The sequence below is a fragment of the Danio rerio genome, chromosome 8 (assembly GCF_049306965.1).
Source record: "Danio rerio strain Tuebingen ecotype United States chromosome 8, GRCz12tu, whole genome shotgun sequence".
Taxonomy (NCBI): domain Eukaryota; kingdom Metazoa; phylum Chordata; class Actinopteri; order Cypriniformes; family Danionidae; genus Danio; species Danio rerio.
Genome location: NC_133183.1, coordinates 49976803 through 50120981, shown reverse-complemented (window position 1 = coordinate 50120981; position 144179 = coordinate 49976803). Strand labels below are relative to the sequence as shown.

The following is a 144179-nucleotide window of genomic DNA, read 5'->3' as shown; positions in this document are numbered from 1 at the left end:
CGGGCTTACGGCCCCACCGGAGGTGACATCACCCATCAGACTGCTCTCTCACACCCTCAAATTCCTGGGTGAATTCACAGACGGTGTCGCCGAACAGGCTAGCTTGGGATATGGGGGAGCCAAGAAAGCGGACTTTGTTGACTTCGTGCATATCAGCCATGTTTTAGCCAGGGGTGGATCTGCCAGGTGGTTTTAGATCTGCGTATTATGCTGTCTAAACCATAAGGAAAATGTGTGCAAGCTACTAAATCATAGAGAGAAGGACTTAGTTTGCAGAAAAAAGTATAACTTTTTGACAAATTAAATTCAATAGACTTTATATGATTTGTTATAACTTTTGGTAGTCCTTAGTACTCTAAATGTTAGTTATTTCTAGACCAACAAAAGTGCCCTTCAAGACCGCCTGAGCCTACTGTTCACCTCCGGGAAGAAGGGGACGAGAGGCTTTGAAGGCTTTGCCCTCTGGTCCTCTACGTAGCACCTATCTAGTCGGTCCGGCCGCGGAGCTGGGTGATAAACCATCTCCAATCCACGGCCGAAGCAGCCTGGGAAAGCACAGCTAACATGTCCGTTTTAGGATTCGTTTTGACAGCGCTTACCTGCCCGGAGGGGGCGAGCGGGTCTGGATCATCATCGGACAATGAAAGCCCACCCTCAGATGCCGCGGTGGACGTCTGGTCTCCGGTGTCATCGAGCATAAGGGCTACCATCTGTTAGACGGATTGCTTCCCCCGCCCGAAGCTTGGATGGAGCTCTTGGAGGAGCGGGAGGTCCGCGGGCCCGTGGGCGACGGATTATCTCTCGCTAAAACCCTCAGATCTGCCTGAGTGCCCGCTGCAGAGCAGGGGACAACTAGGGGTGGTTTGCCCTTTTGCAAAGGCTAGCCGCGATCTTTACTGCACAACAGTCATGGCATCGCAATGACGACATGAACTGCCCGCGAGCAGCACATTAACATGCTGGACCCCCCAGGCATGTAACACAGTGCCCGTGCCCATCATCCGAGGACAGAAAAGTACCGCATCCAGAAACGCACAGTCGGAGTGCCATCCTGAAAAGGACGTGCTGCACGACTGTGTTGCTCTCTTTGTGAAGTTGCCACTTTATACGCACCGCCAGGCAAGGGAGAAACCCAACTTGACCGTCTGCCGCTGCATGTACACACTCTGGACCGGGAGAATGCTCTCGTTCACTCGGAATCTCTGGATCACAGCAGGAGGAACTAGGCTTGGGCGGTATTACGGTATTATGGTATACCGCGGGATCTAAAAATAGAAACGGTGTGAGTTTCAATACCGTTATACCGTCATAAAATATTAAATATCCTTTATTTAATGCCTACATTAGTGCAGGCACAGACAGTGTGGAGGAGAGAGAGAGAAAGAGGGAGGGGGAGAGGGTGAGAGGGAGGGGGGGAGAGGGTGAGAGGGAGGGGGAGAGAGGGAGAGGGAGAAGGGACGTGACGAGTGGCGCTCCAAAGTGTCCTGCAGTTTGGCAGTTTCGACTGAATAGAAGGGAGACGTGGTTAATATGAACGAGAGGTCTGCATTAGAGCTGAAGATCTTTGCCTGAACCCGGCGAGACCCGAAAAAATCCAAATCCCTGCATTAAAATCCATCCCTGCAAAGGTGAAGCAAATGATGACGAAGTAGTAAAAAAAGATAATTTTGACGGCGGTCAAGCCAGTCACTAGCTCAGAAGGAGCGGTTATTCCAGCCGCAGGTATTTCGCGGTCGCTCATACACTGCGTATTACGGTAGAGCCCTAAACCGCAAGCTGACAGGTAAAATAACGAGGCCACTCGCTACCCTGAAACTGCTGTCATGGCAAATTAAATGCATGTTCCTGACTGGTAGAAGATGAACAAACAATCCTACCTAAAACTTGCAAAATCAGCCGGATCAGAACTCTGCATCTCGACCTGTAGCAGCAGGAAAGGGTGTTCAGCTGCTGGACCCCGTGAGCGCAAGACTGCGCTAAAGCCAGTGGATTTAATAATGTTCCTCCACAAACACACGTAGCCTAATCTTGGTGAGTACAGGGTTTAAAATTATAAATAAATATTAATTAAACCATATAATCATAATTTAGACAGAGTATACAGGCTAATGGTGGCATTATTCTTTTAATATTCAGCTTCACGGCCGCCCTAATGCCAGATTGTGAAGAGAAATGGAGAAACAATTCTTGCACAGCCTTTAACTAAATTTCATTATTGCCAAAATACCGTCATCATTTAGAGTTTATTTTAATTTGATTTGTTAAGCAAGATTTCTTTTTTTAATTGTGTTAGCCAATTTAAAGGCAAAGTGTTAGAGTGCTGAGATGTTACGATGTTTCAGAGGACTTATTTTATTTGTTCCAACTTTCAAGTGGCCTATAGTCTACGTTTGTTACGAATAAATGATGTTAAAACATATAAATGACTCATTCTTGAAAAAAATGCATTAGAGCTGTGTGCATGAGCACACTTGAATAATGTCGGGCTGTAAACGGGTTCGACTTAATAAAGCTGTCAATCAAAATGTACCTGTCGGACTCGGGACCTATCGGGTATAATTTTTATGGCCCGATTACAGCTCTCTGCATTCCCGCTGCTGTTCCGCGGGAGCCGGCCAGATTTCTTGCGGTGTGGGAGTAAACTTCTGAATAAATCGCGGGAGAGATGTGTGTGTGTGTAAGAGAGAGAGAGAGAGATAGAGAGAGAGAGAGAGAGGGGTGTTGTGCGTTGCTTGGCGCTCTCTCTCTCTCTCTCTCTCTCTCTCTCTCTCTCTCTGACCGCGAGCCTAAGATTGCATAGAAGGTATTCAGTTTCTGAATGGTTTAGGCTCAAGCCAACAGTTTGGTGACGCTGTCTGAGCCTTACGTCATAATTTTTTTTTATTACGCCGGTAATACCGGATACCGTGGTAAAATATGGAGGCGGTTTGACAGTCTCAAAATTTGGATACCGCCCAAGCCTAGGAGGAACCCTTATCGACTCGATCAGAAAGTCTCTGAAGCGAAAAGGAAGGATGGTGTCTGCTTGCTCCACGTGTGCTTATATGCTGGGTTAATTGGCAATGAAGCACACCTGCGCAAGCTTACGCTGTCAATTTATTGGCATTCATTGGCTCGTTCAATACTCTTTAAGACAAGCGGCTTCTGAACCGAGTCCTCCCATTCGTGGATTTCTAAATTCAAATCCACTAATAGCATTGGAGTTCCCCACCCGAAGGGGAACTCCATTTCTCTCACTGTTGCCCTTTGACTCGTTAACGTGACGTTTCCTCTCCTTACGGCTGTTATAGCTTTACTTGTGGATCCATAGCATAGCGAGTTTTTCTCCTCCGTGTCTATCATGGATCAGTTGTGATCGCCGCTAAGGTTTATCAGTGTCACTCATTGGCGAACAGCGCCAGCCCGTTAGAACCAATCGCAGCCCTTTCCTTCGAGCGACAACCAATCATAGGGGTGTAAGGGCTGGTTTGTACTTCCTACGCGTTGACGCATTATGGAAGGCCGTTGGGGCCAAAACGTCTGCAACAAATGTGTTTACTACGCTGTGGCCGTCGGCGTCGCAGAAAATCGAACACAGAGGAACATTAATACCTCACTGCCAACTAGCGTTACGGAAGTGTAATTGCAGAGCAACAGAATTCTCTCGACAGAGCTCATAAAGCGAGTAGGAAATTAACTTTCGTTTATTTGCTATAAATGCTCATGTTGTTCAATGTAAATGCTCGAGTTTTTTATAGAACAGTCCTGACAATTTGTATTAAATGACAACTTAAATCACGAATAATACATATAAATATAAGTATTATTTTCTTTTGCTATGCAGTAAAATATAATTGTGTAAGGAAAGCATGGTCAATGCATCCTGGCACACCGTAATATCAAATTAAGTGTTTGCAGGGTGAATGCTTTTGTTGAAATGTGACGCTGAATTGATGAGCTGTTTGATCGCCTTAGTGAGGCTAGTTTTATTTAACCCTGGATTTAAAAAAAGGTTATTGGTAGATCACCTTCTTTATCCAAAAAAAAAAAAAAAAAAAAAAAACACCATGCTGTTCGAACTGCGCCAATTCTTTACACTTCTGTTTGGGTTGTTTGGGGCTCCGGCTATGTTTAAACATGTTATGGACAAAATGTCCACATGCTGCAAATGCCGCTGCTTATCTTAAAAGATTTATGTTTGTTTTGGTCTAAGAGACACTGAGAAAAATAAGCTAGAGAAATTTACTTTTGAGTTTTGTGAGAATAAAAGCCACAACTTTCTCTCCTGGTTTCTTCTTTACCTGAAAGAACCTCTTTATCATGTCACAATCTTCTTTTTGGGTTCAACAGATAAAAGAAACTCAAAGTTTTAGAATAACAAGGTGAGTAAATAGTGAATACATTTTGATTATCTATTTAATCTTTGGTTTTAAAACTTTTTAGTCTTGTTTACAGTTTTTTATATATTGCGTTTTGATCAGATTTACGTTAAGGACTGTAAGGGGAGTATATGTCAAATCCCATGGTGATTTCCTGACACTAATTTTACATTTCCTGCCTATTAATTACACTTCCTGAAGGCAGTAATTACAATTAAAAACATTAATCTAAATTTGATTTATATGTTGTTTATCTAATACATATTCTGCCCAAAGATCAAATCTCTAAGTGTTCCAAAGTGCATTAAAAAAAGTGTCTGCAAAAGGCATCAGGATGTAATTGCATCACACTGTAGTGTGAGTCATGTGATTGAAATCCCTTTCATGGCATTCCACACTAGAAAGGGAGTGTCCCTTTTACACAAGTGATCAAAGTTGTATCAACAGGAAGTCTTGTAGCGTGCAGGTGTTTTAGAAGTGAAGCCTTTAAACAGTTATAAACACAAAGTATTTCATTATGTGGTATGAAAAAGTCCTCAATTTACATGCATCAGAGTATGCATTTGGACACATTCCTTGAATCCTGGACACAATTCCTTGAATCCTCAGTAGGCCTTTCAAAAATGTTCAAATTTAAAAATAGTCACTTTAAAAGTTCTTTATGCAATAAATAATATCTCTTAATATGTTTGCTACTATTGATTTGAGGTCAAAACACTTTTTAATTTTTGAACATTAATTGCAGCAAGGTGACGCAGTGGTGCATTAGGAAGTACTTTCTCCTCACAGCAAAAACGTCGCTGGGTCACTGGTTCGAGCCTCGGCTGGTTCAGTTGGTGTTCCTGTGTGGAGTTTGCATGTTCTCCCTGCGTTCGCGTGGGTTTCCTCGCGTGAGTGCTCTGGTTTCCTCTCGTGAGTGCTCTGGTTACCCCCACAGTCCAAAGACATGCGGTACAGGTCAATTGGGTAGGTTAAATTGTCCGTAATGTATGAGTGTGTGTGAATGTGTGTGTGTGTAGATGTTTCCCAGAGATTGGTTGTGGCTGGAAGGGCATCGGCTGCGTAAAAACGTCCTGGATAAGTTGGTGGTTCATTCCGCTGTGGTGACCCTGGATTAATAAAGGTACTAAGCCGAAAAGAAAATGAATAATTGCAGCAACACATTTTTTCTCACAGTGTCTAAAATAAATCATTTAATGTCAGCATGAAATCAGAATCAGCTCTTCTTACTTTATAGATATGCTGCCCTCATAATATTTAATCAAATACCTTAGCCTACCCTGACCCTCAAAATGACTTTTCTAAACTCCCAGAAAGGCTGCGCGTCATGACTTTGCCAAGTACAATGCGATCCTGGATTAACATCTTGGAACATGATTTTTGTTCAAAAATGTAATCCATACCAATTCCCTCAGCCCAACCGTAACTATAAATTATTCTAAACAACAGAGGGGAATAAAAGGTGGATAACAATCATGTAGAAGTGCATGAACTGCAAATTGTAAGCCTAAACTTAAAATAGACCCAAACATATCCCTTAATTCTGATTGGTTTATGGGAATCAAGAATAGATGTTAATCCAGGAACATGTCCTACTTGGTGAAATCAGGTTGGCATTGAAAGGCTATAGGAGTTTCTGTCCTTCCTTTGCGGACGTAGTGTTTTGAATGAATATGATATGATTCCATCTGTAAAGTTTTGTTTCTCGTTCTCATCATTATCAGGCATCACAAAACATTCTGCACCAGAGGTTGCAGACGCTGATTCAGTTGGACAGTAGTCCTCCACAAAAGAGTGCAAACTGCCATATAAATCTTCTTCTATTTTGTTAGCAACACCTATCTTCCAATGACCCAGTCAGTTCTCAAAAGATGAAATCATGCACCCTATTTTTTTTTTTTTTTTTTGGCATTTCAGAAACCGGGAAAAGGACAAACTTAACTTTCAGTCTTTCATTCCAACTTAAAGAATCTCTCAAAAGATCTCGTTGGTTCAGAGCCTACTCTTCTCTGACACTAATTGGTCTTTTGTGATTTGTTTATTTGCATTTGAGCTCAAGGGTCCATTTTTTTTTTTTACCTCACTTAAAAATCTATGATAATTTGGCAGATCTATTGTTCATGATTCCAATTTCTCACTAGTTTGGTACTTTAACAATTTAAATAAGTTAAAAAAATCTGATGAATTGATCGGAGGTTACTGCATGTTCTCATACCTGTAAAGGAAAGATCTATTCATCCTTCTGGCACTGAAGCATAATGACATAATCAGATTAAAATTCAATTATTAGCCATAAAAGCAAAATGACAATTGTCAGGGATGTCTGTATAAAGGACCCAAATGCAGTGGAGTTTAATTCAAAAAGTTTTTCATTAAATAACCAAAAAGAAAAAGACTCAACAACTTGCTGAGATCCAGAGCAGATCTTGGATTTTAGTAAAAAAAAAAATAAACTTAAGGACAATAGGCAACATGTCACAACATAGGATAAATTCCAACGAAAACCAGTAGCACCACATGATAAAGAAAATCAGGAGTGGGATAAATTCCAGTCAAAAAACAATGCAAGTCTTTGGTCTAGGCCTGGTAATACAGGAAAAGGTCTATGGCAAGGCAGATGATCGATTCTCCAGCAGGGCAGGCCAAATCCAGGATGGCTCCAGAGAACTGGACAGAGAATACAGAGATAAAACAAACAACAGACCAACAAGAAAGCAGTAAGGAACTAAACACTCTGGCATGAGGAGAAGTGAAACACCCTCAGATATAGCAATCAGCAGAAATTAAAGGCAGGTGGCAGTAAACAAGTGAAGCTGCGGTCACACTGCACTTTTCTCCCCATAGACTTCCATTCATACACACACAAATGCGTCAGACCGGAAATGCAGGGTCATGCGACAAGTTTCGCTGTTTGCTGTATTGCAAAGTTCAAGCTTGGTGAACTCTGACCTGCAAAATTGCATTACTTGAATGCGTGAGACCCCCGCCCCGCTCACTTTAATTCGCGACACCCCTCCACTATCCACTGCACCAAGCACCCCCCGCTCTTAACTTAAGTGCCCGACAACTTTGGATCCGTTACCCCGATCTGCTCAGGGACCTCAAACTTCACAAATTAAGCACTGTACATTACAAATTGTTTATTCATATGTGTAGTCATTATGGAGATACTTGGATGTCAACAACAGCATGGATTGCATGATAATCTATCACATTGTTATGTTTCCTTGAGAAAGACTGTTATTCGACTTAAACTCATTCTGGCTTCTGATCTATATCAATCTCCTCCTAGGGCTCTAATGCTACAATTGCCAAAATCAGCTTTTAGCCGGAAAACAGGCTGTAGATTTAAAATATATCTTTTGCAACTGGACCAACTATTGGTTTTCTGAAAACTCACTCAGAAAATTCTGAAAAATACCATTGAATTACATTTGACCAAATTTTGACGCATCATAACTCATCATAACACATCAAAGAAAAAAATCTTAGAAATGAAAACTAGAGTACCCGTAGATTTTCTCAAGTCAACATTAATGTTTCTCCATGAATTTTAGCTTTTAGATCTGCTTATAATGCTGTCTAAACCATAAGGAAAATGTGTGCAAGCTACTAAATCATAGAGAGAAGGACTTAGTTTGCAGAAAAAAGTATCACTTTTTGACAAATTGAATTCAATAGGCTTTATATGATTTGTTATAACTTTTGGTAGTCCTTAGTACTCTAAATGTTAGTTATTTCTAGACCAACAGAGTAATACAGGCCAAAACATGACACTAATCAATTATTTTTAGCAAAATATGCATGTTTCTTCTGTTAAGTGTTTACATTCTATTCTCCAACATGACCTATTAATGATGCAACTTGAAAACACTATAGACCATTTTAAGAGATGAAAACTAAAACTATGGTCCCAACGTATTTCCTGTTTTACTTTTTTTTTTCTATAGCTTCCGAGAATCCAGAAAGAGCCACATGTTGATAAATAATGTTATGCTAGCTGTTTTAACATTAAGTTATGATTGAATTGCTTCTGTTACAATTATGAAATAGTTTGATAGAAAATGTTCATAAGTCAATGATATGACTAAATTGAAATGGTCTTTGCACGATAGCCTGTTTTCTATAACAGTTTTATGCAAAAAATAATTTCAAAAATGTTTAAAAAAGTGTTGATTTAAATTAACAGCTAAATAATGCCACTTCTATTTACCAGTGTTAAATCATGACAATGGATGTTGGACTAGGTTTGCTAATTGTATATCGCAGTATCGCTATTGAATAAGAAGACGTAAACATGTAAAAAAAGATCTATAATGTTAAGAGATTCAATGTGTTTTATTTCAGGGGATTTCAAGGCTGTGACTGAAGTCATTTGCAGTTTTGTGTTTTTCTTCAGTGATTATTCTTTTTAACAGAAGGTGTTTTAATTGTTAGTTCAAATGAACACTTTCATACAATTTAGTACAATTTGCTCATCCCAAAATGACAGCTGGGTTTAGCGGTGGGGTTTGGTGCCATGCCTCCTTTTGAAAATCTGTACATTTTTGCATACTTACATAATGCAGGTAAATTAGCCGCTTAACTGACAAAATGTAAAATAGTTATGTTTCCTCCTGTTTTCCCCCTGTCTGGTTTATCATAATGCTTAATAAGATGCTAGGTACCTACAGTACATGTGGACTCTACATATGTGCTCCTTTGTTACTTTCACTCGGCACTATGCCTACAGCTCTAAAACTTTGACTTTATAGTAAATCTCAATGCTGGACTAAGTACACAAATCAATACTTGAGTGAAAACAAACAGATGCTCTAACACATAATTAGTAAAAGTCTTAAGTACATGTTTTTAATTGTACTTGCATTGAAAGTAAGTTATTTGATTTTTTATGTATGTATTAAAAGTATCTAACTGTTACCAAAACTAGTCAAAATGGATAACTATTGCTGATAATTAACGATTCAAGTGTGCAAAAAGTAAAAATAACAGAATATATTATATAGCCCAATATATAAAACTGATAAAGAAAACTAAATCAATGTTATGTGTAATGAAAAATGTAAATGAATATTTGTATGTAAACATATAAAATCAGATATCAAAGAACAAAATGAATACAAGTTTATATGTTCAATTCAATTCACCTTTATTTGTACAGCGCGTTTACATTGTAGATTGTGTCAAAGCAGCTTCACATAGAAGATCATAGTAAATTGAAACAGTGTCAGTCCAGTTTTCAGTGTTTAAGTTCAGTTCAGTTTAGCTCAGTTCAGTATGGTTTAATAATCACTTCTGAAAGTCCAAACACTGAAGAGCAAATCCATCGATGCGCAGATCTACAGATCCCGAACCATGTAAGCCAGTGGCGATAGCGGCAGGGAAAAAACTTCCCCAATTGGCGAAAGTGAAGAATTAAAAAACCTTGAGAGAAGCTAGACTCAGTTGGGCTTGACCATTGACCTATGGCCAATCGTCTTGTGCAGAGCTGTAGTCAGGCTGGAGAATGCTGGACCTCAGTGGAGACTTGTCTGTCCCTGGAGCGTCACAGGAATCAATCTCACGCTCTCCACTCCTCCATGACCACCACAGCAGCTGCTCAGGATCATGAACCAATGATGGGAAACACTCGGTCATTCATTGAATTTATTATAAATAGAATCAATTGTTCATTAATCGAACACCATATTTGTGTCTCCTAGTGAGTGACTATTTTTCCGGATCAAAATAACTTGGTTCTCCACAAGATTTTTGAAATATATTGGAGTAAAAATATGACATTAGGTAGTGAAGTAAAAGTTTCCTTAATTAAAAGGACATATACTTGAAAAATGTCACTCGGTGATAAAGAAAAAAACTGTAATTAACTCTTATAATAGGCATCGAAACCGCCTAGTTGACCTATTCTGTGTAACGTTATAAAAAAAAAGTCTACATTTGCTCAGAGTGATATCAGGAATACAATTTAACCAAATAATTCTGTCATAAGGAAATCTGATCTTAGGGTGTAAGTTAAAAGGTTGATATCCACCACTTGGAAAAGAAAGGCAAATAAAGTCCATTGTGAATTGTGTAACGATAAAGCGATGAAGGGGAAAGTTACTTTAGGAAGTAATGAATTACAATGTTGAGTTACTCCACCAAAAAGTAGTTAATTGTGTTTAGTTACTTTTTATAATAAGTAATGCATTACAAGACTTTTTCTGATCTGGCTGAGGCTTGATCTCCTTCAGAACTTTCAGGGTTTTTTCTTCTCCTTCTTGTTCTTCTTCTTCTTCTTGTTCTTCTTTTTCTTCTTCTTCTTTTACAACACACTGTATAACATTGATTTACCTTATAAACACACCCACAAACACACATATAATATCTTATGTTATCATTTAACATCTTCGGAGAACTTCTTGACCCCAGAGCTATACGTGGCATATGGTTATTGACTGTATATTGACTGTATACACAACTTTCAGGATATAAACAGATAAATGAAAGTTTAAAGCAATGTGTTTGCTACTTTTGTGGAATTCAACGTGACTACGTTCATTTTAATTCAGCAATTTCTTTTTAAAAAGCTAATTAATTAAACTAAAAAGTAACTAGCTTTACATTTTCAAGAGTTTACACTTAGCTGAAGATTGATTATAAACCTTGTTTGGCATGCTGCCCTGAGGGATCAAATTAATCAAATGATGTGCTATAACATGTCGAACGGGATCATGAAAGGAACATCCAAAAGGCAACTTAAGTAAACACCTTAATTAAATTATTGTCTTATTCAGATTAAGGCAAAAAATTTGATTACTAATGTCCATGTAATGTCTCGCTCCTGCGTCTGTGTTCGTGTTGCCGCTGTGAAAATCAGCACGTGCACGTATCGAAACTCCCCTTTTCATGCAAACCCTTCCCTCTTTTGCCACTCGACATTCCCACCTAAACACCCACCCAAAAACTCACCCACTGTCATATTTCTGCTTTCAAACTAGAGCTGTGAAAACACCCTGCTGAGGGAGGTATTCATGACGCTTTAATATGGCAATATTTTAATGAATGTGCTTTAATAAAACACATTTATAATAAACATTGGAAGACCGCTGTGCCATTCAGACTACATTACTTTATTGGGTGCCTTTTAAAGATGAATTAAACATCATGATATAAAACTAGTAGATCTAGTCAGGACTGACAGTCAATAAAATAAAATATTTTATTAATTCATAAAATTGCACTGCAATTATCATTTGTGGAAAAAAAGGGAAGAAATGTTAAAGGGATCTTGTTGCCCCTTATTGTTAATTTAAACTAAAAACTGCAGTCAAACATATGATTAATTTAATGTCATATTAATTGAAAGGTGGGGTGAGTCATACAAAAAGGAGGCTAGGGGGGTGGGGGGGTTGTGTTGTGCAAAGATGATGGGATTACCAGATGCCTCCATTTCCGCTACATTATGTCATTCCCGGGCATCAGGGAGCCACTATGAATATGCGGGAATACGTGGGAGACTTTGGGTGTCTGCCATAAACGTTGATCTCTAAAACTTTCCAAAGGTTACATCCATGAACAGCAATATAGATGTATTTCATGTCTACGGGAATGAGACATAAAACAATAATTTAGATTTGAAATGATACATTTTGAACATCTACCCATCCCTTTTCTCAAGTTTGCTAAATAGTATTGAAGTGGAGGGAATTTAAATATAGAAATATGCAAAACGAGGCCCGGGTGAAGTCTTGGGGGGGGGGGGGGATGTTGATGGACTGTCATATTATAGCATACTCCACACAGTAACTGTTGTAAAAAGTAGTGTTGAAAGAAAATGCATAATGGCTGTGATTAAGTTATCAAAAGGTAATGGTCATGCAGGTTATGCTGTTTTCCTTTTCCTTAGAATAATATATATTTAATTATTCAGCTAATCCACTGAACTGATATTTTTCACATCATTTAAACATACATTTAAAATACAGATATTAGATAGTATGCAGCGGGCCTTAGAGAATTATATATTTATACTTTATTTGTAAATTTGAATCTTTTAATTAGCGCTGTATTGCACGTTATGGTTTAACCCCAGATTTAACACAACAGAGCGTTGACCCTTATGCTAAACATTTAATTTGTAGATGAAAGTATTGTGAAAATGTATATTACTATGCATTTTATTTAAGTACTCTACACTACTACTACTAATAATAATAACAATAATAATAATAATTATAATTATTATAATAATAATATCATTGCATTATGCAGGACTGCACTCTCATCAGTGTCAGTGTGAATTCAATAAACTTTGTCTATCCAGCCTGATCTCACTAGGAAACGTAAGTATTATTACGTTTTATTAGTTAAGTGGCTAATTTGTACAAATTCGTACGAATTCAGTTGTACAAAAATGTATGATTTTAAAAAGCAGGCGTGGCACCCAACCCCACCCCTAACCCCAACTGTCATAGGGTGATGAGCAAATCGTACTAAATAGTACAAATTAAATTATACGAATTTATAAGAATTAGCCACTAAATCAAAAAGCTACGAATTGCATTGGTCTATTCCACAGGGGTTAGAAAAGTGTCACTAGACATAAGCTCACACACACAACAACAACAACAAACTAAACACTAACACAATTTTTTACAAAATGCTATTTTAAAAAATCATATTTAAAAAACCAATGGCAGTGGGAATAAATGTCTTCTTGTTAGCCTTTTTTGCCAAAGGGGCTTTATACCGTCTGCCAGATGGAAGTAACCATGTAAAGGATGGGGTAAGTCTTCCACAATAGTGGAGTTTTTTCTTTTTGTCCCTGCTATAAATAAATCAGTGAGAGGTGTGTGTCTCTGACCAATTATTTTACTCGCTAGGTTTACAACCTTAAAAGTTTATTTTTGCTTTTAACAGAGAGGGAGTTAAACCAGGCTACAATATTAAAAGTAAGGACAGGCTCTCTATATATTTTTTTTTATAAAACAATCAAAATGTCCTTCTTAATATTTAAACTTCTTGGTTTACTCAATAAACTCAACCACTGCTGAACCTTTTTAAAAACATTCTCTGAGTGTTTATCAAAATAGAATTGAAAGTCAATCGCCACATCTAAATATTTAAAAGAACTCAGCTGTTCAATTTCCTTCCATTTAATTAGCAAAGTTTACATCATTTTCAATAGTTACTCGCCTCTTGTCTTACCTTGTGATCTCTAGTGTTTGCATCTTTCTCCTAGTGTGGTCTATACTGGTTCCCTATCTAGTTGTCTTTAGGTTTCCGTGTCCGGATGTCTGTGTTGCTTCAACATCTTGCCATACCAACATTCATTCCATGTGTTTGTTTAACCCTCCTGTCGTGATCACATTCTGCCCCTTACTTCAGTGTTCCCGTTTTAGCTGCTCTTATATTAGCACAAAAATCTTTTTTCTCCACCAAATTTTTATTCAACATTCTTTAGCTGTGAACAAAGTCTCAAAGTAGTGTTTAACATGAATTTACAGAAGTAGACATAAAATAACTGCAATGAAAATAAAAATAGGCGCTAAAAATGTATTACAAAATGAACGGTAGATCAATCAAAATACTTAGTTTCATTACTAATAGACAACTAACTACAACAACTATCACAGGGTCTGACCAAAGAAATTTTATTTTTAATCCATCTGAATGATTTATCAACCAGCAAAGAACAAACAAAATGATATCCTTCCCTGTGTTCTGAGTGATTGAATTTTCAGTCCTTCAATTGCACTATATTAGTGTACTAATATAGGGAATAGGTGACTCGGTAGTGGTCGCTGGTTTGAGCCTCAGGTTGGTCAGTTGGCATTTCTGTGTGGAGTTTGCATGTTCTCCCTGTGTTCGCGTGGGTTTCCTCCGGGTGCTTCGGTTTCCCCCACAAGTCCATGCGGTACAGGTAAATTGAGTAGGCTAAATTGTCTGTAGTGTATGTGTGTGAATGAGTGTGTGGTTGTTTCCCAGAGATGGGTTGCTGCTGGAAGGGCATCCTCTGCATAAAAAATATGCTGGATAAGTTGGCGGTTCATTCCACTGTGGCAACCCCAGATTAATAAAGGGACTAAGCCGAAAAGAAAATGAATGAATATAGGGAATAGTGACTGAGGATATATACGGTGAGCATGGACACAGAACTAGCACTAGTTATACTTTGGTCATTTTTTAAGCAAGATTACAACGGTCTAATTGTTGCTAAACTAAGCTAAACGTGCTCCTGTTAGATTCAGAGATTGGCTGAATAAGGATTGGCAGAAAGAAAGAAAGAAAGAAAGAAAGAAAGAAAGAAAGAAAGAAAGAAAGAAAGGAGCAATATATCTTCTATGTGCTTCTTTCCAGAAAGAGAGAAATAAATAAACAAAAAGGATAAAATAAGAAAAAAAAGAAGAAGGGGTAGGGTTGGGTGGCACGCCTCCTTTTAAAAATCATACAATTTTGTACAACTGAACTCATATGAATTAGCCTTGACTGACAAAACAGAAAATAGTTATGTTTCCTTGTGAGATCAGGCTGGAGGATCAGCACATAAGTGCATAAAAGAGATGTTTACCTGGAAAAGCCATTGTTCAGTCTGAAATGAGTGAGTGAGTGAGTGAGTGAGTGAGTGAGTGAGTGAGTGAGTGAGTGAGTGAGGGGATGTTTTCTGTTTGATAAATAAATATATAGCCTGGATACCTATTTATTTCCTAAGGCAGTCCCTTTCCTATGGCGGTGACCGGGAACACCACAGGTGTAACAAGGTTGATTTAAAACACTCAAAATTCAATGTAAAATCTGATCATCTCTTTTATTTGTTCAAATGCCAGTGTGGAGGATTACATAAGGCCTTGAGGCAATCAGATGTAAAACGCAATATTTATGAGTGATTAAAGTAGTAAATTGGTCAGATTTGACCTGAACACGACAGAAAGGTTAACTGTCATGCTGCAAATAAACTGTTAATATACTAACCATCGTTGTTCGAGTTCTTCTGACACATATTAATCAATGAATAAATATGAGACAAAGCATAGAAATTGCTCTTTAATTAGTATAAAGGACCATGGTTAAATAAATAAATGGCTGAGAAGCAAAATTACACAAAGTCTTGACATATTATATTGAATAGATCTATCCCCAATTGTGATATATTTTTAAAAGGTATTTGTAAATTTAAAATCCTAGCATAAAATGTTTTTTTTTTCTTTCTAATGCAACTGTATCTTTAGATAAACTGATAGTTCACCCCAAACTGAAAATTCTGTCATCATTTACTCACCCTTGACTTCTTTCAAACCATTGACCATTGTTACGCAATCGGGTAACCATGACTACCATATATTTGTTTTTCCTACTATCGTTGCCAGTCAGTTTCCAGCATTCTTCAAAATTTCTTATTTTGTGTTCAACAGGGGCGAAAAAACAAGGTTTAAAACAAGTCAAAGGTAAAAATAAAAATCATTTTTGATTGAACCATACCTTTAAAACCACCTGCATGTCCTCAAATAATTACTATGCAGGGTAACTATTGTGGGTTTAGTCTCTTATCTGACAGTGAATTCAGTCACAGCATTAACAGTAAGAATTTATTACTGCTGAACTAATGATACGGTGTTGTAAATCAAAGATAAAATATGTGACTCTATATAAACTATATAATAGGTCATAGAAAGAAAAAAAAAAGTAATCTGATGATATATTAAAAGAGAAAGCCCTAAACACTAATTGATTATAATTGTAAAGCTTCAATCCTCAATCCATAGGTTTACATGTTGAGTTTATTTGTAAGTGAAATTAATTTAGAGAAAATAATATTTTTTGTTTTAATAATATACGCATGCTGCTTTATTTTTACAGTGACAAGAAAAAGGTATGTGAACCCATTGGAATGAATTGGTTTTCTGCAGTAATTTACCATGAAATCTGTCACAAAAGTCACTGCATAGACAAACTCAATGTGCTTAAGCTGATAACAAACAGTTCTGGTTTGTGTTGTCAATGAACACACCCATAAAACAAACAGTGCTGAATGAAAGTCATCTCTTGGAGTCAATAAATCCTTGAAACTCCATTGGTAGCAATTACTTCGCTAAACTAAACGCTACTGGTTGCTCAGACAGAAGTTTTGATCATTCTTCTTTAGAAAATGTCTCCAGCTCAGACACATTTGTAGCATGTCTGGTGTGAACAGCTATTTTAGAGTCATTCCGCAGCATCTCTATGGTGCTAAGATGTAATTTATAGGCCACTCAAATGCTGTGTTTACATCGGATACAGCACACGCATGTTTGTAAACATTTTTATTGTACTTGCTTCATTCGCTCATCAAATTCACTTTACAATAGATGTAGATTCATGTCATGGGCAGGGCTTTCGTCTGCCTGGTGAATAGCTTCATTTCTAAATGGCTAAAATGCATTTTATTTAGAGATTAGCAGTGCTTTATGTGCTTTAGGAAGGCTGAAAAACAGCATATAATCTTTCAGCGCCGTATCTGAGTCCACTGGATCCTTTCAGAGGTGCACCCAGCTCTGTGAGTTCATCCACTCCTCTAAAAACTGTACCTGGATGATGAAGGCTTTCAGCGGTGCTCCAGACTGAGCGGTGTCCTGTTTGATGAACTGTTGCCCGGTGTTGGCAAAAGGATAATTTCTCTTGGGAAACCAACAACAGGCGCTACGTCATAATCTCGCCCCTACAAGAGAAAGCTCCTGATTGGTTAATGAGATGCGAATGTCCGCTGAAATTCAGATTTTCCAACTCGAGTGATAAATGCAATATGCGCATATTGTGCGTCAAAAGTTAGAGCACATGTTTCAATTAACATCATCGTGTCACCCCCACCAATTAAGTGAAGTTTATTTATAAACTAATTTCGAGAGGAGCACGCGCTTATAATTGATAGCACCTGGTCCACATTAGCTCAGGTCCACATTAGATTCACCAATCAGTCGACTCCTTAACCACTATAAATAACCAGAGTATCTAATCTCAACCATCTTCGTCTTGAAGAAGCAGCTCAATTGTAGCTAGCTCTGTTGAAGAACCGACATGGACAACCAAAGCAGCAGCAAAAGCAGCAGCAATAATAATAACATCAACTCCGAGAGCCCCGCTCTCCTGGAAAACCAAGCCGTGGGCCAGCTCAATCCAGCCCCGCCAGGCTCCCTCGCCAAATCCGAGGCCCGATTACTGAGCCAATAGGGATCCCCTTATCCATCTGCATCCAGACAACACATCACTTCACCCGCTTCATCATACGCCTCCGCAATATCATCACTGGACATCAACAGAACTTTTGGCATTACCAGAACTTCGGAAGCTCCTAGCCGACACCGGAATCAACACCCCCCGCACACTACATAAACAACAACTTCGAGACTTGTACCACATAGTCGCCACAGGAAACCCCCCTTCTACGTTAACACCAAGAGGAAATTCCCGGAGTAGCAGCACAAGTCACGCCCCCTACCCGCAGCCTTCACTCGCTCACCCTGGAAAAAACTCTAAAAAAAGAAAGCATCCAAAAGAAGCCACGCCCCCAGCCGCACATCACCAGGAGTGAACCAGCAAGAAACTCAGACATTCATTCACCCTTCCAGCTCTCAACTACAAGACTTCCAACCAGACAATAGATCTACCAACTGGTCACCAGCACCCCCTTCTAACCTTTCTTAAAGCCCACCCCTTCCTGCTACTCTAACTCTCCCACAAACTCAAATGTCTCTTTTCCTTCCATACCCCCTTGCCCAAACCCAGTCTTTTCCTCCTAATCCACCCCTCGTCTCTTCTTCCATCTCTACCAGTCCTCATCCTCCAGCTAGTACTCCCTCTTCTTTTCCTCCCCCTCCACCTCTCACCGCACTCTCTAGCACAGATCCTTCCCAGTGTCCTGCACCCGTTCCAGTCGCACGCCCCTTATACACGCTTTACACAGCTTCACCCCTCTCAACCCCGCCCAACGCACTGGCTTTGGAACCTCCATCAGTCTCCAGTTCAGCAAGAGCTCACATCCTTTTAGGTGCTGACGTGGACCTTTTCACCATCCTTTCACTCATAACACCTCCCTCGGCAGAACGACAGGTCGATTGTGGCAAATTCTCCATCACACTAAAACCACCCACTAGCACACAATCACGAACCTTATCTCTAGCAGAATTCATCATAGCCTTTTCTCGTTTCACCGAAACCATCTGTTCAGTATTCCCCCATAGGAGGCCACTAGGCTCTCCCCACTAGGCTACCGCAGTAGCCCCCGCCCACCCCCCATCCCACCACCCCCCACCCCCCCTTTTCATCTTCTCTATGTTATATCCAGCAGCCGGATATGGCAGCGATCTCTTGCCTTGTGGGGGGTTCTTCTTTTAGGGGAGTACTCGAGACCTACCTGAACTCGGACTTCCCTCTCGCCCTGCAACAGGGGGAGCCCTGGGCTCGAGGATCTCACGAGTTCAGGGCTCTCTCCCGGGACAGCATGCCAAACAAGCTTTATAATCAATCATCAGCTAAGGGCGAACTCTTGAAGTGAAGTTTATTTATAAACTAATTTCGAGAGGAGCACACGCTTATGATTGATAGCACCTGGTCAACATTAGCTAATGCTGATTCACCAATCAGACGACTCCTTAACCACTATAAATAACCAGAGTATCTTACCTCAACCATCTTCGTCTTGAAGAATCCCCCCTTCCACCCCTACTCCTCCCATTTCCTAGTCAGGGCAGCACGGGGGCCTAGTGGTTAGCACCACGGTCGCACAGCAAGAATGCCACCGGCCCGGACTCTACCCAGCCAGGTCGGCGTTTCTGTGTGGAGTTCACATGTTCTCCTCGTGTTTGCGGGGGTTTTCACCGGGCTCTCCGGTTTCCTCCCACAGACCAAAAACATGTAACATATCTAAATTGACAGCATAGACATTCCATAGCATTTTATTCTACTTCCAACATTATCAAGCAGGGGAGTACTCGAGACCTACCTGAACTCGGAATTCCCTTTCTCACGAGTTCAGGGCTCTCTCCCGGCACAGCATGACAAACAAGCTTTATAATCAATCATCAGCTAAGGGCGAACTCTTGAAATTCTCTAACAATACACTCATTGTTACAGGTTGGGATTGGTTACAATGTTATTTTTCTCAAACATTTCAAGTTTTGTTTCCTTAGTCTATAACATGGTTTCCAAGTAGCACTGGGGTTTGCATATGTGTTTTGACAAACTTCAGATGTGCAGCAATGCTTTTCGGGAAAGCAGCTGCTTACTTTATATTGTGCAGCCAAATACTTGCTTATAATAGACTCATAAACAGATGTTTGTATCTTCCAATGATGTCTTCAATCCTTTAGCTCTTACTCATGGTTTATTCTTGACCACTGAGGATTCTTCATTGCGCTTTGGGAGTCATCTTGGCTGGGTGTCCACTTCTTAAAAGTAACTATGGTATTTCTTTTTTCTTTTATCTGACTATGGAGTTATGAATGTCTTAAGTTATTCAAGCTGTAACACAAGCATTTAAGCAAGTAATTAATATATGGGTTCTCTTACATTTTTCTCCAACAATGTGAATGTTTAATGAGTTTGTTCAAAAATACAAGATACAAGAAATGTTTGTATTTCATCAGCTTCTGTCTTTATATACTGTTGTGTTGTGATGAGGATCCCATCACAACACATTTTATAACATATTACTGGAGAAAAATAGTTTATTTTAAGGGGTTAAACAATGTTTTCCACCATAAATGTGTTACTTTCACAGTCATGCCAAGTTCTCCCTTCAACAATCACCCCATTTAGCACGATCTTCTTCTTGTTTGTTGTTTAATAGCGGTCAGCAACCAGCATTAATGCCGAGTTCAGACTGCATGATTTTAGTTATTTAGTTATTTAGTTTAGTTATTTTGACTCACCGATAGGTTTTGTGAAATCGCAGACTTGTTATTGAAATCACAAGCAAATTAGTGCTCGTTCACGTGAGTGACAATCATACAGTATGAACTATCAAGGACGCCATATGAGAGATATTTGACAAGCTTGAACTTTGCAGTGCAGCGAAACTTGCTTTCCGGTCTGACGCATTCACGTGCGTATGAATGGAAGTCTATGGGGAGAAAAGTCCAGTGTGACCGCAGCTTTATTGTGGTGAGTACTCCTCTACGATGTCGCCAGAAAGCCATACCACCAAGACTCACCCCATCAACACTAATCACAAACACCTGCAACCAATGAGAGGGAGAGAATATAAGCAGACTGCACCAGAGCTGACTTACCAGACACTAATGTTTCTCTCCTATTTACATCTACTTAATCTCTGTGTCCCGGTTCTACTGTTACTGGATGACAGTGATTTTTTTTACAATGAAAGATGTTTTGCCAAAAAGAATAGAATAATGTATTTTTTAATAATGCATTATTTGTAGTGTAAGGGCGCACTCACACTATGCTATCAGAACCGTGCCCAGGTTTGTGTGCTCTGAATTGGGCTCAGGCGCGGGTTAGTTGGCCAGTCCTGGCCCAGTTAGAAGAGGTGTGCCAGAGCACTTTTAGGGGACTATTTCATAATGATTTATTGATCATTCTTCATTTTCAATGAATGCAAACCCCTCACTGCACGTCAGCTACACCCTCAGCAAACCTCCTAATACTGTACCTATCATAAAAGTCCTTGACTTTTATAATAATTTATGATGTAAAAGTCGCTGATCTGTTCGGAAAAGTGTTTGACTGTGTGTCACTACATCCCAAACGACTAAAAATAATTAAAAACGATATAACTAAAGCAATCTCCACCATGCTGAGTGAAAGCGCTTCTTTTCCTGTTAAACTAAACAGTCGCATCATCGATGATGTAAGCATGCTTAGGTCCGGTAGGTAAAAATGCAATGTCAGTGCAGGCTGAGGGGATGGAGGACAATCGGGCTTTGGCACAGTTCAAGGCAACTGTACCTAATGTCAGTACTCAATAATTCTACAGTAGTTGAAGTAGATCAAAACGTATTTACGTATTTGCAGACTAAATGAGAACACAACTGGATGCAAAAAATAATTGTTTTGATGCTTGTCTCTTATTTGCCAGTCTAAATTTCTTTATCATAATGGTGTTTAGTGTGGAGAATACCCATAATGGCCTCTCTTAAACTTTACTTGTGTTTAAAGATGTCATTTTAAAATCCAGACAATTTAGCAATTTGAAACATTGCACACTCTATCACCTGCCTGTGTTTTTTGAAGGCAATTTGAAACATTATTTCACCCACATTCTACATTTGCAAATGTTATTTGAAACATTTTAAGAGTTCACACTTAGATAATGTTTGACAAATGTTAGCAGGCTTGGCATGCTGTCCCGGGAGAGAACCCTGAGCTCAGAGATAATTGAGCCCAGGGCTCCCGCCTGGTCGATAGAGCATGTAAGGGGAGTAGAAGATCAGGGGCCTCATGTATCAACGCTGCGTACGCACAAAAACTTTGCGTACGCCAGGTTTCACGCTCACGTTTGGATTTACTAACAATGAACTGAACGTGGGAATGTGCGCAGCTTCACGGCAGCTTTCTGGCTGCCGTACGCACATTTTTTGTGCGTGTCTGTTTTATTTCCATTGGCGACTCCTAGAGGCAGTTGTGTTAAATTCCTCTCTACAAAGTGTCTGAGCCTTGCAATGGCAGCTGTATGAGACGGGTTCATCTAGTAGGTATGTAAGGTTTCCATACCATACAGTTATCTGAGTAATCTCAGTAATCTGAGCAATCTACCGCACGCACATTGCTATAAAGACACTTTCTGAAGATGAATTTGCATGAGTGAATCAGAAACATTTCCATTCAATAAATGTGCAAATAAAATATGATGCACAAACTTATTGATGATTCCTACGTGTCTTTCTCGTGATAAATAGTGGGCAAAATCGAATATGTAGCGGGGGAAAAAAGAAGAAAGAGTTCATCAGACGCTGGATTCGAGCCGAGTCTATGCTCAATCGTGTCATTACATGATCACATGCGTCTTACGAGGTGCGCCACTGAGACTGCTAAGGGTACCGCAACATTTTACAGATATAAACCACACTATTTTTTTAATGCACTCAGTGCGATGTTCAGACCCAACTGTGTTAACCGCATCAGCTAAACTCTCCCACTCTATTTTTTTTCTTTTGTTGTTAATTCCGGAGAACAAACTTGCAAATAACACCGCTTTTCTCCGGTCTACCTCCGAAAGCAGCACCTCCAATTCACATTCTGTTCAAAGTTTCTCTTTTTGCTTGATTTTGCCATTGCTTTTTCGTTGGGTTTTGCCATTAGCATAGTCATTAGCATATTCATACGGGGGAGGAGGCAGGGAGGGGTTTTGTGCTCGTGCATGTTGCGCTCAGTTTCACGTTCATTCGGATGTACAAAAGAATATGCGTGAGATTCGGCGTACGCAGTGTTTCATACATCTGAATTTTTTTCTGCGTACGCACATTTACAGCTTTGTGCGTATGCAATGTTTTAGTAAGATTTCCACGCAAGTCTTCGTACATGAGGCCCCTGGTGGTTCTCGAGAGCTCCCCGTGGTAAAGGAAGAAAGAGGGAGAATGGGTAGATGGGGGATTTCTTCGGAAAACGAAGATAAAGGAGTAATTTTTTTGCTAGGCTACTTATAGTGAGTTTGGATTAATCTGATTGGCTAACCAATGAATGTAGATGAGAGACCAGCTGCGGTCAATAATATCATGTGCTCCTCTCGAAATTAGTTTGTGAAACTTCACTTTAGCTATGCCCTTTACTTGTATTTAGAACTCATGTTATAACTTTCTCACAGTCACCAAAATGAGATTTCTCTTTTATGATCTTATATAGAGGGGTGGCATAGAGGCTCAAAGGTTAGCACTATCACCTCACAGCAAGAAGGCCAGTTGGCATTTTTGCGTGGAGTTTGCATGTTCTTATTGTGTGAGTTTTATCTGGGTGCTCCGGTTTCCCCCACAGTCCAAAGACATGTGCTTTAAGTGAATTGGACAAACTAAACTGGCCTTAATGCATGAATGCATTTGTAATTGCTAGAGTGTATGGGTGTTTCCCAGTACTAGGTTGTGGTTGGAAGGGCATAAAACATATGCCGGAATAGTTAGTGGTTCATTCTGCTGAGGCGACCTCAGATAAATAAGGGACTAAGCTGAAGAAAAACTAATGTATGATCCTAAATACTTCTAGGCCTTGAGTGTCCACATACGTGCACATTTGAGCTCTTAAGTGGAATGTTTTAAGTTTGAATGTTTCATTTTTTGTTACAGATATACATTGTCATCCTGTGACTGTTTTGCAGCATATGAAATGTCCCAAACCCTATTTTCCAAAATGGGGAAAAAATGTTTTTACTCTCTGATAGTCAAAGCAAGATTAAAAAAAATGTCTATGATATAAATGCATTAAAAACATTCAGGAAAAAAGTGTTTTATGTGAATTCGGACCACGAGTCCACATATATGGACATTGTTTTTCTCTAAAAGTACATCATATCAAAAGATGATACTTCTATTCTTATTCTAATTAGGTTCTGATGAGCCCAAATAGCAAAGAGAAACAAAAAATGCATGTAAAAAACAACTTGGGCCTTGGGATACTGTAACTTGGGATACAGACACTTTCCAGTACTGCATAAATCAATTGTCGTAAGAAATGTGTGTGTGTGTGTGTGTGTGTGTGTGTGTGTGTGTGTGTGTGTGTGTGTGTGTGTGTGATTAATAAATAAAAATTACTAGGCAACAGCTTTTATGTAGAAGTATTTATTGATGACTTTTGTCCAAATAAATAAGCAACTTTGAATATGTACATTAGATGATCCTTCATGTGAGTCCCTACAAAACGATACTTGTTGATTTCTGTAAATTGCCAACCCAAAAGTAATTTATAGTCATCTAATTCCTATGACAGCACCCAAGAAGCACCATAAAAACACAACAGAGCAGGGAGTCACTAAATAAGTAAATACAGGGATAGTGTAGAGATATGGGTCATTCTCATCAATCCATGTTCTTTTCTTGAACCTTTGAATAAGTACCTCAAACCCTAAGCTTTTAGAAAATGTTTACATTTGTTTATGCACTTCAACAGACATCATTCACTATAAATACAATAAAATTACAATTCCTCCACAATTGCCTTGCTTTCAAACTTAGTTTTTAAAAATGCAAGTCAATGCCTGATTCGATCTGTAAAGCAACAATCCTGTCATTAAAAAAAAAAACAACAACAACAACAGGTACTATGGTTTTAGTAAAAGTTAATTAAAGTAGCTTGTCAAAACACAACAGTGCCGGTATATTTCAAATTACCCCAGTTTTACCATGACACCATGACCTGTATATTTTTTCTTCCATACAACATATCCGAGATCCAAATGACTGAATCACAAACTAATCTCAGACATATGAATATAGTACATCATTACTTCAATTTTCACCATGATGAAAAATGTGGATAAACCACAAAGAAAGTTGTTTGGTGAAAACGGTCAATGAGGGGTAGATTGTTGGACTCTACGCTGAGTTTATCCCCAGCTTCAAGAGAAAAAATACCTTCAGAGAAAATACTCTTTTTCCAGTATGGGGATGTAAAGTTCAATGTTTCCATTGAAGTAAGCAGAAAAATGGGTGCTTCATAGCCGTGAGAATAGGTTTTAATATCCTGCTGCAGAGTGGTTTCTTTGATGTAGTTATCAAGTCCTCTGTACGTAATCTGTAGAGAAACTTTGTATGTTCCCGAACGTTTGACTTCCAGAGATGTACCATCTTCAGACAAAGCGAAGTATCCACTATAATCTGGAAGATCTTGTGTTGAATACTTGGTCCATGGCACATCTCTAGTCTTAACGGCAAGTATGTTGTGTTTGACTAGAAAGAAGAGAAATGTGTCAATATACAGTTGAAGTCAGAATTGTTAGCCCAAACAACTGAAATAGTTTTCCTTTTTTAAATATTCCCAAAATTATGTTTAACCGAGCAAGGAAATTTTCACAGTGTGTCTCACAGTTCTTTGTAGTAGCTCAGGTGCTAAGTGGTTCTTTGGCTCAAAATCATAGGGGAACCACTGTAAGTGCTACAGTATATGTGACCATGGATCACAAAACCAGTCATAAATGTCATTGAGATTTATTCATTATCTGAATACTAAATAAATAAGCTTTACAATTATGTATAGTTTGTTCGTATAGAACTATATTTGTTCTGAGATGCACCTATCTGGAGTCTGAGGGTTCAAACTAATAAAAATACAGTGAAAATTGCCTTTAAATTAGTCCATAGTACAGTAAGTTCTCAGCAATGCACATTGCTAATCAAAAATGTGGTAATTTGAAATTTTGTTATAGTTACAACATGAACTTAATATTAATTTACTTAATATTGAAATGATTTTTGGCATAAAATTTTATACCATTCAATGTATTTTTGTCTATTGCCAACAACACAACCTTTCAACATAAACTAGTTTTGTGGTCCAGGGTCACATATAGCATCAGTAATGGTTCTTTAGTGGTTCTTTTTGTAGATGCAGGTGCTAATGTAGCACTTAAAGTTGTTCCCCTATGAATAAGAGCACAATTTTATACAATAAAGTTATGGTTAGTCTTAACTGATTAAATGGATTTATAACATTTAATTATGGTGCTATTAAATATTAAGCAGCTGCTCTGCTAATACTCTGCTGACGGATGGTTAAGATGCAATTCAGTGAAATTAACAAGACCAAAAATCAGAGAAACCACTTCAATAGTGTCATGAAATCTTTGAAAATGAAAATTGCATGCTATTGTCAAAGATCTGGTTCACAATGTTTTTTTTCACCTGTGATATATATCTTATGAAACACTCAATTATCCCTTTAAAAAAGCTAAATAGTTAATTTTCAAAATGTAATCAAGGGCTATTTAAAGCAACTCTTCCTTGCTTTTCCGTTAGTTTTTTTTTTTATAGGGATTATGCTTTCTGCTTCTCTTGTAAATTGCTTCTTAGTGCACATCTTACCTTTGAGATGAATGAAAGTTGTGTCTCTTCGATTAGATTCAATACGCTGCATCTCTATATCAATAAAAATAATTCAGATTTTTATTAGTAAGATACCAAGAATTTGTTCTAAAGAAGTCATATTTAAAATGCACTGTATAACACCACGAAAGATTCTAGATTCAGATCAGTTTAGCTTCAATGGCAATCAGTGAACTTACCAGTTCTAGGTGGCTCTTCAGCGATATTGTCCTGTTAAAAAGTGAGAAACCTTAAATCAGCAAAATTCACACACAATGGATTCCAAATGATTTCATTTAAAGACTAATTTCAGGCATAGTTGTGCACTACACGTTTTACAAGTTATCAAAACGTGTAATATGTAGTATACATTAATACATCTTCATAGGATACTATGGTATTTATTTCTTTGCTTTTAGTAATTATCATATTCTGTTGTTACTTGTAACACATTTCTTACCATGTTTTGCTACATTTGTTTCTAGCACCTGTCCTAATTTTACTAGTTCATGTCTATATGACATCATGTCATTGTACTGTTAAAGCTACTTCTTTCTTACTAATAGTGACACTACACCAGTAATCATTAGCATTAATTAATAATTATTATTTAAATCAACTTTACATTAAAGATATTTATGCAGCATGTTTTTGCCTTTTTCATAATTAATTAAATTTGCTTTAATATATACACAGCAGGCTTTTTTAATATCTTCATTGAACATGATCTTTACTTATCTATTGATTTTTGGAAATGTATTTTACTATGTGTTTTGCCTACTGCCTAACATATTTCTGTGCAACATAAGACTGCTTTTGTGGTCTATGGTCACATTTAATAAGTAGAGTCAACAGGTATATGTACATATAAACACATCTGTCATGCTGAATGATGATGAAACATTATTAAATTAACATGTTAACACATTTATGCAAATAAAATCACTTTTGATTTTGAAGATACAATAGTCAAATATGTATTATATTTATTACTAGTAAAAAATAATATGCATTATGCACTTAATCAAGTGTGAGCGATGCAAGATTTCACTAAATGATGAGTTAATAAAGTTAATAAAGAATGAGTTATTGAGCTCAGAAAGACCAGTGGAAAATAAGTCAAGTTGATTTTGTGAAGTGTATAAATAAGGTTGTGCTACATGCAGATTATATACAGTATATATACATAGTAGTCTATATACATTAGATAGATAGATAGATAGATAGATAGATAGATAGATAGATAGATAGATAGATAGATAGATAGATAGATAGATAGATAGATAGATAGATAGATAGATAGTATATTAGATGACAAATACTATTACATAAATTATTCGCCTGTCAGCAAGAATGTTTGAGGTTGAACGTAAGCCTTACCTTGCAGCTGGACGCGTTTGCGTGATACATAAGCGTGAAGGTGCAGCAAGTGACGCAGAATAGCACGCTGAAGGTCTGGATGAACAACACTTGTCGCCGCAGTGAGCGGTACTGTAACCGCAGGCGGTTCTCCGGCTCAGACTCTATAAAAAGCATGTCTGCTTGTTCGTTTGCCTTCTCCATAACTGGTGGTTTAATAATCGCCACTTCATTACATCCACTCTTTATATACACGATTCTCCCACGTGTTCAACGCCCAAAAACAAACAGCCCACTCGTTCAGTTTCGGCGCAGTGAAAATATGATCGAGCCCTCAGTCAAGTCAATCCAGTGCTGCTTCCTGCTAAGATCACGCAAGACCTTCGCTTATTGGCTCTCAGTCAAATTCCTATTGCCTGAGCAAATAAACAATCATTAAATTTCGTCACAGGGCGTTCAAAGCAGTGCTGCCGTGCCACACTGAATGCTGGTCTAAGCATTAGAAACTACCGCGATTATGTCATGCTTAATGACACGATGCTTAGTGTTGTTGCTTGACACAAATATGAATATCAATGAGGAGAGGATGAATCATAGCGTGAGTACAGTCAACATTTGAAGTGGATCAAAACACTATTGTCATCGTATTAATAATAAGCAAATAATATAATGAATGGAATAATATCTACAGCCTACATCCTTTTGTAGAAATATTAAAGTACATTTTACACGTTTATAAACATTTTGCTTTTAGAACATTTAAACAAATATACTTATAATAATAATTTATAATTAAATTATAATAATTATAAGGATAAATAATAATAATGCAAGGTTTTATGAGCCAATGTTGACTAGCCTACTGTACTTACCCTATCTAGCCTACTCAGTATGTTCGGTATGCATAATTCATGGACATATTGTAATCTTGGCAGCAAATCTTGTAGTATGTTGATCAGGAGAAAACTTAAGACTCCTTGAAATTAAAATGAAAGCTTAATTTATTTATTTATTTTTTGCCTGTTATATTTTAGTTTTATGATTATAAGCTAGTGAACTCTAAAACAAAGATTCACATTTAGAATATAAGTGTTAAAAACCTCCAGTTTTTCAATTACAACATTATTATTATTATTATTATTATTATTATTATTATTATTATTATTATTATTATTTTACATCACTGTGCACCTCAGCTTTTCATCAAATCTTTCAGCCGATCAAATGCTGTCTATATCTGAAGCATCTGGTCAGGGGACAATGTTTGAAATCAATCATTATTTCATTATTCACATTTTACTACATAAAAATGCTTGCTTTTACAGTATAAGGAAATAATTAACAGTAACTGATACTGTTTATCTGAACTCCTTAACAATGCAGGGAGAACCCCCAATAATCCGAGATGCTGAAAAGTGCTGTGTGCAAGTCCGGAGGGGGGAATGCATTACACACTGGGAGCTATAGGACAGCTAAGAGGACATTCATATAATGATATTTGTTACACGCAATTAAGAATGCTGCACACACCTCTGAATACAAAATAGTTAGTTAATAAAACAGTATACAATACCACATTGTATGCGATTGTAATTTTCAGCCAAAGAGCAATGAGAGAAGCAGTTTAAATGATGAGGTAATCTCTCTTTTTTTTCTGCAGGAGTATAAACATCCCATTACATCCCATTTACATTTCATATAAAGTGAAATCTGTGCTGAGATTCTAAACATGCTGACACTTGTCAACATCCTTAAAACTGATGAATGACCAGGGGGGCATGGATTATGCATTGTCTAGCAAGGGGGTCAACTTCTTTCAGTAATGTTAGGTTTTTGTTGTATGCAAGCTGAGATTAAACATCTCATGCATCTACATCTACAAACATCTACATCTCATGTATTAATTTATCTCGACCCTCTTTGAAACGCCTCTTGGACAATATAGAAAGCAGGGATGGGATATTATTTTGCTTTTTGCCACAATAAATTTTCACTTGGTTTTTATAATATTATTATATTTTAAAATATATATATTATAATTTTATTTTTAAGCAATGTATTGATTTCTTTTCATTTTCATATTGGAAACAAGCAAATAAATATTACATACATCATACATATAGACACATATGCTCTGCTTTTGCATTGATGTAACTCTAACATGTTTTATTTAGGAAATGTTTAAACTACAGCAAAATATGTTTTATGAACATCATTGTCAAAACAATCTCCGTTCACATGGACTTTGTTGAAAATGAATTACAGCATGTCAAACCAGAACTTTGTGATTAAAAAAAATGTCTAAAAAAGATATACTTCTGATGTTCACCATTCACTTTTTTTAATAATCTCCAGTCACATTTTTGTATTCTTACTAGTTTTGAATTTTACAATTTTCAAAAAAGTTGCATTTTCAATCTGCGGAAATGCGATTGTTGTGTAAATGAGTAACCAAAATACATAAAAAATGCTTTGCCATTTGTGGGCAATTTGCTCAGGCATTCTGTTTAAATTCAAATGATCTAAAACTGTTTGCCAAGCTTACAAATAAATTTCATATTAGGAATCAGTAATAAAATTAAACAAAAGCTGTCTCTTAAATTACAATTTTAAATCATCAATTTCGAATCACACAAAATCTGCATTTCAGGCGCACAATCTATTGCGCATGTGTAATTGAAGGGAACGAGAATAAGGGGTTGATTACACCGAATGCCCTTTTACGTTTCAAAAAAGCGAGGCGCAAATTACTGCCTTATTGGTTGACAAGAACAAAAGAAGTGTGGTGCGCGTTTTATGTTAATAAATATTAAAATAATTAAAATTTGATATTATTATAATTTTTAAAATTTAATAATATTGTGAGATTCAAGATTTGTGATTCATATAGCCTCGGATAACTCAAAACAGCAACCAAAAGTCTCTCCTCCATCTTCAAAGTTTCCGTAGTTGTCTTGACACAAATACTGCAGGCACCTCAATTAAAAACCCGCCTCTGCTTTCATTTAATTAGAGAATGAAAAAGACTCACGGCTTACATAATGCACTTTATCTGCTCAGAGTTTAGTTTTTTTAACTGTGAGCGCATGGCACACAAGCGAGGCGCAGCAGGCGGTAAAAATGCGAGGTGCACAGGGCTCATACGCAGTGCACACAACGATTGTGGCCATTAGTAAATCATTAAAAAAAGCTGCCTCTCATTGCAAAAAACGCTTTCAATGTGATCACTTGATTTAATTGCATGGTCCAAACCCAAATTCGATTGTCCCCCTTGCCACCTTTTCAGCTGGTTTGTGTTCACATCTTTTTTTTCTTATAAATCCCGGTACGCTTGTATCATTGAGCTGCTGTTGTGTGTACAGCTGTGACGACCACGAAAGAAAAAGCGCCAAAACAGAAAGACGTACTCATATTACAATCATTCTACTTTGACTGATTCTTTTGGTTTTGCTATCATACAGAGAGCGACTTGTGTCTATCTGCTGCAAAAATATAAAAAATGTTCGGAACTTAATGTGAGGTCTGTAGAATTAGTTTTTGGAGGAGACAAGCAGACATTATCACTGTGTCTGGTCTGGGTCAGTCCTGCTTGTCACTAAGGTAACATTAGGTGATACACAGACATACACACACACACGAACGGACGTTATGAAAACTAAAATTTGTTGTTGTACAGTTCACTTCCATTATTTTATACGATTGCATTCATATCAGAAGTGAACCGGATCAGAGTTCCCGCGAACCGTACCCCAGTCCCCAGCCAAAACTTCACACAGAAACGCCAACTGACACAGCCAGGGCTCGAACCAACAACCTTCTTGCTGTGAGGTGACAGTGCTAACCATTGATCCACCATGTCACCTCAACATTATCATCCTCTGAATCATGTAGACTCCGATATCGCTGGTCTTCTAAAGTAATTCTCGACTTGGTCTTGATGGAAGATCTCTTTCCAAAATGACAGCAATCATTTTCGTTTACAAGTTTGTGGGCGTTCCAGTAGTTGCTATTATATGACATGCTTTTGATGGGACTGACTGTACCTTGCGTTTGTTTCATACAAATTACAAAACTAGAGAACATTTGTTTTCAAGTGTAATTGGTTAGTTTAAAAATAGATATTTCAAGCTTTATGTGTATCTCTTGTCTTGTGAGGAAAGTAAGATTCCAATTTTGCTGACACCAGAGGGTTCATGAATAGTGCAGAAACTGTCATAAATCACACTTCCGCTTTGAGCCCCTCCCCAGTAGAATTATCATTCTATATCGATCGATGGTTGGCTCCTGTACCACAAGTTAGGGCTTCATTTGCCATATTGACAGTTGCACTTTTCTTTATTAAAAACTATACAAGTAACATTTATTAATTAATTAATTTTCTTTTCAGCTCTGTCCCTTTATTAATCCGGAGTCGCCACAGCGGAAAGAAATGCCAACTTATCCAGCAAGTGTTTTATGCAGCGGATGCCCTTCCAGCCGCAATCTCTGGGAAACATCCATACAAACTCATTCACTACCGACATTTTAGCCTACCCAATTCACCTGTACTGCATGTCTTTGGACTTGTGGGGGGAAACCAGAGCTCCTGGAGGAAACCCACGCGAATGCAGGGAGAACATGCAAACTCCACACAGAAACGCCAACTGACCCAGTCGAGGCTTGAACCAGTGACCTTCTTGCTGTGAGGCTACAGCACTACCTACTGTGCCACTGCATTGCATTGTGTATTCTATAGTCTTTGGATACATGCAGATAGCCTCATGCATACTGACACACTTTCTCTGCATAAGTTCTCTGCATAAGCTGTCACGGTTCAGCCGTTACATTAATTAATCAAGCTCAGTCTGGAGGTTTTCAATACATGGGTGATTGTCACAAAAACATAGTTAAAAAGCATAGTTTTTTAAAAAGCAAACTTTTGTTTTTTACAGATAATTGAAACGAAGTCTGGAGCATGTGTCAACATTAATTCAAATATTTAGACATCTGATTTAGTACTTTTATAAGCATAATTTCCAAAATAAGTAATAAAAAAATCTGATTATCGCAACAGTCTGCAAAATTGACTCTGTTAAAAAAGCAAATTTACCTTTTTTTTTTTTTTTAAAGGATTATTAACAGTCAGGTACAGTTACTTGAGATTCTGAAATAGCATTTATTTTTATATTAAATATTTTTTTATTATAACTGTTTATTATCAACACCGACACACCTTACACATCTGACAACACTTTTATTTATTTATTTTGATAAAACCTGATGTTTTTTTTTATTTTTTTTTTTAATGATGTGGCTAACCTGAAAGGACATCATTTGTACATTATGCAAATGCGTTAAAAAGCAAACAATAAAAATAAAATTACACTTAGTAAACATTGGTTGCGGTAATGATAGTTTGCAGAATTTAGGTTAATTACTTCAGCATTGATTTTAAGTACGTATGTATGTTTTCAGAATGAGCCTATGTTGCCTAATCATGGGGAAAATCACAGACAGGTGTGGGCAATCAAAGAAATGACAGAAAGACAGAACAAAAGAGAAAAAAAAAGAAGCACAAAGTCCAGGGTCGATCTCGACAAAACATGAAGTATACAAAACTACTACTTAATATACATGCTAGATCCCTAAAAACTTGATTTTCTGGCTTTTTTAGCAACAATTCATTCTAAGTTTAATACTACAGTATATGGAAAAGGAGTGCGGAAAACTGAAAACTGACCAGAAACCACAGTAAAGCACACTGACAGACGTGTGGGTTTTAGGTATGTAGAGCATGTTAAAACCGGTGTTGTTGTTATTAAGAGGTGTTCTGCAGAAGTGTGTTGATTACATTACCGTAACCAGATTGTTTGCGTAGGCTTCAGAACCCAAAGGTGTCATATTGTCTTTGTATCGTTTGTCTGGTACATCCAAAGAATTTATATGAGAGAAAGGTATTTATTTAGCCTTTTTTAATGGAATGTGTTAGAGAAAGCATACTTCATTTTCATTTGTAATGTAATGTTTCATCACGGATAAAAAAAAAATGTCTATACAAATTTCACATGTAGTGAATTTAACATTTTGTATAGAAAGCAGGAATTGGATATTATTTTGTTTTTGCCACAATTTATTTTTACTTGTTTTCTGTAATACTAATGTTTTTTTTTTTTGTTTTGTTTTTCAACAAAATCTCATGGCAATGATTTAGTGGCTATTTAGTATGAATTTGTACAATCTAGTACGATTTGCTTATCACCCAATGACGGTTGGGTTTAGGGGTGGGGTTAGGTGCCATGCCTCCTTTTTAAAATGGTACATTTTCGTACGACTGAACTAACGAATTAGCCACTAAACTGACAAAACGTAAAAGACTTACGTTTCCTTGAGACCAGGCTGTTTTTTTATATATATATTTTAATTTAATTAAGCAATGTATTCAAAATGTTTATTTCTTGTTGGGAATATAACATACATGCATACTGTAATGCATACATACATAATACATACATAATACATACATGCATACATACAGTACATACATAAGCTCTGCTTTTGCATTATTATACCTTTAACATATTTTATTTAAGCAATGTTTAAACTATATCAAAATTATTAGTGCTTTTTTTTTTTTTACATTTTTATAAACAGCACTTTCAAAACAATCTCCATTCACATTTATTTGGACCTATGTGTGTGACAAATTATAGTCCTAATCAGGGATGGGCAAAAATACACAGATTTTTTTTATTAAATAAAATACCAAATACCTCCATTTTAGGTGTATCAAAATAAACAACAAAATACAGCAGCCACAACAAGTATCAAAATAAAATACTCTATTTTTGTATTTTAAAAATACAAAATACTTTTACAAGTTAGCCTGAACCTTCTTTGCAAACCTTCCATGAATAGACCTATTCGATCAATCCCTTTACTGTTAGAGGTGAAGTAATCTATATTTGATAGCAACAGCTTTACTCTGAGCAAGTTTTACCAGATTCCAAGCCATCTTGTTCACCTCTACTCCTGCTGTACTTGAGTAGCTAGATATCTGTACATTTTTGTACTGGTTTTTATACATTTAGTATATTGTTTATACAAATTTATACAGGAATTTTTTTTAATTTTTAAGAATTGATCTCCTCAACAGGTCTACTCGATGTAATCCCTGATTTCTGAAAACTAAAAACTCTAGTTTTAGTAAGTTCCATATGTAATTTACATATAGTTTCTTCAATGCACAACATAAAAACATGATATCTCAAAATTACTACAAATGAAGTTAGCATTTTTTGCAAATAAACTCTTTATATATATCCTTCTGATGCCGTATAACCTGAGTCGAGTGTTTTTGACTAGTCTGTATAGACTGAATTACTGTATTAATAAATATTTGTGTTTCATATATTGTCCCAGTCTGACATCTTTAGGCAGACATACAGTTAGGTACATAAATAGTGGGGCATCCAAATCAAGTGAACGGTGTAGGAATTACAACAGTTTGCTTTTGTGCCTCCCACTTGTTAAGGATCCAAAAGTAATTGGACAGAATAATAATCATAAATCAAATCCATTGGGTTGATGTGTATATAGTCAAAAATGTTCGAATTGGGTCGATGCCCCAATATTTATGGACTTAATTGTATTTCCTCTTCATTAACTATACTACTATCAATTTCAACAGCCAGTTAATTATTGTAGGTGTTGCCATGCTGTGATGCATAATTTCCATATGCCAAGCATTGTCCACCTTCTTCAGTAAAAATACATTTTCTGTTCTGATCTTAAGCCTCAAGGCAAATAACTGAGAAAGCACCAATCAGAGGCCGCATTTTTACGATGTCATGATGTAGACTTCTTACAAAGTTTTTAAAAAAATACAAAAATACAAGAAAATAAAAAATTTTGAAACAATATATTAAGCCATTTTCATAAACCATATCAAATACAAATGACAAAATACTAATTTGTATTTAAAATACAAATTTTTAAATTCTTGTATCAGAAATACTGTTAATCCTTTGTTCTAATGTTCACCGTTCACATTTTCAATAATCTTCAGTCAAATTTTTATATTTTTACAATTTTTCGATTTTACAATTTTCAAAAATGCTGCATTTTCAGTCTCCGAAAATGTATTGTTGTGTAAATCAGCAACCAAAATACTTTTAATAATTTGCTTTTCCGTTTTTGGTTGAAAACCATGTCACGTTAAGAGCCATTTAAACACTATCATCAGAAAGTTTGTTGCTGGTGTTTGTTCAAAAGCAACCATAACATATTCTTGGCCCAGAGCAATATGTGTAAACGGATGCTCAGTTCAATCTTCAAAATATCAAAAGAATGTTTCATTCAGCTCTGTTTCCTTCCTGATCATCACCGAAAGAGTTTCTTACCATTTTTGGCTCAAAAGGAATTTCAAACATGTGTGCATAAAATACCCTTCATAGCATTTTTTTGCTGTTATGACACTCAAATATGATTTATTTGTTTCTGTAAGGTACTGATAATAATCGACTAAATTTACATCTCATCGGTTAAGAAGTATTTTAGGCATTCATTCCAGCTCTGATGGTGGTGATACAGTTAACTCTCAAGTTATCAACTACAGACAATCACCCTTATTGGATTTAGGACCAGACACACACAATAAACATTATTGCATGACGTTGTGTGGCATGATTTAATACCGTAACACAGCATGACTTCATTTATGCAGCATTTGTGCATGCGACAAAGTGATGTAAAGGTCATTGGAGAGGCATTTGAATATGACTGACGCAATCGAATGTTATTGCCAGTTGAAAATGGTCAGTCAGTGTTTCATAAATGCATGTGAATAGCAGTTGAAAACAGGGTTCATATGTTTGCGTAAAGCAAGAATGATTGAAGAAATTTCCAGAGATCATGAATATTTGGCCATTTGAGCTGTAAGATGCATCTAGATACAAATGGACGATACAAACAAATAGATCTTTGCCTTTACACCTTATGGAAAAGCTCTTTCTTGCACACTGAATTCTGCTCACCCACTCTCCCCTTTCACCCAGCTCACAGAGAAAAGTAATCTCAAGTGGCAAATAGATTAAATTAAATTATATGTATACGTTTTCTACCTGTGGAGGCCAGACTCCGGTGCAATCTGACAAACAGTGCGATAGGTGTGTGGTGCGTCTTCTTGACTCAGTGCCATGTCTTCGACAGTGGTGATATTTTCAACAGTATAGTGCGTGGACAACCACTCTCTACCACACGACATACTGATCCAGTGCAATCAATTTTCTCCAATAAGTAATCCAGTCCACCTTTTGGACAGTTTTTAGTCATAAGTTCACAAAGAAAAAATGAAGCATTGTAGCCTTTCAGTTCTCGCAAACCTTTGGTTAAACTCTTATCTTCATTAGAAAACACCATTTGTATTATTACGCAGCAAAAATAATATGCCATCATTACATCACTGCCAAGAAAAGTAAATAAAAGATGTTTTCTTATGCACAGATTGCGCTGTTATTCCTGTATGAAATTTAGTCAGTCTTATTTCTATATTATTCTCGTCGCCTTGGATTTATAAGGTTCTATCTGCGGTTCTACCCTAAATGACTTTCAGATATTTAGCGCCAAAGTTATGCATTCCATATAACAAACAATATTTGTTTAACAAGTCTCTTTCATACATTAAAATTACAGTGACCCTTCACGCTAAATGTAAATTATTAAAATTCTCTTTCATTTGCAAACTGGGGTAAAACAAACAGGGCAAATGCAGATAGAAGCTTCTGGTTCTAAAAGTAATTTTCTCTTTGGAATTATAGGGTTCTATCTGGCAGATCATTCATTGAAGCATTACTTTTCAACAAATACAATCACAAAAATATAAACTGATGCTGTAACAAAATGCTTGAGAAAGTAGATTTATTGGCTTTCTTTTTATTAATGTTTAAGAATGGATATTTGTTCTTGTTCAAATTAAGGACACAAGGCTGTGCTAAATATTTTATCCTGTGCAGATAATTTAATAACAGCAATAAACTGTGCATTTTATGCAATTAATATGTAGTATTTAAAAATTGTATGCTTTATATTAACTATTGATTAATTTTTATTGAATTGTATGCTTTTTATAAACTTTTGAATTATGTTTATTGAATGATATGCCCCATTAATTAAATTAAGTTTTTGCCCTTCAAGGCTTAATATCGAATTTAAAGACTATAAAAGAAAGCAGTCAATAAGCAAATAAGTTTAATTATCACTGACAAATGTTTCACTGACTATATATACATAAATAAAAATATATATTACATTTAATATATCAAATTTTTTAATAACTGTTTCTTTTTCAACAATGTAAAATGTAACATTTCATCTTGATGTCAGAAAATGTTATTAATGCACATTTACACACATCTTTCCAGGTTTCGCCTGAATTTGGAGTAGCGCAGCATTATTTAGACAACTCTGATTTTGTGTTTCCCTTTCGGATGGGGAACTTCAATGCTATAAGTGGATTTTAATCCACGTATGGGGATTTCGTTTTAGAAAGCCAATCGTCTGAAAGAGTATATAACGGGCCAACGAAATGCCAAATGAGTTGGCAGCGTAAGCTTGCGCACGTGTGGCTTATTGCAATCAACTCCGCATATAAGCACAGGGAAAGCAAGGAAATGCTATCCTTTTCGCTTCAGAGACTGTTACAGCCTTCTGAGAGAGTCGATGAGGGTTCCTCCTGCTGATATCCAGCGATTTCGAGAGAACGAGAGCAGTCTCCCGGTCCAGAGTGTGAACTTGCAACGGCAAATGGTCGAGCTGGGTTTCTCCCTTGCATGCCGTTCTTTGGGTCCGGTCCTCCAGAGCGGTGTGTATAAGTTGCTTTTTTTCTAAAAGAGCAACACAGTCGTGCAGCACGTCCTTTTCAGAATGGTGCTCCGACTTTGCGTTTCTGGATGCAGTGGTTTCCTGTCTCCGGATGATGGGCACGATCACTGCGTTGCATGTTTGGGGGTCCAACACGTCAATGCGGTGCTCGCCAGCAGTTTATGTTGTCACTGTGATACCATGACTGTTGCGCAGTTAAGATCGCGGCTAGCCCTTGCAAAAGGACAAACCACCCCAGCTGTCCCCTGCACTGCAGCGGGTACTCGGGCAGATCTGAGGGTTCCAGTGAGAGATTATCCATCACCTCTCGGCCCGCGGACCTCCCGCTCCTCCAAGCGATCCATCCAAGCTTTGAGTGTAGGAAGCGATCCGTCTAACCAGATGGTAGCCCTTACGTTCGATGACATCGGGGACAAGATGTCTACCGAGGCATAGGAGGGTAGGCTTTCATTGTTCGATGATTATCCAGACCTGCTCGCCCCCTCCAGGCAGGTGAGCGCTGTCAAGACAAGATCCTAAAATTGCTCGCCCCCTCCAGGCAGGTGAGCGCTGTCAAGACAAGATCCTAAAATTGACATGTTAGCCGTGCTTTCCCGGGCTGCTTCGGCTGTGAAGTTGGAGATGGTTTATCCCCCAGCTCTGCGGCCGGACCGACTAGATGGGTGCTATGTAGAGGATCAGAGGGCTAACCCTTTGTAGCCTTTCGTCCCCTTCTTCCCGGAGGTGCACAGTAAGCTGACTCCCCCATATCCCAGGCTGACCTGTTCGCCGACACCGTCGTTGAATTCACCCAGGAATCCAAGGCGGTGAGAGAGCTGTCTGATGCGATGGGTAATATCATCTATCGGCGGGACCATAAGCCCGCTCCGCCCGCCGAGCCATCCACATCTGCTGCTCCTCGCCGAAGGCGCCTGTTTATGAGAGCTACCCCACCCCCGCCTCCGGCGAAGCAGGCGTGTCGAGCACTTCGAAAGCAAGCAGCCCCCCCTGCCCAGTGCGCCGTAAAGTCCGGTAATGGACCGCCAAGCGAACTGAGACAGGTAGCCCAGAAAAAAGGGAATTTGCTCTTTCCCCACTGAAGGGGCGGGCCCCATTTTCAACGGCACTTTTCACTGCCATGAAAACATTAATGAATAAGCACTTTTCCGCTTCCCCAGATGTGACAGCCCGAAATCTGCCTGTCTGGTACGCTATGCTTTCTAGCTTGCAGGTTTGGTGCATTTTGCCAGTGGCTCACGAGCGCTGGGAGGACGGTCTCCTTTCTCCCACCCCTCGAGCCTCCCCTCCGGAGTTTGGGTGCAGAGTGAGAGCAAATCTCTCGCCTCCAGCTCTTCCGTGGGACCCTTGCACTTCCCAGTTCAGCACACCCACTCCGCGCTGCCCCACTGCTGGTACGTCAGCGATTGTAGCGATAAGTCTATTAGCGAGAGCTCTGCCTGGTTAGCACGGGCCAGCCCTCCGCGGTGGCTCATATGCACAATCAGACTCGGCTATGCGATTCAGTTCGTGAAACGGCCCCCCAAGTTCACAGGTGTGTAGCCCCCTGTCCGCCCCTGTCTTGCGAGAGGAGATTGCTGTCCTCTTGGCAAAAAATGCAATCGAGCCGGTCCCTCCAGCCGAGATGGAGAGCGGGTTTTACAGCCCATACTTCATCGTGTCCAAAAAGAGCGGTGGGTCACGGCCAATCCTAGATCTGCGCGTTTTGAACCCCTTGCCTGCACAAGCTGCCGTTCAAAATGTTCACGCAGAAGCGCATCCTCCGGTGCGTTCGGCCTCTGGTTCCTCGCTCTCCACCGTTTTTTTCCAGTGCTGGAGCAGCAGCGCGTGCTGGTCAGGACGGACAGCACGGCGGCGGTGGTGTATATCAACCACATGGGGGGTATTCGCTCTCGCCGCATGTCTGAGCTAGGCGAATTAATCCACCCCACCCCCCTCTCATGCCCTCTTGGGATCTCGCCCTCGTTCTCATGAGCCTGCGCCAGATCCCTTCGAACATCGACTCAGTATCTTTAAGATTTCTGTCCATGAAGACAGCTCTGCTGGTTGTGTTGATATCAATTCAGAGGGTCGGGGACCAGGAGGCATTTTTCGGTCAGTGACTTGTGCTTGTAATTTAGGCCGGCTTACTCTCACATTTCCTGAGACCCCAAGGTTTCTACCACACTGTCTAAAGAACAGGTAGTGAGCCTGCAAGCGCTGCCCCTGGAGGAGGCAGACCCAGCCCTTTCTTTACTTTGTCCAGTTCGCGCTTTGCGAATTTATCTGGACCGCACTCGGAGCTTAGATCTTCTGAGCAGCTCTTCATCTGCTATGACGGTCGGCAGCAGGGAAGTGCCGTATCGAACAGAGGTTGGCCCACTGGATAGTATGATCGCCCTTATGTTTCCCTTTTAAATGTAAGGCTGCTGCATAAAATAATAAAGTAGTTTTAATTTATAGTGACGTTCTTTGCTGCGTTCTCCTTTATGTTTCAATAACGCATAATAATCATTACACCATATTAAAAACACAGCAGATAATGAAGGTTTTCGAGAGTTTTTGTCAAGTAAAAATGTGTGTTTGTGCGCCTTTAAATGCCTGTTTGTGTGTGTGAAACCGAGCAAGAGCCCGATTAAAGCCCTGGCTCGCACTGGCCCGATAGTGGAAATGCGGCTAATGAAGGTCTGGCAAGAGTGAGGAACAAGAATTTTCACAAACAACCATACAAACAAATTAAAATTGCAGAGTTACAAAGTTAAAATGGATGAGAAGATGTAGAAACAGGCAGACAATGTGTACAATGTCAGCATAGAATTTAGAATTTAGTATTTTATTTAGTTTTTACTGTATGTATAAATTTGGTTATGAAAGGGTTGTTTTTGTTCCAGTCACATACATTAAGTGTTTAAATATCTATTAAATATGGTACTGCGTATATTATTTCACCATCAGGACACCAATATATGTAGTGAATGTGTGTGTCCGTGATTGGGGCTGTGTCGGTGTGGTAATGTGGCTGGTGTGGCTACAGTGCCAGGGCTGAATTTTTGTCCCAGTCCGCCCCTGAACTAGCTAATCAAGCTCTTACTAGATATACTAGAATCTTCCAGGCAGGTGTGTTGAAGGAAGTTGGAACTAAACTATGCAGGACACCGGCCCTCCAGGGCCGAGTTTGGACACACGTGATATAGAACAACATATAGGAAACAATGTATGGTTTAGACATGCCTTGATGTTCAGTCTCCCTGCCTTACTCATTTTCAAAATAAGAGTCCCACATACACAATATGTTTAATAAAAGTTCACATGAACTTTAAAATATGGGGACAAATTAATGTTATTATAATCTCAAAAGGAAACTGTTGCCAATCAAACACAGCAGGTGGCGTGCATATTAATGATGCCATGTGCAAGGTAAAAGTCTGAGTTTTGTTCTGATTAGCCTGTTTTTCAATGGGATTTTACACTCGCAGCATTTACATGAGAATGAGGAAACAATGGTGTGTGTGACACCTACTGTATGTCATTTCCACTTACATGGAATAATCTTTATTTTTTAAATGAAATAAAGATTAACCATTATTGATTTAAACATAGCTATTCAGTCAAGAGCCGAGTGAGTAGATTACCACTCGTTCCCCTCGCCCATTAAGGAGAGAGATTGCGTATGCCACCCTGGAGTGATCTTTGTCATAGGTGGACAGTTGGAGGGAGAACACCACCTCAAAATGGGTCAGAAACGCCTGAGAGACTGACCTAAGTAGTGTGGCGGGTTGTTCATCCTGGGCTCTGGAAAGTGTCGAGAGTCAGACGCCAGGGTGGAATCAGGTCACAGGTTCCGCAGTTGGGCGGGTGAGCTCCTTGACCTGAGCTAATAAGCCCTCTACGGCATGCCTGTCGGTTGAAAGCTCCTCCTCATGCCGGATGAGCATCAGTTCCTGCATCTCCATGGCACAGCAGATGGTGGATTCCTTTGTTGGCTTCATCAGGTTTGGACAGATTATTCTGACAAAGGTTGGACAGTAAAGACACAACTGAAGATGCCAAAACTGTCTATTTAAATGTTCAAAAACAACAAAGGCAGCTACCATTCACCGGCTGCCACTGGGAGAATGCAGACTGGTTCGATCAAAACTGAAACTTTTCTTTCAGGGCGAAGGAAGTGGAGTACTCAGAAGGGCAAGGAGCAGAGCTGGCGAGTGTGGAGGGCGAAGTTGGTCTCCAACAACAGGATGACTGCACAGAGCACAGGTATGAGACATAACACAAACACAAGACAAACACGAACACAAGACTTGACAGGACAAGACAAGACTTAACCATGAACTAGTAACAGCTAGGTGGAGAAGATCAGCACTAAATATTTAGACAAGAAGTCACAATAATCTGGCAATAAGCCTCCAGAAAAAAAACAGGTAGCCTATAAGTATAGGGAAAAATCAGATCAAACCTGACTCACGACCAACATAGGCTCATTCTGAAAACGTAGCCCTATATACATTTCTGGAGATCGCGAATTATGAAGCCAGAAGTAGGTGTGGTTGCATTTTGTCATTAAAACCAACAATATGAGATGGTATGACGCCGTTTCCATTTTCATTTTACCAGTTAACTGCTTACCTCCATATTGACGACTTTTTAAACTGATACCAGTTTGTTCAGTAACTCGCCATGTAAGTCGGTGGAATTAAGACGCAGAGAGTAGTCGGCTATGACGACGGGCTTCGAGTCCAGCGAAGAATGGTTCCAAAAAGCAAGACAATAACAGAAACCAAAAAATAAAGTAAACAAGAAATTACCAGAGGGAGAATGTGGTAAAACGTGGTAAAAATCAGGCTTTTCTTTTCCTGTATCGCTTTTAAAACTGTTGGTTGGGTTTAGGGAAGTGGATGGGTCAATTGGTGCTTTTAGAAAACACTATCGGTTGGGTTTAGAGAAGGAGGAGGGTAGACAGTTGATCGGTCAGTCAGTCAGTCAGTCGACAGCGGCCTCTGGTGTATTCACATGAGAACAGCGTAAGAATGGCATTTGCGAGAGAAATTTGAGATCTCAAAAGGTGTAAACTGCAAAAAAACATATATCCAGGGACATATTTGGTGCTCTCCAGAAGTGTATATAGTGGTACATTTTCAGTATGAGCCTGGGTTGCCCAGGGTAAATACAACATTTACTTTATCCCTTTTTTATGATGCCAGTCTACCAGTGCATTGCATATGCAAATATAATCTCAGATACAGCAATTTAATTGACTGCTGTGCTTGCTGTTACATTGACATGACCATCAAATTAATTTTGTCTTTCAACATACAGTATTTGACCCTGAACGCATTACATACACAATAACCATATCAATGTTTCAATAAAATATAAAGAGCTTAGCACAAACCTCCAAATGCCGTCTGACATTTCCCGTTTAAAATAAAATTTTAACCAGGCTTTTGTGTGTATGTTCAGTAACATCACAAAAACATCGCAAAGAATGAGTCCTTAACCTGGTATTTAAAGTGAAATATCTCAACATTAACAAAGAAGGCTGTGAAAACTTTTTTATTTTCGATGGAAATTTCAGTTGGCTCTTTGAGGTTCATGGATCTGAACTCTTCATTCATTCATTCATTTTCTTTTCAGCTTAGTCCCTTTATTAACTTTGGGTCAACACAGCGGAACGAACTGCCAACTTATCCAGCACATGTTTTACACAGCGGACGCCCTTTCCAGCTGCAACCTATCTCTGGGAAACATCCACTCACACTCAAACACTACGGACAATTTAGCCTATCCAATTCACCTGTACTGCATGTTTTTGGACTTGTGGGGGAAACCGAACAATCTGGAGGAAACACACGTGAACGCAGGGAGAACATGCAAACTCTACACAGAAATGCCAACGGACCCAGCCGAGGCAAGCACCAGCAACCTTCTTGCTGTGAGATGACAGCACTACCTACTGCGCCACTTCTTCGCCCCTGAACTCTTTCCAAGAGGGTTGGCTCCAGCTGAGCCTGGTTTTTCTCTGGGTTCTTTTTTCACTTCTGTCAATTGGTGGAGTTTTGGTTCCTTGCCTCTGGCTTGCTTGTTTGGGGCTCGGCCAGTTGCTCTTCAGCAGTCATCCTTCAACTGTGATGTTTTTATTACTAAAACTATTTTTATCTTAAACAGTGACGTATACTAAACCGAACTAAAGTCATTTATATTTAACCAGAACTACAGCAGCATTCTAACACTACTCTCATACCTGCCTGATTTGCAAAAATGTTGATTAGCTAACAATTTGAAATATGTGGCCTTTTATTATCTTTTCTTCATCGTTGTTAAGCTGCTTTCACACAATCTAAACTGTAAAAAAAAAAAAAAATTATTAATATGATAATTTGCTGCTCAACAAACCTTGTAAACTGAACTTTTATACTAAACCGAACTAGGGTGGATTTCCGAAAACCATAGTTAGCTAACTATGGTCGCAAGTTGCGTCGCTACAAACATAGTTCGTTGATTTGGCGTTTACCAAATCCCATCGTTTCAAGGCACATTCATAAACTGCGTCGTAAACTTGTATGCTTGCAACTACACCCCTGGAGCTCTTAAAAACATAGTTCCTGGCTGTGTTTTACTTACAGTTATCCCCCTTTGCCCTATTCATTTAGAACATTCGGACATTTAAACAGAATGATCACTCTTATGCCGGGTTTAGACTGAGAGGGTGCTCGCTGCAGAGCCATTTGAGGAGAGGTGAGCTCCAGAGAGGGGGAGCATGAGCTGTCGCTCCTCCTCCTGTAAGCTGTTTTAATGCGTACACCAACCCCACCCCTAACCCTACCCCCAGTGACATCACTCGTAGAAGAAGTGCAAAAAAGGTGGAGCTCAAGCTTAAGCTCCCCCTCTCTGGAGCTCACCTCTCCTCAAATGGCTCTGCAGCGAGCACCACTTGTTCAGACTGCATGATTTAAAAATTGCCAACAAATGCCTGAAATCACAGTGAAATTGGTGCCCATGCATGTGAGTGACAATCACACAGTATGAACGGTCAAAGACGCAATCTGAGAGAATCGGCGATGAGTCGCCAATGTCTGTGATTTAACACGTATTTGGCGTGCTAAATATCTGGAGCTGTCAACGATTCAAATCATGCCGTGTGAAATGAGTTTTGGCTGAAAATAACATCGGCAATCGCCTACAGCCAATGAAAGAGCAGCATTAACTTGTGTGTGTGTGTGTACCTGCAGGCCAGCAGGAGGCTAGGGGAGAAGTTAAAAACGCTCATTTTCGGTTTATTTGGACCCAATAAATGGAGGAAAAACTAGTGTAGGTTTGACAGGAGCACCCGTGTCTGTTTGACGTTTCATACTGAAAGTTAAAAAAGAAAGTTGAGGAGAAATTGCTAATTCCTTTCAAACCCAGGTGAGCAAATATGTACATTTTCTACCCCATTAAAGGCTTCTTGTTTTGTAGTTAATAACAACAGATATACTACATGTTTTTGGCTGTGAGAGTTTGGACGAAGTTGTCGGCGATTCTTCCTATTGTAAAGTCATGCAATGTGAAAGCACCTGTCGCCGATCCATCTTGCAGTGTAAACAAAGCAGTGACAAAACACTAGCCCAGAAAGTCATGCAATGTAAAAACATCTGTGACACGACTACTTTAAAAATCATGCAGTCTGAACTCGACATTAGGTGTAATTTGCTTTCAAAGTATTGTTCGTTTTAGTACAGTTTAGTAAATCTAAGTACAGTTCGGTTTTAGAGATCTTCATGTTTACAATTGTGTTCCCTTCGCAGTGCACTCTGAAAAAATTGATTTCGTTTTGAACACAGCTGTGGCTAATGACGAATGCTGTAGGTGATTTATTGTTTAAAAGCGGAATGTTACGCATCCAAAGCTTGTGAAAAAAAAAAAAAAACATAGCATAAGTTAATGCTTTTAATTTATAGTGGGTTAGATTAAGCATCTGTACTGTATATGACATAAATAACTAAAATAATAATAAAAATCGTCATCATCATTATTATTAATATTATTATTAAAGTAGGTTTTTTATTTCTATTAAATAATAAATATTAAATTTCATTTCTTGATAAATAGCATCATTATTTATTTATATATGATATTAGAATATGTGTTAGCTTTTGTAAGTGATTTTATGTTTTAGAATAGAATAAGTAATAACATTTAATATTATAAAAATATCAATAATATTTGTAAAGGAAACACGGGCCCTATATGTGTCATTTACATATATTTCAGTTAATATGTAAAACAAGTGCATGTTATTAACAAAACTAATATTGTATTTTTTTGTGCGTGTAAAACAATATAATTTGCACAAAGCATTTTGGGGTTCTTTTCTAAAGAAGATTTTATCACCCTGTTTAAAGCGTCATTATAGGCGTTTTACATTATACTGTAACTAACGTGGTTCAAGAAATGGATCTGCGACAGAGAAACTATGGGTTTTGTGAACACTCGCCACTGCATCACTCTTTTCCCAAACGATGCATTGTACTATGATAGCTCAGCGGCGAGTTAAATTGTTGTTTGGGAAACGGAATCCTGGCCGTTGTATTTTAACATAAAACTACAGCAGCATTCTAACACTACTCTCCTGCCTGCCTAGTTTTTAAAAATGTTCAACAAACTGAAATATCGTCATAGCTTTTTATTCTTTTTTTCTTCATCCATATTAAGCTGCTTTCACACAATCTACACTGTAAAAAATGCTAAAGATTAATATGATAATTTGCTGCTCAACAAGCATTGTTACAGTGTTAAAAAAATGTCATTTTTAAAAGTCAGATTTAATAAATGTGTTCATTTATTCAACTCTATACAATAAAACTAAATTTTACCATTGTGGAACATTCAGAATGTTTTGGTGAATGAAAAATGCAAACTTATTTGAAATAAAAATGTTTAGTAACTTTCCCAGAGATGGGTTGCGGCTAGAAGGGCATCCGCTGCGTAAAAACTTGCTGGATAAGTTGGCGGTTCATTCCACTGTGGCGATCCCTGATTAAGGGACTAAGCCGACAAGAAAATGAACAAATAAATGAATGAATGTTTAGTAACATTATAAATGTCACGTCATGCTTTCTTTGACTCTCACTGGCATTAATTGTTCTTGTTATGTCCATAAAAGCAAGCATTTGAGTTATTCACGTGTATGTTCACCCCTACACGGAAACAGGCCACACATTTTAAAAACACACTCCATCAGATCATAATCAGCTCATATCTTTTACTCAGATTCCAGACAGAAGTAGGTCGGGCTGTCAGCCAGGAGCTCTTGGCTAAATGAAGGGTTGGGTCAGAATTACTAAAGGCGCGTGAGAAGTGTGAGAAGGATCTACACCTTTGAGGAACAAAGCCTGTTCTGAAACAGAAACGATTTCCAATAGGCTTTTTTTTTTTTTTTTGCAGTTCATTGTAATTTCAATGCATTCTGATCGGTGTTTCAAATAGCTGTTGGGAAAGTACAGTGAAACCGGACAAATACACAAAGCTTAGGCACATCGTGCTTATACTGCTGCATAATTTAGCCTGCTGTCTTACTGAATAGAATTTCTATGGAGCTTTTCATGATAGATATTCAGTTATTTGATGCTATTCAAGCAAAAAGATTACAATGTAAGGAATGTTGTATGTTTTGGACTGGCATATTGTAACCAAAAGATTTTCAAACATGCGATTCATCTTCTATTGGCCAGTTTAACATACGGACCCACCCCAAACTCATACCATTGGTTAAATTGTTGCTGTGTCAGGATGATTACAGAAATATTTTGATGACACTACAGAGATTGTATTTACATTTTTTGTGAGTAAATGCACAACTTATCGATGTGTATCCACATGAAACTGGATTATTTTAAAGGGATGGTCCAGAGTGTATTTTTAAGGCTTGGTTGTGTTTAGAAGATGCAAAGCAATGGGTGTGTTTGACTTCATGCAGCGTTGCGCAGAACGATCGAAATTTGTCTAAAAGCAGTGGATGCCGGTTAGAAATTTTGTCAGGATTGAGGCTGCGCTGACGCCACATGACTGTCACATGTGGCATTAAAGTATTGCGACATCGCTCCGAGATCAGATGGCAGATTATCATCATTGATCGTTAATAATTTCTTTACAAATTAAGTTAAAAAATATATCTTATTAAATATAAAAATATGTGATTATAAAAATATTTTATTTCCTATCAAGCTGTTTTTGCAGAAATGTTAAAAGTGACATTAATTTCTACTACTACTAAGTGTAGCTTATTTATTTTGCTCTTTTTGTTCAATCTTTTTGGATCAAAATGCTTTTTTAAAAATGCTTTTATTATCCAAAATAATCCTATTCGTAGATATTTATTTCCTTTTTAAGTGCCCTCTCGTTTTCCAATATATTTCTCCTGCGTTTGTCATATAGGCTACTTAAATTTAATTTATAAGTCCCTTATTCTTTAATAATGAACTACAGTTTGTAAAGACTGTAGTCTGTTTTATTTGTACTACAAATCTTTTCTTGTTATTTCAATAAATAATTAAATAAACGTCATGGTGCTTCATATCGAACCTTCATGTTGAACGCACCTATTGTGTGCTCACCACCCCTGGAATATATTCATCAAAGCAAGGGGACCACCCCTTTAAAGCAATAGTTTAATAATTTTCTTTTCTTTTTTTTTTTCTATTTCCCCTTTATTTTATTGTAGAACATACAAGAATATGCAACTTCCATAAAATGTACTTGTTCTGTGCATAAAGTAAAAGTTGCACAGACCAAAAATGCCAGAATAAAAAAAAAGAAAACTTTTAAAATGATCGTATTAGATTAAAAAAAAAAAAGAATGGAAGGTAAAATGTACAAAATGAGATTGTAAATCAAATCAAATTAAAGTTTATTTCTAGAGCGCACTTAAATACAACCCTTGATAGACCAAGGTGCTGTACAAAAGCAGTAGCAGGTAAAAAAACAGCAATACACTACAATAAAAACAACAATATAAAACAATAGCAACAACACTAAAAGTTTCCAAGAAAGAAGCAATTTAGTATAGCCTAAACTGTCATTAGGGAATATTTAATCCTCTTAAAAAAAGATGAGTCTTTAACATCAATTTAAAAATAGATCGAGTGGGAATGGTAACCTATTCCATAGTTTCAGACCCACAACTGCAAAGGATCTATCGCCCCTGCATTTGAGATGAGATCGAGGTATTTGCAATAGATAACAGTCGGAATTTCATTTTAGCGGTCGGGTTTGGGCCTTTGTATCGATCAGATCAGAAAGTTACAGTGGCGCTAGGTTATGCAAGGTTTTATAAACAAGGAGTAAAATTGTATAGTCTTTTCGGAAATGAACTGGCAACCAATGTAGTAATTGCAAAATTGATGTGATATGGTCATATTTGTGACTACTCGTAAGCAAACAGGCGGCTGCATTTCGAACCATTTGAAGTCTAGAAATAGAAGATGAAGGTACACCAAGAAATACAATAATCTAACCACATGGAAATAAAAGCATGAATAGTCATTACAAAGCTCTTCCTGCTTGGGAAGGGTTTCACTTTGGCTAGTTGTCACAGATAATAAAATCATCTGCGACAAGTATCTTATAAGTGTACTATTTTATTTAAGTAACTACTAAGAAAAAAATAAGATCAAATGGTCAGTGCATCTGTAGATCAGTGGCTATGTTTCCATCCACCTTTTTTATGTGCATTTGGCATATGCACATAAAAAATCGTTTTATGGAAACGCCAAGATGTGCATAAATTTCGAAAATGCGCATAACGGAGTAGAATAAATTTTTCATTGGATAAGAAAAGATGTGCATGAACTACAATGGAAACACTTTTAATCGCACAAATTCCAGTATGTGCATTAAACAAGGTCATGTGACTTTGTTATAAGAGATCATATGATGACAAAAATGTGTGAGAATGAACAAAACAACAGGCTGAGCACATTGTTAAACATCGGAAATAGTATTTTCATTATTCTAAAACGCCATAAGCATCTCAGTATTAGTGTTATTATGCTATTAATAACCTCCAGAATCAAAGAGTGTCTGTGCTCTCCGTCTCACACCTTCAAACGCCACTGCGCGTTCACTATGTGTCAGGATTGCCTTCCTAGGTGCAAGTCGTTTATTAAATGAAGAAAAGATTGACGCAGCTTCTCTTATCGCAGCAATTTTTGTTTTTACTGTTGATATTTGGCGCCAGATAATCAGAAAGTGGCGATTTTGTTTGCTTTGACTCGTTGGATGGAAACGCTGCTTTATTCGCACATCTTTTATGCGATAATCCAGTTTTGCGCACAAAGTTCATTTGCATTTTTGGATGAAAACATAGCTAGTATCTCAAAAAATGCAGGTTCTTAAATGTTAGTTAGTTAGTTAGTTAGTTAGTTAGTTAGTTAGTTAGTTAGTTAGTTAGTTAGTTAGTTAGTTAGTTAGTTAGTTAGTTGGTTGGTTAAATAGTATTTTGTTTGATGCCTTGGAAGAAACATTTTGGGTCCAACAAACAACCTTACAGTGAATAGTTCTTAAAAGACAAATTTTCCATAGAAATCTAGCACCCCACATTGACAGAAAAACACAGTTGTTGACATTTTTGCAGATTAATTCAAAAAGAAAAAGTGAAATATCACATGGTCCTAAGTATTCAGAACCTTTGCTGTGACACTGATGTATTTAACTCAGGTACTGTCCATTTCTTCTGATCATCCTTAAGATGGTTCTACACAATAGGTCTCAACTTAATTCTTGGAGGGAAACTCTGCAGTTTTGTTCCAACCCTAATCAGTCACACCTGACTTGGCTGCGACCGAAACCGCATACTTCCATACTATATAGTATGCTAAAATCAGTATGCAAGCCGAGTAGTATGTCCGAATTCATAGAGTTCAAAAATCGGTATACAAGAAGTACCCGGATGACTTACTACTCTCGGCGAGATTCTGAAGTGCACATTCCATGTACGCTGTGCTATCCTATGATGCCACACGACAGAATTCATGAAAGAGAGTAAAGCGACGCAACTGACGCAGGTAGGTCACGTGACCATGACAAAATGGCAGATGTAGTACATCCAAATTCCATTCAAACTTTTCACATTCATACTGTATAGAACATACTTTTTTAACGGCCTAGTAGTACGCTTAAATTTAAATGCAGTACCTACTGAGTAGTAGGTGATTTCGGACGCAGCCCTTGATTAGTTGAATCAGCTATATTTGATTATGGTTGGAACAAAACTGTGCAGAGCTGCGGCCCTCCAGGATTTGAGCTTAAGACCTATGTTCTACACCTTCAGTTGAGTCCAACTGTGTTTGATTACACTGACTGGACTTGATTAGGAAAGCCACACACCTGTCTATATAAGATCTTACTGCTCGCAATGCATGTCAGAGCAAATGAGAATCATTAGATCAAAGGAACTGTCTGAAGTGCTCCAGAGACAGAATTGTGGCAAGGCACAGATGTGACCAGGGTGACAAAAAGATTCTGCTGCACTTATGTTTACAAAGAGTGGCGTCTCAAATCCTTAAGTGGAAGACGTTTGGGATGACCAGAACCCTTCTTGGGTAGAAGAGGGGAGAAAAGCCTTGGTGAAAGAGGTAAAGAAAAACCCAAAGATCACTGTGGCCGAGCTCCAGAGATGCAGTCGGGAGATGGGAGAAAGTTGTAAAAAGTCAACCATAGCTGTAGTCCTCCACTAGTTGGAGCTTTATGACATAGAGTTTGCTAAAAAAAAAAAAACACCTGAAGGATTCCAAGATGGTGAGAAATAAGATACTCTAGTCTGATGAGACTAAGAAAGAACATTCTGGGCTTAATTCTAAGCGGTATGTGTGGAGGAAACCAGACACTGCTCATCACCTGTCCAATACATTCCCAACAGTAAAGCATAGTAGGGGCAGCATCATGCTATGGGGGTGTTTTTAAGCTGCAGGGACAGGACAACTGGTTGCAATCAATGGAAAGATGAATGCGCCCAAGTACAGGGATATACTGGATGAAAACCTTCTCCAGAGTGCTCAGGACCTAAAGGTTTACCTTCCAACAAGACAATGACCCTAAGCACACAGCTTAAATAACAAAATAGTTGCTTCACAAAAACTCTGTGACTGTTCTTGAATGGCCCAGCCAGAGCCCTGAACTAAACCCATTAAAGCATCTCTGGAAAGACCTAAAAATGGCTGCCCACCAATGTTTATCGTCCAACCTGACAGAACTGGAGAGGATCTGCAGGGTATGACAAAGGATCCCCAAATCCAGGTATGGAAAAACTTGCATCTTTCCCAAAAAGACTCATGGCTGTATTATATCAAAAGGGTGCCTCAACTAAATACTAAGCAAAGGGTCTGAATACTTAGGACCATGTGATATTTCAGTTTTGGAAAAAAAAAAAAAAAAAAAAAAATATATATATATATATATATATATATATATATATATATATATATATATATATATATATTATTTTTTTTATTATTATTATTATTATTTTAGCAAATAGCTGCAATATAACAAAGAGTGAACATTTTAAAGCTGAATACTTTCCATATCCATTGTATATATCTTTTTTTGTTTGATTGTTTACAAAGAAACTTTGGTTGAATAAACAGGAACTATTGATGTTGAGGTTGCTATCTGGAGCTGCACTGACGTCAGTAAATATCCTTGATTTTTTATGACTGTGCTGTGCTTACTCAATATGTTCTTGATCTGAATTTAAACTTAGCTAATTTTAGGCTGTTGGAGTAACTGGTCTATTTTGCAAGCTGGTTCTGACTCAGAGTGACGTAATAGTCAAAAGCAGACTCACCATTTTTTTTTTTTTTTGTGAGTAAACTATTGAAACATCCAAATCATGTAATATGATCTCAGAGGTCTGTTAGATATATTCAGTAAGCTTATGTACACATTTCCTACTTAGTCATTTCTATATGTAGTGCACTGAAAAAAAGATTCACTGGATTTACTAAATCTTTTAAAGGTAAGTGGTTGCAAACAAATCATATGGACTGATTTTTCTTTCAGTTTTTTTCTGCACTTCTGTCTATTGGTGGAGATTTGGTTCCTTGCCACTGTCACCTCTGGCTTGCTTGTTTGGGGCTGGGCCAGTTGCTTTTCAGCAATCATCTGTCAACTGTGACGTTTTTATCACTAAACTGAACTGAACTTAAACAGTGACGTATACAAAACCGAACTGAAGTCATTTTAATTGAACTAGAACTACAGCAGCATTCTAACACTCTCCTCCCTGCCTGATTTGCAAAAATGTTCAACAATCTGAAATATCCTCATGTATTTTTATTCTATTTCCTAATCTATGTTAAGCTGCTTTTACACAATCTACATTGTAAAAAAAATAATCAATATGATCATTTGCTGCTCCACAACCACTTACCTTCAATCTTTTTTAAGTTAAGTGTTTGCAAACAAATTATATAAACTGAATATAAACAGATTAAGTTGAGCATTACTAAATTTAAGTTTGTTGTTTAAATTCAGTCTGTATAGTTTGCAACCACTTGCCTTAAAAAAAAAATCCAATGATCCAATGATGACTATAAAGTAAGCCAAGCAAGCATTTCTAATTATTTTTAAAATCAACTTGGGGAAGTCCGATAGTGGAAGTTTCTTGAAAGTTCAATACTTATATATAGTGTATGTCTTCATTGCATTGAAATCCAATCATGTGAACTCTTTTGCAATAATTGTCCATTTACAAGTGTCACTGTCAACACTAAACTGGGGCGTTGTTTTATAGTCGAAAAAGTATCAGTGGAGCAAGAACTGTGATGACAACAAACCAAAGATGTGAAAAAAAACATAGACATGTGTGCAAGGACAAGGATTAACTCTCTTTTAAACACGTAACAAGCCTTTGTTTCAGTCTGAAGAGAACCAGAACAAGAACGAAGATGAACTAGAATGACAACAAAATACTGATGAAATAATAGTGAAAGTACGAGGAGATTAAAAGATTTCTGTGGTTTAGAATGAGTATAAAGAGATTTAAGTTGCTCATAACTTTCACAAGTGAGTGTGTTTTCTGTAGACAGTGTAAACAATTTAGGCAAACCAAGCCTTAAAAAAGAAGAAATAATTATTCATAATAATTCTTCTATATTCTTTAAGTCAATGAATTCAATTTAATATATCATTTAAATATTGTATTAAAATATTGAATTATTTCAAAACTTGCTGACTTAGTAATAAATGTATCTAGATTCCATCTTTGCTAGCAAATACAATCATAATATTTGATTTTAAATTGAACTGAAGTCTGTTTTCTCTTTTGATTGAGTGGCCTATTAATTATTGATATTTGTTTTATTATTATTTCATACTCCCTTCATTTTCAGAGATAAGGCTTGAGGCTAATCTTTGACTAAACTGCATGTTCGAGCTGTCTAAACTAAAAACAACTTACTTTAAATACACCCGTTTCATTGTTTTATCAAACTTCATTATTTATTAAATATAAGCTGCTTAAATATCCTAAATTATCGAAGGCCTACCCTAGTGAAAACAAACAAACAAAGAAATACCATGCATATTCTTGCAGCCAGAATAATTGTCAGTATAGTCTACTACAAAGAAAACTTTCTAGTATTATATCTAGCCCGTTTTCAGTTGTGTAGCAAGCAGAACTTGTCATAATGTGCAATATTTCATGCAAGGATCGCTGGTCTCACTCTCTCACATGATTTGTCCTAAAGCAATTACTGTATGCTTAGTGCTTGGCTGGTGGCGTGCAGGAATTACACTTGTTACTAAGCTATTCTGACATGCTATTTCAGACTGAATATTCAGAGAAGCATAGTAAACAATCCGCTTGTTAAGTGTGACGTCATGCGAATCGGCTTCCGGGTCCAAGCGCTCTATGCAACTGAATGGGGAGACTCATGACATGGTAATTATAAACGTTTACAATGCGATTTTAATACCTACGAAAATCACGTTCGCAATATATATCCATGCCTCATATCCGATGGCCAGAAAGTGATACATTTTTTTTTTGATAAATTGTTAATTTTGGTATTTATGATGCAGCAAGCCCAGAGATTGTTGTGTACACTATAGCCCCTTTCACACAGTGATACCGGTAAATATCTGGAAAATTTCCGGAACAACTTTACCGGTATATTCAAAAAAGCTCTGTTCACACAGGCGAGGACGTTACGGAAATTTTCCGGAAAAGAGCATTCACACATCCATTCCAAAATACCGGTAAATTCTGACATCATTCACCACAAATGAGCTTTAAACAGCTGCGCTTGTATTTGTAAACATTTGACTAAATTACAAACTCTGTGGATGATCAATATTGTGAACAACTTTCGCTGGATCACTTTCACATGTCGAGATGTTCATAATATGTGCGTGTGCAGGCGCTCACAGGCTGTTTCACAGGCACACGCAAAGCTTGAAGGTAAACAAACAACGGCTTATCATAAGCATCTCATCGATGATTATTTACACAGTTGGCATTAAGAAGAACATATAAACGTGATCTGACTAACTTCTAGCAGCTAAATGTGTCTGGTAAAATATTCAAAGGCTTTTGGTCGGACGTAAATGCGTCTGACTGTTGTGATTGGCTAAAGCAGACGTCTCACGTCAGCACGTTCTAGACGTGCACGCGCTTATTACGGTAATCTTCCTTCTGCATTCACACAGCGCAGCATTCCGGCAAATTGCCGGTAATGTTACAACTTCTCTTTCCGGAAAATAGCCAGAACGAATTTACCGGTATTTTCAAAAAGGACCTGTTCACACATACAACCTTTCCAAGGTCTGTATGTGTGAAAGGGGCTATTGACTTTATATAAAATTACCTTTAATGTGAGATAATTAAATAATAATTTAAATTTCAAATAATTTCTCAACTAATATGAGTGGTGGCTTGGACCCGGAAACAGTATTACATACAACACTAACACTTAACAAGCGGATATCGAGAGCGTGTCACAGGTCATCATTGTTGAAAACTGAACCAATGTAAATATAAAACCAACAGCAGGATAGGCGGAATAGCAATATTTACTGATGTTTTGTTGTTAAACTGAATAAAAATTAAAGAAGATTTTATTCTCTCTGTGTGAAGTATTTTCTATTTTCTAAGTGTAAAGCAGTTAATGTTCTCTTCTCAAAATGTATGTAGTGTTTGCAGCAAACATGCCAGCATGTGTTAAAAATACTGTGTAAGATGACTATGCCTGCACAGGAGCAACACTAGGAGAAGGCTGAGTGACTGATTGTGTAGAATAACTGAATATACAAAGCCCTGATTATATATGTTAAATACTTGTATGAAGCTATATGTGTCAGAAGTTAGAATGAGTAACATTATCAAGTGATTATGCTATCATGACAATGTATGTAAACACTTAGTCCTTTTGCATAAGTTGCATCTATGGAGAGAGAACTTTGGTGTCAAAACAGTTGCTGACACAGACCTGTAACATCTCTGTTGACATGAGCTAGTGGGCTGAGAGCCAAGAATAACAGGGCCACCTAGAGTAAAAACCTATCCTAAAATGGTTAAAAGTTAAAATGAGACACCTAGGGGTGTGTCAAATAACCTGTATAAAGATTGTAAAAAACGGAGACTTCAGAAGGAGCAGGAGGAGAATGCTATGCGGTCTGTTCTGCTCTTTCTTGTCTTTATTATGGAGAATAAAGTCTATTTTCTGATATTGAAAACCTCCAGTCTGATAATTTCTAATTGATAAGAAGTCGAATTACGACAAAATATACATTATCGATGCTGTAAAAGGTTTCTTAAGAAACTGAAAATAGTCTACATCAATTGTTCACCGGAAGATTTGAGTGGCTGAACAACACTTCCCAACGTATAACACATTAGTGAAACAATAAAATCTACACCAGTTTTGCGTGACTAAAATAGTTTTAAAACAGAACATTACCTGTCTAAAAGAAATTCTTCGGTCATGGTTTCCTCCTTCCTCCAGCGTACAAGTAACTCTAATATTGATTAAGGATTTTAAAAAGTTTTGATTCAGCACTTGTTTTTACCGCTGTCACTCGTGTCCTGCGTGAATATAGGTGCGCAGTTGTACAAATCTACATTTGCTGTCAGTTTGGGCTACTTATCACAAATAGGGGAACTATCGGCCTGACAATTTTTTATTGGATGAACATTTTTTTAGTCTTATGTCTTAGCCAGAATATAAAAATACATAAAAATACATTTAGATAATTTACTTTAATCATTACTATTGGAATGTGAAGAGACTTTCAACCAGCACAACAAAACTTGTTTCTGAAGACAATCACCTACTGCACCTATAAATATCTGCGTGTGCTTTTAAGGCCTGTGAGCATTTTAAAAGAGTTTAAAGCATTTCATTAGTGCATAAATAAGTTTAATAAAGATTATTTTTGTTATTTTATATTTGATTATTGCATTTCTGTGCAAAAATACTGTCAGACTCTAAACAGAAAACCATATTGTATGTGTTAATTTCACTGTAATATTTGCTCCATTGTGTGTATTTATGACTGTACTTTGTTTATTATACACTATACCGGTCAAACAATTGGGATCTTTTTTTTCATGTTTTTTTTTTTTTCAAAGAAAATGTATCTGTTCATCAAGTGGGCATTTATTAATTGTAAAAAAAAAAAAAAAGTTAAATATTTATTAAATATTTATTTATTGTCGACACAATTGCCTAGTAGTGGTTAACGTGCTGACATATGGTGCAGTTGCAGGTCAGGGTGTCCTGAGTTCGAATCCCGGCTTGGGGACATTTCCCAACCCTACCCCCCTTTCTCTCTTCCACTTCGCTTCCTGTCTCAATACTGTCCTATCTAATAAAGGCAAAAATAAATCTTTAAAATATATATTTTACTTGTTGAATGTAGTTTCAAATGAAACTATTAGTCCACTCATTATTGAGTTTATTACTGTTATCATTAATAATATAAGTATGTCTCTTACAAGTCTCTTCATAATATCAGACCACGAGACCCGTTATGAAATTCCACGAGGCAAAACCATGAGAATTGTCAGCCACTAAAACAATAAACTGTCTAATCTGACAAGAAGTTTAACTAGGAAACCAGCTCTTCAACTGTCTTGATCATGCAGCTTGAGCCCCCCTCTCTCTGCCCTCGACTTTACCTTCTCCAGCAGAGCAGCTCTCTCAAATACCACACAGAATGTCTAAGTTTTCAAAATGGTGTATCTTGTGGATCTTTATTCATGTTTAGTGTCATTTTAAATGTCTCTGTGTGGTTGATAAAGTGGTCTCAATAATTCACAATTTCCCTTATATCTTTTAATTTGGGTTTTGAATTCATAAGATCCTTGCCAGATGCTCCAATTCATGTCTACACATCAACTCATGTCTGGACGAGGGTCTTCGTGAAGCTTTTATTGTCTTAAATGTATGATGGTTTGTTGTGATTTGAGTATTTAAAAGAATTGTGCAAAAGTGTCTGTGGAATTCTGTCGACAGGAGACCCCGTTGCAGTGTGTGAGTCTCTGAGCTCTGCCTCAAGGCTTATATGCTGCAACATACTTCTACACGGTCAGGTATTCATCTCTAACTCTTAAATGAATATTTGAGTTACTGATGTTGTACATTTCTGAATTGGCTTATTTTCTTTATTTTTTTAAATTTGCCATTGAAAATCTTTGCCTGACAAATAAATGTAAAATTCTTGTTTAAGTCTAAAATGTCCTAAAATGATTTAAATCTAGTAGATTGTTTAGACTGATGTTTCCGCAGCCTACAACTAGGATTGCTCATACACTCAGGCTTAATGGATGAAGCACAGGCACAGCCTTAGAGACCTGTTAATTTCTGACAATCACTAATTTAGTATGATATAATCTAGTAGCTAAATCGAACTTTCTTCATGTATGAGCAATTATGGAGCAGCCTAATATCACTTGAAGGAAATTAGTTTACAGTTATATCCTCTACCTAAGAATCAGAATGGCGAAGTTGTGTTCATGAGCAGATGTAGTTGGCCAGCATACTGACTCTAAGCGACTTCCGGTAAATGATGAGCCATTAACTGAAAATAAGGACTTATTGGGTTAATCGATCTAAATTAGACCAAATCACACACTGTAAAAAAAAATATTAATCTGTAATTTTACAGTGTATTTACGGCAGCTGCAGGGTGCTGGAAAAAAAACAAAAAAAATAATAACAGCCATTAAATTACAGAAATGTACTGTAAAATAAAAGACATTAAATTACAGAAATTTCCTTAAATTTAAATATTGGTAAATTTCTGTTATTCAACCTCTGTGATTTTACAGTAAATTTCTGTAATTTAACGGCTGTTATTTTACTTTTGTTTCCCAGCACCCTGCAGCTGCCGTAAATACACCGTAAAATTACAGATTTTCTGTTTACAGCTTGAATTGGATAAATCCAAATTTAAATGATTATAAATTGGAGTCAGATTAAATTCAGAGTTGGAAACAATTAAAATTAATTTTTAATAAATAAAATTTTTTATTTTCACGTGCTAAAAGGGATTACAAGTATTTAACCTTCACCCATGCTGTTAGTTCCATCATTGGACTAAAAGATGAACCCTTACAATAATAATAGTATTAGTATTAATAATAATAATAATAATAGTAGTAGTAATATATAATATTAAAGTGATTTCTGAAGGATCTTGTGACTGAATGGAGTAATGAAGCTGAAAATTCATCATTAAAATCACTGGAATAAGTCGCTTCGAATACCCCCCCACACACACACTTTATTTATAACATATAAATACCATACTGACCTCACAGTATTATAGTGTATATACAGTTGAAGTCTTTGCCTTTGATTGTTTTTTTTCTTTTTTTAAATATTTTCCAAATTATGTTTAACAGAGCAAGGAAATTTTCACAGTATGCCTGATAAAAAAAAAAAATTTCTAGAGAAAGTCTTATTTGTTTTATTTCGGCTAGAATTAAAGCAGCTTTAAAAAATTTTAACACTATTTTAAGGTCAAAATTATTATGCCCTTTTAAGCTATATTTTTTCTTGATGGTCTACTGTTATACAATAACTTGTCTAATTACTCTAACCTGCCTAGTTAACCTAATTTAGCCTTTAAATGTCACTTTAAGCTGTCTAGAAGTGTCTTCAAAAATATCTAGTCAAATATTATTTACTGTCTTCATGGCAAAGAGAAAATAAATCAGTTATTAGAGATGAGTTATTAAAATTATTATGCTTAGAAATGTTTTGAAAAAAATCTTCTCTCCATTAAATAGAAAATGGGGAAAAATAAACAGGGGCTAATAATACAGGGGGGCTAATAATTATGACTTTAAATGTATCTAAAAAATCATCCCAGTCAATGTAAAGTTTATTCTATGGCTTGGTAAATAGAGCTATTTAAGTAATCTGTTAAAATTGTATTTGTATCGCAATATATATTGCAGAGAAAAAAATTATTGTAATGTCAATTTTACCAATATCATGCAGCCCTAATATAGGCATCTACAATATGAAAGAAATCAAGTCAAATGTGTTTTAATTATTTCTGGAAAGACGTTGAAAGACATGCAATCTCATTGAAGGATTCCTTTGATTCAATATTCCTTTAATTTCAGTCATTTGACCATTCAGGAATGAGAAAATACAGGATTTTCCACTGACATCCCTTTGTATACTGTGAATTATTAACACGAAACCTGACTAAATAAATTAGAACCAAAAAAATAAGAGGAGAAAATAAGACTTCCAACACATCTTTGAGGTTGTGCTCACAACTCGACCTACAGAGTTTGCATTCGGTATATGGTACACTGTACAATGCAGCATGAAGAGTGAAAAACATCAATAAAATAAGACCACAGAGACAAACACAAATGATAAATAAATAGGAATTAACAAGACAAATCATAATTATAATAAAAAAAAAAGATCACACTGACAGACACACACAAATTCAAACACCGGTCCTTTGTCCAAATCAGCCAAAAATGATCCTGAATCACATTTAAAAGGGTCCTTGCAGGGAAAAAAACACAATGTGTCCACCGTCGTGCCTTATAAGTCCTCTGAACACGCTCCTCCTGGGTCGTTTTGCACTCTGCATGGCTTTCGTGTCTACAACGTCAAACATTTGATCAGTTTTTAGTGAAACTAGGCAGCAGATTCAATCCAGTCTTTTGTACATTCCTGCGTAGAATCCAGCTCTACACAGTTAAGATCTGAAACTGTCTTCACACACACACTCTCTCTCTCTCTTCCACACCCACACACACATATATCCACCCACTCACACATACTGTAGATACAATAAGGCTGAAACAGGTGCTAGAGTTACAGGTATGACTGTTATGTAGCGCGTTCAGTTTGTCCAATCCGTGTCAGGAGGAAATCACAGCGAGACTTGCGTTCCAAAGAATTGTGAATTTCCACCGTTGAAATAGTCTCTGTCAAAGTCTACACACACACACATTAACTGGCATTCAATGTTATCCTTTACAAAAGCCTTGCTGTTTAAACGAGCGTCCTCTGATTTCTGTTGAGAATCCAAAATAGCAAGTGAATTTCCCATTGGGTCTCATTCCTTTGTGAGTTTGCTATTCCAACAGCAGGTTAGGGGGAATTATCTTGGCATGTGGGTCGGAAGGTCTTTGTCGCCTCAAAAATCTACGTAGAAGTCCAACCTGCTAGATAAGCATCTTTACATCCTTTGAGGCTCATTCAAGAGGCGATGTATTCACAATTAATTGACGTTTATTTCTGAGGGCTACCGTTAGGTTAATGGCTTGTCTTGTATTTCCTTCAGTCCTCTCTGCAATGTTATAGGAAATAGTGAAATACGCTTTGCATGAGGATATCACACAGGAAGCAATGCGGAGCTGAATAGTGAGTGGAATTGAGTAAAGAAGTCCGCTTTGGCTCCCATCTTCTTTCATATACATTATAATTATGAAGGATAGCTCAGTCCAAAATCAATACGTTGTTCTTTCCTTACAGAAAAAAAATGCTTCACATGAGCTTCATATGTTATAGCACACATGTGAAACTAGTCAAGTAACCTTTATCCCTTTAACTGCCTGCTGGACCAAATGGTTGACCACATTTTGACTGACTATTTTTTTGAGAGGAGTACCTAACTTAACTAAACCTGATTGAGCCATCTCTACCGTTTGGTTGAAGTATGTTATGCCAAAAAAATCCACTAGTTGTCACTAACTCAATCAACAGCACTCGACTAAACATTGCTTCTACCATTGAAGTCAAAAACAAGGAATTCACTCCTGACGTGTGAACTGTTTTTGATGAAAATTTGCAAGGTAAGCATTTCTCTTTTTTGACATATTACCCTCTAAGAGCCCTAACTTTACAAAGTTATGTTGCTTGGTGCCATGAAAAATATTTAGTGTGTTTGTAATAATTTTTTGAAAAACATGCTCGACCAAACGGTTGATTGGTCACTTTATGGTAAAGGTAGAAAAGTCTGAATGGACTGTTTGCTGAGAAATATCAACTTTCGATCATTCACACAATAAATATGATACAGCTTGGTATTAACTCATGAATATACAGAGATAATTTCTTAAGAATGTAATTTTTTGTTGACATTTTAGGATATTTTTGGAGTAAATATAAGGAATTCTTAGAACTAATGTGTGGAAATCACACTTTTCAAAGACGATTACCTCTTAAATGGCAAACGCTGGCGTACTAACATTAGCACAATTGTAAGAGACTGATATTTGATTGTTTGTTTGTTTTTTGATGGATGTCAACTGTCAATTGTAAAACCAAGAAAACATGTACATTTCTGTGTTACATCTGAGAAACTGAAATAATTGATGGCTTATGGCTACAATTTAGTATTCTAAAAAAGGTTTTAATTTATAATATAATTTATATTAGGTTTGTATATTTATTATTTCTGGTACTTTTACCATAAACCGTTAATCTACCATTTGGTAGAGGCTGATATTTTAGAAATTATGGGATGTGTTGAAAAAAAAAAAAACATTAATTGTGTTAATTAGAAACATTAGGATTTAAAAATGCAATCAAAAAAATATATTGCTTTTTTCTTGATATGGCAGTTATTTTTAAGGGTTTTAAGGGTTATTTTTACTGCACTTTACACATTGTGTCAAAGATATTTTGGCACACATATGAAATGTGATCATTTATTAATTTTCCTTCGGCTTAGTCCCTTATTTATCAGGGGTGACCACAGCGGAATGAACCGACAACTATTCCAGCATATGTTTAACACAGCAGATGCTTTTCCAGCTGCAACCCAGTTCTGGGAAACATCCATACACTCTCATATTCCCACATACACACACTCATATACTACAGCCAATTTAGTTCATCCAATTCACCTGTACCGCATGTCTTTGGACTGTGAGGGAAACCGGAGCACCCAGAGGAAACCCACACAAACACGGGGAGAACATGCAAACTCCACACAGAAATACCAATTGGCCCAGCTGGGACTCGAACCAGAGACCTTTTTGCTATAAGGCGGCAGTGCTAACCACTAAGCCACTGTGCCATTCTGATTTTGAAATATTCCGATTTTTACATTAAAATGGTCTGAGAGCACGTTCCGTGTGTGTTTCATATGAATTTCATGTGTGTTTCACATATAAAGCTCATCTTTTTTTCTATTTATTACTCAATGAGAAGAAATAAAAAACAGTTTGTAAACAATTCCGGCTCCCACCGACTTCATTGTTTTTTGGTGTATACAATAAAATGCAATGGGAGTTGAAACTGAAGATAATCTGACCTGCAACCATTAGGCCACAATACATTATAATACATTTTATAAACCACCCAGGACCACTGTTTCAGCTAAAAATCTTTTGGTGTGTCCCACAAAAAAAAAAAAAAAAAAAAAAAAAACTAAAAGTCTGGAATGAGTAAAAGTGGAGCTGTGGTGAAAAATATTCACTTTTGAATTGAGGTGGTGCTGTATGCCTTACAAACAGCCGAACTCTGCATGCATCCAATACTTAATGATTAATCTAAAATAATTATAAATAAATAATTTATAATGAGCTGAATCAACAAAATTCTTGAGTCTTTTTTGGGGAGCATAGCTTAATTGTTTTATGTTCAATCAACTTAAATTTGCAAAAACAATCGTTAACTTGAACCAGGGAAGCCCAGACTCTGTTCGGAGGGTCGGTGTCCTGCAAAGTTTAGTTCCAACCCCAATCAGACACAGCTGGCCAAGCTAATCAAGCTCTTACTAGGCAGTCTAGAAACACCCTTGCAGGTGTGTTGAAGCAAGTTGGAGCTTAAATCTGCAGGACACCGGCCCTCCAGGATCGAGTTTGGGCGCGCCTGACTTAAACGATTTGTTTTAGGACACCATGAGGTATTTGTGTGGAACCCTGCATTTTTTGTACTTAGTGTGTTTGTCTTGATTATAGTCCAAATATCTACAAACTCTTAAATCAAGAAGCGTTTTCTAGACATGTAAAACATATTGTCTTGTTTTAAGAAATAATCTGACAAAAAAAGGGAGTTTTTCCATCTGTCAATGGGCTAGGTAAAATAATCTTAGCGATTACAACGTGAAAACAAGATTATTCAGCTAAGTAATTTGCAGTGTCGCGAGCTGTGTTTAATCTTGTGACATAAAAGCCAACTGACATAAATGTAAATGTTAAAACTAGCTTAGACTGCCATTTAGTATTAAAAACTAGGCTCAGAATCGATTCAAGAGAGTACAGCCATGCATTTTGAAAATCTCAAATTTGATTTGCTCAAATCTTTCGCCACAGCTCGTAGCAAAATAACAGCAAATTAAAGTTTTGGCTGAGCTATCCTCATTAAAGAAGATTGTACAATCGTAGTGACGACTTCATGCTTTATACATGTTGGCGGCAGTAGCGAGCGCTAACTGCCCGTTAGCCGCAACCACACACGGTTCCTCCTCCAATAGCCCATTTGGATCGGCATGCGGGATGCTGTCGTGGTAGCTGCTAAAACTGATGTTGTCCTCCTTGAGCTCAATGGTCCAAAACGGGGCATTGAGTTTCCGATTGCGGTACTCACGGTACGTGTACACCCCTCCGACAAATCCCATGAGGAGAACCACGACCACGATGATGACGGCGAGGATAATGATGTTGAATTGCGTCCAGGAGACCACTGTCAGAGCCGAGGCAGTGCTGTTGTGTCCTGCGGAGTCTCCTGTGCCTGACTGAAGAGTCGGGAGGCTTGGGTTGGTCGTGGGTGATGAGGAAGTGAGGAGGCGGGAAGAAGGTGTAGAAGAAACTGAAGTTGTCGGGAGGACTTTCACAGCTGAGAGAGAAAGAGAGAGAGAAAGTCAATGATTAAACGGTGAGTGTGTTAGCAGACATGATAAAAGATATACAGTAAATTTGAAATAAATAACTTGGAGCAATGGGTTTGCTATAAACTAAAACAATAAAAGAAACCAAGACATAGATTAGGATTGAGTTTATGCCTACTCTATTTGCACTGCAACGTTTGAACACTGTAAGCACTGTAAATAGGCTTTGATTTTATTTATTTTATTTTATTAGTGCTGACAGATTTTAATACAATTTTCACTGTGAAATTGCAATCAATCAATCAATCAAATCAATCTTTATTTACACTATTAAGACATTTTATATTATTTTTGCGGTAACTTACTGACAGAACTGTTGCCAGCAAGTTACCGCAGCTGCATCTTTACAGTAAGTAAATGTGTTTTACAGTAGCAGAGCCCTACCGCAATTTCATTTTAGGGTAAAATAGCCTCATCTCAAATCATTAAAAAATCTGTAAAATAGCCTCTAATTATTCAAATTAATTCATTCTATTTTGTATTATCATACCGAAAACAGTCTGCAGAAACTCTTTGATTGACATTCTCCCATTGTACATGTCATCAGAGAGGGAAAGCCCAACCCATTAGTGACTATCTCTCCCTCGTTAGCATAATAACAGCCCTGAGTGGGAGGCAGCCGTACACCTTTACAGTTTTCAGCAGCTGAAGATAATGTCAGCAACTAAAAGGGTTATAAATTCGGAGTTTTAGATGCACTAATGAACACTGCAGTCTCCATAGACTGATTTTTCTTGAGACACTTCTTTTCAAATTTTCCGTTTTTCACACTGCTTATGCACAGATGTTTGTAGCCCCTCCCTCTTTTGAAAAAGAGCACAATCTCATTTGAATTTAAAGCGACAGTGAGCAAACTGGCACAATTTGAAGCCTAAAAAAGGCAGTTTCAAAAGGTTATATAAAATGATCTTTGCTGTATTTTGAGTCGAAACTGCATGTACATCTGATTTTACATCTTCCTGAAAAGGACTTAATAGCTCCCCTTTAAAAGATATCTTTAAGTTTAAACAATAAATACTAATTTACAGTATTTTAAGGTGGCCAAGATATCAATATTGTGTATGTTCGTTAAGGGTGTCACGATTCCGATTTTAAATCGAAATCTATCAAAATTCATGCTAAATCTCAATAATCGAATCAAAAAAAGGAATTGTCGAATCTGGCATGCCCACATGTCATGTCAGCTTGGCTTGCCAAGCAAAAAAGAAGTGCTGCGAGTCAAACCGTAAGCTTCAAAGACAAACGATAGCATGGCAACTGCAGACGCAGGAGACCCGACGACAGAACTTGAACGCCCTCCTCTTTCACTGAAATCACTGGTGTGGAAGTATTTTGGATTTCCAGTGAGTTATGTTGTCAACGTTCATGTTGTCGACAAAAAAAAACTGTTTATACCACATTATTCCACAGGCAGCACGACTAACATGGCACGGCATCTCAGCAGGCACCACGAAAACATAGATTTACAGTATCTGTTAAACCGACAAGTGTAACACAAACTAGTCTCCTGTCTTTATTCGGAATAAAACTTCCAAGTAACTCAACACATGCAAAGACAATTGCAAGTTCGGAAGGAATCTTTATAGCCGCAGACATGCAACCTTAGTCAGTAGTAGAAAACTCTGGTTTTAGGCATTTAATAAGCGTGCTGAAACCGCACTACAAAATCCCAAGTACAATGTATATTTTGTATAAGTTTTCAATTGACTGAAGATTTAGGTTATTGTACCATTATATTGTTAATAAATATTTTAAATGGTAGATTAAATGTGTGGTACATTGCGAACAAAGGTCAGATATTATATTGCATAAATGTCTTAAAATGGCAAAGCTTGTGCCCCCAAATTATACTTTTTAAAATCAATAATTGAAACGAACCGTTACTTTAAAATCAAAAATGTAATCGAATCGAGGATTTGGAGGATTGTGACACCCTTAATGTTTGTTATAACGATTTATTGAATTATTGAATATCAGCATACTGTGTCAAGCTGACAGCTACAAATAGTCATTTCAGAACTCTAGACATGCTCAGTTACATAATACAGTAATAATTTTAATTTTAACACATTTTCTTATTAATCTTTATATTCATGTATAAGTATCATGTGCCCAGTAAAAAACTGAACAGTGATCAGTGATTTCAAAATGTTTCTAATTCTATTTCTATATAAAAAAATCAATAAAAAATAATTCAAATAGGTCACCAAAAGGAAGCAGCCGAGACATGACGTTTTAATCACATTATGATATTTACAATGGACTACTTCCATGTTTGTGTTTTAAGTACTGTGACACCGGCACTTGACATAAGCCATTTATGCATTTACAAGCAAAACGGAAGTTAGCACTTAGCTGATTTATGTGTATGTGCAGCATATGAGGCATATCTGTTGAAAGCTAAACATGTTTTTCAACTTGTCCACCTCATTCACTCTACACTTAATCTAATGTCAGACACCATACTCCATGAAAAAATGATGTTATCAAGACAATCTGTCAACTATAAACAACTTTTACTAACAGAGCTTCTAATGACTAGTAATAAAATCAGTAAAAATGACCCAGACACCATAAAGCTTGCATTCATTAAGCGTGATTCATGCAGTCATATCCAGGCAACCACTTCAAAAAACAAAAGCACTGAAGCATGATTACACCATAAGGGGTAATGATTAAAAATGCAGTGACGCATGACTGCTTCAGATTACAAACAGTCACAATCTATTCAAAAACTGCAGAGGAAATGATCAAAATCCTTCATTTTTGACAAGTATGCAATTTAATTTTTCAATCTTTTTTGCCTGGAAACATTTACCAAAATTCCATTTTGAGGTATTTTGAGAAAGAATGAACAGCTAGATTTGTAAATGTTTACAGCGATTTTCAAAAGAATACTTTATTAGGTGCACCTTACTAGTACCGGGCTGGATCCCCTTTTGATTTCAGAATGCCCTTAATCCTTCGTGGCATAGCTTCAACAAGGTACAGGAAATATTCCTCAGAGATTTTGCTCTGTATTGACATGATAGCATCAAACAGTTGCTGCAGATTTGTCACCTGTACTACAATAAACCACTACCCCCAGCCCGAACTGTTGATACAAGGCAGGATGGATCCATGCTTTTATGTTGTTGCCACCGAATTCTGAGTCTAGCATCCAAATGTTGCAGCAGAAATCTAGACTCATCAGACCAGGCACACTTCTATTGTCGAATTTTGTGCCCACAGTAATGCCGCTAACTGGATATTTCTCTTTTTCGGACCATTCTCTGTAAACCCTAGAGATGGTTATGAGTGAAATTCCCAGTAGCTCAGCAGTTTCTGAAATACTCAGACAAGCCCGTCTGGCACCAACAATCATGCCATGAAATTTTTCACAGTATTTCGAAAAATATTTTTTTATATAATATATATATTTATATATATAATTTATAATATTCTTAGCCTACTTGTTTAATATCGGCTGAAATAAAAGCAGTTTTTCATAACCATTTTAAAATGCCTAATTACCCTAACTTGCCTAATTACCATAGTAAAGCCTTTGAATGTCACTTTAAGCTGAATACTAGTATTATAAAAAAAAACTAGTAAAATATTATGTGCTGTCATCATGGCAGATAAAATATATCAGTTATTAAAACTATAAAAGTGTTATATTTTAATGGTTAACAGTGTGAATTACTTATGCACAGGTCTAATCAGTTATTCCATTAAACAGCAGTTCCTTTAGTAATTCCATAATTACCATTAATAAGGATCAAATTAAGATAATTGAGAGATTTACCAATACCTGATTCTTTAGGTTGGAGCTGCAGTTCAAACTATTCTTGTTGATATCTTGGAGTGAAAACATAGACTGAACTTGAGGCCGTGGGTGACCTGGTCCGTTAAGCTCAGTGCACAGACAGCGAGACCATCCTCTCGGAACCGCAGTATAAACAGCCATCATTTCAACATAAGTGTGTGTGCTCTAACCGAAAGCGGGAGACACGACTCTATAGCAACCTCTCATGAAACAACCTCTCCAATGCAGCGCCTTGCGATATTTGTAAACAAGTCATATGATTCATATTTCTTGTCTTTTAACAGTAATGGAGGAACGCCGCCAAATGTAGTGAAGTAAGAGTAATAATTTTTCTCTAATAATTCACTTGAGTAATAGTAAAAGTACACATGTTTAAATGTACTCAAAAAGTACACGTTACTCAAGAATTTTACTCAAGTAAATGTAACGAAGTCAATGTAATTCGTTACTACCCACCTCTGGGTATTTATAAATGGAAGTTGCCGATTGCTTATGTTTTTCTATGAGATATCATTTCAACACTCAGATTACTGAACATGTTACGGATTAATGCCATCAAACTCTCGATAAGTCTTTGGGTGTTTGTGTTTGGCGTGTCCTGATTGTTCTTCAGTCAGATATTATGACAACTGAGATATTACATCATGACATCATTGAAACATGTTTATACAGTCTGACAAGCTACAGAAAAGATGTTATGGAAATATGTTTTAGTCTCATAGTATTGTAGTATTGTTTAATGAAAACACCATGATTTCGCAATAGTTTATTTATTTTTTTATTTTACAGTTTTTCCTCCATTGCTTTGGCTCATTTCTTGAAACAGAAATTACATTCTCAAAATAACATGGACAAATCTCCAAACCACTTAGCAATTGTTCACAACAGACTTGAATTTCTCATTCATTTCATCAAATTGCAAATGTCTAAGTACATCTTTGCAAATGATTAAGTACAGATAGCCGACATTTAGCACAATTTCCAAGTAAATAGATTTAGTTGATCTAAACTGATTATTGATTCTCAGTCTAATGGGTGATCTCTCCAAAATGTGTCAGCGTCATTTCCTTGTATATGTAATTACCTGCACAATAGTCTGTTCAATTGTCAAAAGTAGTCAAGACCATAATACTATGAATACCATACAGTAGGTGAATCCTCAGAACATTTGATTACAATTTATTACAGCTATTTATTTTTTATTTGTATAGCTTTTTGCTCTGGTGTACGGAACTTTACTTTGTGTGTGGTTGATCATTACAATATAAAAAGGAGTAACCATTTCCTTGGCATTATGAGTGCAGTGTGTGATGTCAAACCTTTGAGGCAACTCTTACCCTAAAATCCTTTCTTTTTTCAGTTTTATACACAGTTGTATTCTGTTAGCTAGACAAAAACATTAGTGGGCTGGGCTAAGACTGTGTAAGAATTGAAATATTACAAATATTTTTGATGTCTTTGACAATTCAAAACATGAGCTGAAAACAGAGACTGTTGATTTCACAACCCAGCAGGTGGGAATGCGGGAAAAAACAGTTCCTGCTGTATTTGCATCTGAGTCTGCTGAAACTCGGCTTCAACCACCCCAACTCACACATATGGTTATTTCAATGTTTGAATGTTTAGATTAACCAAAGTGACTTTATCTATCATGTTTGATATCATTTCAAATGTCTCAGTGCGACTGGTACAATGGTCTCATTCTCTCAGAAATAGACATAATCAAAACAATAAATATATAACTTCAGGCATCTTTTGAACCACTGTGAAGGGTGTGACTTTTCCACAGGCAGCACTAAATGTGAATGCCTTTTGTTATGCACACACCCCTTTCCTTGAGGGAATTATTGGATTACTTAAGGTAAGGTTTGAGAAAGGCTCAGGGCGATTCTGCTTAACCAGATCAGCCCGTAACATGGAGCTTACGCTCCACGTTATGTATAATTTGAAGTCAGGTATGTATCTTTTCATCTTGGATTTATCTTTGATAATTTGATGTTTTGTATTGATCATTTATGAATTGACTGATTGAATTGGCATAATACATTTACCTGATTAATAAATTGTTGTGTTTGAACATATTTTGCTCACTCTGTAATTATTGGTTCTAGTAGATTACGCTGTATCCTTGTTTCCGCACGTCTTGCGTCAGGTCAGTAGACGGACTAAAATCCAGTTGAGATGGAGCATTGGGCACACTAATTGTGTTTTAGGGATCCGACAGACTCTTGATATTGATTCAAGTGTACTTAGGTGGAAAGGGCGTTAACTTCCGTCTAGGTCAACAAGTTGTTGCACAACTAACCTAGATTGGGTACCCGACCTTTGTTTGAAGGTAATATTATTCTAAATTAAGTTCATATGGGAAACCATGGGGTTGGTGAAAACCAAAGTTACTATAGAGTCCAGTAGTCGGGTACATTTATAATAATGCCCTAACCTCTAATTAGAAATGATATTGTCTTAACTCAAGGGTGTACACCTAAGCGGGACTAACTAAAGTATTTTAGAACGAGCGCGCTGGTATCGGCCATCTAAAGTTTTAGTCAATTACCTCTGTTTAATATTCAAGACTGACCAGAGTGTGACTGTGAGGGACGCCTTCGACCGAGGCGATTTCTCTGAGCGACATGAGCACCCGAATGAACGGATGTGATAGTTACTAGTGAAGACAAAAGGTTCAAACATTTATCTAAATTACATATTGATATAATCTTCTTAATGTTTTATAACTGGAGTCAGATAAAACGAGGATAAATATATTAATATTCTAAACCACCTCATACTAAAATTGGAGTCAGATATGAGTTAAGTTTAATATAAATCAACATTGTGCACCGGAAAGACCGAACATGCAGTGAACCTTCATCCACCATTGGATACCGTCATTGGACCAACTGGATGGACCTTACAACTGTAAGGTGGATATGAGGGATATTTTAGTGGTCCTTTGCCATAATGACAAATCATCTAAACATTTTTGACTTGCAGTGCTTACACAATGCTAAAGGGACAAAGCATTTTGGGGGCACTGACTGTTTAAATGAGAAGGAAATTTAGTTTTGACACATGAGTGAACTATTTTGGGAAAGGTATGAGCTTTTCCAAGTGAGCTATAGTGTTGTGCTAAACTGTAACACTGTAACTGTAACACAACTGCATGTTATCGCACGACAGAGCCACAGAGAACGCCCTCCGACAAATCATGCAGTTGGCTTGATAACCATTTCTAACACTCTGCAGCCAGGTATCTGTTTCCTCCAACTCTTTGCAGTACTTTTGCAGTCGCTACAAAATGGGACGCGCAATTTCATTCTCAAATACAGGACGATTCCATATTTTGAGGGACTGGTGGCAACCCTAAATGTATTTGCAGTTCATAACAGCACCAAATTCCTGGAGAATGAGTTAGTTAGCTAAATAGATTAAACATGAACGATTTTACATGTTAATCTTACTGCTTGATGAAATATTGATCAAAAATTCTGTATAGAATTTTAAACTATTTACAGGCCTGTTTTTTCTGTTTCAAGAAGAGTCAAACCAATGGAGAAAAACTGTAATCTGCATTTATTTAAAGGTTACAGAGGAAAATCTGTATTGGAATTCTGACTAGTGTCACTCTGCAGCTGTTGTGAGGTTTTCTCCTAGGTTTTACCAACCTAAATTGAAAAGCCTCCCATACTCACACACAGACAGAGGTGTACCTGTTCAATTTTGGTATAATTTTAAAGTGAATCTTGTAACCTAACATCTCCTTTACTATTCTATTTTACTCTAACTACACCTGAGAGAACTGTAATCAGTAATTTAAGGCATGTAAGCGACGATGTTCCCAAAATGCATCATACCTCTCAGGGTGCAGTTGTGACGTCGGGCGTCCCCCGTGTATCCACGAGCACAGATCTCACAGTGAGCTCCCGTTGTGTGGTTGACGCAGCGGTGGCAGTGGCCCGTCTCAGGGTGGCATATTTGTGGCACGGAGCGAGGGTCCGCGTTCCCATTACAGTCACAGGGGATGCACGTCCCTGCCGATTTAAACAAACCATCCGTGCAGGAGTCACATGTCGGGCCAGTGAATCCAGGCTTACATTCAGCACATACAGGGCGTCCACTGGAATCTGTAAATGAACAAAGACAGAAAGTAAAGGATTTGCAAGCTTTTGATGAGCATACCATCATGATCTACATGTAAGCTACAAGTCAATGTGCTTCTGTGTTTGTGTGTTGGTGGTTTTGTACACTTTGTTTAAAATCAGCAAATATATAAATGAGATTTGTGATACAATTAAAGTGAAGCATTCATTTAATCCTTATTTTCCTCAGAGTAAAATAAATCATCCACCCATACAGTTAGTTGAGGGGCACAAACAAAAAAATAATTTGTATATTTTCTTAAAAAAATATATCTTTTTGAATTTTTTACTTAATTTTTATGTATCTTTTGTTGATCAGTTATCAACAAACACGAATAACATTTGAGGTGATGAGCTTCAAAACAAGTGCAATATAACACTTTCCGCTAAACACCTTAATATTTTAGAAAACGTAGTTAAAGTTTGTAGAACCAATGATTGATCTTATCCACTCATGACCCACCCATAAGTAAGCTATAATTATGCATGCAGCCTATTTTTTGATTACCCGACAAGTGCATTAACAGCAGCACTCACTGTAATAAGCGAGAAATGATGAGCACAGTGTCATCCACGTGACGGAACTCATCGTGAAGATGGGGGAAAAATTAAACATGCTAGACTTTCTGCAATGGTGTCGTGAGGTGTCACAGACATGGTATGATATCGGCACACTATACTAGAAGAAACGATTGAATCTTGTGTCACAATGCCCATTTGTCATTTACGAATCTCTGCAACACCCCACGTCAAGGAAATTGTGTGATTTTTAGTGTTAATACATGATTTGAAAAAAATCTTGGTATTTGTTAAAAATGTCCTTAAGAAAGTTCATTTCATAAAAAAATAAAATAAAAAAATAAAATAAAAACATTCTGGAAGCATTAAAAGCAGGACAGTTCAGTAAAATGTGTTCAACAGTAGAGGGAGTTGTGTTTTTATTGGTCATATTCTCTCATTATTACATTTCATTTCACTCTGTTTGAAATGTGGCTTGTTGAAACTAAAATCTTAGCAACTTCAATGTCAGCCTGTATCAGGTCACATGTTTGTATTTGTTATACATTTATACAGAAACAAATGAAGGTTAAAGGGTTATAACAGAGCTATGAACAACCACATAATGCATTTTTTTGGATCTTATTAAAGGATCTTATTTTTAATACTGTTTTCCAGCATTAGGAAGGCTGGTTCTTTGGACTGTTTTAGAAAGCTAATTAAAACTCATCTTTTAGGACTGTTTTAAATTTGTGATATTTTTTTATTCTCACTGTGTCTTTATTGTTTTATTGTGCTTTGTTGTTTTTAACTGTTTTGTAAGTGCTTTGGGTCTGAGATAAGTGCATTATAAATAAAACATATTATAATAATCATAATAATTATTAATATTATTATTATCTTGTCTTAATTTAATTGAAATGAATTTTTTTATTTGATAGATTTTAGACAAGCTGTACAAGTATCCCATACATTTTGAAATAAAAACTGCTGAGGATAAAAACACAATTAAGCCCTGGGCATGTTTCCATTGCAGTGCTCGCTGTTAAATAAAACAAACTATGGCTTCAAAATACAGATGATGCATAAAACAAACAATACCTCCACATTTTAAAACAGGAATAAAATAATTCACAAACGCATTCCTTCATTCATTCATTCATTCATTTTCTTTTCATCTTATTCCCTCTATTAATTAGAGGTTGCCACAGTAGAATGAACTTTCAACTTATCCAGCATATGTTTTACACAGCGGATGGCCTTATTGCTGCAACCCTATTCACAATCAAGTAACATATAAAATAAAACATCCTCGTCCACCATGCAATCTAATTATCCTCATCAAACAACCATCTTTTGATAGCTTTTTTGAACCTCCTTAAGTCTTTTATTTTCTTGATCGATTTTGGTAATATGTTCCACATGATTGCACTTGTATATAAGAACATATTTTCCCCACTAGACTTCAAAATTTAAATAAACAAATATTAAAATCACTACCTCTAGTACTGTATGAATGCTGTTGCCTTACCATTTGAAAACAGTTCATCAAATAACTAGGAACCACATTATTAAACATTTTACGTACCATTCCCAGTTAAAAAAAACATACTCTATTACTAACAGTTAAAATGCCTAATTATTTAAAAAACTCTTTGTGCAAATGTGCTCTAGGATGATTTTTTTACATTATTTGTACTAGTTTATTTTGTGCCTTTTGCAATTTTTTCTTTATATTCTTGGAGCAGCTACTACCAAAAAGAGGTAGCATAATCAAAATGGGGTTGAATCAAAACCATTCATTCATTTTTGTTCCGTTAGTCTCTTCTTTAACAGGGATCGCCACAGTGGAATGAACCACCAACTATTCCAGCACATGTTTTACACTGCAGATGCCCTTCTAGCCACAACACAGTATTGGAAAACACCCATACACACTCTTTCACACATGCACTCATACATTTCAGCTAATTTAGATTTATTCACCTATTCACAATTGACCTATAGTGTATGTCTTTGTACTGTGAGAGAACCAGCGATCTTCTTGCTATGAGGTGAAAGTGCTACCTATGAGCCACCATGCCGCTGTCTTCATTATTGCTGACTTAAAAATTAAAATCAATCAAATCTGCTTTCCAGTAATAATCATAATTTTTTGAAAATTGAAAAAAACTTGTGGTCTTATGACAAAAACATAATAGTAAAAGTATTATAATTATATTTATTATTAATATTAGTAGTAGTAGTAGTAGTAGTAGTAGTAGTAGTAGTAGTAATAGTAGTAGTAGTAATGTATTGATTTATACATCGTTACTAACTAAAATATTGCAAACAATTACAGGTGAAGAGGCTTTTAAAAAAAGCTTTAAATTCACAATTGCATTCAGTGCAATTCATCTGTTACTATCCAGCACAATAGTTTCTGGATTTTGTTATGTCAGGATTTACAAGGATAAATGTAACCATGTTGAATACTGTTTTCCAAGTTTAACCACAAGGTGGCATCACAGGACCACATTTACAACACAAAACCCAGTCAACAGAAGTGCAGAATAACAAAATTGAATCTATAATTAGGAACAATATAATTTTATTTGCTATTCAATTTCAAACAATTGTGTGTGTGTGTGTGTGTGTGTGTGTGTGTGTGTGTGTGTGTGTGTGTGTGTGTGTGTGTGTGTGTGTGTGTGTGTGTGTGTGTATATACATATACAGTTGAAGTTATTTTTTCCCCCAAATTTTGATTAGTGGAGAGGAAATTTTTTAACACATTTCTAAACATAATAGTTTTAATAACTTATTTCTAAAAAACTGATTTATTTTATCTATGCCATGATGACAGTAAATAATATTTGACTAGATATTTTTCAAGACACTTCTATACAGCTTAAAGTGGCATTTAAAGGCTTAACTAGGTTAATTAGGTTCAATAGGCCGGTTAGGGTAATTAGGCAAGTTATTCTATAACGGTGGTTTGTTCTCAAGACATTCGGAGAAAAATTAGATTAAAGGGGCTAATAATTTTGTCCCTAAAATTATTATTTTTTTTTTATTAAAACTTATTTTATTCTAGCCAAAATAAATTATCAGATTATTATATATTATACAATTATCAGACATACTGTGAAAATTTCCTTGCTATGTTAAACATAATTTAGTAAATAATTCTAAATTAAAAACAAAAATTCAAAGGGGGGTTAATAATTCTGACCTCAGCTGTGTATATACTGTATATATATATATATATATATATATATATATATATATATATATATATATATATATATATATATATATATATATCAGAGGTCACCACAGCGGAATTAACAGCCAACTTTTCCAGCATATGTTTTACACAGCAGATGCCCTTCCAGCCCCAACCCATTATTGGGAAACACCATAAACACTCATTCACACAAACGCACACACACAACAGCCAATTTAGCTTATTCAATTCACCTATAGTGTGTCTTTGGACTTAGCTTATTCAACTCACCTATAGTGTGACTTTGGACTGTGTGGAAAACCGGAACACACAGAGGAAACCCACGCGAATACGGGGAGAACATGCAAACTCCACACAGAAATGCCAATTGACACAGCCGGGACTCAAAACAGTGACCTTCTTGCTGCGAGGCGACAGTGCTAACCACTGAGCCACCGTAATGGCCCATTTCTAGTAACTGATTTATTTGATTCATTATTTATTGTGAACTTAAAAAAAAATAAAAACAAATACAATAATAGTAGTACCATGATACAACGATAGCATCAGATTGTAACACTCTGGTACTTTTTTTTCTATTGTTTACTATGCCACTGTTTTATTTTTTAGATTTAAATGGTACTTCAAATACCATAGTATTACCATACTAACATATACAAAACAATCCTTTGTAATGTTTAAGTAGAAAATATAGGAGCCGGTATTAAAAGCGTTTATCTCTAACATACACAACTGAATCATTCATGATAGGAACACACACACGCACACACACACAGACTTAGCAGGATGTGTGAACGACTGCCCTGGATTAACATCCTGACCTGCCTGACTAATGCAGCAATCACTGTCTGACCTCCAACCTTCTGCTATCATACTTCATATCTGTAAAATCAATGATGTTCACACACACACTATCTCTCTCACACACACACACACACACACACACACACACACACACACACACACAGCTGCACAAGCTCCTCTCTAGTTTGAGTAGTCATCATGAGACTGCTGATCTGTAATTCTGAATGGCTGCTGTTGCCAAGGCAGATTCAGATCTCTCATCACACTGGCCGTCCTGCCACACACTGCGACACACAGATCTGTGAGAGGGCAATCAGAGAGATGGACACACGCTGACCGCCAGTGACAGAAGGGAGAGGCCAGAAGGCGGAGGAATTCGGCTCTTCTCCCATTCCTCTGATCAAGTCTCCAGCCGGGCCTGTGCCAACTTCATGCATGGGCTACAGAGAGAGAGAGAGAGAGAGAGAGAGAGAGAGAGCGATGCCAGCTGATGAGGCTTTACCACTATGTCAAAGCCATATCAAGGCAAGCAGAGCTGAGCCTGGTCAGTACCTGCATGGAAGACCACATGGGGAAAACTAGGTTGCTGTTGGATGTGGTGTTAGTGGGGCCAGCAGGGGGCAATCAACCTGCGGTCTGTGTGAGTCCTAATGCCCCAGTAACGATAAGGTGACACTATAGTGTCAGTAAGCACTGTCTTTCAGATGAGATGTTAAACCAAGTTCCTGACTGTGGTCATTTAAAATCCCATGGCACTTCTTGTAAAGAGCAGAGGTGTATCCCTGGTGTCCTGGCCAAATTCCCTCCATCGCCGCTTACCCATCATGGCCTCCCAATCATCCCCATTCAACGAATTGGCTCTATCACTGTCTCTCCACTCCCCCTATAGCTGGTGTGTGGTGAGTGCACTGGTGCCGTTGTCCTGTGGATACCATCACATCATCCAAGTGGAGAGACCCCCCCCCCCCTCATGATTGTGAAGAGCTGTGGGTGTATGGCAATACACATTACTTGCTGACTTACTATCTATCTTTATTCATAGTGCATATCTATCCTTCATTCTGGTACTTGAATCTGATTGGCTGAGAAGTTTTTCTAGCCATGATATTTATTCTTCAGGGCTGCATTAAAGCTTGGTAATCAACCACTTATTATGCTGCGGTCACACTAGTGTTTGAGCTTGAGCGTAATTCTGTAGTACGGCACTGCGAAAAAAGGCGGGATTAAACAAGATGATTAGACATTAAAAAAGTGAGCGATTGCACCATATTTTACATTTTTTAGAGAGGTCATGTTTTGATCATCGGTTGGTCTTAGCAAGTCAGAGTTCACCAAGTTTTAACTTTCTAACGACGCAATTTGCAAAACTTGCCGCACAAGCTTGCGCTTCCAGTCTCACGAATTTGTGTGCGTATGAATGGAAATCTATGGGGAGAAAAGTCCAGTGTGACCGCAGCTTCAATCTCTCAATTTAGCTTATTTCCTAATCATTATGAAAAAAAAAAAACAATTCTAGAAACGTGTGACCACAGTGAGCTTTCAAAAAGATAAAAATGGTAAGAAATACGGTTTTTAGTATATATTTTTCATTTATATAAAAAAAACTGAGAACAAATTAATTTAAAAAGTACATTTATGCAAATATTTGTGTGTTTAAATAAGAATTTGGTCATTAATAGTTCCTTTTTTATTTTCAAAATAATTTGAAACATTTAAGAACACATTTTCTTAATTATTTTCTAAAAAACACCTTCACCTGTATCATTAAAAGAATATGAAGAGTTCAGATCCAAAAGCCTTAAAGTTTCAACTAAAATGTTTTTCTAAAATGAACATTCTTATCAAACTCATGTGTGTATAGGTTCAGTAATTTCACTTTTATGCCAAGGAAAATGTTATTTTCATTGCCTTTAACGTGAAAACTGAACAATAACATAAGAGGCTGAGAAAATGCTAATTTAAGAGTGTTTTAGATCAGGTGTTCTCAAAGTTTTCAGCCAGCGACCCCCAAAATAAAAATGTCAGTGACTAGCAACCCCGATTTTTCTCGAAGGTGGTTAATAATATAAAAACATTGCACACACAACTATAGGCCTATATAAACATGAGCATATTGATAAAATTCAACAGTCTTATAACCATATAACAATTATAGTTATTTATTAATGTAATTTCCTATTAACCTCAATTATATTATTGTTAATGTATTAGAGTGCCATAAAGTTTGTCAGAATGTTTAACGTAAAATCAATCTGCTGCAGCTGATACTATTGCTGTGTGGTTAATCTAAACCCCAGGAGTCGCAACCCTATGGAAAAAAAAAAATTTAAAGGTGGATGGATTTTTATTTGTATGTATGTTGTTGTTGTTTCTTTACTGTAACTATTAACTATCTTCAGTGGGTTATGAATAAAATATGGTAATTCTAATAGTTAAATAAAATTTATCTGAGTTTTGGAAATCATCAAGTGACCCTAGTCATTGTGTAGAACGGCCATAAATGAAGTTTGTGTCATGATCCTTTTAAGTGCACATGCGCATGAGCTTGGCCAACCTGAAAATATGCAGATTTTGTTTGATTCAGATGTTCAGAAATGAAACTTATGAGACAGATGTTGTTTCATTTTATTTCTATAAGTCCTGGACTTTCTTACTCAAAACAACCTCATGGACAACAAGCAATCTGGCTTTGAGAAAAGACACTCAACTGAGACAACCCTACTCTCGGTCATGGAGGATCTCAGACTGGCTAAAGCAGACTCTAAATCATCAGTCCTCATCTTGCTGGAGTTTGTCAGCTGCTTTTGACACTGTAAACCAACAGATCCTGATATCTATGCTTGAGTCACTGGGCTTTGCAGGCACTGTTATTCAGTGGTTTAGATCTTACCTCTCTGACAGGTCATTCAGGGTGTCTTGGAGGGGAGAGGTGTCCAACCTACAGCATCTAAACACTGGGGTACCACAGGGCTCTGTTCTTGGGCCACTTCTCTTCTCCATTTACACGACATCTTTAGGATCAGTCATCCAGAAACATGGATTTTTCTACCATTGCTATGCTGGTGATACCCAGCTATACCTCTCTTTTCACCCTGATGATCCCTCTGTTCCAGCTCGCATCTCAGCCTGCCTGTCAGAAATTTCACACTGGATAAAAGATCATCATCTTCAGCTTAACCTCACGAAAATGGAAATGCTTGAAGTTTCTGCCAACCCGACTCTACATCATAAGTTTTCAATCCAGATGGATGGGGCAACCGTTGCTGCATTCAAAACGGTGAAAAGCCTTAGAGTAACGATTTATGACCCACTAAAACTCTGACCACATTTCTAGAACTGCTCGATCTTGCAGATTCGCACTCTATAACATCAGAAAGGTCCGACCCTTCTTATCTGAACATGCAGTTTAACTCCTTGTTCAAGCTTTTGTTCTCTCCAGACTGGACTATTGCAACTCTACTAGCCGGGCTTTAAGCTAACTCTATCAAACCTCTTTAGCTGCTCCAGAGCACAGCAGCACGAGTGGTCTTTAATGAACATAAAAGAGTTTGTGTCACTCCGCTGCTCATCCTTTTGCACTGGCTGCCAGTTGCCGCTTTGTAAGAGCCGTTTCACTGTAGTTTCTGGCAACATACGGCGACAGGTGCTACAGTTGCTATAGTTACGTAAACAGATCGTAACGAACCACGAACGCTTGCCTTACAACAGCTCTGCAGTAATGTTACACATCATCTGTGTCGTTTTCTTTACGTTAAGCGAGTCGATGTTTGGAGGACCTATAAAACTGGGCTGGGATCATGTAGAGAATGTTGAAGCTGCGCTGCAACTGTGATTTCATATGGATGCACTCCTGCGCAGACGTGCTAACTTATTAAAAATAGTTATAAAGAATAGTTTCCCAAGTCGTTTAAGAATCATTGCAAGTCCATAATGTGTTTCTGTTAGTTGTAATACTACATCTCCCTAAAATGTTTAGAATAAAAACTAAAAATCTAATTTGCCTGGTGTTTTTTATTCATAACTGTGGAAGAATACCTTCTGTGCATATTTAGATCTGATAGTTGATATAAATAATAAGCTTTGCTGAAATTGATGTTAATAGTAGCCTGCTTTGGTAAATTTACATCAAAGCATACTAACTCAGGGGTCACTAATCTCGGTCCTGGAGGCCCGGTGTCCCTACAGGGTTTAGCTTCAACTTGCTTCAACACACCTGCCTGGATGTTTTAAGTATGCATAGTAAGACCTTGATTAGCTGTTCAGGTGTGTTTGATTAGGGTTGGAGCTAAGATCTGCAGGACACCGGCCATCTAGGAACAACTTTGATGACCCCTGTACTAACTGCTTTTTAGGGGATGGGTGACTCTGTCAAGGTGTACAACTTGTACTTAGAAATATTTGACAACGTCGTCACTGTCAACGCAAACAAACTGGAAAATTGCTTTTGGTTTATTTGTGTTGATTTCAAGTGACGTAACAGGTGCAGGTGTCGATTGTAAATGACATCACTTGCATAGGAAACGTGGGTGCCTGAGCGTGCAAGCCCGAGAGTGCAAGCCTTAAAGGGCCATGAAACCCCCTCTTTTCAGCAAGGTGTTTTCACACCTCTACTTTGGAAAAAGTCAGAAAAGTGGGCTTGTCCAGCTCTGTTTAGGGGGGAGTGTCGGAGGAACTAAATTGGGATGGTGTGGGAGTGTCTATTTGGGCATGCACGAGTTTCAGAGTCAAAATACACACACACACACACACACACACACACACACACACACACACACACACACACACACACACACACACACAGAGGAGAAAGTGATGGTGTTTAGCCTTCATGGACATCTGTAGTCGAATTATTTGCCAAATTCTTAAATGGTGGACTTTAACTACAGTTTGGCTCTTTCATTCAGGGAATTCATTCATGCCCCTCGCGAAAAACGAGATATTTGATTTGAGGAACTGCTCTAAGCGTGTATTTTTCATGCAATGTTTGATACCGCATGGCGAATGAGAGAAAAAAAGCCCTCAGCATTTCCCGGAAACTTAGATGCACTCGGCAGGTATTGTCAGAAAGCCGCGTGTGTTATTCCGGTCACTAAATGCGGTGAAAACCCTACACGAGGTTAAAGTTTGGTTGTGGTGCTAACATGTTTACACGGTGCAATAGTTAACTTAGTTCGATACGAACAAACTGAATAAACAAAGAGCACTGGTCGCTCACTTACCAAATCTGTAGAGACAGAACAATCACCAGCAACTAGAGCCGCGTCTTTATTAAGAGGAGACTACAAGCGAATCCAGATCTCAGCGTTTGCAGATGAGAACAGCTCTCAGGTAAACAATGTTCCTCCTTAGACACGTAAGTTATTGTTGTCGAGCGTCGCGTACACTGTTAATCCACACATGACTCCAGCTGAGCTCTCACAGAGAGAAAAGGAAAACGAAACTTAACTGCAGCAAACTATAAAAGCAACACTTCACGCTTGTTTTGCCAATACAACGTGGTGTGTCTGTCATCTAAACACTGTGACAGTAATGAATATTAATGAAGTTGCACAATAGAGCGCGCTAATTGGTTTGAACCAAGCCTTACTCATGCATTAATGCATCACACTGTAGGACGTAATAAGACACACTCTGGCACAGACGTCCAGTCTGCACGCTGGAATACAGGCTATTATGTCATGGCCGTGACGCAGCTTCAAAAATTAGTTTCAAACCGGAAGTACGAATTTGCTTGAAATAACGCAAAAACAACCAATTTACACTTTTTAGTGAAATATAGGTGTCCTAATAGTGTTTTTATCAGTGTGGGACACATTTACGACTGTCAACAGCTCAAAAAATGTGTTTTGGTGTTTCGTGACCCTTTAAGATGCAAGTGCAACTCTGCAGCCAGACCCTTCTCCATCAACAATTTCTGAATTAAAAGTAATAATGCCTTTATCCATAACAGATGAGAGGTGCAGCTGCAGGCCTGAAAACACACACACACACACACACACACACGATAACAGTAATCACTGCTTTTCTGCTTCACCTCCCTCATTTACCACTCGCTTTCCCGTATAAGATAACAAACTAAAGTAACACTTCACATCTACATATCTACAGTATTTGTTTGCTATGTATTAAGCAGCCTACTGTACAATGTGAGGATCATTATCAGTGTAAATATAATGACCCACTGACTTTACATTATGCCTTACATATTTGACCTATAAACATATCAACAACATGGAGTACACTTATATAAGAGTTCTGAACTTTCAGTGCCCCCTCTCTGTCTCTCTCTCTCTATCTATCTCGCTCATTGACTTTCCTCCTGAGGCTCTACTGACCATAAATGTAAAGTGACAACCAAATCCACATCACGTTCACTGTTGCTGTGCAATCGCATCCAATGGAAAGGAAGCTGCGATGAAAACAAAGTCCATGATTGGCTCTTTGGTAGCATCAAATGTTTTTGCTATGACCAAGATTTAAACCTAGATTGCTCATAAATTCATTGAGAAATGAACAATCTGCACCTTCTCACTGACCCTCACCCATTTATCCTAATGCAGGCATAAGTCACGGGTTACTTGCAACAACAATCAAGTCACTTACATAATGAACCTATATTCCTTCACCTTGTATCTTGCTCTCTCATTGGTTGTAAGTCTGTGACTCCTCCCCCTGAATTTCATTTTGGCTTTAAAGAAATAGTTTACCCAACAATAAAAATGAATTACCTCATAATTTAATCACCCTCAAATCATTCGGTGTATATGACTTTCTTCTGTCAGACGAACACATTTTTGGACTAGTTTGGCATTTTATCCTGGCTCTTTTATCCATGCTATATAATGTATTGGATAGTGGTCCTTTTTTTAAGCTTACACAAGTGCATAAATCTATCGTAAAAAAACCCTTACACTGCCAGGGGGTTAACTTCACTCTTGAACTTCTAATTGCTTTGTATCTTGGCTCTCATTGGCTGTAGGTCAATGACACCTCCCCTGAACTTCTCTGAGTGTGCATTTATGATGTGTGTGTGTGTGTGTGTGTGTGTGTGTGTGTGTGTGTGTGTGTGTGTGTGTGTGTGTGTGTTTAAGTTGCTTTAGAAATGTAAATGTAAAAGCCTGCAACCATTAGCCAAAAAACAAACAAAAAAAAAAACAGTGACTGCTAATGTTAATACTGCCCCAAATGGAGTGGTACAGTATGGTGCGGTACTATATAACTCATATCATTACACAAAATAAACTGCACTGTGTAACGAGCTGAAAGCGGTCACTTAATGTCCACATGGGGGCGGTGTATTTATAAAACGTCTCTCAATCGTAAGAAAAGGATAAAAAAGGAAGTGTTTGTTCACCGGGTTCAGAGCATGCGGAGCTTCGTCCAGGAGCTCAGGCAAAGATGGCTCGGGCTGAAATGAAGTCGTCTGGCTGAGAGACAATGTGTTTGTTTGGTTAACCTCTGTAATCTTCGGACTGGTGAGCTGATCTAACTTTAATTTGTGACTAAAAAAGACGATGATGCAGTGTACGTCTATGGCACTACGGCAACTTAACTATTTCACTCCATGTATGGTTTATGACGGGATGAGCAAAAGCGTGCTCTCGCAAACAAACACATTGTCTCTCAGCCCGACGACTTCATTTCAGACCGAGCCATCATTGCCTGAGCTCCTGGACGAAGCTCCGCATGCTCTGAACCTGGTGAACAAACACTTCCTTCTTTTACCCTTTTCCTACGATTGAGAGACGTTTTTAAAATACACCGCCCCCATGTGGACATTAAGTGACCGCTTTCAGCTCGTCACAACTGAAAATATTAATAACCATTTTTAATGATTGAACACCAATAATAATTGGTAATAGTTGTGCAGCAAATCAGCTAATTATAAGGATTTCTGAAGACTCGTTTGACACTGAAGACTAAAATAATGATGCTGAAATTTAACATTTTATAGTTTAAACCAGTGGTCACCAAACTTGTTTCTGGAGGGCCGGTGTCCTGCAGATTTGAGCTCCAACCCTAATTAAACACACCCAAACAAGCTAATCAAGGTCTTAAGCCTGGTTTATACTTCTGCTTCAAGTGACCGGCGTAACTCACGGCGCAGGCAACGCGCGCAGCTGTGCATTTATACTTCTTTGGCTGTCTCTGTTGGTCTGCATTAACACTTCTGAAATGCTAGTTGGCAGTGAGGTGTAAATGTTCCTCTGTGTCGAGTTTCTTCGCTTCTGTTTTGCGTTTCCTGAACACTTCCTGGTTGTACAAGTGACTCAAATTCGCTCATTTTGAGGCAGGAACCGGCGGACGTGCAACAGCTTTAACTATGAGGTAAACACAAAACAAAACTTTCCATCCGAAGCTCCTTCACGGGACTCCACACTTGTAAACAATCGCTACATTGGGTTCGCGCCATTCGCGCGGCTCTCGGTCCCGCCCAGACTCGTCAGCGCTACCAAGCCGACCAATCACAGAGCTTGCGCTACGCTTTGTTGCGACATGTAGTTACATTTTTTGAGAGGTGCACGTCAGTGACGGCGACGGCCACGGCGAAGGGCTATGCGTCAGCGCCGTAGCATACGCCGGTGTTTGACGCAGAAGTATAAATCAGCCTTAACTAGGTATAATTGAAACACCCAGGCAGGTTTGTTGAAGCAAGTTGAAGCTAAACCCTGCAGGGATACCGGCCCTCCAGGACCGAGATTGGTGACCCCTGGTTTAAACCATTTCTTATAGAAAATGGCCATTTTAAAGTGTCATATTTACCAATAATATTATTGCACCATATCAAATGAAAACATTTAAATAAATAATATGTTGTTTGTATTAAAGAAAAAATACAGTTATCACTGAAACAACTTGTACAGAAAAAAGTCATTATTAATAAACAAATTACTGAAAATAAGCTACTGAAAATCAGATATTGCTTTTTGGTTCAACAGAAGCATTTAAAATGGCAAACTTATGAAACTGGCTTGGACAAAATTGAAGGGTTTCATTCATTCATTCATTTTCTTGTCGGCTTAGTCCCTTTATTAACCTGGGGTCACCACAGCGGAATAAACCGCCAAATTATCCAGCATGTCTCTGGGAATGAAGGGTACCAGAAATATCAAAAACAGCCCTATTGAACAAAAATATACAACATACAAAACAACAACAAAACATGTTCCTAGATTTAACCAAAGTATTTCAGTCCTCTTGACAATGATCCATCCATGCACATTGTTAAAAAAAAAAACTAAGTTTGTTCTCGCATCTTTCAACAAAACCAAACTTTCCATTCCTTGAGTTTTTTTTTTGTTTTCTATCTGCATAATTTGCAGAGCCTTTCAGGACGTGCTGTACTGAAGCCAGGATCTGAACCCTGAACCCTGTCAGTGTGTCAGAGAGCATCAGACTCACCAAGATGGCAGATGCCGCTGGAGGTCTCAGAGGAGCATGGACACGGCAGACAGACGTCCGCTGACCCTTCGCCACCACGCCGATAAAAACTGGGCAGACACTCCTCACAGTTGTGACCCTGAGTGTTGTCCTGACAGTCCAAACAGATACCTGAGGGAGAGAAAAACAATAAACTGAGTAACTGATCATTAGCTCTATAGTGCAGACCAAAAAATGAGACACCCGGCTTACTGCGAGTCTTATGTAAATTATTATGTAAGGGAAGGACTAGTTTAGCGTGCAAGACTTCAAAAGCTGCTTCTGAAACATAGAACTCTGGCTTTTGAGAGACGAGCCTATTATTAGGGTTTGACTGTGTTCTTAAAATGTGTACACTTAAATGTGCATGAAGTAATTGCCTGGTTTTAAATGGGAGCCTCGGGAAGACTATACCCCCATAGCAAAATTTCTCTGGCCCAGATCTGGCCCACACCATCAGCATTTGCTTGGCCCACATGCCGCAGTGAATTACGGTACATGACTGGACCAAGTCTGGCTTCTATACAAGAGACAAACATGGACCATATCTCATATCTGGGCCACGTCTCATTCAAGTTAATAAACCATAACTGGGCCTGAACTGGGCCAGATATGTTGGTGTGTCATGGCTGCTATGCTTTTTATAAACCCATGAAGCATTTTGCTTTATGGTTGTGCTTTTTCTTGAAGTGACCTGATTGGTAGAATTTTTTCTTTACTCAAAAATAAGTTAAATGCATTTTAAAAGTGGGTCAAAATAGGCCAAACTGACATGGCCCACATATATTTTAACATCTGGGCCAAATACTACATTTGATATATGGCCCAAGTCTTGAGTGCCGCCTGTAAGACGGTGCCACCTCACCCAAACCTGGGCCATGTTTCGCCCACATGCCAGTACCGGACGAATGCCTGCTGTGCCAGCTTTATGCCAAGTCTGCCCCAGAACTCTTTGCTACCTTCAAACATTGCTATACTGTACATCGCCTAAGTTTTCAGAGCACTGTGGATATACTAGGTCTGTGGAGTAGAGCTCAAATTCTTTGCCCGAACATGAAGAAACCTGACGAGTTCATGTGAGTTCAGGCTTAATTTCCTTAATTTTAGATGGTGTGGGGCAGGCTCGGGCTTTCGCTCCGGCATGCACGGTAAATGAACAGTCATGTGATGCATTTCAATTAGCATAAGAAAGAGATCAAATCATTTGTTACAACATTAAAACCCATCCCTGCAAAGGTAAAACAAATGATGACAAAAAGAGCGAATTTTGTGGAGTGAGAAAAAGTAGAGCAAGCTGACAGGGAATATGATGATATCACTCTTTACATTAAAACCACTGTCATGGAAAATGAAATGGATGTTCTTGGCTGGTGGAAGATAAACAAACAATCTTGATAAATTAACCAGATCAGTGGTACTATGCATCCCAGCCAGTAGCAGCAGCAGTGAAAAGGTGTTTGGTGCTGCTGGATGCACCATTAGTCAGCGCAGGACTGTGCTAAAGCCATCTACAGTGAATTCAATAATGTTCCTCCACTAAAACACGTTTACATAGCCTAATCTTTGTGAGTAAAGGATTTTCAGATTATAACTAAATATTAATTAAATCAAAAATGCATAATGTAGTCAGAGTATATAAGCTATGCAATATAATAATATAATAATGTATAATGTATAACAGCTTATATGAGTATATAATGTTAGCATTATTCTTTTAATATTCAGTTTTACCGTCACCTTAAAGCGAGATTGTGAAAAGAAGTGGCAAAACAAATCCCGCAGAGCCTTTATCTTAATTTCATAACTGCCAAATACCATCATAGTTTAGAATTTATTTTTACTCAATTTGTTAAGAGAGACTTATTTTCATTGGTGTGTTGGCCAATGTTTCAAGGCTAAGTGTATATACATAACTTAGACATATTTAGAGTGCTGGGATGTTACAATGTTACAGAGGAATCATTTTATTTCTTTGTTCTAACTTCTAAGTGGCCATACATTTGTTATGAATCAATTATTTTAAAACACACATAAGCAACTCATTCTTAAAAAAAGGCAAAAGAGCTGTGTGCTTGTGCACATTTGAATAATGCCGGGCTGTAAATGGGTCTGGGCTTTTAAAAAGCTGTCAATCAAAATGTACTTGTCGGGCTTGGGCCGAATTCTGTCGGGCTCAAGCACTATCGGGCCAACAGTATATTTATGGCCCGATTACAGCTCTACCGTTGAGGGATATATACCAGTACAACATAAAGTTCCTTCATTCATTTATTTTGCTTCGGCTTTATTCATCAGGGTTTGCCACATCGGATTGAAGCGCCAACTCACCAAGCATATGTTTTTACAGCGGACGTCCTAGAGCCCTGCCTTTGAGCCCGAGCCCAGGCTCAACTTTTTTATGCCCCTAGGGCGGGGTATCAGGCCCATTTTTACATCATAGCTATAGCACGCATATCAGTCTTCAGATGGATATCAATGTCACTTAAAAAACGAAAACAAACAAAATAAAAACCTCCAAACATGGTGGTGGATGAGGAGATTCCCCCCCATTGTGTAAAGCGCTTAGAGTGCCCAGAAAAGCGCTATATAAATGTAAGGAATTATTATTATTATTATTATTATTATTATTATTATTATTATTATTATTATTATTATTTCTCTAAATTATTCTGATAAAAAAAAAAAAAAACGAAAAAAAAAACTTTCTATTGAATACAAATCTGGTCTATTTTAATAGCTGTAACAGTATAACTGTTTGCTGGAAAAAAAGACGGGCTTCAGATTGGAATCGGACAAAAATTTTGATAAGCTGTAGGACAAGGGCAGGGCTCCAGGCTGTGCGTCTTGGGCCAGGGCCGAGCTAGGGCTTAGATTTGTGCAAGGCTCTAGGATGCCCTTCCAACTGTAAACCAGTACTGGGAAACATCCATCACACTCATATACACATGCTATGGCCAAGTAAGTTTATTCAGTTCACCTATACCGCATGTATTTGGAGCGTGGGGGAAACCCAGAGGAAACCCACACAAACTCAAAAATGCCAACTGACCCAGCTGAAACCACTCAAACCAGTGCTAACAACTGAGCCACCGTGTTGCCCACAACATGAAGTTTTACTCTTAAAAAAAAATAAACCTGTCTGTTAATTTAAGTATTATTAAGATACAACTTTAGTTGTATTACTAATCGTCTAGATACGTTACTTCATGTAAACGTTTAACATTCTGAGTGAAAAGTTGTCTCAGTATGTGATTTAAGGGGTTTGGTAATTCCATGTTATTATCTGTTGTTAGTTTTTCTAAATATCCTTTCTTTTCTGTTTTTTCAAGACTTAAAAAGTATGCGCTAGTCATTTTGTTTTTGACAGACCTTTCAATTAAAAATGGAACCACCTGCTACAGCTGCAGATACTCACAAACTTACAATAAATGTATGTGCCACTGTACAACAATTAATATTTCTACAGTACTATGAGGGTGGGGGTAGGGATGCATGTGAATAAAATACAATTTAATGGATAGTTTAATAAATATTATGAAAAATACTCTGTATAATTACTGTTTTATAGGGGAAGACGTTGGGTGGCACTGTGGCTCAGTGATTAGCACTGTCACCACACAGCAAGAAGGTCACTGGTTTAAGCCCCGACTGGGACAGGAGGTATTTCTGTGTGGAGTTTGCATGTTCTCCCCGTGTTGGCGTGGGTTTCCTCAGGGTGCTCCGGTTTCCCCCACAAGTCCAAATACATGCGCTATAGGTGACTTGGTTAAGCTAAATTACATCAGTGTTTATGGAAGATTTCCAGTACTGAGTTGCAGCTGGAAAGGCATCCGCTGAGTAAAACATATGCTGGATATGACAGTGAAGTTGGCGGTTCATTCCACTGTGGTGAGCCCTGATGAATAAAGGGATTAAACCAATATAAAAAATAGAAATGTCAATTTCTCAAAATGTACAGTAATACAAAATAATACTAAAATGATACAAATAAGCGTCTGCTAAATGACTAAATGTAAATGTAAATAACCCTTTTTATTAATAAATTTTAAAATAAATGATCATTCGAATATTAAATGTTGTGTCATAAGATTTTTCTTATTCATCAGAGATTTCTTCTATGGAATAATCATGTTCACTTTTTATAAACAAATTCCCTTTTTTAAACTTCAATGGTTGTTTTAATTACACAAATTTTTTTTTTTTTTTTCGGCCTCAGCTTTAGCACATCTCAGGCTTTCATGAACAGTAACAAATAGCAAACTGACTGGCGAAAGACCAAAAGCCTTTGTGTAATAAGCACACTATTCTTCAGGCATCATGAGTTATGGCTGCGCGTCTGCATGTGTCTATGTGTGTGTGGTATTATGCTGCAGGGTGGCTGTGAGTCTATGAACTGTAAGCAGTCTCCGGAGATGCTGATTGGGTTTTATGACTGAGAAGGGCTGTAAATCTGACTGTGGCTCTCTGCATCGGGGAGAGGTTACCAGCTACCATCTGCACACACAAACACACACACACACACGTGCCGCGCATACACAGTGGAGAGAGGAGAAAGAGAGAAGACAGATGGGTTCCTAGAGACATGCGAACACATGCATTTCAACAAGCAGTTGACAAACACGCCTATGACATCAGTAGACTGAGGCCCCAGCGAAATGATTTAAGACAAACACGCCTTCACTTCTCATATGTCAGCAGGTTTGCTTAACAAATTAACACACAGACACGCACACACATATGCACATGAACCAGCAAGAGCATTGTGTTGGAAGGGTTTTTTTTTTGGTCCTGATTCAAAATTGAGGTTAATTAAGCCCAGGTTGCCTAGGATACTGTGAGAAAGAAAGAGAGAGAAGTGTGGAGGATGCTGTGATGAATCGCTGAAGTGACTCGATCTCAAATCTGTATAGATATCATCTTAACTTCCACTCTAGACATTTAGGTTAAATTATTTTCGAGACACATTCATTCATTCATTCATTTTTCTTTGGCTTAGTCCCTTTATTAATTAGGGGTCGCCACAGCGGAATAAACTGCCAACTTATCCAGCATTTGTTTTACCTAGTCCTAGATGATGCCCTTCCAGTTGCAACCCAGTACTGGGATACACACTCATTCACACATACTTGTATTCAATTCGCCTACACCACATGTCTTTGGACTGTGGGGGAAACCGGAGCACCCGAAGGAAACCAATGTGAACATGGGGAGAACATGCAAACTCCACACAAAAACGCCAACTGACCCAGCCAAGGCTCAAAGCAGTGACCTTCTTTCTGTGAGGCGACAGTGCTCACCACTGAGCCACCGTGTTGCCTTGTTCCAGACACCTCACTCACCAAAATTTGACTTTGGACAAAGGGTCAACTAAACAGTTATGATGCCAGTTAACCCTCCTGTTATCTTTTCAGAATTCTGTATACACCATTTGTCCTTTGGCACAAAAAGAACCAGCCCACGAAACACAAATGTGTTAAAATGACATCTTTTAGATATTTTTTTTGGACATTTAGACGTTGAAATGACATCCCCTAAGGGTGCAGAATGAAAGTTTTTATGACGTCCTTTTTGGAACTAAACTTAACTAAATCATTAAATCTCTCAAAATCTCAGCAGAGGATCAATAAACAAGTCAGCAGCATTAATAGCCTCACTCACTACTAACCTGCTTGACTTTATTACTGTCAGATGTCTTCAAATGTCCCCCATCACATTTATTAAGAATGAAATGCTTTAATTGTTTTATTGAAAAAAAAAATTTCAAACTTTAAAAACGCCTCAATAATTGGGACTAAGAACTTTGTTAGACATCTGACAGTAATAAAGTCAAACAGAAAAATTATAAGTGAAATTGCTGATGCTGTTTTTAGCAGTGTTTATTGATATTGGGGGAGTCAGATTTGTCTGTGGAACAAACAAATGTTCTGTATGACTCATTGAGTGAATGATTGATTTGTGCATGCGCACATTTGAGCAAGTGGAGCTCGCGTGCTACCTTGGAGTGGTTTATTTCGCGCAGAATGCACACGTGTGGCCTCAAACCATATTGATATGACTGATATTGGATAATACAGCATCGCGTTAGAGAATCATATCGATATATCCCCAGAACCCGATATACCGCCCAGCCCTACTTCAGCCGTGGTGTCCTCCTTCAGATTGTCGTTTTGAACTGCATAACGTCATTGCCCTTCAGCGTGCAAAAGTAATTAAGTAAGTAATTAGAAACAATCTTTCTGTTCATGCATACTAGGCCACATTGGTCTTTCAGAAAGAAGTTAAGGCTGATCTATGCCTGTGTCCGAAAGCTTAGGGAGCTGACTTGTTGCTTCGCTGCCGTATCAGACATTGACTCTTCAGGCAGCATTTCTGCATAAAGTCACCTCATAAAACTAATTTCAGACTTCTAAGGCCGCGTAATGATTTAATCATGTACAATTTAATAGAGAGAGCTTTGGTAATAACTAAGGGAATATTTGCTAACTACAATACAATACAATTCTACAATACAATACAAAACTCTTTGTACATTGAAAAAAAAAAAGACTTGATGTACACTTTCACAAATAGAGAGGAGGATTAATATTGAATGCCATCATGCAAACACACCGCCATGCATAAATCACATGTACAAACAATAGTCAACTGCGCAAGCTCATGCTTATTGCAAAAAGACAAAGACAAAAGATGGCAAAATTTGAGCGAAAGACAAGACGAAAGGAAAGTCAGGGCTCTGTCACCAATCCAAGAATAAACCAGACAGAAGTGACAGAACCCTGTAAATATACAGTAAATACAATATAAATATCTATTCATTTTAATTGTAAAAGCAACTGATTAAATTTCAGCTTTCCTTCTTTCCACTGTGACCATTCCCTTTTCTAACTTATGATTTTTTTTTACTATGACAAATGCTTTAAACCAGGGATCACCAATCTTGGTCCTGCAGGGTTTAGCTCCAACTTGCTTCAACAAACCTGCCCTGGTGTTTCAAGTATACCTAGTATACCCTAAGACCCTGATTAGCTTGTTCAGGTGTGTTTGATTTTTGTTGGAGTTTGGTGTTTTCCCAAGTTTGGTGACCCTTGCTTAAAACCAGGGATGTCCAAGCTCGGTCCTGGAGGGCCAGTGTCCTGCATAGCTTAGCTTTAACTTGCTTCAACACACCTGCCTGGAAGTTTCTAGTATACCTAGAAAGAGCTTGATTTGCTGGTTCAGGTGTGTTTAATTGGGGTTGGAACTGAAATATGTATGACACCGGCCCTCCAGGACCGAGTTTGGACACCCCTGCTTTAAACTATAAGATCATATGTTATCAAATATTATCACATGGCTTTAAGTGAGTGTTTATTTTCATTTAGTGAGAGTTTCTGCAGAGTGTCCAACATTGATAAACATCATAATTGTACTTGACACTGACTAGATCAGTAGCCACTGTTGACTATTCCTTCTGCCTCTACTATCAAGATTTCCATGCCAAAATAGGGGGTTCAAGAGATTTAAATGATGATAAAGGTGGACTGGACTGACCTGACTGAGGATGGCAGTAGGTAGAGTGGTTGTTGCATTGGCACGGTTGGCATCCTGTGCTGCTGAAGTGAAAGAATCCAGGGTGGCAGTCATCACACTTGGGCCCATAGACACCCATCTTGCACGTACACATACCTGAACTGCAAGAGAAAAAAAAACACAAGCATGGATACAAGACTAAATCTCTACTCGACAAGTAGATGAAGGTGATCTCAACATTGGGTTCAATTGCCTGGCTCGCACCCATGTTCGGTTGACTCCTTCCCCTGGCCTGTCGGACAGTGTGGTTCATGGTTCTGAACTTACATTTGCATTATCAGATTGACAGCTTTTGCTAGGTAAAGCTAATGCAGAAGAAGATTCAAAACAGCTGGATACTGCTGCTTGGGTGCATTAAGTTTAAAAACTTTGTTTTGTAGTCAAAGTAGCAACACTAAGTGACAAATGCACCTATTTGTCAAGAATGCTATGTAAAAGTTCAAATCAATGAGAAAAGAGTATGGTTTCTGAAATTGAGAAGAAAATGATATGTATTCTCTCAGTTTGCAGTGCACCGGTTACATGTGTCAGAAAAGCGAGCAATTAAAAGCATAAATAAACAGTTTGACCAATTAATATGTGATCAATAGCAGCTCATTCAATCATTTATTTTCTTTTCAGCTTAGTCTGGGGTCGCCACAGCAGAATAAACCGCCAACTTATTCAGCATATGTTCCACGCAGCGTATGCCCTTCTAGCTGCAACCCATCATTGGGAAACATCCATACACACTCATTCACACACATACACTATGGACAATTTAGCTTACCCAATTCACCTATACCCCATGTCTTTGGACTTGTGTGAGGAAACCGTAGCCCCTGGAGGAAACCTGCACAAACACGGGGAGAACATGCAAACTCCACACAGTAACACCCACTGACCTAGCCAGGGCTCGAACCAGTGACCTTCTTGCTGTGAGGCGACAGTGCTAACCACTTAGCCACCGTGCCACTCAACGTCTACCCCTACCCCAATCATAAACCCACCCAGTAATGTAAAAGTTCCACTCACCCTGCTTAAAGAGGGATTCAAACCAGCCTCTCTTAAATAGGAGACAGGCATGCTAATAAAGAGCATGAAGTCCACAACATTTAGGATCAGAGCTCACAATAACTAGCTTCCATTTGACTTGGAACAAAAGTTCAAGCTCACAACATAAAGTACTCTTAATGCATTCAGTCACTGGGGCATTCTATCACACACATTTACGCTAGCATGTGGCTTGCCCTAGAAACCAAACAATCCTGGTTTAAAAAGCAGTCATGCAGACTTTGAAGCAGTCTAGACCTTTCATTTTTAATTCCACCATTTCTGCATGTGGGTACACATGAGGGACGTGTGGCCCAGACCACATTTTAAAACCATCTGCTGCTTCAGACAGGATTCCAGGAATCCCTCTGTCTCTCCTCACACGCTAATTGTGTTTAACCTCAATGTGCTTGTAAATTTGTTAACCCAAACAAAATGACAGTAGTCTGACTACTGAAACCACAGTGGCTTTTTAAATTGATACATATAGTAGGAAATCACATCAGAATGTAGAACCATAATCACACAACCACTAATCCATCAATATCACAGCTATAAATTTGCTAGGGTGTTCAAACCGATTGTATCTAGGAATCTTTAAAATAATTACAGTGTTCTGGGTAGCTTTAAGTATTTATGTAGTTGCTATCTTTTTCTTTTTAAAGATTGATCCCTGCAAAAAACCGAGTTAAAGATGAGTCTCTGCATTGATCCGGTCTGAGCACATGCCTGGTGACCTACTTGGACCTGCACCTTCTCCACAAAGAACGCTCATTGTTCTCAAGCCTCCAATGTCCTTTTCCATGGAGAACGCTTATCGTTCTCAGACCTCCAATATCCTTTTCCACGAAAAACAGTCATAATTTTCAAGCCTCCAATGTCCTTCTGCATAAAGAACGCTCATCGTTCTCAGGCTTTCAATGTCCTTCTCCACAATAAACACTCATCGTTCTCAAGCCTCCAACGTCCTTCTTCAAAAAGAACGCTAATCGTTCTCAGGCCTCCAATGTCCTTCTCCATGAAGATTGCTCATCATTCTCAGGCCTCCAATGTCCTTCTCTACAAAGAACACTCATTGTTCTCAAGCCTCCAATGTCCTTCTCCAAAATAAACACTCATCATTCTCAGGCCTCCAATGTCCTTCTGCATGAAGAAAGCTCATCGTTCTCGGGCATCCAATGTCCTTCTCTATAAAGAATGCTCATCATTCTCAAGCCTGTGATGTCCGACTGCAAGACATTTGGCCAGAGGAGAACAGGTTGCCCTGGCTGAACCTTGTTTCTCTCAAGGTTTGTTCTTCACTTTTTTTGGTTTCAGCTAATGAAGGTGCACTGTGCATTGGTGGAGTTGGTCTTCAGTGGATGTTCCTTTAAGAGTGACATTTGCAATAAACTGATCTGAATTAAACTGAACTTCAACGGTGAGGTTTATAATAAACTGGACTGAATCGGTTTTAATTAAACTAGAACGTCTATTCTACCACTTACCACACACTACAACCCTACCTGCCTGAATTTCTGAAATGTTCAAAATTTGTAAATATTGTTTTTATTCACCTTTCTTCGTCAATGTTAAGCTGTTGACCAGAATTGAGCAACTATTTTTTTTATGTGCTTCTGACAGTTCCCAGCAGGCACTCAATGTCATAAGACATTAATATTAGGTTAGATTTAGGTCACCAGAGTCTAAGGACAATGTTATTTTGACGTCCAATAACAACGTGAAATGACGTTAATATTTTGTTGATTTTAGGTTGTGTTGGAAGGTGACCAATATCCAACGTCGAGCCAACATCTTAAACCAACATCATATTGGCTTCAAAAACATTTATTTATCAATATAGCAACCAAAATCCAACATCTGATAGACGTCATATTAATAACGTCCACACAACGTCAAGCTGTAACATCATTAGACGTAGATATTTTGTTATTTTTAGGTTGCATCGGAAAGTGACCAAAATGCAACGTTTGTTCGACGTTTGACAATGACGTTGGCCTGACGTTGGGTTTTGAAGTCAGCCCGATTTTAATTTTGAAACAAAATGCAACGTTCCATGATGTTGGGGTACAACGTCAATCTGATGTCATGTTGACGTCCTGTGCCAGCTTGATTACTACACCAAGAGAATCTTCAATTGAGATCAACAGGGATTCTAACAGACTGAATTCAAATAGCTCCCACCCAAGATCTCCTGGGTTCAAATCCCAAACATACATACAGTATATGCACAAGCAATGGTGGTGTAAGCCTACTAATGACCCCTTCTGCAAAACACTCTTTCCTTTTGTTATTTTGCTGATTATTATGTCGTTTAATGGATGTTTTAGCCCTCCTCACTCTTTTAAAACAGTAAATAGTAGACTCCCCACATACATAAACACTCCTCTATATCCCAACAGTCACACACAGTCACACCCCAGGGCTGTTGCATCAGGTCTGGGGTGAAGGTTGGGGTGAGGAGGGGCTCCTTTTATGGGTTGTGTGATTGGTTCATGTGAGTGAGTGGAACGAGTGATAGATGAGAAAGGGGAGGACAATGACACCCGTGGGACAAGTTAAAAGCGCTCAGCCATGCTGACAGGATCCCAGTGCAGGGGACCCCAGAAAAACAACAACATCAGCGATAAAAGAGCCGACGGTCAGACTAAAGGAGAAAGAGGAGATCTCAAAGGAAGAAAGAGGGGAAAATAAAGCGTCAAGGCTTTTTTTTTTTCTAGGCACATAGTTTGATTTCTAACATGAATATAAATTACATATGAGCTGTAGTTTGTGAGAATCTCATAAAACTATTAATATCTCTGTCAAAATATACAAACTTTAAGAAAATAATACACTGCAAAAATAGTCTTGAGTTTTTGTCTTGTTTCTAGTCTGAATATTAATAAATTCTTAAAGGGCACCTATTTTACCCCTTTTTCAAGATTTAAGATAAGTCTTTTGTGTCTCCAGAATGTGTCTGTAAAGTTTCAGCTCAAACACCAATCAGATATTTTATTATACCTTTCAGAATATGGAAATGTACTGCTCTGAACACATTGTAGCTGTTTTTGTTGCCTGTGCCTTTGATGCTAGTTCTCCCCGCCCACCATTCCCACGTGCCTGTCAGTTTGTCTCCATCTCCGTCTCCGTTAGATAAACAGCACAGTGACAGACATGAAGGATGCATATCTCACGTAACGTTTGAGAGAAATACTACAGTAAGAACGTTGCCAATTATTGTTTAATGTATTTGTAGTGAGGTTAAATCAAGCCTTTCGATGAGTCACACACAATGACGTTACAAAGTTTACCCATACACACACACACACACATACACAGGACAAACACACACACTGCATGCACGTTAAACTTTGACAGGATACATGTTAATATACGCTGCTGTATGGATTTTCGTTATGTTGATGTACAAAAGAAACCTAATTTAATGTCCACAAACCAGGATTTAAACATCTTCGTTTATAATTGTACTGACATGCGGCTGTGATTAAGTAAAGACGGTAAAATTGCTGTAATTCATTACAAACATGCACTGTTTTAAAAACGTTTTAAACTTGTGAAACTCATTCTTGATCATATTTAATGATGATTGATATTCACCGAGAGCTTTTAATCCAAGTTAGTTTTGTGTACGTCCTTTCTTGTTGATATGATTATGCGCGTTACTACAGAGACATGTTAATACGCATATATCGATCAATTTGGTAGGCAGGGAAACAGCACTCCTACATTAAGTTGCAGTGGGCCTCAAAATAGGAGTGATTTGCATCCTATTTTAACATCAGGAAATTTAAAAGAAGACATTTTTGTCTTTATATCACTCCAACAGGACACACCATACCTACACACAGTCCAAAAAGCTTACAAAAGATGGTTTTCATCATAGAAGCACTTTAAATCAAGCTGAATTTTCTAGAAAAAACCGAATGACTTTGAAATAATTCATCAAAATTAAGACTGGGCGATATGGGCAATAAATCATACACTGTAAAAAATAAAAAGTTGAGTAAACTTAAAATTTTAAAGCAACCGGCTGCAAAGAAATTTTTAGTTTACTCAACTTCAGTGGTTGAAGTTGTGCCAAATTATTTTTTTAAGTTGACTGAAATGGCTGGTTTAAGTCATGACAACTTTCAAGCCTAAGTTCATCTAACTTGTCATTATGAGTTTGCCTAAAATTAAACAGGGGTTGAGTAAACTGTAATAAATGAGTTGGCACAACTTAACAGAAGTTCAGTTAACTCAAAGCTGTGCAGCTGGTTGCCTTAATTTTTTAAGTTGATTTAATCTTTATCTTTTAATTCATAATTTTATGGAAATCTTATATCTGCGCTTCTCAAACAAATACCTGTATGACTCTAAGTATGAAGTTAAGAGATTACAAAACACACTATAAAACACAATATCAAAGAATATATTTATTGACAATTCTGCAAACAGTTTTCTGTCCAAATGAAATGTACTGCAGTCCAGAGAAGGAAAAGAGGCAACAAAAAGGTAAATCCTCAAATCCTATATTGCCTTTTAAGTGCTCGAGTTAAGCAAAAGTAATATTTAAAATGCTTGCACTATCAAAATTTTTTTCAAAGTGCAAGAGTAATTAGTTTTGTCATGATATTTTAATTTTGTTACCCATCAGTTCTAAAATTTTAAAAACGTCCATTTCCTGCTAACATTTGAGCGTTGTTGACACTGTTTTAAACACTGTTATATTGCCATTGTGTTCACATGCTCAACAGAAAAGACTGATTGGGCGTGAAGATCATCAGTTCACCAAACTCACTGCTGTTTACTGAGTGTAACCACAGATACAGGGACACTTAAGAATTTCACATTGATCAACTGGTCTGTGTATAAGCTGACACAAGTGGTACGCTGTGTGTGTGTGTGTGTGTGTGTGTGTGTGTGTGTGTGTGTGTGTGTGTGTGTGTGTGTGTGTGTGTGTGTGTGTGTGTGTGTGTGTGTGTGTGTGTATCTGTGTTTGCACTCCATGAACATCAGTGAAGAGCAGTGAAATGGTGAACTTCTCAGCCAATCACAGTCATTTATGTTGAGCGCTTGAACACAACAGCCAATCTATCAATTGGTGGGAAATGGATGTTTTTAAAATTTGAAAATGTAAAATCAAAACTGAATTTAAGTTTGGTGACAACACCAAGAGTAACACAATTTCAGTGTACAAACAAATGCATTCAAGGCCAATAAACACTTTCTGAATAGTTTCAAAGATGTGTTTCAGTTCTTTGGGGTAGTTCATAATGAGGAAATTAATCAAACCAAAGAGGAGAACAACAGCTGTCGGAAAATCTTTTCCAGCACTATTTGCTCTTCCAGAACCACAGACAGGCACCTTACATTTAGGTTGGTCTGAAGAGTGGCAACATCATTTTCAACAGTGCTAAGGATGTCAATCTCCATCTCTATTGTGCAAATATCTTCTGGCTCTGTGTCCTGCAGTAAAAAAGAAACATAAAAAGAGGATGAAAAACTATTTTTACTGCTAAATCACAAACATCTCCAAAAAGCAAGGTAAAAAAAAGCAAAGGCAAAGCAACTTAATTTGGAAACTGAAGGTAGTAATGTCAGTAACACAGTCATTTATATACCTTCTATTTATAAAACATTTCAGGTAACACTTTTATAATAATGAATCATTTATTAAGCATTAGCAAATAGTGAATTGATTATCCGTTAAGCATCGACTCTACATGAATAAACATTAGTAAGCTATTTAATAAGTACTAGTATCTAATAAATAAGTACTAGTATCTATTAAATAGATACTAGTACCTAATGAATAAGGACTAGTATCTAATACATAAGTACTAGTATCTATTATTTAGGTAGTAGCATCTCAGTAATAGGTACTAGTACCTAATGATTAACTACTAGTAGATAAAAATATGCACTAGTCACAGCTGGAATACATACTAGTCAAAACTGAATAGTTGATATCTCAATTAGAGATCCCATAGAAATAAATGAATGGGAAAATTTTTAATTCATTACGAGTAACAACAGAATAGTTACTAGTCACTATTAAAATAAGTACTAGTAACTAATAAATAAGAACTAGTATCTATTTAATAAGTATTAGTATCTAATAAATAAGTACTAGTATCTAATAAATAAGTACTGGTATCTAATAAATAAGTACTAGTAACTAATAAATAAGTACTAGTAACTATTAAATAAGTACTAGTATCTATTTAATAAGTACTAGTATCTAATAAATAAGTACTAGTATCTATTTAATAAGTACTAGTAACTAATAAATAAGTACTAGTATCTAATAAATAAGTACTAGTAACTAATAAATAAGTACTAGTAACTAATAAATAAGAACTAGTATCTAATAAATAAGTACTAGTATATATTTAATAAGTACTAGTATCTAATAAATAAGTACTAGTATCTAATAAATAAGTACTAGTATCTAATAAATAAGTACTAGTAACTAATAAATAAGTACTAGTATCTAATAAATAAGTACTAGTAACTAATAAATAAGTACTAGTTAGTACTTAATGGAAAAGAACTAAGAAAATGGATAAGTACTAGTAACAAGAAAATAGATACTAGTACGGGCTATAGAATAAAAGTTAAAACGGCTTGCCATAGGTCATCAGCTATTGTCACATTAAACCAGATGCTCAGACCCTGAGAGATGACAGGTGGCACCACTTTACAATTGAAGGGCATTAATTATGGTTATTCACAGGTTAGTCATTTTGATCAGAAATTCCCAACATGTTTTAATTATTAAAAATGAAATTTGCTTTATAATTATTGTTGCAGCACCTGTTTTCACTCCCTGGTCAGCCGGACTCAGTCATGGTTGTTCTACTAAAGACTAAGTGATGAAAATGTAGCATCCTTTACAGAGGTGAAAACAGTGCTACAAACTTTTCTTTTAGGGAACAAACTGTTTTGTAACTTCAAAGATTAATTACCTGCATGAATTCCAATATTGCACACAAAAAGAGAAACTCCATGGTAAACTCCATAAAGTTTAATATGCCCCCCTTTAATCAGTGATATGATTGAATGCTAAATAATTACTTGATTGTCCAGTTGGTCCAGGGCGGTTCTTATTATCTCTCCATATCGCCCACCCCATGATCCATAAAACTTGATAGCGTATTCATCCGAAAAAGAGAAGATATCTTTGAGGTTGGTTTGAGTAATCCTGTAAAACTCAGCATAGACCTACAAACAGACCATAAAAAAATGAATAGTATGAATTGTGAACAATGGTTATACATTTTGAAATAAATAATCTCAAATGCAAACTTGCCTAAACTCCCAAAAACATGCAGGCCACTGTTTTCGGACATCAGCTACAGGAGGTTAAAAAAATCAAATAGTCAGTAACTGCAGCAGACTGTTAATGTGCTAATGTCAAATGTGATTTTAATGCACCTACAGTCTTTAAAGTGCAGAAGCAGTCTGCGAACAAACAAGGCTGCTGCCAGGATGGTCCTTGATAGCGATGTAGTCTGTAGTGTAACTTCTCAGCTACTGTTTACAAATTTGCAAAACTTACACTGCATTCCAAACCTATAAAAAAGTAAATAAAAATGTAACATTGCAGGTCAAATTGTTTTCATAAATTAAACTGATGTTTTTAAAAAGCACAATATAAAATAAATATTGCAAACATAAAAAGAGAAGATTTAAATAATACATACATACATGTTACTTAACTCATAAATGGTTAATGTATGCCAAATAAATAATCATAAAAACCACAAGCTCCTGGAATACTATATGTACACTACTAGTGACTGTATATTTAAAGTGGTATGCTAAATATTATTTTGAAGTGGTTTTAATGTTATCGCATTGCTGTTTTAATACAGACACAACAGGGTTAACAATACAGTGGTGACCGGCCGCTCAGATATGTCTGTTTGCAACAACAATATTTCACTACATTTCCCTCCAGTTTAAGAAGCAAATTAACGTTAAACAGTCCTTCAAATGAAGCAAACTTCACAGGTGGCTAGCTTGTTAGCCCGAGCTTGTCAGAAATGATCTTCACACGATGTAACTTAGTTTTTTGGGAACACAACATTACATTTTACTTTAGATTTGCACGCTATTTAGATTAATTTTGATAATAAAGCTAAAACAAAGCTTACCTGAATCAGGAGATGGCAGCTGCTGCTGGTGAGAGGACACCTCGTGCAAAATGGCACCCGAAGACAGACTGAGCATGTGCAAAGACGGGAAGTAGATGATCCAGTGAAGAACTCAAAATGTAAAGTCTGCTCAACTTCATTGAACAAACCAGTTTTAAACCTTCAGTTAACTCATTTTTAAAAGTAAACTCAACACTGGGCTCAAAATATGTCCACCCAACTTACAATTTTGATTTGAGTTAGCAATTTGCAAGTTGGATTTTTTACAGTGTATCTCTGTATTTTTAGAAGGAATGACGGTATACGATATATATCCGGTATTTTCCCATAAATGGTTACTTGAGAGATAAAGCCTTTATTAAACTTTATTAAACAGTTTTTGAGCCAAATGTAATTCAAACACAGGGGTTTCCCTCCCTGTTATTAACAATCATTGTAATTATCATTCGCATACTGTTATTTATTGAAAGAGTAGCTAACAGTGAGATATGAAAATAGAAAAAACAAATGTTTTTTTATTTTACTTTTTTTTATGTTTTGATAATTGTTTAAACCACCAACCATTTGTAGACTACACACAATTTGTAGGCACACACACAAATCAAAACACGTCTTCCCGTTAAGAGGCCAAAATAAATAAATCAATTAAACAGAATAAATAAATAAATACAATGATTAGATTATAATCAGAGTTGAAGTCAATATGCAATAACAAACCAGATTGCAGAGCTAATTGTGTTAACGTAAATATAAATATGAGACCGTCGTGTAATAAATACTGACCTTTTCATCAGTGAATATGAGGTGGTTTCATTTTCAAAATGCGATATAAAGTGGTCCCATTTCGGCGTTTTTAATTCTTTTGAACAAATTCAGTTGCTGCTTGTCAATTTGACAAGGCTTCTATGTTCGTTCTTGTTGTCAATTGCGGAAGAAATGATCGATAAAAGGTGTCTGATAAACCGCTATTACAGCTGCAGGCGCTGTGTGACGTCGTGCACACGGGTCAGATTTGTCCAGGGAGTCAGATTCCGATACAACACCGGCACTGCATGTTCCTCCATGTCTTTCCTCCATGTCATGTCATGTAATGATGGGTCGTTCTTGAACGAATAATTAATTTTTAACAAATCTTTTGTATGACTCAGGGAGGGAATGACTCATTTGCGCATGCGCACATTTGTGCAAGTGGAGCTCGCGTGCTACCTTGGAGTGATCTGTTTCGTGCAGAATGCGCACATGTGGCCTCAAACCATATCGATATGAACGATATTGCATAATCCCGCATCACGTTGGGGAATCATATCGATATACCTCCCAAACTCTATATACCGGCCAAATTATTTATTAAAATCTGCTAAATAATAAGTCAATGAGAAAAGTAAAATAACCTTGTTTTCAGTTTTAAATAATAATTATTTTCATACCCCATTAGCAGATTATTTTAAAATTTGAGATTATTTTAAAGAAAAAAACTATATTAATTTTGACTTATTATTTCTGAAAACAAAACATGTTTTACTTGTCTAGAAATTTCTTGATTTAAAAATGCTTACATATTTGGACTACAAACAAAATAGAAACACCAAGTAGATTTTTTTTTTTTTTTTTAGTAGTGTAAATTCTAAACATTTCAATATTTGATTGTTTCTTCTAATTTTATATGCATTTATTAGTAATACAGTCATGTTTTTTTAAGAATAAGTGTGTATATGGCTTCAAATGAATACAAATGGTCCTAAATATAGGAACAAGAATAAATGTCATCAGGAGGGATCCACCCATATTTACAGGCACATTGTTGACATAGAAAACATATGGATATTTTGACACTTTTGCTCTCCACAGATTTGTTGATGCATCAAAGAATCTCGTCAGACTTGCACGTCTACACACTCTGAATGAATAAGTAGAGACACACATCTTAAATTATACATCATTGGTCGAGAGAAAGCAGGGGAGAGAACAACAGAAACAGAGGGGAAACGAGACAAAGAGTAGTGCATGCTTTTCTCACAGATGAAATCATTTTTAATCTAACATGAAAATGAGATGTCCATTTACTTTGCAGTACTGTTTAATTAATAAATTAAACAATTCATTATGCACTGTAATTTATAATATAGTTTTTTCAACTGTAGTTCCCATTCACTAGAAAGGGTGTAACACATCCTGATGTGTGATGCCGCCACAGTAGATAAGCTATGTGTTAAAAAAAGCACCTCGACATTGTTACCTAACACACGTCCCTTTAACATTCGAGGAGTGTTAGCAGATGCATTTGCACTTGCTAGGAGAGCGTGTGGGTGTGCACGGGCCAATAGACAGGTTGCCATGGCGACGGCTCAGCACCCAGTGCACTCTGGGTAATGAGAGTGAGGTGTGACATATATGACCCATCAATCACATTCTTCAGAGAAAGAGCAAGAGAGACCAAGAAAGAAAGATGGCCTTTGAATACTTAAGGAGAGACACTGCAGGTGAATATGGTAAAAATATATTTTTAAGAGACATCACCATATTTCTTCTATTTGAATGAGTACATTAAAGGGCACCTATGATGAAAATCATCTTTTATAAGCTGTTTGGACAGAACTGTGTGTAGGTATAGTGTGTCTACTGTCATATTGGAGTGATAGAAAAACAATAACTCTAATTTTTTTGCAATTCCTGAGATTTAAAATAGGATCTAAATCTCTCCCATTTTAAGGCTCACTGCAACTTGACGTTTCCCCCTCCACTGAACTGATTGAAAGCCGCATGTTAACATGTCTTCATAGTAATGCATATAATCATATCAACAAGACAGGACGTGCGCAAATCAACAGGATTAAAAAATCTGTTCAGCTCTCTGCGATCATCTATAATCATCAAATGTGATCAATAATGAGTTTTACAACGTTTAATATGTTTTTAAACAGTCCATGTTTGTAATGAATTACAGCGATTTTACCGTCTTTATCACCACAGCCGCATGTCAGCACATTTATAAAAGAAGATACTTCAATTCCGGCTTGAGGACATTACATCAGGTTTATTTTGTACATTAACATAATAGATATCCATACAGCACATTTACAGTGTAAAAACAGTGCAAAGTTAAACGCGCACACTGTGTGTGTGTGTGTGTGTGTGTGTGTGTGTGTGTGTGTGTGTGTGTATGTGTGTGAACTTAGTAACGACATTGTGTGTGACTCATTGCAGAAAGGCTTGAATTAACTCCACAACAAATACATCAAATAATCATTGGGAAAGTTCTTACTGTAGTACAAATTTTAAGTGAGATCTGCTTCCTTCATGTCTGTCACTCTGCTGTGTATCTGATGCAGCCGAGATGGAGATTGAGGCATACTCTGATAGGCACGTGGGAACAGTGAGCGGGGAGAACTAGTATTAAAGGCACAGGCAACAAACCACATAGTGTTCAAAACAAAAAATTCCAATATTCTGAAAGGTATAATAAATAATCTGATAGATGTTTTGAGTTGAAAAAGAATTAGACACATTCTGGAGACACAAAAGGCTTATCTTAAATCTTGAAAAAAAGTAAAATAGGTGCCCTTTAGGAACTAAATTTTTTGTACTACAAGTTTTCTTGAAAAATGAAATGACTTCACACATTACAAATTTGCATATATTTCTAGCACAGAACTCTGAACATAATGAGTCGGGTTTAAAATTCTGGCTTATTTTTGTTTTTTAGGGCCGGGACACATCAAGACGAGGCCAAACAACTAGCACCAATGAATATCGACTGTGCTGTTGGCTCATGTGGACCAAAAAGCAGTGCGTGAACACACCAAACGAATGACAGCCAACTGAAATGAGAGTACACATTCTGCATCTACTGTACTTGAGAGGTTGTCTTTCCACACACCTTTTCTGATTACACAAAGGAAAACTAAATGATGAAATGTGCACAGACGAAGCATAAACTGAGCGTATATTACTATTATCACTGCAATTGACAAATAGTACTATAAACATCAGGCAGTCTGGTTGTAATGACTGGCTAATGTCTTAAACAAATGGTGCTGCCAGTCTTCATACACACTCATAGAAAACAATGGTTAAAACTTTAAAAGACGTTGTGATATTAGAGAGACACTGCAGTGCTGGTAAAGATTGTGGGTCTTCACAGCGATTTGATGGATAAACATGAAGTTGAAGCTAAATTAACAGTGCCAAACAGCATTTTACACATTTTACACATTTAACACTGGAAACTATTTATGCAATAGAATATTCATTCATTTATTTTATTTTCGGCTTAGTCCCTTTATTAATCAGGGGTTGCCACAGAGAAATGAACCGCATGTAATAGATAAATTTAAACAAATAAAAGGTTGTGACAATCCACAGCTTATGCTATTATAGTTAGAGCTGCTCCTTCTTTGAGGAGCCGAATCCAGCACTAATCTGGAAGATATTCTATAAGTTCTCCTTTGTCAAGTGCTAGATCTTTATCTTTTTTATAATTCTCTGGAAAATAATTAAATTAAATTGTAAGCAATTCTCTCTCTGCTTCATGTGCTTTGGAAGCCCAAATAAAGAACCAGAAGAAGCTCTGTGAAAATAAAAGCGTTTGGACGACATTCTAGCTTTCTCTGCTATAACATCACAATGCCTCTGGCCACGCCCCTTCGCTGTATGGGTTGTATGCGTGTAACCTAAAGTGTTTATGATCTCATTAACCTGGATGTATTTTTTGTAGTCTCCAAACTGTGTTTGCTTTAGGCTTTGCTGAGCTAACTGTAAAAGCCAATGTCTCTCTTTGCATTAAACTTTGAACGTATTACACTCAGAGATGTTGCTTATGTTCACACAGCTACATTACACATCAACTAAAGTTTAAAATATGATATTGTAGTGGATCACTCCTTTAAATATGTGAGGGAACATTTTACTAATTGTTGTTTAACGTATTGTTCAACTTTGTAAACCATAGCAGAGCGGACATTTTCCACCATTTTTGTATTTTAGCTCAAGATGCTAACCTCGAAACAGATACCACATGGCAAAACTAAAACAGATCATTCACTGAATTGTCACAATAACAGGGTTATAAATAATTAATCTACTATTGGTTTATCTGAAACATCAGATATATCATCAGATAAATATACATGCTTTAATAATGGTTATGGCTATGTAACAGAGTTGATCAGAACATTTTAACCCAGCAAAGATACCACAGAAACAAAACCTGAATGGTATATATTATCAAAAATGTGTCTTTACATAAACCTGCGGCATAGCGTCTTTTCACTAAATTCTGAGTAGACACGAACCTGCTTTAGGACTGCCCTAAATTGGCTGTGTATATGATTTAAGTAGGGTAAACACACAAAAAGATACAAACTTACAGTATACAAACAAATATAATTAGTCTTAATAATGTCATAATATTGAAGCTTAATATAAGATTCAGGATGTGGCGACAGTCAAAAAGAATTATTTTCCAGATAAAATGACCCATTTTCACATACAAACCTAATTTTAAAGATAACTTGATATAATCTGTGCTATTATTCAATACTTGTTTCATTAAAAAAATTTGTTTTTTTTAAACAATAGAAGGTTTATCTTTAGCTTTAGACACAACGTGTACCCACAATTCTAGATACACCCACATAAGATAAAAAAATAAAAAGCAAACAAGCATTTGGCCACAAAACCCCCACTATGGATTCAAAAGCTGAATCACTGTGAGAATATAAAAAATGCCTGTTTCCCCAAACACACACAGACACACACGCTCTATCACAGACAAACAGAGACTATCAAGGTCAGATAATGATCAATCACACCCGTCTCGCCCCCTTCTTCCTTTGCCTTCACATTCATTAGCAGACAGACCCATCGTCTGTGTGTCTACAGCCAGCTGTTGAACACAAGCATTCATTAGGGTGGCACATTTAGCATTGGTGTAAACATGAAACAGGGTGGTGTTTTATAGCCGTTAGCATCATGATGCTTATCTAAACTCATCCTCCCTCAGAGCCATATATTTAGCACATAGACAGAGACACGGTGCTAAAGCTGGTTAACGTGGCGTTAAATTCATTTTTAAACATGTTCTTCTAACAGGTTACTTACTACAATATGAGTTTGCAAAAGATGTAGGCTATTTGTGGTCATAATAATAGTAAAAATACCTGTAGTACTTGAAATAAACCTGCTCAGCCTTTATTGCAGCTGGGTAAACACGGCATTGACAGGTCATTTGTAATATGACACGTCATGGCATAAAATACCACGTATTTTGTAATAAACACTGCAGTTGAATGGTACACTGTCAACTTTACTGTTTGTAGGTAGAATTAAGTGTAATTTAGATGTTTCCACTTAATTAAACTTAGATTTAAATACACAAAGATTTATACACTCACCAGCCACTATTAGATACACATTACTAGTACTGGGTTGGACCCATTTTTGCCTTCAGAACCGCCTTAATCCTTCATAGCATGGATTTAACAAGGTATACTGGAAAATTCCTCAGAGATTTTGCTCCATATTGACATGATGAATCTCAATCCAAAAGAGCACCTATGGGAAGTGGTGGAACGGGAGATTCGCATCACGCATCATAGATCTGCAGCAATTGCGTGATGCGAATCTCCTGTTCCACCACATCCCAAAGGTGCTCTATTGGATTGAGATTTGGTGACTGTGGATGCCATTTGAGTACAGTGAACTTATTGTCATGTTCAAGAAACCAGAGATGATTCACGCTTTATGACATGGTGAGTTATCCTGCTGGAATTAGCCATCAGAAGATGGGTACACTGTGATCATAAAGGTATGGACATGGTCAGCAACAATACTCATGTAGGTTGTGGTGCTCAATTGGTACTAATGGGCCCAAAGTTTGGCAAGAAAATATCCCCCACACCATTACAACACAACCACCAGCCTGAACCATTGATACAAGGCAGAATGGATCCATGCTTTCATGTTGCTGACACCAAATTCTGACCCTACCATCCAAATGTCGCATGTCAAATGTTTTTCCAATCTTCTATTGTTCAATTTTGGTGAGCCTGTGTGAATTGTAGCCTCAGTTTTCTGTTTTTAGCTGACAAGAGTGGCACCCGGTGTGGTCTGCTACTGTAGCTCATCTGCCTCAAGGTTTGACGTGGTGTGCATTCAGAGATGCTCTTCTGCATACCTCGGTTGTAATGAGTGGTTATTTGATTTACTGTTGCCTTTCTATCAGCTTGAACCAGTCTGGCCATTCCCCTTTGACCTCTGGCATCAACAAGGCATTTGCACTGACAAAACTATTTTAAATATTTAGATATTTTCTCTTTTTCGGACCAATCTCTGTAAACCCTAGAGATGATTGTGCATGAAAATCCCAGTAGATCAGCAGTTTCTGAAATACTCAGACTAGCCCTTTTGGCACCAACAACCATGTCTTGTTCAAAGGTCACTTAAATCAAATTCTTTCCCATTCTGATACTCGGTTTGAACTGCAGCAGATCGTCTTGACTATGTCTACATGCCTAAATGCATTGAGTTGCTGCCATATGATTAGAAAGCTTTGTTTACGAGCAGTTGGACAGGTACCTAATAAAGTGGTTAGTGAGTGTAGTTAGCTACAATAAAAGGCAATAATCAAAATAATTATGTTATAAAAATGTTGGGTTGTTTTAACAAAAGTTTGTTAAACAGGCAAATTCAATCATTGGGTTAAAAATTTTAATTGTAATGCAGTGGTTAGGTTTGTCCATGTTTTACCTATTTAATTACAATGTATACGTATATAAGTTAAACAAATATACATTAAAATACATATATATCATATATATATATATATATATATATATATATATATATATATATATATATATATATATATATACATACATATATATATATATATATATATATATATATATATATATATATATATATATATATATATATATATATATATATATATGAGCAATATCACACTCGTAGCAGTGCAATATAGCTGTATATCGGCACTGGTGGGAGGCGTGCATTGGTGCCCTCAGTGCCCCCACCAGTGCCGATATACAGCCATATAACACTGCTACGAGTGTGATATTGCGTTTATACAACAGTTTGACGGCATAATTGTGTAAATAAAAACAAAATCAAACATGGAGAGTCTCAAAAACCGTTTTGTATGAGGAACTACTTTCTTCCGGATTCAAATCATAAGCTGACAGTTAAACAGTTGAGCGTACATCTTTTAAACTTTAAATCTGTAGTGTCTGCTTTTTGCTGGCTGTATGTGGGCAGAGTAATACACAAAGGGTAAATAGGCTGTAGGAGTTCTGATATTGCAGAATATCGCACGGCTATCAGCCAATCAGATTTGAGAACAAGAAAGAACTGTTGTATAAATAAATATTTATATATTTAATATATTAGTAAAACTTCTGAGAAATCCTGAAAAAAAAAATCAAGAAAGGAGTAATGATCACAGGAATGCATTACCCTTTTTACTTATATTAAAATAGATTTATTTATTATTTTTATCATTTTTATATTATTTATTTTTATTTATTTGTTATTTTTTAAAGATATTGAATTGTTTTTCTAGGGCAGCATGGTGGCGCAGTGGGTAGCATGATCGCCTCACAGAAAGAAGGCTGCTGCTTCATGTCCTGGCTAGGCATTTCTGTGTGGAGTTTGCATGTTCTCCCCATGTTTGTGGGGCTCCGGTTTCCCCCACAGTCCAAAGACATGTAGAATAGGTGAATTGAATATCTAAATTAACTGTAGTGTATGGGTGTAAATGTAAGAGTGTTGGGGTGTTTCCCAGTGATGGGTTGCAGCTGGAAGGGAGTAAAACATATGTTTTTCACTGCGTAAAGCATATGTTGGATAAGTTAGCAGTTCATTCCACTGTGGCGACCCCTTATTAATAAAGGGACTAAGCCGAAAAGAAAATAAACCAATGAATGATTTTTATTAATAATATTTTAGCATTTTTAATATTTATTTATTTACTATTTTTAAAGATAATAAATTGTTTTACTCTATTTTATTTTTGATCAATTAAATTGTGTCTTTTGAACTTTTGAAAAGGTGCACATTTGTTTTTTTTTTAGATGTAATTTAAAGGCCAAAAAAACTTTGCTTATCAGGAATTATATATTCTAATTAGGGCGGCACGATTCTGGCTCAAATGAGAATCACAAATGAAAAACCAAGTTCACAATTTTTTTATGATTCTGTAGATGTAAAATAAAGATTAAATAATAGATGTCCTAAAACCTTATATGTTCTAATACATTTTAAGAAATGTAGTTTTATTAATTCAATAATGAAAGATTATAAAGATGCATTAAATAAAGCAGTTAAACAAACACACTTGAAAATTATAAATGATGTATGCATATTATAAATAGTTCGTCAAAGAGTTCCGATTCAGATATTTGTTTTTATATGTCCTGGTAAAAATGTCCCACATGTGGTATGGTGTCAGTGAAGCGTTAAATAAAATAACGTAATCATCTATTGAGTGACTATGCTAGTTTGATTTGTAAGCCTTAAAATGCACAAACCCACAGAGAGTTTTATTGTGTGCATTTTTAAAAGCAAAAAAATAAATAAAAATTCAACCAGTATCAGGCAGCACCGACAAATTTTAGCTAAAGCAAACTAATGCACTCCAATGCTGCCGGTTTGACACTTAATATATCATAATAACATCACCAGGGGCTTCCTTAATGATTTGGATTGGTTGTTTGTGTGTGTTTCAGTGAGAGAGAAATCACATTGAGCAGGCAGCAGTAGCAGAAACCTCATTAATGTTTCAGAGGCCTTGGGGCAGATCAGCTGCATATTAACTAGGTCAGTGTTACACAACGACTGGACCCCTCTCTCTCTGTCTCTCTCTCTCTCTCTCTCTCTCTCTCTCTCTCTCTCTCTCTTTGCTGCCATGGAGATGCCAGCATCTTTTTCCTGCATGCGTCCTTTACAAACCATGACAACCGTGGAAGTGGGGCTCTAAACCTCGCCTGGCACTTTCAAACTGAAAGACTTGGATGTTTTCCTGAAGGGGAAAGAATGGACCAAAGATTTGGTTTCCAAGCAACGTGAAGTTGTGCAGATAGTACCCACACTATATTTTAGGATATTCTGTACAGTGTATACTAATTGGGATCCAAAAAGTTTAGAGACTTATATCCTATTTATTTATTTACATTTCAATCCTTTCATCATTATTTTTTCATAAGTAAAGATATTCGTGTGCTGCTGCGCATCCCTGTATATGTGATAAAAATGTGTATGTGCATTAATGAAGTGCACATATAATTATCACCCACTATAAATAAAAAATATAAAATCAGCAATGACTTAAAGGGCACCTATGGTAAAAAATCTACTTTTCAAGCTGTTTGGACAGATCTGTGTGTTGGTATAGTGTATAGACCGTCATACTGGGGTGATATGAACACACCCAGTCCTTTTTTTTTCAATTTAACTACAAAAAAAAGGGTCGGCCAATTGGAGCTGTTTTCAAATCGATCGCACCATTACGTAGGTGTGCGATACCCCCGCCCACCGAATTGATTGACAGCTGCGCGCATTAACATGTTCTGGTAGTCGCGTGTATATGTCAACAAGTCCAGGCAGTCATACGCAAAGCAACCGGGAATAAAAGCTCTGTTCTGTTCGCTAGGACCAGCAATCATCATCAAATGTGATTATGAGTAAGTTTCACATGTTTAAAGTGTTTTAAAAACAGAGATGTGTGTAATTAATTACAGCGTTTTACTTCAGCTTTACTTTATCAGCACAGCCGCGTGTCAGAACAATAATAAAAGAAGACGCTTCAATCCCGGTTTGTGGAAGTTAAATCAGGTTTATTTTGTACATTGGCATAATAGATATCCACACAGTACTTGAGGTTAGCCTTAACTAAGCTAAGCGCGCTCTGTCTGTCTGTCTGCCTGCCTGCCTGTGTGTGTGTGTGTGTGTGTGTGTCATCTGCGGTGTGTGTGTGTGTGTGCGCGGGCGCGCGCGTTAACTTTGTAACGATATTGTGTGTGACTCATCAATGCATCAACTTCACAATACTGATTAGTAAAGGTTAGTTCTTACTGTAGTATCTCACAAATGCTACGTGAGACCTTTTTCCTTTAAGTCTGTCTGTTGTCTGACGCAGCTGAGGGAGGAGGCATGTAGAAATAGTGGGCGGGAAAGACTCGGCTTAAAGGCGCAGTACGACAAAATCACCCCCTGCTGGAAATCAGTATAAAACAGCATCTTGTAAAAGGTATAATGAAAAATCTGATGGGTATTTTGATCTGAAACTTTATATACACATTCTAGAGACGCAAAAGACTTGTATTAAATCTGAAAAAAGGGGTAACCTAGGTGCCCTTTAAGACTTAATTTCTATTTAAAAGTTCAGAATTTTATTTTTAAATTCCATTTAATTTACATTTCAACTACAGTAGAACTCTAAAACTATAATGGAACTTATATAATTGCAAATAAGGTGTAATAACAAGTGCTGCTTTTTAAAAAAAATATATGCTAATGTGTAGAGCAGAGCAAAAGAGCAAGAGATGGAAATGTCATTATTCATTTACAAATGTTAAAATTTAGAAACAGGAAGTATAACCCCAATCAAGAGCCATCGCGGTTCAAAATGAAGTGCTAAAATTGGAGACGCAGATTTACCTCCCACACTTCTTAAAGATGTCTGGCATCAGAAAAGTCAGAGTCACACAAAACAACTAAACAGAAATAGGCCAGACCGTAGGCCAGAAATACATGCAGTATTACGCACATCGCCAATCAAGTCACGAAATACATCTCATCCGATGCAGATCAGCAATCACGACTGAAAGATTAAAATCATCAAACAGCTTCTTTCCTATATGGAAAATCTGCATATAATTTGAATACATCTCACACACGGCTTCAAACGCACCTCAAGTTATGGTTATGATATTCAATGTGAAGCTGCTCTCTCTAAAGAATGAAGGAGATGTTATATGGCTGTTAGGATATGCTAATATATTGGATTTATATTGGCTGTTATAATTTCCCGGAGGAGCTCTTGAGGTATGAACACAGTAGGATACCAGCCGCAGCAGACCAATGATTTCACAGACTAAAGTGAAGCCTTACAAATACAGAATAAATATATTATTAAAATCTTTATTATTAAGATCTCACAGCATTAAAGCATTATGACTATAATGTAGTGGGGTTATCATATCTGAACAATGACTGACTTGTTATGCCGGCAGCTAGCTCTCTGCAACTCTCAAATGGTCGCCCACTGAAGCTAAGCAGGGCTGCGCCCGGTCAGTACCTGGATGGGAGACCACATGGGAAAGCTAGGTTGCTGCCGGAAGTGGTGTTAGTGAGGCCAGCAGGGGGGCGCCCAACCTGCCCAACCTGCTGTCTGTGTGGGTGCACACACACACAGGCGGGGACGCTATACTGCTCAGTAAGCGCCGTCTTTCGGATGAGATGTTAAACTGAGGTCCCGACTCTCTGTGGTCGTTAAAAATCCCAGGATGTCCTTCGAAAAAGAGTAGGGGTTTAACCCTGGCATCGAGGCCAAATCTGCCCACTAGCCTCTGTCCATCATGGCCTACTAACCATCCCCATATTCCAATTGGCTTCGTCTCTGTCTCCTCTCCACCAATCAGCTGGTGTGTGGTGTGCGGTCTGGTGCAAAAAAAATGGCTGCCGTCGCGTCATCTAGGTGGATGCTGTACACTGGTGGTGGATGAGGAGATTCCCCCCCATTGTGTAAAGCGCTTTGAGTGCCCTGAAAAGCTCTATATAAATGTAACAAATTATTATTTATTATTATTATTGTTATTATAGTTAGATATAAACTACTTCCACAGATGACAATATGAGAGTAAATGCTTGGGTAGTTTTTAAGAAGGTATATAACAGATCATATAGTCTGACCTTCATAAGGTGAAGCTGAAACATCTGATATGCTGCCAATAGCTCAATTGTAACCACAGAAATGCACATTTGTCTTTAAAGATTTAATTTGCTCTTTTGGAATAGTTTTCTCTTTTGAATATTATTTAGGAATGATTGCTGTATGCAAATTGGGATGCAACTATTTGTCTTTTTGGGCCTGCTTGTCCCATGAAAACAATCGAGGTTCATTCTTGTGTGTTGCGTTATCTTTGAGCTTCCAGAAGAAACAAAGATATTTGTTTGAGAGCAGGTATGGCCAAGCATATGTTTGTTTTGCTGAATAATGCTTAAATACACAACCTGAAAAAAGTATTGGCGCCTATCCAAGTTTTAAGAACAACAACTAATAACTTGCCTTCTAGTTGATCATTTGGTATCAGAAGTGGGTTATACAGTATGAAAGGCAAAGGCCTTTATATTATGCATATTTTACCAAACAAAAATTTGATCATGTCTTGATTTTTAATTATTTAATTAGGGTAGTAAGGTCTGACTTTGCTTACACAAAAGTCTTGTCACTTAACAGAAACAATGTACAGTATAGAATATAAAGTCATGGTGCAGTGGAAAAAGAATTAATATTGTGTATGACTCCCATGAGCTTGAAGGACTGCATCCATACATTTGTACATCTCTGCAATGACTCAAATAACTTATTAATAAAGTCATCTGGATTGGCAAAGAAAGCATTCTTGCAGGACTCCCTTTGGATTCTTTGGATTCATCTACAATGCCTCCTCCTTCATCTTACACCAGCTATGCTCAATAAAGTTCAGTCTGGTGACTGGGCTGGCCAATCCTGTGGTGGCCGAAGTATGAGAAGGAGCGCTATCCTGCTGAAGAATTTGCCCTCTCCTGTGGTTTGTTATGTAATAGGCAGCACAAACATCTTGATAACAGCAGTTGATGTTGCCGTCCCCATGCTGAATGCAAGCCCAAAACATAATTTTTCCTTTACCAAATTTGACTGATATCTATGAGAATCTTGAGTCCATGTGGGTTCCAATAGGTCTTCTGCAGTATTTGTGATGATTGGAAAATCTGCCACTTTTCTAAGGCCGCATTTACACTGCACTGTTCAAGTGACTCATTTTTTTTTTCTCCCATGTGGCACAGATCGGATATGGCCCATGTACGTGTAAGCAGGAACAAGTTACATGAATTCTGATTTACTCAAATCAGATTCAGGCATTTGTAGAAATTTATCCAATATGAATTAGATCTGTGCCGTCGTGTCTGCAGTGTAAGCAAGTAGATCGGATTTTCACCTGTTAATGCATGCCACGCGTCATTAAAAACTAGAGGTGTCAAAATTAATTGTTTCTTCGGTGCACCGCGATGCAGACGCGGACAATAAGGTATCGGTTCAGTAATAATCATAACCAGTTATTAAGTACTGACGTCACTTATCTCCTATGCGCTCTGTCGTAAGGGAGGTGAGCGCGAGTATTTACAACACTCAGCCAACTCAGAAACTCAAAAACCTCTTACCCTAAAAAGATCTAAAGTGTGTTTCCTACAAAAAGACAAAGCTGGTTGTTTCACATCTGTCTTTATTTTTTTTTGCTCCGTTTAAGCTCTCGCAACATGCGTTTAGCCGGGAGAGCTTGCGCTGAGAGGAGCTCTCAGTAAGGGAGCGTCGGAAAATTGCTTCTTTTTTTTTCTTTTTTTTGCGTTTTTCTGCTCCGCTCCGCTCAGCGCGAGCTCTTCCTGTTGTGAAGACTTAAGTGTGTGTTTGCGTGTGTGTGTGTGTGTGTGTGTGTGTGTGTGTGTGTGTGTGTGTGTGTTTGTTTCTTTGGTGCTGTCTATGTTTGTGTATGTGTTTGAATGAGAGACAGTGTGGTACTGTGTGTCTGTGTGTTTATACAGACAGCTTCCCACATAGCAAAATTTCTCTGGCCCAGCTCTGGCCCACACAATCAGGTTTTGCTTGGCCCACATGCCGCAGTGAAATACGGTACATGACTGGACCAAATCTGGCTTCCAGACAAGGGCCAAACACAGACCATATCTGGGCCAAGTCTCAGCCAAGTTAATAACTCATAACTGGGCCTGAACTGGGCCAGATAGGTTGGTGTGTCACTTTTGCAATGAAATTGATAAACCCATGGAGTGATGCGCTTTAGGCACACTATGGGCACGCTTTTTCTCAAAGTGACCTGATTGGTGGAATTTTTATTCTTTACTCAAAAATGATTTTAGTGTATTTTAAATGTGGGTCAATACTGGCCAAACTCACATGGCCCACTTATCAAATTTTTAAATCTGGGCCAAATACTACATTTTTCTTCTGGCCCAAATCTTGTGTGCCGCCTTAAAAACGGTGCCACCTCTGCCAAACCCGGGCCATGTTTGGCCCACATGCTGTATGCCAGTGCCAGATGAATGCCTGCTGTGCCAGCTTTTTGCCAAATCTGGGCCAGAATTCTTTGCTACTAGGGAATTGTTATAGCCTCCCCCCTAAAATATAACACTGTATATGGAAAGCATCATCAATGCACCGTGATGCACCGAGATATCGTATTGAACCGAATCGAAGGCATGATAATCGTAACCGAACCGAACCGTGAGACCAGTATAGGTTCACACCTCTAAAAACCATAGCGAAAACATCAAGTCTGACACTTTTTTTCAGAACAGACTTCAGCAGAGTCCCAAACCTTAAATCTCATACACGAGGACTTAAACAGCTTTTATATTGTCATATAGCACAGGTGTTTGAGCATGTTAACGAGAGCGAGAGAGCGCAACGTCCGCCACGTGACCAATATAAACTAAAATTTTATTTTCATTTTAGTTGAATGGACTTCAAATAGAGGAATGAAAATCACCTAGATTTTATTAAGAATATTTTTATTTGCATTCTAAAATCGTATGTGTTTTGAAACTATACAAGACTGAGTAAATGCTTACAGAAAATGTATTTAGGGGAGAACTAGGCTTCTAAAGAAATGCTCAACTCTCTGCTTAATCCTGCCATTTGTTATGGGTTCTAAAAGCCAATTACTTAGCCATCTCATCCCAAAACAAAGCCTAGATCAACAATCTGCTTCCTGCAGGGCATGTCATTAAATTAGGCTCAATACTCGGCATGCCTCACTACGGTGTAAACCCACAAATAAATTAAAGCACGGCAAAAATATGCCAACAGGAACTGATACTGTAAGTCCTCGAGGTCCTTCAGATATGGGATTGAGCTAATCTGCCCGATTATCTGTTTAATTAGCTATACTGTAGGGAGAAAATTAGCTTAATCTGACAAAAACTTCCCTCTGGGGACATCCGGCAACATTCCTAAAGAAAAAAAAAGATGTTTTGAGAGAAATAGTTAAAGTAATGTGTTTAATAATTCTGATTAATGGATTCAGATAAAAACTAAGTCTTATTTTGTGTAATGTTTAATGGACAATAGACACATTGCTAAAGGATTCTAATAGACTAACAAAAATAATAAATTCTAATAAAAAGAAAAAAAGATTCACAATTTATAATGAAATGTTTCACAACCTTCAAAATTAATTTATTTTAAAGCCACTGTGAGTTATGGATGTTGCACGAAAACTGACAATTCCAACCAAGTAAACTACAACAACAAAACAACAACAACAACAACAACAATATTAAGGGTGTCACGATCCTCCAAATCCTCGATTCGATTACATTTTCGATTCTAAAGTCACGATTCGATTCGATTTTTGATTATGAATAATTAATTAATTAATGACCAATTAATTATTTGTAGCCTATCGTTTAAACTACCTGACCTGCATGGTCTTTGTTTTACCCATAAACAAATCATACAGTAAATGAATATAGGCAAGATACACACATAATTACCACCTGTCAATCACTTTTTTCTGCGGTATTTGTAAATAGGCAGTGACCTGTGTCGTTATAATGGCGTCGGTAAAAAAAGACGCACAACCAACAGGAACCAGCCAACAGTATCTGAGGTGTGCGCTAAAATGACTAAGTACAAGTGAGTGAAAGATTGAAGCAGTCCTCTGACTGCCTGGACCTGCTGTCTCGAGCGCATGGCTGTGTATGCATCTGTGTCTGTGTGGTCACGTGATGTGCATTTTCAGAGGTAGAGAGGAAGGAGGGCTGCTCAGAAATGCTACACGCCACTGTGGATGTCAAATCGTTGTCGTTCTAAAATCCCATTTAAAACAAAGACAGTGTAAACAGGGGCTGAGTACTTTTCGCGAGCGGATTTGCAACAGGGCTGGTGGAAGATCGCGATGTCGGTGTTGTCTATCGGACGAACCGTATGTAATACGTACATAGCAGAGCTTGCAAAACTGAGTTTTTTTTTGTCGACAACACGAACGTTGTCAACATAACTCACTGGTAATCCAAAATGCTTACACACCGGCGACTTCATTGAAAGAGGAGAGGGTTTAAGTTCTGTTGACGGGTCTCCTGCTTCTGCAGTTTAACAAGCACTTCAACAAGCCTGTTTTTTTCCCGCTTGGCAAGCCAAGCTGACGTGACATGGGGGCGTGGCAGCATCGACGATTCTATTTTTTTATTCGATAATCAAAATTGAGCATAAATTTCTATCGATTTCAATTAAAAATCGAAATCGTGACACCCATAAACAATAACAATAATAATAATAATAATAATAAATGCTGTTATTTTATATAAATTAAAGAAATCTTTTATCACTGTTTTTAATAAATAAACAAATAGATAAACAAATTGTCACCAAAACCCTAGAAATCCAGGCTTCAAAATCGGTGGTAAACATCCACCCGGACTACAATTCTGTCACTTTATGGACTACAAATCCCTTCATGCACCTCACACACATCAGTTCCGGAATCGCACAGCTGGGAGCTGATCCAAGACTGATTACACAGGCTACAAACACATTCCCACAGTTTGCTGAGTCTTGTTAGTCTGTAACACCACAAAGCATTTCTTTGTCTAAGTCTTTCTGTGTTTGATCCTTGCTTTCTTTTACCATTTATATTCATTTTTTGCTGCCTGTAGGTAGTTTAAACAGGCAGAAACAAGATTTTGAATGTGCATAAGAGGAAAATTTCTCTCACCTGTCACAGCTGGTGCCATGGGCCCCGAAGGAGTCGCATGCGCAGGGCAGGCAGCCGATGGTGCCGTTGGTAAAGTGATCTTCCTCGCACTCTTCACACTGCAGGCCCGTGTAACCCGGCATACAGTCACACTGACCCGTCTTACGGTCACACTCGTCAGGGTCTGACACTCCTTCACCACTGCAGTTACACACCAGCTCTTCATAGATGAAACACACAAAAAGAGCAGCTTATGAATTTTTGACAAGCAAAGAGGGGGAATGCTAAGATCATCAAATATTGATTTAAAGCTCAGTCAAAGTCTACCTCTAAAAGACTGCCTAATAGATGAATGGAGAAAGACAGGGGTTTTTTACATATCTTTTCTTTTTTCTTAACCCCCACAGGCCCTTCAGAACTGCTCTACTTGTAGCTTAATTAATCTAACCTCATTTTATGCTGATTACTTAGTATAATATATTACTTAACATCACTGGATTAACGTAAATAAATTAGATTTCATGAATAAATTAATTAAGGGTTAGTGTCAGGTTAAAGTATATGTACTGTAACAATTATAGGTTTAATACAGTTTAATTCTCAAACTTTTTTTTACCAAGTACCACCTCAGCCAAAACTTTTCTCTCCGAGTACCACCATGATGACTAGTATTGAAATACAGTAGCGTAGTAGGCCTAATTAAGCAGCTACAGCATCGCACAGTTCAAAAACCAGGCAGATTAATTCCTTTTATTAGGAATATGTTATAAAGTCAGCCACATTAGACATTATAAATAGTTTGAACATTAACTGTACTTGCGGACAAAAAAAAAATCACCATTTAAATTAGAATGTGCATTTAAATTTGTATTAAAATGTCACTGTTCTTAAAAAGTAAAAAGAAAACTGAAGTACTTGTAAAGTATTAATGTATAGCCTATTTATCAAAACCTGGAAATGTTGCTTGGACCTGATAAACAGACTATGTCATATATATATATATATATATATATACAGTTGAAGTCAGAATTATTAGCCCCCTTCGATTTTTTTTCTTCTTTTTTAAATAATTTCCAAATGGTGTTCAACAGAGCAAGGTCATTTTTACAGTATGTCTGATAATATTTTTTCTTCTGGAGAAAGTCTGATTTGTTTTATTTCAGCTAGGATAAAAGCAGTTTTTAATTTTTTATGAACCATTTTAGGGACAAAATTATTAGCCTCTTTAAGCTATATTTTTTCTTGATAGTCTACAAAACAAACCACTGTTATACAATAACTTGCCTAATTCCCCTAACCTGCCTAGTTAACTTAATTAACCTAGTTAAGCCTTTAAATGTCACTTTAAGCTGTATAGAAGTGTCTTAAAAATATCATTTAAAATATTATTTACAGTAATCACGGCAAAGATAAAATAAATCAGTTGTTAGAAATGAGTTATTAAAATTATTATGTTTAGAAATGTGTTGAAAAAATCTTCTCTCCCTTAAACAGAAATTGGGGAAAAAATAAACAAGCGGTCTAATAATTTAACGGGGCTAATAATTCTGACTTCAACTGTATATATATATATATATATATACCGTTTTTTTTTTTTTAAATCAAGGTAAAACTATGTGAGGGTGTGCACTTTTGTCTTATGTTTGTTTTTGAAAACACTATTGGTTAGATTTAAAGAAGGGTTTACCGCAGTGGTTCGCTAAGTGATCTGACAAGCCCCGCCTTCTTGTGAATTTGTACAAGAAGGACGTGTATCTGAAATGTACAGCAAAACGTACCTCTAGTAACATATTTCAAATTTGAAAAATAAAGACAGCACCCTCTTGTGGATTTGCTATCTAAAACATGTAACGAAGTTGTGTATCTACAATTTCCTGCTGAAAAAAACAGCTTAAACCAGCCTAGGCTGGTTGGCTGGTTTTAGCTGGTCGACCAGGCTGGTTTTAGAGGGGTTTTGGCCATTTCCAGGCTGGTTTCCAGCCATTTCCAGCCTGGTCTTAGCTAGTCAGGCTGGGAGATGACCAGCTAAAACCAGCTTGACCAGCTTAGCCAGGCTGGGAGCCCAGCCAAAACCAGCTATGTCCAGCTTAAACCAGGCTGGTCAAGCTGATTTTAGCTGGATTTAGCTGGTCATTTTCCAGCCTGACCAACTAAGACCAGGCAGGAAATGGCTGGAAACCAGCCTGGAAATGGCCAAAACCCCTCTAAAACCAGCCTGGTCAACCAGCTAAAACCAGCCAACCAGCCTAGGCTGGTTTAAGCTGGATTTTTCAGCAGGGTTAACATGGGCTAAATAAAGAATAACTTTTATAAGCTTTCACCCATACAGCGTTCAAACATAATTTTTTTTTAATGCAGCACTGCTACTGAGTAGTAGATCTCTCCTTCAAGTTCAAGTCCGCTACGCATCACAAAGCTCCATCTTGCTGATCTCCGCCAGCTATAAAGAATCAGTCCAGCCTGATTCTCTGATAACTCATTAAGCTGTTATTACACCAACAGATCTTTAGTCTGCAGACCACAGAGGAAAAGCACAAACTCATTGACATTAGGTCCCAACATACTAGCAAATTCCAGCTGCTGAAAACAACTGAAGCTTATGTAATTGCAAATCTATACCAACCACGATTCAATCAAAAAAGATTTTCCAACCATATTTGTTTGATATTTAAATATTGATCAGAATTCAGTCTGGTAGCTATTTGGCACAATATTATTGAGCTGACTGACAACATGCGGATATGACCCCACATGAAAGATACTTCAGTTATTTATAGTAAATACTATAGTGTTTTGAACCACACTATAGTAAAGTACTTAAATGAATCTGTCGTGGTAATTCAATAAATGCTATGCTAATACAACTATAACAATATAAACTAATTAGCCATTACTAAGTTCTTTTACAATTATTGTATTAAAATACCACAAAAAAATAAAGTATACTACGTTTGTTACATTTTATGAATTAACTATATCTAATACTACAGTATGCTATAGCAAGCAGTAAAAAGACCATTAAATAAGAGTAAATAATATAAGTTATACAGTATAGTAAACTGTACTACGGTGTTGGGAGTAACTCGTTATAAGTTACACGCGTTTCGTAATAATATAATTTTTTTTTCAAAGTAACGAGTAATCTAATGCATTACTTTTAAAAATAAGTAATATAATTTAAGTTAGTTTTAAAAAAAAGTAACGTGAGTTATTGTTTACCTTGCTTAATTGGCTTTTACAAAATATATTGCTGAATAAAAATTACCTTAGTCAAGTTGAATCACTCACTCAATGACAGAACGTGCTGTGAGGGAACAGACACTTGGTTCACACTGATCACCATCATCAGGTCTCTTTTTTTCACAGTAGGAGAGTCTGTGTACTGTTCCAGTAACTGAATAACTTGGGATATTGGTTTATTACGAATGAGGGGGGTATTTGATATGTTAGTACTTACTAAAGACGGCAACCGTTTAACGACAACTCCGTTCAATTGAATGAACTGGTTCAATCAGTTTACTTAGAAAATCCAATTAAACAAACAATTCATACGCGTAGAATGAAGTGTAGATTATGTGTAAGTAAGACCCAATCCCAATTCTTCCCCTTAGCCCTTCCCTTTTCCCCTATCCCTTGTTTTGCGGGTTCCCGTGAAGTGGTAGGGGTGTCCCAATTCTCTTTAGCTTGAAGGCGTAGGGCTAACGCCCCATTCACAAGGAGCTTCAGCATCAACGCTTGATAGAAGGCGTGTCTAAAGTTGGGGCTGACACGATCGTCATAGCAGAGTCAGCCAATGAAATTAGTCAGCAATAGGCCACTGTCTGAGCTGATGTATTTGCATACAGTGATTTGATTGGCTAATGCTTCCATCAGCGCTTGAAAAGTTAAGCAAGTCGCAATTTTTGCAGCAAGCAACGCCTCTGAAGCGACGCCGACAGATCCACAATGCAGTTCGGCAACGCCTGACCCATTTAAAGTGAATGGGAAGCATTGAAGCTGACGCCCCATGTGAATGGGGCATGAGGGCAAGGGGTAGATACCCCTTTAAAAGAAAATTTTCCAGGACCACACTCGAAACCAAGGGGTAAGAAAATTTCCCAGAATACACCAGCCACAGCTGCACCCGGAAGTAAGGAGATCCACAAATTAGTATTTTTTGTCATTATTACGAACTTTTACGACAAACATTTTTTATATATATTCATAACCGTGTTCGTGTTTTACCATCATGCTTAAAAAAAAAAAAAAAAAAAAAACCCTAAAACAAAAATCTATAAATTTCAATCTAAAGTCTATAATAATAACTCTTGTATAGCAGTCCAGCAACATCCTGACACTCGATGACACTCAAATACTCTGAAAAGTCTAGTGGCTGGGAATGGACTTTTTAGAGTCTGCTATAATGTTAATGTTGTTTTGGAGTGTTTACGCTACATAGATGAATATGGCCACTGTGTAAATACACAGTACAATTACAATCATATTGCCACATTAGATTGTTATGATAAAATCATATATGACTTCACTGATTTCCTGAAGATAAATATCTAAAAATAAAGCAACTGGAACAACTACAGCAGTCACGATCATCTGATCTGTGCAGTTGTTGTAGTGCTGTTCCAATTGTTAGAGGTAAATTTTGAAGCCCTTCCCCTTAACACTTGGCCAAGGGGAAGTGGTAGTGGTACAAAAATAAAATTGGGATTGGGCCTAAAATTCTTGGCAACAACAAAAAACACGACATCGGAAAAAAAAAAAAACACACAAAAAAACCTGGATGCAAAGCACTACACCCGCACCCCACCTCCGCCTAAACAACAAATGATTGACATCAGTTCATGTTCTAGGTAAAACTATTTATTTGACTCAACTAAAAAATTGGTTATCGCTTTTATTGTTGAGGAGATGCAGCCACTGTCTACTGTAGCAGTAAGTACATTTTGTAATAAAGTAAGATTTTTTCTCGTTTGGGAAACGATTTACACATTTGTTAAAGCCAGGTGAAGCAATTTAGTCAATGTATAAATCTCAAAGATTTTTTTATTCTTACTGTTCATTTTATTATTAAATATTTTAAAGGTTTAAAATCTGTTTTTGCCTTAATAAATTATTTCATGTTAGTAGGCTTTATACTTTTAACTAATAACACAAAACATTCAAAAGTAGCAAACACATTGCTTTACATGCTTTCATTAATCTGTATATACAGCTTGTATAGCTCTGGGCTCAGAAAGTTCTTAAAATATAATTTTATCCAAATTTTTTTTTAAAGGAAAATAAAGGTGTAGTTTATATAGCATGCCTATAGCCAGGGGGGGTTCGGGAGGTTCGAACGAACCACCCCCCACTGCCAAAAGGTCCAGAATTTGTCCGTTTAAGTATTTTATGTATTTTAATATTATACTATATACTTATTATATAATATATTTAATATCTATTGTAGTAAAGTGTCATTTTACATAACTGTGGCCAACTATGTCGAATCCCATGGAGCGGAGTTCTCAGCCGTCAGATGTCACTGCACAGCAAAAGGCGCTAATCTCGTCACGTCTGTGTTTTTGAGGCTGTTTGGTCACTTCATACGTTTTATATAAATCCGATCACTCAAACCACTTCAGAAGGTGATCTGGGATGCATTCCAGATGAAACTAGACATGCCCAATTATTTTTTAGACAAAATTAATAAAAATAAAATAAATTATGACCAGCAGAAAATCTGCACCTGGGGTGGGCCGAGGTAGTTTGAAAGACCCACCCCTCACTGACAAAGGTCTAGAATTTGTCCCACATGAGCTCATTTGTCCTATTTTGACTGCTATGGCGTCATAAATAATGAAAATAATCCACCGAAAAAGGCTTTGAGACCAAACGGAATCCTCTGTCAGCTGTTGCTTTGGTGGGACTATAATCTGATGTAAGAGAAGTCTTCTTTCAATACTGTATTGTTTTTAAACAGAAAAAAAAATTTACAGGTAACTTTTATTCTAAACCTTGGACCTTATTCCTGAAATAAAAAATGAGCAATAAAAAGGTGTGAAGCACCAGGAGCAGACCACATTCAATTAATTTGAATATACTTTGGCTATTGTGGATATCCAGGTATTTTCAAATGTACTTTTTTTTTTACGAAAGAGACTAGAAAAATTCTGAATTCACAACTCATTATTATTGTATTATTATTATTATTATTATTATTATTATTATTCATTCCTTTTCTTGTCGGCTTAGTCTTTTTACTAATCCGGGGTTGCCACAGCGGAATGAACCGGCAACTTATCCAGCAAGTTTTTACACAGAGGATGCCCTTCCAGCCGCAACCCATCTCTGGGAAACATCCACGCGCATCCACACACACTCATACACTACGGACAATTTAGCTTACCCAATTCACCTGTACCGCATGTCTTTGGACTGTGGGGGTAACCAGAGCACCCGGAGGAAACCCACACGAAGGCAGGGAGAACATGCAAACTCCACACAGAAACGCCAACTGAGGCCGAGGCTCGAACCAGCGACCCAGCAACCTTCTTGCTGTAAGGCAACAGCACTACCTACTGCGCCACTGCTTCACCCTATTATTATTATTGCTATTATATTTTAATTATTATTTTTATCAAAATAGCCAAATTGTGACTGAGGACAGTTGAATGTGCAGGCCAGTTTGTTTTATGTCAAATAAATGATAGTACGCTACAGTTTTTTTTACTTTAAAACTTTATCAGATTCCTATTTTTTTCTAATGATATAAGATATTATAAAATTGTATTTAAAAAAAAAATAGTCGTTTTAATTTTTCTTGATTGCAAATTTTTGTAAATATTTTTTGTACAAAAGTGTGGTTAAGATGAAATCTGACTAGCTAATCCAGCAAAAAAAATTTCACTAAAATGCAGGATTTAAATCTCCTAGTAAAATAGAAACTGAAGGGTATAACCGCAATAAGATCCCCTTTTTGAGAAAAAAGAACCACCCCTTTTACCAGGCTGGCTACGGCCCTGTATAGGTAGTTGTTAAATGCAGAGCTTCTCCATAAAAAAAGATGAAAAACACCTGTACAATTTGAAAGAGATCAAACCTCAGCTAGATAAGGAAAAGTAATGTAACGCATTACTTTCCATAAAACGTATACTAAGTAATGCAATTAGTTACTTTTTTGGGGGAATAACTCAATATTGTGATGCACTGCTTTAAAAAATAACTTTCCCCAACACTGCTGTACTATATGGTTCAAAACACAGTATTTGCTATAAATTACTATAGCATTTTTTTGTGGAATGTGGAATGACTACAATAGTCTAGAACCTACTGTGTGTTTTAAAATGTTATTTTTCTAATATTTGTTGTTTTTTGTGACCGAGACTGATTTGTCATTGCCTTTTCCACATAAACACCAAAGCATGCTAACTGCTAAGCTAACCGCTAAATCTGCTAACCGTTAGGCCACAGCTCCTCTTATGCTTTATAATGATTGGATGTGTTTGATCTCAAAAGCATAGTGGGTTATATTTGTGAAAATGTAAATGTGAAGGAGCATATCTGAATCAATCTTTCATGTAATACATGTTTTTATTCATCACTCTTTGTTCACCAGCGTGTACCCGAAGCAGCCTCTTATCCCCCTGAGGAAACGGCTTATTCCCCTTTGGTGGGTCAATTAGTTCAGAGGACACAAATCAAAGCCAGAAGAGCTGATAGAGGAATAGTTAATGCAAACATTATAATTCTATTATCATTTATTTACTCATGCTGTTGTGAATCATAATTTTTTTCCAGTGGACAAGAAATGTCACTTGTTAATCTCTAGCAAGCAATTAAATTAATGGATACAAAGGCTTCAAGCTTCAATAAAGAAGCAAACACATCACAAGAGGTGTCCATATGCATTGTGTTTCAAACCATGAAGCCATTTGACAGTTTTGTGTGAGGAGTATCTGCAATTTAAGCTGTTATTTAATGGTAATCCAGTGAGTGGTAACCGGATCAGCGAGTGAACTCAAGTGAACCTGAGAATTAGATCAGTCTGAATGATGAATGAATCATTTAGACTGATTTTGTGAACTGGATCAACTGATGCAATGAAATGATTCCATTTAAAAGAGCTGTTTGTTCATAAATTTTACTTTTTAAGGAACCCATTTACATAGTGTTTCACAATAGAAAAGAAACTGAGAAGTTTGACATTGCATGAAGGTTAGTAATTGATTATTGAGCTTTATTTTTGGTTACAAATACTACACTTTAAATGTTCAATATTTTTTAAAGGATGCATTAAATTGATCAAAATTGAAATTAAATTAATGTCTAATGTTAAAATGACATATTTTTTGTCTGACTTGTCTACTTTTGTCTTGTCCTGACTTGTTTTGTCTAGTTTTGTATTGTTTTGTCCATTTCGGCTGGTTTTGTTTTGCCCATTTTTTTTTTTACTTTTTTTAAACATTTTTTCATTTTACTTTTTTTCTGTACTTTTGTTTTGTTGTGTTTTGTTTGTCTAGTTTTGTTTGTCTAATTTTGTTTTGTCGAGTTCTGTTTGTTTGTCTAGTTTTGTCTAATTTCGTTTTGTTATGTCTAGTTTTATCTGGTTTTGTTTATTTATCTAGTTTTGTTTTGTTTGACTACTTTTGTCTAGTTTTGTTTGTCTAGTTGTGTTTGGTCTAGTTCTGTTTTTTTTTTTTTTTTTTTTTTGTCTAGTTTATAGCATTTGTCAAATAAATGCTGTTTTTTTCCCCAAAATGTTTAAGCAGCAATTCTTTTCAATGTTGATAATAATAACAAATGTTTTTTGAGGACAAATCATCACTTTAGGGTACATTTACATTTGGAGTCAATGATGAATAACAATTCATCACAGTCAAAACAAAACTGTTTACGGTTGTCACCGACTCTGTCCCAGTTATTCCACTCGCTGGCCAGCAAAGGCCACCATCTCCGGACTTTTAGCATTACCTCATCCACTTAAACTGATTGCGCACACACCTGTCATCGATCCCATTAATTACCCACGCTCCCTGATATAAGCCACGCTCAAACACCAGTTCAGTGCGATGTCTTGTTCTGCCATGGCTAACATCTCTGAGTGTTATTCCCTTGCCTGATCTCCTGTGTATTACCCTGGACTGTCTCTGAGTTGCCTTCTGCCTGCCCCGAACCTTGCTTGAATCTGGACTCTGAACCACGCTGTCTGCCCTCGACCCACGCCTGATATCTGGACTCTGAACCATGCCGCCTGCCACTGATCCATGCCTGTTATATCACCCTGTGTTTGTCAGCCGCCAGCCCTTCGACCATATTTGAATACTGTTGATGTGAGTTCGCACTTTAGTGCGTATTTTTTGATTGAACTGTGTCTATTAAATACTGCAAATGGATCCCTCCGTGTCAGGCTCCTCGTTACATTGGTGTGTACATAATGCATGTGCGTGTATTTGTGCATGTATAATTGCATGTAAATATAATTTATGTATGTGTGTACTTATTTACATAAGTATACACATAAAATATGTAAACACAAAAATATATTTTGTATGTGATTGTGTTTCCAAGACAACAATGTACTACAAACTTTCATTTTCCTTCAGCTTAGTCCCTTATTTGTCAGGGGTCACCACATGGGAATGAATGGCCAGCTATTCCAGCAAATACCTTACACCCTTCCAGCCGCAACCCAGTACTGGAAAACACACACACACTATAGCCAATTTTGTTTATCCAATTCACTTACGCTGCATGATTTTGGACTGTGGGGGAAACCGAAGCACCTAAAGTAAACACAGGGAGAACATGAAACAGAAATGCTAACTGAGGCGACAGTGCTAATCAATGAACCACGATGCTCCCATCCTAAAAAAAACTAATATTTTTCTTTCGTATTTTTAAAAAGCTCCACAAGCTTTTTTTTTTGTAATTTGTAGTTCCTCCTTAAACACTGACGTTGTAAAAACGGACAGCCAAACACAAACCATTTTCATTTTCTTGTTGCAAATGATGTCATGTAAACTTCATAAAGATCAATGTCATTAATGACTCCATAAAGATCATGTGACACTGAAGACTGGATCAATGGCTACTGAAAATACTGCTTGTCCACAAAATGAAAAAAAATCTTTGTTTATTTTGATCCTACTTAAAGTAATAATAATAATAATTTCTTTATATGGCGTTTTTCTGGACACTCGTTTTACATATTTTGGGGGTAAATCTTCTCATCCACCACCAGTGTGCAGCATCCACCCGGATGACATGCAGCCATTTTTCGAAGGACGTGAACATCTCATACTCCCTGAGCAGCATAGGATCCTCATAAATACTCTGGGGGGCGTTAGGACCCACACAGACCACAGGTTGAGCGCCCCCTGTAGGCCTCACTTAGGCCACTTCCAGCAGCATCCTAGCTTTCCCATGTGGTCTCCTATCCAGGTACTGACGGGGCGCAGTGTCAGGACTCCTGGCTGATCAGCTGGTTCTATGTGTTTTGTTTGTATTAGCCACATGTTCCTTTGTTTGTGCTCCTGATTGTTTCTCTTCACCCCCTCATTCGCATTCATTTAGTTGATTTGTTTCACCTGTCTTTGCTTATTTTCTGCTCATTAGCTCTCCTATTTATTCTCTTTGTTTGTGCTGTTCTGTGCCAGATTGTTATTTGCTTCTGACCCTGCAACATCAAATATAGGTGAACTGAATGGTTTTAGTTAACCTTTTTCTGGTTGACTCCAGGACTCTCCCTACCTTCCCAGCATCTCTTGTGCTGCCTGAATTTATGATATCCTGGACACTGGCCTGGTTCTGACCTTTACACCTGCCTCTGTTTCTACTGGGCAGTCTTGTTTTTTTTTTTTTTTTTTTTTTTTTTTTTTTTTTTTTTTTTCTGGTTATTTCCAGTCATTCTCCTCTCAACTGTTCTAGCAAAGTCTGCAAGTATTTTCTTTTGACATTTTTTTTTTGTTTTTATTTTTTGGACTAAATAGTTTTTTGTTCTTTCTATTAGACTGAGAAGACATTGCCTTTGGAGGAATTTTTTATTGTTTTAATTTTGTCATTTTTGCTTATGGACTGATCTGTCTGAAATTTGCCTTCTACAATAAATCATTGTCTTCACCTGCTTTTGGGTTTTTTTCTGTTTACTGGTCCTAACACGCAGCCCTGCTTGGCTTTAGTGGGCGACCATGTGAGATTTGCAGAGAGCTCAAACTAAATAAAAATGTTTTTTTTTTTTGTTTAAAGAAATAAGGCCAGGCAAAAATAAAATAAAAAAAGATCCTATTCCTTACGTCAAGTCAGTTTATTCAAATAGTGCTTTATACAAATAAACTCAACAGAGAAAAAAGACAAAGAAGAATGTAGTATAAATTTTTTGGAATGACAATTTTCAGTACATCACCCGTAACCTTTGATAATAGTTAAAGATACAAATATGAGTATTTTTCTACCAAAAAACCCTTTGCTTCACTTCAGAAGTCACTTATTAGCCTACTGGAGAGGTAGAGTACTTTAAAAATGGATGAATGCACTTTATGGTGCTTCAAAAACTCAGACACCATTCATTAACTACTAAGCTGGGAAAAGCCAGGATATTATTTAATAAAACTTAATCTGAATGAAGAACAACATTAATGATTGAAAAAAAAAGACCTTAAAGGAATAGTTCAGCCAAAAATGATTCCGTATTTTACATAAACTTAAGCTATCATTTCTATATGCAACAACTCCACTCTTGTGAACATTTGTCAGTTGTCAGAAGCCAGTCATAATAAAGATAAATATTGAATATTGATGACTTTTCTTTTAAATTTACCTTCACTGGTGTTGTGTGATTTAGTTTTATGGTGGGTGTTCTTTTTACAGCTTGAAAAACTAGTGTTTAAAAACACCATTCACTGCCATTACTGCCACTACATTACTGGCGCATCTTTACTGTTGCCGAATATTTTAAATGTTTTTTGACATAAAATACATTCTGTAATAAAATATATTCTGTATATATTCTTGAAATAAAATTGTTGCTTTTTTACCCAGACAATTAAAAAAAGAACATATTTTAGAGCACTAATCACTACCGTGAAACCATGATGTTTTTATCCATAGTTATCATAAAGTCAGAATCTCATACCACCCATGCCTAGAGTGAGCACGTTTGAGCAATATTTTAGTTTTAAAACGGTGTTTAAAAATGAAAACGATCCGCGTCCACACTGGTGTTTCACTCAGCGTTGCTGAACAACTCTCCATCCATACTATGCACATCATGTGACCACACACCTGCATTACACGTGACTGAACTGTAGGCTACTTAATATTGAAGAAAACGCCCCAATCAGATGTCTGCAGCCTGTCAGACATCTGATGATGTCAAATGATGTCATGTAAACTTCATAAAGATCAATGTCATTAATGACCCCATAAATATCATGTGACACTAAAGACTGGATCAATGGCTACTGAAAATACTGCTTGTCCACGACATGAAAAAAAAAAATTGTTTATTTTGATCCTACTTAAAAAAAGTAATAATAATTCCTAACCTTTATATGGCGCTTTTCTGGACACTCATTTTACATATTTTGGGGGTGAATCTCCTCATCCACCACCAGTGTGCAGCATCCACCTAGACGACGTGCAGCCATATTGCACACCAACTGGTTGGTGGAGAGGAGACAGAGTGATGAAAGCAATTATCATATGGGGATGGTTAGGAGACCATGATGGACATAGGCCATCATGCCTCCTTTCCAGATGTCTCCGTTTTCCCCCATTCACACTAAGACAGAGCAGCAGCGTTTTAAAATTAAAATGACCTCTTCAGTATTTTCAAAACGCCTAGTTTTCGACACTCGAAAACTCTGGCATAATGTGGACGGAAGGCAAAATATATGCATTTTAAAACTAAAACGTATTAGTGTAAACGGGGCCTGAGTGAAGAGTGTTTCGCTAAAAAGGTATGGGCAGAGACACTCAATCTAGTAGCAAGCAACACCAAAGTACAATTTCAGAGTTGTTTCAGCCATGTTAGCTTGCTGAGTGTTCTGTATTTTCATAATTATTATTATTTTTTGTTTTATAATAAGCTACACTAGCTCCCTAATTGGAGTTGAGCTTGTTTACAAAAAGTAAAAAAATAAATAAAAGGTCTGTTTGCTCTAGAGAATAATAGTGTTAAAATTTAATCGCAAATGCCAGATTTTTCCACTTAAAACCATTACAAATCTTTAATCTTTCTCAAGCACATCAATTAAAAACATAGTCAATTTTAATTTGACCAATGACATTAATAACGACATCTTCAATGTTCATGTAATTCATAAAACTGCTGGTTCATATCAATAAACTCCATTAAGAGCCAGACAATTTTATTTTCATGTGAACCTCTTATGCCTTCATCTCAGAGAACCCGTTCTCCCAAATTTACTGTGGTAGGTCACCAGGGGGCCACCTGCCCGAAAGCGAAAAAAACATCATTTGTATGCGCAGACAGACACACCTTCTAACACGCGGAGCTCTGGAGTGTGCACGTAAACACCTTCTGCCCCTGAGGGGGCTGTGGAGGGTGCGGATAAGAAGCTTACAGATCCCAGTCTGACAGATTATACATACAGCCATGTAAATGAGGCTTCCGACCAGACTCGGCGCATTATTATAATATTCGGAAAAATATTAAGGATGACAGTGCGATTACAACTGAACCATCTGAGAGGATGAAGCTTTGATGTGACGTGATAATGAAGCATCAGTAAACAAAAACATGATTTAAATGATTTGTTTACTTGGGTGTCATCATATATTCAGGGGCGTCTGATGTTAGCGATTAAGGTGAAAAGATAAGGACACTGGATGCCAGACAACAAAAGGATGAAGAAATGACAGAGGTGTTTTCTTCTGTCCATTAGTTCCAGTAGAAATGGCTCTCATCAGACTGCGGTGTAGGGGTAAAGAGAGTTCACTAGGCCATCTAATGCACAGCTGCTGGGATGTAGGTCAGAGCCGCTCACCTCTACAGTCATACTCATCATAAAGGATTTATCTGTTTCCATTAGAATATTTGGGATTGTGTGGTCTGATGGCCCTTTAGGTGCAGTACATTAGAGGAAAAAGGCGCTTAGACTACTGCAAATGCAGTTGAATTAGTCAAAGAAACAAATGTGTATTGTTGTTTTTTACTTGATGTTGTGGAGTATTTAGAGTGGTGCTTTTTATAAATGCAATTGTTGAGTTGAATTAATGTAGAAAATGAAATGAACACTGTAGAAAATGCAGGGTTCCACACAATTCATTCATGTTGTCCCAACACAAATTGATTAAGTTAACTTAACAGATTTAACAAACTTATGTGAATTGAACATTAAAAAAATAAGTTGTCCCAATAAAATCTCAAGGATTGTGTTTCAGGTCATTTTAAATGAGTAGTTTGAATAAGCAAAAAATATATATATAGATACTTTTTTTTTTTTTTTTTTTTTTTGAGAAAAGAAATGTCATTTGATGGAAGGTAATTAAAATGTAGAGGTGTATTCTATCTTTCAAACATTTTTATTTTCTTTTTTTTCTTGTTGTTTTGATAAACTCCCAATGTTATAATACTCAAAATACTGTATATGGAATACTTTGAGAAACACAATAAGAAATTAATTTAAACATTTATTTCATATGCAACACTTGTTGTTGCTGTTAACTGGTAAATTATGTTTTTAAAAAAGTTTTTATTAAACTAACTGAATTAAAGTCAAATTTAAATATTAGACAAAATAAAACACTTAAAACTGCTTTAGGACAGATAATAGAACAAAATACTAAACTTCCCAATAAAAACAAAGGATAATTAAAAGTAATCACTGATTCAAAAAATAAATATACACATAACACTACTAATAATACAAAAGGAAAACTGTATAAAACTTTCAGGGTTCCACACAATTCCTTCATGTTGTCCCGATTAAGTGAACCTAATAGTTTTTACAATTTAAGTGGATTGGACATAAAATTATTATGTTTCCAAAAAAATCAAGAATCGTGTTGTTTGAGCTTGTTTTAGTAGTTAGAACAAGCAACAAAAAATATTTTTGAGTGTATATTATTGTCTTCAAATGTTTCAGGAAATAATGTTTTGTTTATGATAACTAATCATACAACAATAAATAAATTCTGTGATTTGTTTGAAAAGTTTTCATCACATTGCTTTCTAAAGGATCGATATTATTATAAAGGTTTATATAATAAAAAATATTGCTAATAGCAAAAAAAATAACATTATATAATTTAAACTAACAATAATAATAATTATAATAGTAACTATTAGTAGTAGTAGTAGTATTAACATTATTATGCTTCAATTACTGTAGTTGTTTTTGTACTTTTCATTTTGATATTTGGGACCACTGTAAACATTTTTTTTTTTTTCGTATTTCCCAATAAATATCAGGATGTTTGATCTTCCATGACCTTTTTGTTATTTGTTTATTTGTTTGTTTTTAAATGTCCATTCAGTAAATATTACTCTGGTTTTCAGTGCAACATTCAGTTCATAACTGCATGTCAACAATCATAACTGATGCAGGAAATCAATTCCTAAATTCTGTATCCCAGTCTACTCATAATAAAAAAATAATAATATTTTGGGACATTTCTAAATGCCTCCATATCAATATTCACCTAATTCATCAAGCCGTATGCAGAATTGATCAATAGGATTTATCGAAACGGATGCAGTTTTAGCTTCATTATAATGGTTGTGTTATCTTACAGGCTCCCCTAATACTTCCTGTGTCCGAATAAAGGCAGGCTTTGACACGATCCATGCTTTTGTGGACATTGTCTCTCGATTAAAAACCTCACCATTGGAAACAATAGCAGAGGAATGTCTAATCACAATGGAAGATCACTGAAGGGTTCAACTGAAGGGTTATCTGCAGCAACTGAAGGGTTATCTGCAGTACAGCATGCTGCCTGTTTTTACTGATCTACAATGGGGTTCCTCAAGTTATTTCTTGCTATTTGGTTTTGGAAATGTGGCTGAGAGCAAATTTAGCCAGAATGTTATACATAAACACTCTTTCTGTGAGCCAAGGCTTTTCTTTGTCCTCCTGCTGTTCTTTTGCAAGTGATTATAAGTTTCTAAATGCGAACCCAAACATCTAAGCTTCTGCAGTGTAAAATCACAGGAGGTCAATGACCTTTTTGTAAGTGGACTGCGGGTAGCTACCGGATTTGTTGTCTTAGGGATTTGGCACTATTATGGAAAAGTAGGACAAGTCTATAGATATTTCCATATGAACAATTGGCGCACCCAAACGATCATGTAAATGCAAGATTTATGTATCCCTCGCTCTCATTAACAGTGTGACCTGGTTCTTTAACACAGACACACAATGGATAATCTGCGGCCCTCCTATTCTGCCAGCGAGATACTAATAATCAAGGCTCATGAAGTCATTTACTGCTATAACACACAGATCCTAAATCCCTTCATAGAGAAGTCAAAACCATCTGGGTAGAGCAGATAAATGACTGTTTAGGTCAAACATCATGCAGGTCAATCAATGAAGAGTGTGTATGGACGCATTATAATGTGATTTGCCATGCTATGTGATTGGACATACAGACTCTTTGATAAGATAGCTTGTTGCATTACAATTAGCACTGGATGATATGACAAAAATCTCATGTCATGACATAAGTCATCTGATATTGATATCACAATAATGATACATATCATGGTATAGCACCATTTCTGTAAATTGAATTGATTAATAGTTTATATATTGACCACATTCATTCATTCATTTGCTTTTCGGCTTAGTCACTTTATTATTCTGGTGCCACCACTGTGGAATGAACGCAGTGGATGCCCTTCCAGCTGCAACCCATCACTGGAAAACATCCATACACACCCATTCACACACATACACTACAGACAATTTAGCTGTAGCGCATGTCATTGAACTTGTGAGGAAAACCGGAGCACCCGGAGGAAACCCACGCCAACACGGGGAGAACATGCAAACTACACACAAAAAATGCCAACGGACCCAGCTGAGGCTCAAACCAGCAACCTTCTTGCTGTGAGGCAACAGCGCTATCCACTGTGCCACCTTGCAGCCCCATAAATGTAAATTACTATTGCTTTTGTATGCTTTACAGGGCCGATTGTGCGTTTTTGAACGTTTTTCTAATGGCCGCCGACGTTTTGTCGTTTTGCCTTTGCACTCTGTGTGAAAAAGGCACACTACATCAGTCACCTCTTCTTTCATTATCCAATCAAATGAAAGCAGAGGCGGGTTTTCTTTTGAGGTGACAGAAGTGTTTTTGCTGTCAAGACGACTATGGAGATGGTCCCCTTTAACTCTATCAAACTCTATCTTTATGTTCTATTCAAGTCAATTCATGCTTATTTCTATAGCACTTTAACAATGTAGATTGTGTCAAAGCAGCTCAACACATAAGTCCTAGTAAATAGAAAATGTGTCAGTTCAGTTTTCAGAGTTGAAGTTCAGTTTAGTTCAGTTCAGTGTAGTTTAAATTTCACTGCTGAAAGTCAAAAAACTAAAGGAGCAAATCCATCGATGCGCAGCTCCAAGTCCCAAACCAAGCAAGCTAGTGGCGACTCTCTGTTCATTCTTTATTGTTTTGCAGTTCCTGATAATATTATAATTATAACAATATCAACAGCAGCGCTCTTGCACAACACGCAGCTGATTCCGTGATTGAACTTGTTTTTTTTAATGCATCGCTTTCTCAGGACAGAAAAGCACGTACCGTGTGATCCAGCCTGATCTTACAAGGAAACGTATTTTACATTTTGTCAGTTTAGTGGCTAAATCATACGAATTCATACGAGTTCAGTTGTACGAAAATGTACAATTTTAAAAAGGAGGCGTGGCACCCAACCCCACCCCTAACCGCAACCGTCATTGCGTGATAAGCAAATCAAACTAAGTTGTACAAATTAGATCATATGATTTAAAAATGAATTAGCCACTAAATCAAAAGTTACGAATTGCCATGAGATTGCGTTGTGTGATTAGCCCCTTAAAGTACACTCAGAAATGTACTCATTCACATGTGATCATATTTCTCACTTTATTTGAAACTTCAGGGCAAATGTTTGATTAAGAATGTAGAATTAATAGTTTTTTTAATGATGATAATAATGATAAGACAAAAAAAGAATTAAAATGCAAATATTGTACATTGAAGAACTTTTTCACAATGCTGTCATTCATGTTTTGGTCAAAATGGTGAGTAATCTTGGCCTCATATAAATTCTGAAAAAAGTATTACCGTAAACCATATATTTTCTGACACCACAAAGTAAAAACACAAAATATACATAATAGTAAGAGCCTATTGGGAAAAAATAAGTATTTTCATTTATTAAAGAATAAGTTCTTTTCATCATCTTCAAAGTAAAATAACTGAACATAAAAATAGGAGACTGAGAATAATGCTTGTTTTCTAAGGAAATTTCAGATGGCACATAGAGGTTTTTGCATTTGAACACCATATGCCAATTAAACAAATGAAAGGTCTAGTTGTGTTTTAAATTGATAGGGATGGATGGACGGTAGGGGCGTTAAAATTATTTATTTCAATAGTGTATTTGTGCATTGCAGAAGAGGATGAATTAGAGCTGGTTTAATAACAGACCATAACCCATTATGATGTACTGATGGTTTTCTGACATTATTTGTCAAGAAGCTAATGTGAGTAGCATACTATGGTGAGGGACTTCTAACTTCTAACAAAAGTCTATTTGGGCACATTTTACAGCTTGTGAGTTTACTTGGACAGTCAGCAAGACCATGAGAGCAATGTAGGTTCAGACCCCAGATGCATGGACGGATGGATGGATGAATAGATAAACAGGTGAACAACAGATAGAGCCATTGATTGAGTGGGAGGGTGAGCCAATAGATGGATGCACCAGTGTCCTGACATTTTATCCTACCCATCAGATTATGCTACCAACTCTGTATTTGAATGGTTGGGGTTAGGGCTTAAATAGGTTGGGGCAATATTACAGCTTCATATCACACTACTCCACATTAAAATTTACGCTAATAAATCTGATGGGTAGCATATTGTGTGATCAAGATTTGCTACCTACTTTTTTTGAATGAGAGGTAGGACAATCACACAAGGTATGACACCAGCAGATATGGATAGTTAGATAGATAGATAGATAGATAGATAGATAGATAGATAGATAGATAGATAGATAGATAGATAGATAGATAGATAGATAGATAGATAGATAGATAGATGGATGGATGGATGGATGGATGGATGGATGGATGGATGGATGGATGGATGGATGGATGGATGGATGGATTGACAGACTGGCATATAGACAGGTGGATGGATAGTTAGACAGAGAGTCTCTGGCAGAGGCTGAACGTGCTATCGATCGATACCTCATCAATATATCATGTAGCATGGTTATGACTGCTAATGAAGTGATGCTGAGAGGCAGACGGCGGACTGCAGGAATGGTGATGTACAGTAAAAGATTAAAAATGACAGAACGGGAAGCAGAAGGCAGAGGAAAGGCCTAATGATCACATATACAACTGATAAGATCAACCCTCGCGCTTAAATGAATAATCTCATCTCTACTTCATTCCTTTTGGCTGAAACGTGATTTGTGAATTATTCCGTAATGCATTTGAACTCACCTTGAGAATTGTCCGAGGTTGTGCTGAAATCGGGCACGGCGGCTGATCTATCCGCTCTATTATCAGACATCAGCGCGACTTTCATCTGGGTTTCCAAAGAGCTGAGCTTCCTCCGAGCAAACGCAGCCATGTAGCTGGGATTATACGGGGATGGGGTGGCGGGGTCCGTTGTTGCTGGTTTAATGGTGGCTGCTGGTGCGGCGACATTTATCGGGTTTCTGGCGGACGTGATCGTGGGCGCTGGTGTTAATGCGACAATGCCGAGCCGGTGCCCTGAAAACCCGTCCGCGTTCGTTTCTGGATGCTCTTCGGCGACTGCACGAGATTTCCTTATTACTAACGGCAGCGCATCGTAGGAATGAGCCGCCTCGGTTAACCCCATGCACACAAACACGATGAATGGGAAAGCCGGAGATGTAAACATCATTAAGGCAAGCCACCACATAATAATAATCTCAACGCTCCATGAAAACCTCCTCGAGACGGACTTCGCAAGGCCCCCGTCCTCCAATTTCCATCGGGTTATTCCAAACCAGGTGGTTTCCAAGCCGCCCCGATGTAGCCTACTCCACCATATCCGAGAGAGACCCCCTTTTTTCCTCAATGGCTCTGAACCGACTGCAAGGTGTTTGATCCGCACCGACCTGTAGTAGCGGAGAAGCGCATTAGAGTGGCACACTTACTGGCCAATCGGATTGCAGGACGGGATAAGCGCTGAAGTGAGATGTGTGTTTATTCTCACCGCTTGAGCGACGGTGAGATGTCTGATTGGATCAAATGAGACGCATCGAAGCCTCGCTGGCTGGTTCATGCAGTCAGGCGATCATTAAAATATTTTCATTTATAGGCTATTGTTGAATCGGTCGTGGGGGAAAAAGGAAAACGTGTTTCGGAATATTTAAGGACCTTCAAAAACACAGTGTCGTTCGATTCTACTTTATTCTCCATCCACGTGTGCAAACGTAGGCTATTATTATTGCCAAATATCCAAAGGTTGTCTAAAGAGATTATAGCCTACACTACACTAAACATAACTAGTCACAACAATAACAGCCGCCACAACAAAAAAAAAAAACAAAACAAAAAATAATATTACAAATAGTAAATAGTGATTATTATTATTATTATTATTATTATTATTATTACTATTGTTGTTGTTGCTCTTTTTGTTAATGATAATACATTTATTCTATATTTTGACATTTATTATTATTATTTATTTACACAAGATTGAACATTGTCTAGCAATTTCATTCTGTTATTGTAATTTATCATTTATCTTATTTTATTTTTCTTTCTTATTATAATTTTTACACCTTATTATTATTATTATTATTATTATTATTATTTTTATGTATTCTTCATTTTGACTTTATTTACTTTTTTAATTTATTATTATTTACACTTCAAAAAATTACTAAAAGGTACAGAAATATTAGCGGTTTAATCTTTCCTTTCTATTATGATGATGATGAATATTATTATTATCATTAATATTATTTGTATTATTTTATTTTATTTTATTTTATTTTATTTTATTTTATTTTATTTTATTTTATTTTATTTTATTTTATTTAGCATCAGTTGCCGAGCACGGTCAGTTAATTATCATCAGCAGCACCATCTTCTGGTTGTGCAAAAGAATGCGGACCAAATCTGTGGTGCATGTGACACTATTCTGAGCTAGTCATGCCAGCATGATGGAGCAGTCAGATTGTTCTGAATGACAGTAAAATACCTTTTAAACAAACTCAGGCCTTTTCAAATAACATTAAAAATACTTCTATTTTCTTTTGTATTTCTGTTTTGACATTCACAATTGAACATTTGCACAGACATAATGAAAGTAGTATATTTTTTATAATACAAACCTCATTTGTGATGCTGAATTTCTTGCAGTTTAAAACTGAACAGCGAATGATAGCAAGGTTTGTTATAAATGACATCCCCCTTCATAATTCATTCACATTCATGCTGCTTTGAGAGCTCATCAAGGTGAAGGCCAACATCCATATG

General features: G+C 37.2%; 2 protein-coding genes and 1 long non-coding RNA gene across 3 annotated transcripts; all 3 read right to left on the bottom strand.

Moving 5' to 3' along the window:
* Positions 1-24081: 24081 nt before the first annotated feature.
* Positions 24082-28052, bottom strand: si:ch211-158d24.4. The gene is made up of 4 exons (NM_001430851.1): positions 27716-28052; positions 26536-26566; positions 26336-26389; positions 24082-25204 (listed from the first exon to the last, which is right to left on the bottom strand). Exons 1-4 carry the CDS (start codon positions 27896-27898, stop codon positions 24771-24773), a joined length of 702 nt encoding a protein of 233 aa, NP_001417780.1. The 5' UTR covers positions 27899-28052; the 3' UTR covers positions 24082-24770.
* Positions 28053-61109: 33057 nt separating this feature from the next.
* On the bottom strand, positions 61110-142785 carry si:ch211-158d24.2. Its single transcript, XM_684205.11, has 6 exons — positions 142164-142785; positions 122524-122722; positions 95301-95440; positions 87753-87902; positions 73538-73807; positions 61110-65826 (listed from the first exon to the last, which is right to left on the bottom strand). The coding sequence occupies exons 1-6, from the start codon at positions 142606-142608 to the stop codon at positions 65384-65386; spliced, it is 1647 nt and encodes a 548-aa protein (XP_689297.6). The 5' UTR covers positions 142609-142785; the 3' UTR covers positions 61110-65383.
* On the bottom strand, positions 100778-104570 carry LOC103911555 (uncharacterized). The gene is made up of 5 exons (XR_001800155.4): positions 104516-104570; positions 103798-103931; positions 103669-103711; positions 103434-103580; positions 100778-101822 (listed from the first exon to the last, which is right to left on the bottom strand). It is a non-coding gene; the product is annotated as an uncharacterized lncRNA (long non-coding RNA).
* Positions 142786-144179: the final 1394 nt, after the last annotated feature.

What these genes read in the sequence shown, in the direction of transcription:
- si:ch211-158d24.4 (NM_001430851.1), bottom strand. Translation starts at nt 27,898, where the DNA reads ATGGAGAAGGCAAACGAACAAGCAGACATGCTTTTTATAGAGTCTGAG. An exon ending in CAAACGCGTCCAGCTGCAAG is followed by an intron (nt 26,567 to 27,715) that starts GTAAGGCTTACG and finishes ACTTTTTAACAG; the next exon opens with GACAATATCGCTGAAGAGCC. An exon ending in TGAAGAGCCACCTAGAACTG is followed by an intron (nt 26,390 to 26,535) that starts GTAAGTTCACTG and finishes TTATTGATATAG; the next exon opens with AGATGCAGCGTATTGAATCT.
- si:ch211-158d24.2 (XM_684205.11), bottom strand. Translation starts at nt 142,608, where the DNA reads ATGTGGTGGCTTGCCTTAATGATGTTTACATCTCCGGCTTTCCCATTC. An exon ending in CATGGCACCAGCTGTGACAG is followed by an intron (nt 95,441 to 122,523) that starts GTGAGAGAAATT and finishes TTTCTCTTGCAG; the next exon opens with TTCAGGTATGTGTACGTGCA. An exon ending in CTACTGCCATCCTCAGTCAG is followed by an intron (nt 87,903 to 95,300) that starts GTCAGTCCAGTC and finishes TCTCTCCCTCAG; the next exon opens with GTATCTGTTTGGACTGTCAG.